General features: G+C 38.4%; 6 protein-coding genes, 1 long non-coding RNA gene and 1 other non-coding gene across 12 annotated transcripts; 7 read left to right on the top strand and 1 right to left on the bottom strand.

Annotated features, from left to right (window-relative positions):
* The first annotated feature begins 33,631 nt into the window (after positions 1-33,631).
* Positions 33,632-41,315, top strand: LOC104112485 (ATP-dependent Clp protease proteolytic subunit 4, chloroplastic). Of its 2 annotated transcripts, none has more exons than XM_009622419.4 (3): positions 33,632-34,206; positions 37,721-38,216; positions 40,941-41,315. In XM_009622419.4, the coding sequence occupies exons 1-2, from the start codon at positions 33,746-33,748 to the stop codon at positions 38,202-38,204; spliced, it is 945 nt and encodes a 314-aa protein (XP_009620714.1). In that variant the 5' UTR covers positions 33,632-33,745; the 3' UTR covers positions 38,205-38,216; positions 40,941-41,315. The 2 variants fall into 2 exon arrangements, with proteins under 2 accessions (XP_009620714.1, XP_018631980.1); XM_018776464.3 differs by lacking the exon at positions 40,941-41,315 and adding an exon at positions 40,080-40,647 and having other exon boundaries at positions 33,636-34,206.
* A 944-nt stretch (positions 41,316-42,259) lies between these two features.
* Positions 42,260-45,287, top strand: LOC104112486 (putative pentatricopeptide repeat-containing protein At1g31840). Its single transcript, XM_009622420.4, has one exon. It carries the CDS (start codon positions 42,412-42,414, stop codon positions 44,908-44,910), a length of 2,499 nt encoding a protein of 832 aa, XP_009620715.1. The 5' UTR covers positions 42,260-42,411; the 3' UTR covers positions 44,911-45,287.
* Positions 45,012-45,112, top strand: LOC117280616 (U6 spliceosomal RNA). Its single transcript, XR_004511153.1, has one exon. It is a non-coding gene; the product is annotated as a U6 spliceosomal RNA (small nuclear RNA).
* Positions 45,288-49,891: 4,604 nt separating the features above from the next.
* Positions 49,892-56,628, top strand: LOC104112487 (protein CYCLOPS-like). 3 transcript variants are annotated; one of them, XM_070182396.1, is made up of 11 exons: positions 49,894-50,465; positions 51,324-51,379; positions 51,766-51,903; positions 52,197-52,245; positions 52,317-52,369; positions 52,775-53,463; positions 53,713-53,756; positions 53,862-53,916; positions 54,928-54,976; positions 55,375-55,503; positions 56,258-56,628. In XM_070182396.1, the coding sequence occupies exons 1-11, from the start codon at positions 50,271-50,273 to the stop codon at positions 56,412-56,414; spliced, it is 1,614 nt and encodes a 537-aa protein (XP_070038497.1). In that variant the 5' UTR covers positions 49,894-50,270; the 3' UTR covers positions 56,415-56,628. The 3 variants fall into 3 exon arrangements, with proteins under 3 accessions (XP_009620717.1, XP_070038497.1, XP_009620716.1); XM_009622421.4 differs by having other exon boundaries at positions 49,904-50,465; positions 56,242-56,628; XM_009622422.4 differs by lacking the exons at positions 54,928-54,976; positions 55,375-55,503; positions 56,258-56,628 and adding an exon at positions 54,211-54,913 and having other exon boundaries at positions 49,892-50,465.
* Positions 56,629-57,471: 843 nt separating this feature from the next.
* LOC104112488 (uncharacterized) lies at positions 57,472-66,271 on the bottom strand. Of its 2 annotated transcripts, none has more exons than XM_009622423.4 (5): positions 65,770-66,268; positions 61,904-62,034; positions 60,580-60,702; positions 59,777-59,904; positions 57,472-57,981 (listed from the first exon to the last, which is right to left on the bottom strand). In XM_009622423.4, exons 1-5 carry the CDS (start codon positions 65,981-65,983, stop codon positions 57,669-57,671), a joined length of 909 nt encoding a protein of 302 aa, XP_009620718.1. In that variant the 5' UTR covers positions 65,984-66,268; the 3' UTR covers positions 57,472-57,668. The 2 variants fall into 2 exon arrangements, with proteins under 2 accessions (XP_009620718.1, XP_033516226.1); XM_033660335.2 differs by lacking the exon at positions 57,472-57,981 and adding an exon at positions 58,760-58,939 and having other exon boundaries at positions 65,770-66,271.
* A 1,526-nt stretch (positions 66,272-67,797) lies between these two features.
* On the top strand, positions 67,798-100,311 carry LOC138896662 (uncharacterized). Its single transcript, XR_011410047.1, has 3 exons — positions 67,798-67,938; positions 68,019-68,147; positions 100,299-100,311. It is a non-coding gene; the product is annotated as an uncharacterized lncRNA (long non-coding RNA).
* Positions 100,312-120,997: 20,686 nt separating this feature from the next.
* Positions 120,998-121,737, top strand: LOC138897600 (uncharacterized). The gene is made up of 2 exons (XM_070183590.1): positions 120,998-121,207; positions 121,306-121,737. Exons 1-2 carry the CDS (start codon positions 120,998-121,000, stop codon positions 121,735-121,737), a joined length of 642 nt encoding a protein of 213 aa, XP_070039691.1.
* Positions 121,738-121,881: 144 nt separating this feature from the next.
* Positions 121,882-125,751, top strand: LOC138897599 (uncharacterized). Its single transcript, XM_070183589.1, has 3 exons — positions 121,882-122,124; positions 124,015-124,578; positions 125,617-125,751. Exons 1-3 carry the CDS (start codon positions 121,882-121,884, stop codon positions 125,749-125,751), a joined length of 942 nt encoding a protein of 313 aa, XP_070039690.1.
* Positions 125,752-144,179: the final 18,428 nt, after the last annotated feature.

Below are 144,179 nucleotides of genomic sequence, written 5' to 3'. Positions count from 1 at the left end.
GCCAGGCAAGCTGATATCTCATATCCGTACCCCAACACTATTACTGAATATCTTACGGATACATGGGTGGATCCGAGAGATTTTGATACGAAGGTGCGGGCAAAGAAGCCCTTATCATGGTATTCGCTAATGGATGCACACAACCCTAAGAAAAAGGGTCAGCCGACTACCACCATAGGCCAGTTTGATGAGCCATCGGTAGTAGCTGCATAGACAGTTAACATGCCATCTACATTAGTAGAGCTGTTAGCCAGTGTAGCACCTCCACCCTCAGTGCCTCAAGCAGTCCCCATTACAGGTTCCACCTCGGCTTTGAAGCCAGTGTCGATGCCCACTACTCCACTATCTGCGCTACGAGTCTCCCAGACACTGGCGAGCCTCTACAACTGGATGCAGATAGCTACTGTAAAGTTGTCTGACATAGCCAATAATGTTGTAGCATAATCCTCCATTCCGGCGCCCCAGATTCCTCCCACATTTGAAGAAACTCTGAAGAAGCTCTTGGAGAATCAGAACACAATCATGGCCACTTTGGTGCAGCATGGGTCAGTGACAGAGGAGTTGGGCAAGGAAGTGAAGAAGATGCGGAAGTCCCAAGCCTCCAAGAAATCAGTGGACAAGCTCCGGAGACAGGTTACCAAGCTTGCAACAGCCACAGACATTCCATTTGACATGTTGATTGACCAGCACCATCCAGGCCCATATCCTACAGCACATACAGGACCAGCTGGCTAGTCTGGGGAGCCAGACATTGTTGCTGACACTGCCGAGGCAGTACATTAGATGTTCACCAACCCATCCACACCCGGAGTTTAGGATGTTGAGATCCAGTTGCATGAGGCTGAGGTCGGTGACACTACTATGGACACAGAGATGGCCAAGTAGCCATAGGGAGTTTTCTTCACTTTTACCCTTCCTTTACTCTTATTTTGTTAAGCGTTGGGGGCAATGCTTATTTTTAATCGGGGGAGGGGGGGTGGAGTTTATTTGATATATTTTGCTGATTCTGTAATTAACTTGATACTATTTTATTCTTCTTTCTTATTATGTATACATTCTCTCTACTCTCTCATTATGTATATTCGTTACTCTTTCAATAGTTTTTGCTTTGTAGTTTCTTTATGTTTGTTTTCTTATTAGTTAGTGTTTTAATTAGGTAGCTTGTTTTTGAATTAGTAGCTTTTTATGATTTAATAGCTTCTTTTTGTGTTTTAGTAGATAATAAGCCTTTGGTATTCTTAATGCCACGGTTCTTTCAAAAGGTAGTTTTTGTGTAAACTGCGTGACTCTTCCCAACGATGGATGGCGTGACAACCTTCTAAAGGGATTGAGTCCGTTTTTTGTATTTAGGTAATAATAATAGTAGTAATGAATAAAAAAAGACCTAATTGAGTCATGCTCGAAGAGTCAAACATTCTTCACTTGGTACCAACATACTTAACTACGTGCTTATGGTTAAAAACAAGGTTCTTGGAAAGTAATAGTTCTAGTTATTGTGGCTCTTGTGTTGACTTAGGACACCATCGAGTGCTTTAATAAAACCATAGTGAATTTCAATCTTGAATATGGTCGTTGTGGGCCCTCGAATCTATCCTCATTAACAATCCAGCTGCGTGAGAGGTGAGATGTTTTTGTTGTAAGTCCAAGTACCCATGCGAATGGTCTAGAACTTGCCCCGAATGTGTTTCAAGGCGAAATCTTAAGTTTTGCTTGGCTTGAGAAGTGATTGTAGGCTTTACTTGACCTGCTTGACGTTTTCCATTGCCTACCAGTGTTGTTATCCCTAGTCACCCCATTTGAGCCTCAAACCTTTCTCATTTGATAACCATGTTACAAGCCTTTACCCATTTTGTCGTGACCCTCTATTGGCACCCGAACTTTCCTTAACACTCTTGTGAAATAATTGGCTAAAAACATACGTTTGGGGGAGAGACGAGGAATTTGAAAGAGATATCAAGGCACAAAAAGTGAAAAGAAATGATGAGAAGGAAATGCAAGAAAAGGAAAGAGCAAAAAAATGCAAAAAAGAAAGTGAATAAGTGGAAGAGTTGAAGGGAGTCAAAGAAAAGTAATGATGCAAAGCATGGAGAAATCAAAGAGGAAGAAAATGAATGTCATGATCAAGAAAGAGTGATGTTAAGTCTCTCTAGTTCCCCCAAGGAAAAAAATAAAAATGCCTCAAAGACTTGGCAAAGCATTAGCCGAGAACAGAAAATGGAGTGCTTAAGGAAAGATGAACACGCTCTATCATAGCATATCCAACCTTAGTCCAAAAGCCTTCATTGCATTCCAAAAAATCCCTACGTGATTTCAAGCCAAGTAAGCTTACATTGGTGGTGATATACATGAGGGGAAAGCCTATGGTACTTAAAGTCGTACTTGCGACATTCTCTTGAGAGAGATGAGTGAACCTTTCGCAAATCTTTAGATTGAGTGCTAAAATTCTTAAGCAAGATAGGCAAACATAGAGTAGAGGAGGAGGAGTTTGGGATCCACAATGACCTACATGAAAGAGCGAGCTTCCTTGATGAATAAAGTCAACTCTTGATGCTCAAGTGTCACATTAGAACTATTTGTGCATAAACGTTTAACTTGTTGCCTTATTGATAATTCATAAGTGGTGTGGGTAATTGTTGGTCCCAATTGATGTGTGAATAACTCACTTTTGATTAGCTGGAATGACCCTTAACTTGTGGATGTGGGAACTAATTTATTTGCTTAATGACAAGCAAAAACTTAAGTTTGGGGGAGTTGATAAGTGGGGATTTTAACTACTTATTAGCGCCTTTTAGCTTTTGTTTTAGTCTAAAAGCATTGAATTGTGCTCCCGAAAATTGATGAAACGTGCAAATTGCAGGAATTGGAAGATGGACTCCCGAGATGAAATCCAACTCAAAAAGGAGTAATTTAAACTCAAGGCCATAAAAGGCACATAAACTCACAAAGTGCGGATAACAGAATTTCATTTGCAACCGCATATGATGAAGGAAAGGCCAGCAGACTTTTGCACAAAGTGCGGACCGCACATGAATAGTGCGGACCGCACATGAATTGTGCGGCTGCAAAAGATGGCTAGGAACAAAGTTCAGAGAATGTGCAAAGTCCCAAGTTTCCAAGCCCTCAGAAGTGCGGACTGCACAAGAATTGTGCGACTGCAGAAATAAAAGTTCTTGCGGCCGCAGACATAAAAGTGTGGACCGCAGAAGACCAAGTGCGACCGCAGATACAAATCTGCGGACCACAGAAAGAATACCTTGCGGCCGCAAACTAGAATTATGCAGCAGTAGACCTCTAGTCCTGACAAGTTGAAGAAATCTGCGGACCACACATAGAATTGTACGGCCGCAGAACCTCCCAAAGGGCATTTTGTCTAAAATTTCCAGTCGTGCATAAATAGATGAGTTTCATAATTTTAGGTCAACTTTTGACATTAGCGGTTATAGTAGCCATTTCTCTTTACTTATTTTAGTAGTTTTTCATATTTTGGGATATTTTAACATAGATTTTATCATTTTGATTGCACAATATGCGTTTATTTATCAATTCTTCTTCTATTTCTTCAATTTCAAGCATGAGTATCTAGATGTTTACTAGGGTTGTGACCCAACCCTAGTGTGTAAACCTTATGGGTGTTTAATTTGATGTTGTTATTGGTTGGATATTTATTATTTAGCCTTGTTCATGCTTTAATTTGTGGAATTAATGGTTGCAAAAATTAGTTCGTGCCTATTTGACTTAGTCTCTACTTGAGAAAGAGAGACTTAGTCTAGGACAACTTGGCTAACAAAAAAATGGGTCAATCAAGAGATTGATAATCCCAATTAAAGGGTTCAACCTAGAGATAGTAATAACCCGACTTGAGCTTTTATCAACTGTTTTGTGCAATACCCATTTGGACTTGAGAAAGCCAAATTGGGAAAAATCACTCTTTGATCGAGAGGTATTGAGTGGGTAATTGAGAGTTGATAGCTATAATACACCCCGATCAATAAAACAAGCATTAAGGTATATATCTCATAAGACAAACACCTCGGTGATGGTCATAGCCCTAGGCTTTTTATAAAACTTGAAAAACAACAAAAACTATTCTCGTAGTTTTATTTCTTAACTTTACATGTCTTAGTTTTAAATTAGACATAGAAACAACCCAAATTTGTGGAAGAGAAAATTAAGATAGTCAAACTCACATACTACAATATATACTCCTAACCCCCATATATAGCAACCTGTGAAAATTGATCCCGACTCTTGTTGGGTACTATTATTGCAATCAATTATTTCATAACCTTGATTTGAGGTGTGAAATTGACCGAGATGAGTAGATTATAAGGATATGAATAAGGCGTGCCCAAAAGACTCGTTCTCATTGCCAAACATTGATCAAATTATTGATGTGATTCCCCAGCACGAGTTGATGAGTTTCCTCGATGCCTATTCCGAGTACAACCAAATCAAAATGAACCCGGAGGATCAGGAAAAAACTTCGTTCATAACAAACTTTGGCACATATTGCTACAATGTGATGCTTTCGGGCTTAAGAACGCCGGAGCCACTTACCAGAGGCTTGTGAACAAAATGTTCGAAAAGCAAATAGGGAAAACAATGGAAGTTTACATATATGATATGTTGGTTAAGCATTTGAATGTAGGTGATCATCTAAAGCACCTCAAAGAAACCTTTGACATTCTAAGGAAGCACAACATGAAACTTAACCCCGAAAAGTGTGCATTCGGAGTCAACTCCGGTAATTTCTTGGGTTTCCTGGTGTCACAAATAGGTATCAAAGTCAATCCCGATAAAATTAAAGCCATCGAGGACATTCCCTACCAGCTATCAAATGTGAAAGAGGTTCAGAGGTTGACTGGAAGACTGGTTGCTTTAAGCAGGTTCATTTCCCGGTCTTAAGAAAAAGGCCTTCACTTCTTCACACTTCTGAAAAAGAAGAACAACTTCAAATGGACTCCGGAATGCCAGCATGCCTTGAAAGATTTGAAAAGGTTTCTATCGAGCGTTCTGTTACTATCGAAACCGGGGGAAGGCGAACATTTGCTAATTTATTTAGCGGTCTCGGATCTAGCGGTAAGTGCCGTTTTAGTCTGCAAAGATGAAGGTACCCAATATCCTATCTATTATGTTAGTAAATTTTAACGAGAGTGGAAACTCGCTACCCACACCTCAAAATATTGGCCTTAACTCTCATAGTCTCCGCTCAAAAGCTTAGGCCTTATTTCCAATGCCACCCGATAGCCGTGGTGACAACCTTTCCCCTGCGGAATATCCTTCAAAAACTTGAATTGTCAAGTCGACTGGGCAAGTGGGCATTCGAAATGAGTGAATTTTACATAGAGTATAAACCTAGGACTGCGATCAAATCGCAAGTTTTGGCCGACTTCGTGGCCGATTTCAGTCCTGGACTGATGCCTTTGCCACTAAAGAAGTGGTGATGGTGTCGCAAACGATATCAGGAGTCTGAACCTTGTTCATGGATGGAGCTTCCAATGTGAAAGGGTCTGGGCTCAGGGTAGTACTAATTACGCCCTCGGAAGAAACCCTGTGGCGGTCCATAAGAACTTTTCCCTTGACTAACAATGAGGCCGAGTATTAGGATTTGATTCCAGGACTTGAACAAGCTCGGGGACTAGACTCTGAGTTCATTGGAATCAAATGTGATTCCCAACCGGTAGTAAATCATGTATACGGGATCTTCGACACCAAAGAGGAACACATGCAATAATATGTAGTAAACGTCCAGACTCTACTCGTAGGGTTTAGGGAATGGTCAATCACCCACATCCCGAGAGAAGGAAACACAGAAGCAGACGCACTAGCCAATCTAGGTTCGTCCACGAAAATGAAGGGATCAGACTCTGGTACGGTTGTACAACTCATGCATTCGGTAATGGATGTGGACAGTTATTATGAAGAAAATGCGACCAATTTGGTCTGGGACTGAAGAAATGAGATCATTGACTATCTTGAGCATGGAAAACTACTTGAAGATCCAAAGACATCCCGGGTGCTCCGCACCAAAGCAGCTCGTTATAGCTTCTGGGGAGGCCAGTTGTGTAGAAAGTTTTCCAAGGACCGTTGACCTGATTTTTAGGAGCCTCCGAGGCAAATTTCGTCATGAGATAAGTTCCCGAAGGAATCTATGGAAATCATTCGGGCGGGGACTAGTTAGTATTAAAGTTAATCAGGGCAGGATAATATTGGCCCCGGATGGTCTAAGTGGGTTGAAGCAGGTCCTTACCAGAAAATCGGAGAGCGCGAAGTGGTCGATTTCCTATGGGTGAACATAATTTGCAGGTTCGGGATACCAAAGGAAATAGCCTGCGAGAACGGGCCACAATTTATAGGCGAAAAGGTCACAAAATTCCTTGAAGAGTTGAAAATCAAAAGAATCACATCTTTGCCATACCACCTGAGTGCAAACGACAAAGAGGAATCGACAAATAAAGTGATTATTCAAAATCTCAAAAAGAGATTGGAAGCAGCCAAAGGCAAATGGCCGGGAGTGTTGTAGGCATACCGAACGATGGCTAAGTCAAGTACATGAGAGACACCTTTTCTCTCTCATATACAGATCAGAAGCCCTGATCCCGATAAAAATGGGAGAACCTACCATGAGATACTTTCAGGCGGATGAAGAAACAAACAACGAAGCATTGCTGGTTAGATTGGAGTTGCTTGACGAATGTAGGGACTTGGCACATGTAAGGAAGGTAGTCCAAAAACAAAGAAGAGAAAGATACAATAATCGAAGAGCCAATCTCCATTATTTCAAAGTGGGAGACTTGGTTTTAAGAAAAGTGACTCAAAACACCCAAGAGCTCAACGCGGGGAAGCCGAGTCCATCGTGGGAAGACCCCTACCGGGTTTCAGCTGTCACCGAAAAAGGATCATATGAATTGGAAAATCAAGACGGAGTAAAATTACCGAGCAACTGGAATGTGGCACACCTCAAAAGGTACTATTGCTAATGAGCACCGCCTATACTGAAAGTATGTGCTGCACTCTTTTTCCCTTCGTCCAGTTTTTGTCTCAATTGGGTTTTTCTGGAAAGGTTTTAATGAGGCAGCAACGGAAAGCATACTACAAAGTAAGCACCATCAGCATAAATAAGACCTTCAAATGACAAGGTATGGAAAAAGCAAACCACTATGGGATGGTTAGATAGTCTTTGGCTCGATAGCAAAGTTCCTAATGGGAAATAAAGCTTGTTATCAGACCAAACACTACTCGACCGTTCATGAGCTCCCCTTCACCACAAGCCTCTGGGGTGGATAGATAATCTTTGGGACGGTAACAAAGTTCCAAATGGAAAATGAAGCTTGCTATCAGAACAAATATTATCCAATCATTCACTAGTGTAATCTTCAAAGGAGGAACACTTCCAGTGTTCCAATTCGTATTCTTCGCATTCGAATACAAGGGGGAATGATATGAGAATACGACAACCTGATTGCCACAGAAACTGGGATTACAAAATTCGGGAACATGAATATATCATCGGGATCGGGGACTGCGCGGTCAACCCCGTAAAAATAAGTTGTACAAATTAGCCACAAGTAATGGCAATTTCTTTTCAGCACAACGAATGCCTATGTACTTTTGAAAATGAGAGGAATAAAGCAAAGTCCTATTATTTTTATCATGTTTCTTGTCCCAATGATGAATTAATTTTATCATTTGAAAGATAATCAAGTACTTCAAATGCTAGTGCCGGAATGAACATGAGACGTCTTCTTCAAGAGCACCGTAAACATAAGAGGACCCTCTCTTATGAAACCCTCACAGTAATGGGCTGGTTCCGAAAGAATTTATGCCTGGAACCCAAATGCTATTGGGGAAAGATGCACTTGAAGTCTTGCATAATTCGACGCAAAAAAGTAAACTTTGCGCAATGATTACACAAAAATCACTTTTATATAACAAACGAGCCAAGCAACACAAGTACAAGACTATACAACGAAAATAACAAAAGAAAAGAAAAGCAAAAAACTAAACTACTGCATCTCCAAAACTCGGAGGAAGAGAAGCATTTGCGACCCAAAGAGAAGTAGGAAGATCTGCCACCGGCTCGGGATCTTGACCTTCATTATTATCCTCTTCCTCCTCAGTTCCTGAGAACTAGGAACCAAAATCGAAACTAGAAGAGTCAGTTGTATCGGGTCGAGTCGGAGGCACTTTCTAACAGTTGACTCCAGCTGTCGGGCCTTGGCGATCTCAACATTAAAATTAATTGACTCCTGCTTTGGCCTCTTTCAAGGATTTCCTCCTCATGCTATATATAGAATACATTTTCTCAATAGTGAGGGAATCAGCTCATTGCTGGAGCTTTAATTTAAGTCGATCGACCTCGGTTGAAATGCTACCCCGCTCAGATCTTGTGGCCCAAAGGGTGAGATCAATGTCACGGATAGTGGAGATATGAACTTTATTGTATTCCATGACCTTCTTATAATTCTCCTCCATCTGGGCACACTTCTCCTCAACAACAGAAACTTCCTCAACTTTGGAGTTCAAGGCTGCTTCCAAGTTATTCAATCTTTCAGTAGAGGCAGCCTCGAGCTCGACAGTAGCAAGAACATCATTTTGAACCTTAGACCATTTAACCTTGGCTTCTTGAAATTGTACACTTAACTGGGAGGCTTCTTGGCCGAGGGTTGCTACCTCCTACTCGCTGAGCCACAACTGATCCTTGAGATCACTCGCTTCAGCGGCCTTTGCTTCTAATATCGGAAGGCGTGCGACAAGTTGATCTCTCCCGAAAGAGAGTGTATTTTCTTCTTATCTTTCTTTGAAGCTAGCGACTTCAGGTAATTGGCAAGTTTCACTAGCCAGGACAATAGATGGCACTCAGTAGAAGCCGAAAGAGAGACACTCCTCCTCCTTTGAGGATCTGAAGAAGAGGGCAAAAAGTTTCACCCCAAATTCCCATGGTCTAGGGACTGGGGAGGAGGGACTCCTTTCAGGTGTCTGCAGCTGGTGAGGGTGATGTAGCAGGTGCTAGTGACCAAGACATGATCGGTGTGGAAGGAGATGAAGCTGATAGTGTTGTGGGATGAGAAGCAGCAGCGGCAAAGGCAGTGCCGGTTGTAGGTTGCTCATCAATCGAAGACGTAAGAGGCCCGGTACTTAGCCTTACAGTACTGGGAGCAACAGCTGGGACTGGAAAGGGAGAATTGACATTCTCCACTAGGTCATACTCTCACCAGAGCGCTTGGGTGTTGTCCTCGGTTGGGGTTGTGAACTCTTCATATTGAGCATTCTGTTGAGCTTATGAAGGTCGATGTCTCCTTTGTAGGGAATCCCCTTCATCAATGGTTTTCCCATCATCATCAATCACCACAGTGACTGCGGCTGGCTCGGGCACGACTTTCTTTGCCTTTTTATTCTTTCCCTCGACTGAGGAAGAGTGTTGTCTTTTTGGTTGCTTTCTCTTTGGTCCGGGACTTCGAGAGGAAGCACCTGCACTGGAAGCATTTCTGGTGGCACCTATTCGGGTGAAGACCTCCTTCAACAACCTCGCAGCCTCTGCGGGATCAGTCAAAACATTCTCCTTGGGGATGGTAACAAAGCCCTACAGAAGAAAAAGAAGTTAACAAACTTTCTTATACACAAAACTAAAATAAAGATAAGATTAGTTTCGAGAATCAACTTACCATAATTTTTGGCCTTCCACCCAAATTTGGGGGCAAGTTCTTTCCACCAGTGAGTCTCAAGCGTAGCAATATCCATAATCTTCTAGACCCACTGGTCCAAGCCTTCAACCATTGGTGGTGTCTACAGTGTTGCTGAAATAATAAAAAGAGAAGGGTCACTAACAACGTGAAAAAACTTTTTATCAAAGAAAAGGGAGACGTTGAACTTACGTGTACGAGTCCATGATTCAGGGAAAGATAGATTTGCGGACGGGATGATATCCCTGGTAACAACAACAACAAACCTCCCCATCAATCCATGTTCGTTGTCATCATCCATGCTGGTGAGCAGAGCATAGTGGCCAGGTTTGCTAAAGTTTATTACTCCCCCTACAGAAAATTTTGGAAGAGTAGAGGTTCATCATGTGAGCCAAGGAGAGCTCTTCCTCCATCTCCTGGCACAGCCGATGTAGACAGGCTATCGTTTGCCATACAAAGGGTCCCACTTGTGCCAAACAGACTTGATACCGGTGGCAGAACTTCAAGATTACGGGGTCAAGTCCCATGCTCAATGAGAATGGGCCCAAAGGGAAGAGATATGTGTAAATGTATGTAAAGCCCTTCTTAGGGAAGGTTACTCGCTCCACCGAATGGGAAGCAATGATGTTCAGATCATGACAACCACAATCCTCGTTCACAGCATGAATGCTAGAAGGACAGATAGAAGGGTACATGCCAACAATCCATGTACGAGGGCTTGTAGAAGGAAACTTCTCTTCTGTCACGACCCAAACCAATGGGCCGTGACGAGTGCCCGAGTTCTACCTATAGAACACCCCTAAGAAATCGTCTAAGATATAAACATGAAATAAGTGTAGGTCATGCATAACGTCTAGAAATAAACTACTAATTCATATGAACAACCTATGTGGGAAAACATGCCCATATATATATATATATATATATATATATATATATATATATATATATATATATATATATATATACGGAATACGGTAGGGCGAGCCGACAAGGCCACATACTATCAAACTATACATGACTATCTACAGATCTCTATTAGAGTGTACAACTGTATAAAGGACGGGACTACAGTCGTACCCATATATGTATGCAAACACATCGTACCAAAACTCAAAGCAGCTCCGGATAAAATGGAGCATACTAACTCTCGCTGATCAAGGATCCTAAGAAGGGGGACCCTCAGCCTGTCTACCTACACATGTGGGCATGAAACACAGCATCCCCAAGAAAAAAGGGACGTCAGTATGAATAATGTACTAAGTATGTAAAGCATGAAAATCAGTACACAAAAGACATAGATGAACATGGGGTAAAGAATTTCACTTGTGAGTCTAAATAACTTTATAAATCCAAAAACATTTATAATTTCATGCATGTGCGTGTAAATTTCATATCATGTATAGGTATAGGTGTACATAACATCATCAAACCTCTGAGGGCATCCCATCGTATCATCTCGGCCATTGTGGGCAAAATCATCAACATATACCAGCTGATCAGATGGTGGTGCGTATATAACGCCGTAACCTTTTCCCATATCCCATATACATATAATATATGCGTATATAACGCCTTCTGGTCATGGGTCAATGTACATTTATAAATGCATGAAATTCATAAGAAATACGTTAATAAAATTTCTCGAATATCATAAAATTAATATGCCTTTCGGACAAACTTTATCAAATACGTATTTTTCTGAGACCCATGAATAGAGCATATAATAATAATTCACATAGGGAATCAATATTATAGACACCCCTAGTATTTCTATGAATAGAGTCATTTATGAAAGTTGCGTATTTTGCTCGTTTTGTTTGTATCATTTGGATCATGCCAAAAAGAAAGAAGGGATAACCTTAACATACCTCAAGTCGTTAATGCAACTCAACAACAAGCTTATAACAACTACCACACCAACCCTATAACAAAGAAATGTGTGTACAATTTAGATGGCAGTAGTATATTACGTATCTCAAATGATAACTCGATTCTAAAATAAAACGGGCATCATTTCCCTTGATTTTACTGCTCCCTCAAGCCTACTATAGGAGAGATACAAACATAATACAATCAGTAACTCAAAACCAACCTAATTATAATTTGGGGCCTTCAATACAATAAAAACCCCAAATATATCATAATACACCCAATCAACAAGTTATCAATTAGCCTGTAACTACAACGACGAGCGACCAACCTACTACCCTACCACATGTGGCGTTTCTCCATGCCATTTTTATCCTTCCAAACTCCATAAATCAGCAGCACAATATACAGCCCAAAAGCAATACGAAATATCCCACAAAACAGTCAACTACAAGTCAAATAACTCGAACTCACGACTTCCGATCACCGTCCCGTGAGGTCTAACTTTTAGGAAATGCATTTATCAACTTTTCTTGATATTTTAAAGCCTAAATATAGAAATTGGGAATTTTTATTCACTATTAAATACATTCCAAAACTCAAAGTACAAGAAAAAGAGAGGCGATATAACGATACTTACGTCATAAGGATCGTTCTGATGTCATCGCTTCTCGGTTTCTTACCCGAGATGTTAGTATTATTTGAAGCACTATTAGAGAGCTCAAGGACCGTTTTTATGGTGTTCTCTAGTCAGATTCTGTGTAAAACTGAAGAGAGAGAGACGAGTTAAAAATATATAACAACTTTTGAAAAGTCAAAAGGTGCTAGCTTGGCACCCTCTGATTTGCCCATCTTCCGACACTTATATCTTTTTATCTTGATATCGTATGAATAAACGGTTAAGAGTGTTAGAAACTATATTCCAAGACCTTAAATTTGGTATATAATATGTCCCAAAAATACCTCATATAGCATACGAAATGTATTTCTCAAAAAGCTTTGTTACAGGGCAAATCCTTAGTTGGATTTTCTGCAACTTTAATCCGATTTTTCCCAAACTTAATATGTTTTATCCAAACATCATATATAGTCATATTATGACTTTAAACTCATTTAAATCATGATTAACAAGTCTCATATTCATTATACGTCACCTTGGGACGCATAGGGTGTAACAATCTTCCCCCCTTAGAAACATTTGTCCTCGAATGTTAAACTCCCAGATATTTATAGAAATTTTTGGCAGAGTCTCCTCTATAATGGTGCCACTATCAACCTTTCAAACAGAAAACCCAACAATACAAAGCCACACAGGGCCACAATCAACAATAACACCAATGGTCTCACACGATCAATGACATTAACTAACATAATAATCAAGTACCATATATGTACCTAAGGCTGTGATGTCTCAGTCCAATCCTCCTCTGGAAGCGGAAACAAGTGAGGATACCTAGACTTCATGTCTTCTTCAGCTTCCCAAGTCATCTCCTCCATATTATTGTTCCTCCAAAGTACTTTAACTTAAGATACGTCTTTAGTTCTCAATCTCCGAACCTGTTTATTTAGTATAGCAATGGGAGCTTCCTCATATGATAGATGTTGTGTGACCTAAACACCGTCAACTGGAACGACTCTAGAAATATCTCCAATACACTTGCGGAGCATAGACATGTGAAAAACTGGATGTATTGACTCCAAGTTGGAAGGCAAGTCTAACTCATATGCTACATGGCCTACTTTGCATATGATCTTATAAGGTCCAATGTACCAAGGGCTAAGCTTTCCTTTCTTACCGAATCGCATAACGCCTTTCATCGGTGATACCTTTAGGAATACCTAGTCATCTACCTGAAACTCCAAGTCTCGTCGTCGATTATCTGCATATGACTTCTGACGACTCTCATCTGCTAATACCCTTTCCCGTATAAGCTTAATCTTCTCAACTGCCTATTGTACCAACTCTGGTCCTACTAACTTAGTTTCCCCAACCTCGAACCATCCAATAGGTGACCTACATTTCCTTCCGTAAAGAGCATTGTATGGAGCCATATGAATGCTGGAATGATAACTATTATTATATGCGAACTCAATAAGTGGAAGATGATCATCCCAGTTACCCCTAAAGTCCATCACACAAGCCCGAAGCATATCTTCCAGTGTCTGAATAGTACGCCCAGCCTGACCATCTGTTTGGGGATGAAATGATGTACTAAGACTTACTTGAGTCCCCAATCCTTTTTGGAATGACCTCCAGAAACTAGCTGTAAATTGAGCATCTCTGTCTGAGATAATAGATATAGGGACATCATGAAGTCGTACTATCTCCTTAATGTAAATCCTTGCATAATCCTCTACTGAATATGTAGTCCTGACAGATAGAAAATGGGATGATTTTGTAAGTCTATCAATAATAACCCAAATAGAATCGAACTTACGCTGGGTACGAGGTAAGCCTATGATGAAATCCATGTTAATCACTTCCCATTTCCAAGTCGAAATCTCTATAGCCTGCAATAATCCACCAGGTTTTTTATGCTCAATCTTAACCTGCTGACAATTAGGGCACTGAGAAACAAACTCTGCTATATCCTTCTTCATTCCGTCCCACCAGTATATTCCCCTGATATCATGATACATCTTCGTCGCTCCTGGATGAATGGAATAACGAGAATAGTGAGCTTTTCCCATAACCTACTGGCGCAACCCTGCTACATTAGGAACACATAATCGACCTCGATATCTGAGGACTCCATCTCATGTAATCTAAAATGTTGTATTCTCTTTTTGAGGGGTTGTATCTCTGTAGTGAGCTAGCACAAGATCTTCATACTGGCGTTCCTTCACTTCAGTTACTAGAGAGGATGTTGTCGTGTCCTGAATAGTAACTCTGGTACCACCTGAATCTAATAATCGAACTCCAAGATTAGCTAGCTGATGAATCTCACAAGCTATCTCACTCTTCTCTGGCTATAAATATGATAAGCAATCCATAGATCTACGGCTGAGGGCGTCGGCTACTACATTCGCCTTTCCTGGATGGTATAAAATATCAACATCATAGTCTTTTAGTAGCTCCAACCATCGCCTCTGGCATAAATTCAATTCCTTTTACTTGAATATATACTGAAGGCTCTTATGGTCCGTATAGATATCAACATAAATGCCATACAAATAGTGCCTCCATATCTTTAGATTGAATCACCGTGACTAACTCTAAATCGTGGGTCGGATAATTTTTCTCGTGGTTTCTTAGTTGTCTAGAAGCATAAGCAATAACCTTACCATGCTGCATCAATACACAACCCAATCCAATGCCCGAAGCATCACAATAGATAGCATAACCATCGGTCCCTTCTGGAAGTGACAGAACCGGTGTTGAAGTCAATATGTCCTTCAATGCCTGGAAACTCCGCTCACAAGCATCAGACCACTGAAACTTGGTTGCCTTCTGAGTCAACTTTGTCAATGGTGCTGAAAGGGAAGAAAACCCCTCTACAAACCTCCTGAAATAACCTGCCAAACCCAGGAAGCTACGAACCTCTGTCGGTGTCGTGGGTCTAGGCCAAGTCTTCACTGCCTCAATCTTCTGTGTATCGACCCGGATACCCTCACCCGAAATAATATGACCAAGGAAGGCTACAGAATTCAACCAGAATTCACATTTAGAGAATTTTGCATACAACTTCCTTTCTCGTAGATCTCTGAGCACAGTACGCAAATGATCTGCATGCTCAACCTCTGAATGAGAATAAACAAAAATATCATCTATAAATACAATGACGAACAGATCTAGAAAGGTCCTGAACACACGGCTCATCAAGTCCATGAATATCGTTGGGGCATTGGTTAAGCCGAACGACATAACACGAAACTCAAAGTGCCCGTATCTGGTCCTGAATGTTGTCTTTGGAATATCTTTCTCTCTAACCCTTACCTGATTATACCCCGACCTCAAGTCTATCTTCGAGAAACACCTAGCACCCTGCAACTGATCAAATAAATCATCAATCCTCGGGAGCGGGTACTTATTCTTGATCGTCGCCTTATTCAACTGTCTGTAATCAATACACATCCGCAAGGAACCATCTTTCTTTCTCACAATAACACAGTTGCTCCCCACGGTGATGTAATGGGTCTGATAAAGCCTTTTTCAAGCAAATCCCTCAGTGGTTCTTTAAACTCTTTCAGCTCTACAGGTGCCATTCTATAAGGAGGAATAGATATCGGCTGAGTATCTAGTAATGTGTCAATAGCAAACTCAATCTCCCGCTCTGGCGGAAGGCCTGGAAGCTCATCGGGAAACTCATTAACCACTGGGATAGATTAAAGGGTCGGTGACTCTGCTTTCACATCCTGTACCTGAACTAAGTGATAAATATAGCCCTTTCTGATCATCTTCCTTGCCTTGAGATAGGAAATAAACCTACCTCTAGGCGATGCAGTATTACCTTTCCACTCTAGAATTGGCTCCCCTGGAAACTCAAATCAAACCATCTTTGATCTACAATCAATGTTAGCATAACAAGAAGCCAACCAATCCATACCCATTATAACATCAAATTCTACCATATCTAACTCAATCAGTTCTGCTACTGTAGAATGACTATGAACTACTACTATACGGTCTTTATATACCCGTCTAGCTATCACTGGATCCCCAATAGGCGTAGACACCTCAAAAGGTTCAACCAACTCAGGTTCTATCCCAAACTTACTAGCAACCAATGGAGTGACGTACGATAAGGTGGAACCTGGATCAATCAATTCATATACATCATATGAGGAGACTGATAAGATACATATAACAACATCAGGTGATGACTCATGATCCTGTCGACCCGCTAAGGCATAAATACGGTTCTGAGGACCACTCGAGCTAGATGCTCCACTTTTGCCTCTACCACGACCAGCTGGTGCCTGTGATCCTTGCCCGGGGGGCGTACTGATGATGACGAACTAGCTATAGATCCCGCTGGCTGAACTATACATGCACCACCTCTCATCGGACAATCTCTCATAAGGTGGCCTAGATAACCACAAGTATAATAAACACCCAACCCCACGAGGCACTGTCCGACATGCTGCTTACCACACTGAGCACATCGTGGCAAGGGTGGCCTCATCTAACTTAACTCACCCCTATACTGAGAATGAGAGGCCCTAAAACTTTGACTGAACCCTGAATATATGGAACGATCAAATCTCCTACCGGAAAATTGAGGGGGTGCACTAGCTGATGGCTGAGCTGGATACCTCGGATACTGTTGTCTCTGACCACCTCAAAACTCACAAGAAGGACCTGGAGATCTCGCTCTCTTACTCAGGCCCCTATCATGCTCACGATCGGCCCTCTGCTTTTGCTTACGCTTCTCTACACCCTGAGTGTATGCCTGAATACGATAAATATCAATGCCTGGATAAAGTGATACCGACATAGAGTCATTGAGCAGGTGTGGCTCCAACCCCATCACGAACCGGTGAACCCGATCCTCCATCTTAGCTACAATAGTGGGATCATACATAGCTAAAGAATCAAACTGAAGGTTGTACTCTCGAACACTCATATTACCCTGTCGAAGGGTCAAGAACCTATCAACTCTGGACTGTCTAAGCTCTGGTGGCAAATAATGATGAAGAAAAGCCTCTGTAAAATCCTTCCATACTGCTGGGAGGGCATCCTCACCTCTGTACAACTCCCAAGACTCATACCAATTAATTGCAATATCCCGAAGTCTATAAGAAGCTAGCTCAACTGACTCAGTCGCAGTGGCCTTCATTACCCTCAAAGTCCTCTGCATCCTATTGATAAATACCTGAGGGTCCTTATTTGGATCTGCTCCAGTGAATATCGGACTGTATACCTGAGGCTTCTGCACATCTTTTTGTGCAGATCCAGGTATATTTTACCAGCCTAGACGTCAGTGAGTTACCTGCGCACGGAGACTTCGAGGTATATTTGCCAGCGTCCGCAGACTCCGGAGTCCCCTTCTATTATTTTATGTTGCTTCCTTATATTTTATTTAGACCTTGACATATAGAGACATTGAGAATAAATTCTTAGAAGCTTGTGACTTATTTCTACCGGGTTTTGGGGAGTTGTAATTATTTGAATTGTAGTTTATTTATTTCAGATATTTATGATTATTCCGCATTGATAGGCTTACCTAGTCTTAGAGACTAGGTTCCATCACGATCTCCTACGGAGGGAATTTGGGGTCGTGACAAGTTGGTATCAGAGCCCTAGGTTCATAGGTGTCATGAGTCACAAGCAGGTTTAGTAGAGTCTTGCAGATCGGTACAGAGACGTCTGTACTTATCTTCAAGAGGATATGGAACTGTTAAGAAATATTCACTTCTTTGATTCCTTATCGTGCGGCATTGATTTAGCTTGAAACATATATCTTATATTCCTTTGTATCAACTCATGTATGACATTGTGCACTTGGTATCAGTTGTGCGTCGACGGTTCGTGATGCAGCAGATGGACTACGAGGGAGCCAGAGATGCTCAAACATTGCCTCAACGTGTTGTTCCGACTAAAGATGTGGGCGTATTGAGAGATCACCTAGTGAATCATGTGGGGGTGCAACGGACGTTAGCGTATGGTTGATTTATACGAGCTGTGAAGGTTATTATTATAGATCATCGGACGTTGTGACCTATGACTTCGCACAGAGTGGGGGGAGTCCACTACCAATGGGTGGATTGCGGGGTCATGTGTTATATCAGTTTTGGCCTGAAATGTATATATGTGGTACTGAAAGGTTCCCTAAAATTTACACATGTTTAAAGCCTGAGATTTTATAGAGGATAAGGTTGGGACTTGCGGTATGTCCGCCTCCTTAATAATCCTATACTTCAGTACCAAAGGCGTTATAGAAATAACTCTAAATTTATAGAAGGTCTACTTAGCGTGGACGTCACGGTTGCGAATTTTGGGGTGCTTTGGAGGAAGTACAATTGTTGACGAGATTCTGGACTATGTGGTTCATGCCAAGATTTGTCTATATGGAGCTCTACTTTTGTGATCGTTGTGTATAAATAGGGGTAAGGGTTACCCCAAAGAAGAATCGAAGAGTATGTTAAGAAACGGGTCAGCTCAACAGTGTTGAGTCAGCATAACAAAAGAAGAAATTTGCCTTGGGAGAGATAATTCTCCACCGGTGTTCGTGGCAAGACTATGAAGAGGGCAGACCAGCCAACGCAAAACCGCCCACTTGGCTCAGTTGTCAGAAACGCTTTTGAAAGAGTTTATTTCTCAGACTCTCCGTAATGCGTGGCGTATAGGGTTTGAACGGTTGCGTCCGGTCACCATTGACGGTGTCAGAATATGCCATCAAGTTCAATAAGTTAGCCCATCATACTCCTACTTTGCTTCCTACAGCCAGAGGGCGAGTTCACAGACTCATTAAATGACTCAATTATGATCGTAAAATTTTGTACGACTCGGGAGCTACAAGTTGATACTTCATTTCTGCTAGTTGTATAAATTGCCAAGATATTAAAATGTGCTTGGGGTGAGGAAAAAGGAAACTAAGGAGACCAAGACATCTGGAGGTTTTGGGGGATTCAGTGGATTCTACTCCGCAAGTATAAATCATTATGGCGGGGGATCAGGCAGTCGGCCAGCCCAGTCCGCACATCGGATTACTCGGGGTGCTCTAGTAAGTTCTTTTAATGCACCACCGACATGAGTTCCTATAATGGTTATTCCATTTATCTGGCACAGACTCAATATGAGAAGCCTAACCCGCAAAGGGGTTGTTATGAATACGGTGATACTAGGCACATCATGAGAAAATTGTCCCAAACTTGGGAGAGACTTATTTCATCAAAGCACTCAGGTTACGTTCCCCAATGCAGTTACTACACCACCCACACGACCAGTTAGGGGTGGAGGACCTGTGGGTAGAAGGCGTCCTAGAGGTGGAGACCCAGCCGTTGATATATTTTTATGGTATGGCGGAGGTCGCTACATCAGTTGGTGTCATTACAGATACAACCTTGATATAATATAAAGGAATAATTTCCTTAACTTGATTCGGTTCTCAGTATCGGAACGAGTCCTTCTATGGTGCTCCACTTATGAGTGAGCTTCGTAATTCTATAATCTACTTATGTGTTTACTCCTGTTGGGAGATTCTATGGAGATAACTACGCCTATCATTCCATGTTGGTCACTAATAATAGCTGTGAGGATAAATGTGGCTTTATGTTACTCATTTCGGCAAGTTTTGATGTAAATTCTGAATAATTAATTACAAATTGTGAATTATATGCCCTACCGGTGTGGGGTTCATTATGTGTTGTAATTTTTTTTAACCAAAATTATTTAGAATGAGCAAATGGAAAGTTTCGATTGGCACGATATGCATATTACTTGTGATTCAGAACTGAGGAAGAGATTCTCGCATTTTTAAAATAAACTGATATGTTTAAACCGGGCTACGAGCTGCGGTGGAAGTTATATAAGGACGAGATCCTTGTGAGGAAAAATCTTGTGTTTAAGTTCTCCCTTGTGAGATCCAATTTGTACTATAGTACTAATAGGGAGTCATGCCTGTTAGGCTTATTTGAAAATACTTATATGAAATCCTCTGTGGATACTTGCCAAATTTGTGTTGTAATTATTGAGTTTTAACCTACGAGATAGGTTCCCGCCCAGGTGACGTTAAATGTGACTCATTAATTCGGGTAAATAATTTTGAGGTCTTCATGCCTCATTCTCGTTATCAGTATTATGAAAGTTTTAAATGAGATTTTTGTTAACATGAAGTTAATTGACGATTCTGTAATTGATTATGAACAATTATTAAGACCAGATTGACCCAGAAGGGTGCTCCGTTCAGATGGACCGAGGAATGTGAGGAGAGCTTCCAAAAGCTCAAGACAGCTTTGACTACAGCCCTAATGTTGGTATTACCTATAGGTTTAGGGTCTTATATGTATTGTGATGTGTTGCGTATTGGTCTCGGCGCAGTGTTGATGTAAGTCAGTAGGGTGATTGCCTACGCCTCCCGACAGTTAAAGGTACATGAGAAGAATTATCCGATCTATGACCTTGAGTTAGCAGCTATTGTTCATGCCTTGAAGATTTGGCGGCATTATTAGTACGGTGTCCATTGTGAGGTCTACACCTATCACCGAAGTCTATAGTATCTATTTAAACAGAATGATCTTAATTTGCGGCAGCAGAGGTGGTTGGAGATACTTAAGGATTATGATATCACCATTCTCTATCATCCTGGGAAGGCCAATGTAGTGGCCGATGCCTTGAGTCATAAGGCAGAAAGTTTGGGCAGCTTAGCATATTTACCGGTAGCAGAGAGGCCTTTAGCCTTGGATGTTCAGGCCTTGGCCAACCAGTTTGTCAGATTGGATATTTTTGAGCCGAGTCAAGTTTTGGCTTGTGTGGTTTCTCAGTCTTCTCTTTATGACCGTATCAGGGAACGTCAGTATGATGACACTCATCTGCTTGTCCTTAAGGACACAATTCAACACGGCGATGCCAAGGAAGTCACTATTGGAGATGAAGATGTATTACGGATGCAGGGTAGGCTATGTGTGCCAAATGTAGATGGTTTGCACGACTTGATTTTCCAGGAGGCTCACAGTTCGCAATACTCCATTCATCCGGGTGCTGCAAAAGTGTATCAGGATTTGAGACAACACTATTGGTGGAGGCGGATGAAGAAAGACATAGTGGAGTATGTAGCTCGGTGTCTAAATTGTCAACAAGTGAAATATGAGCATCAGCGACCGGGTGGATTGTTTCAGAAGTTAGAGATTCCATAATGGAAATGGGGGCAGATCACTATGGATTTCATTGTTGGGCTCCCACGGACTCGGAGGAAGTTCGATGCAGTTTGGGTGATTGTGTATAGATTGACCAAGTCAGCTCATTTCACTCCTGTGATTACTACTTACTCTTCAGAGCAGCTGGCTCGGGTATATATTCGCGAGATTGTCAAACTTCACGGCGTACCGGTATCTATCATCTATAATTGGGGTACGCAATTTACATCACGATTCTGGAGGGCACTACAGCGTGAGTTGGGTACTCGGGTAGAGTTGAGTACAACATTTCATCCTAAGACGGACGGGCAGTCTAAATGCACTATTCAGATACTGGAGGATATGCTTCGTGCGTGTGTGATAGATTTGGGGGTGCTTGGGAACAGTTCTTACCACTTGCGCAATTTGCTTACAACAACAGTTACCAGTCAAGCATTCAGATGGCTCCGTATGAGGCCTTGTATGGTAGGCGGTGCCGGTCTCTAGTGGGTTGGTTTGAACCAGGCGAGGCTAGACTTTTGGGTACAGACTTGGTTCAGGATGCCTTGGAAAAGGTTAAGTTGATTCAGGATCGGCTTCGTACATCCCAATATAGACAGAAGAGTTATGTGGATTGGAAGGTTTGTGATGTTGCATTCATGGTTGGTGAGCGGGTATTTCTCCGGGTTTCGCCTATGAAGGGTGTGATGAGGTTCGGGAAGAAGGGCAAGTTGAGCTATAGGTATATTGGGCCTTTTGAGATTCTTGAAAGAGTTGGAGATGTGGCTTACAGACTTACACTACCACCTAGTCTCTCTGCAGTTCATCCGATATTCCAAGACTCCATGCTTCGGAAATATCACGGCAATCCGTCTCATGTGTTAGACTTCAGTTCGGTTCAGGTGGACAAGGATCTATCTTATGTTGAGGAACCAATGGCTATTTTAGATAGGCAGGTTCGAAAGCTGAGGTCAAGGAGCATTGCTTCCATGAAGGTTCAGTGGAGGGGTCATCCAGTCGAGGAGGCGACTTGGGAGACCGAGCTTGATATACGCAGCCGTTATCCACACTTATTCACCAGCTCTGATACTTTTTCTAACTTTGTTCGAGGACGAACATTTGTTTTAGAGGTGGAGAATGTGATGACCCAAAATGTCATCTTTAAATTTAATAATTAATTTTGTGTTCTATGACCTAAAAAAAAAAGCACTATTTTTAATTCCTCGACTTGCGTGCGCAATCCGTAAAATTTTCTGGAAAGTTTTCAGGTGAAAAATGGATTAAAATGTGAATTAGAGGTTTAAAACTCAATTGAGTTGACTTTGGTCAACATTTTTAGCAAACGGACTCGGATCAGTGTTTTGACAGTTCCGATAGGTCCGTATCGTGAATTGGGACTTGGGCGTATGCCCGGAATCAAATTCCGAGGTCCCTAGCCCGAGATATGGAATTTTGATGAAAAATTAAAAGTTTAAGTTCAAATAGTGACCGGATGTCGAATTTTGTGCAAACTACCCCAAAATAGAATTTTGATGATTCCAACAGCTCCGTATGGTGATTTTGGACTTAGGAGCGTGATCGGAATTTTATTTGGAAGTTCGTAGTGAAATTAGGTTTGAAATGGCTAAAATAGGAATTTAAAGTTTGGAAGTTTGACCGGGGAGTTGACTTTTTGATATCGGGGTCGGAATTCAGTTCTGAAAATTTTCACAGCTCCGTTATGTCATTATGACTTGGGTGCGAAATTTGTGGTCAATCGGACTTGATTTGATAGGTTTCGACATCGAATGTAGAAGTTGAAAATTCTAAGTTTCATTAAGCTTGAATTGGGGTGTAATTCATGGTTTTAGCGTTGTTTGAGGTGATTTGAGGATTCGACTAAGTTCGTATGATGTTTTAGGACTTGTTGGTATATTTGATTGAGGTCCCGAGGGCCTCGGGTGAGTTTCGGATGGTTAACGGATCAAGAATTGAACTAGAACAGTTGCTGCAATTTCCTTCTGTTGGAAATTTTGCTTCTGCCCAGAAATCGAGGCCAGATCGAGCTTAGGGTCGAGGGCCACGGTCGAAGACCAGATCGAGGGCCATGATCGAGCCCAGAGTCGAGGGCCACGATCGAAGCCCGGGTCGAACTCATAATCGAAGGCCATGACCAAGGCCCGTGATCGGACCCCATGATCGAGGTCCAGGATCGGACTCTCATGATCGAGGTCCAGGATCGGACTCCACGATCGAGGTCAGCCTGGACATATCCGTAAGTTATAAAAACAGGGGAGTTTCGTCCCATTCGCCATTTTTAACAACTTGGAGCTTGAGCAGAGGCGATTTTTTATATATCTTCAAGGAAAAATATTGGGGTAAGTGTTCTTAACTCAATCTTGGTTAGATTACCCGAATCCATCACTGTTTTTAACACTTAATTGGTGATTTAAGTTGGAAAAATTTGAAAACCCTCTTGGATAGATTTGTCGATTTGAGGGTCGAATCGTTATTGGAATTTAGTCATTTTGGTATGGTTAGACTCGTGGTTGAATGGGCGTTCATATTTCGTAACTTTTGCTGGATTCCGAGATGTGGGTCCCACAGGCAAATTTTGAGTTAATTTAGGATTTTATTGGGAAAAAAATGTAATATTTTCTTATGAAATTGATTTCTATAATTTTTGTTGACTGTATCAAATTAATTATGACTAGATACGAGTCGATCGGAGTCGAAAAATCGAGGAAAAAGCATAATACTTGATTAAATTGGAGCAAGTCGAGGTAAGTGACTTGTCTAACCTTGTGTGGGGGAAATTTCCCCTAGGATTGGTATTGATGTGATTTTTGAAATGTGTTGAAAGTCATGTGCACGAGGTGACGAGTGTGTACATGAGCTAAATTGTGAAAGATTATATTTTTAAATTGTGTAGATCACTGTTGCGCATTTATTAAATTATTTTATCTTGTTATATTCTTCATCATTGATCTGAGATATATACTTCAAATTTGTTTGATCTTTTCTTACTAATTGTTTTACCTGTTTAGTTGAAACTTAGTTTCTTTTATTTTGTGCATTATTTGAAGGTTGATTTTCTTTAAATTAAATATTATTAATATGAAGTATTTGACATTTTTAAACTTGATATTGAAGCAACGTATTAAAGATTTTAAAATAATATTTTCCTAAATTATTTACTCCTGAATATTTTTGTAAGATTTCCGTACTGATTGTGATGGAGAAGTGAGCTCTTTATTGTGGAAAAATATTGTTGTTAAATTATTTTGGCAAGTCAAATTATTTGAGCACTTGAGGTGCAAATTGTGATATATTGTGATATTGATAAGCATGCGGTGGTATAAGGTCTGGGTGTTAAAACACATGCGGTGAGATAAGGGTGTCTTGATACGCGTAGCTAGTAGGGGTAACTACTAGAAGTCATGCGGTGTGATAAGGGTGGCTAAAACGCGGGATGCTATTTCAGAAAAAATATTTTCTTTAAATAAATTGTGAAGGCTCCCGCGGTGGTATAAGGAAATGAGATATTGTGAATTTGTTGATGATTTGGAACTACGAGGCGGTACCTCGGGAGTGCCCTTGTTGATATTGATTTATGGCCATAGTTGCTTTCGATTAATTGTTGTGATTTTTATAAAGTTGAAGAAAATTCTGTTTTGATTCCACGATATATTATTTGCAATTATTTGGTGTCATTAAACGTGACATACTATTTGATTCACTTCCAATGTCATTTTATTTTACTACATTGATAAATATTTTACCATGCCATTATTATATTCCAGTAGGGCCTCACCTGACCTCGTCACTACTCTACCGAGGTTAGGCTTGGCACTTACTGGGTACCGCTGTGGTGTACTCATACTATGCTTCTGTACATCTTTTTGTGCAGATCCAGGTACATTTTACCAGCCTAGACGTCAGTGAGTTACCTGCGCACGGAGACTTCGAGGTATGTCTGCCAGCGTCCGCAGACTCCGGAGTCCCCTTCTATTATTTTATGTTGCTTCCTTATATTTTATTTAGACCTTGACATATAGAGACATTGAGAATAAATTCTTAGAAGCTTGTGACTTATTTCTACCGGATTTTTGGGAGTTGCAATTATTTGAATTGTAGTTTATTTATTTCAGATATTTATGATTATTCCGCATTGATAGGCTTACCTAGTCTTAGAGACTAGGTGCCATCACGACCTCCTACGGAGGAAATTTGGGGTCGTGACAACAGACCTCTATTAGAGTGTACAACTGTATAAAGGACAGGACTGGGCTCCGTCGTACCCATATATGTATGCAAACACATCGTACCAAAACTCAAAGCAGCTCCTGATCAAATGGAGCACACCAACTCTCGTTGATCAAAGATCCTAAGAAGGGGGACCGTCAGCCTGTCTACCTGCACCTGTGGGCATGAAACGCAACGTCCCCAGGAAAAAAGGGATGTCAGTACGAATAATGTACTGAGTATGTAAAGCATGAAAATCAGTACATAAAAGACATAGATGAACATGGGGTTAAGAATTCCACCTGTGAGTCTAAATAACTTTGTGAATCTAGAAATATTTATAATGTCATGCACGTGCATGTAAATGTCATATCATGCATAGGTATAGGTGTACATAACATCATCAAGCCTCTGAGGGCATCCCATCGTATCATCTCGGCCACTGTGGGCAAAATCATCAACATATACCAGCTGATCAGGTGGTGGTGCGTATATAACGCTGTCCTTTTCCCATATCCCATATACATATAATATATGCGTATATAACGCCTTCTGGTCATGGGTCAATGTACATGTATAAATGCATAAAATGCATAAGAAATACGTTAATAAGATTTCTCGAATATCATAAAATCAATATGCCTTTCGGACAAACTTTATCAAATACGTATTTTTGTGAGACCCATGAATAGAGGATATAACAATAATTGACATAGGGAATCAAGAATATAGGCACCCCTAGTATTTCTATGAATAGAGTCATTTATGCAAGTTGCGTATTTTGCTCGTTTCGTTTGTATAATTTGGATCATGTCAAAAAGAAAGAAGGGATAGCCTTAACATACCTCAAGTCATTAATACAACTCAACAACAAGCTTATGACAACTAGCGCGCCAACCCCATAACAAAGAAATATGTGTACAATTTAGATGGCGGTAGTATATTACGTATCTCAAACGATAACTCGATTCTAAAATAAAACGGGCATCATTTCCCCTGATTTTACTGCTCCCTCAAGCCTACTATAGGTGATATACAAACATAATACAATCAGCAACTCAAAACCAACCTAATTACAATTCGGGACTTTCAATACAACAAAACCCCAAAATATACCATAATACACCTAATCAACAAGCTATCAATTAGCCTGTAACTACAACGATGAGCGACCAACCTACTATTCTACCACATGTGGCATTTCTCCACGCCCTTTTTATCCTTCCAAACTCCATAAATCAGCAGCACAATAGACAGCCCAAAAGAAACACAAAACAACACACAAAACAGTCCACTACAAGTCAAATAACTCGAACTCACGGCTTCTGATTACTGTCCCGTGAGGTCTAACCTTTAGGAAATGAATTTATTAACTTTTCTTGATATTTTAAAGCTTAAATACAGAAATTAGGAATTTTTATTAACTATTAAATACATTCCAAAACTCAAACTACAAAGAAAAAGAGAGGTGATATAGCGATTAATTACGTCGTAGGGATCGTTCTGATGTTATCGCTTCTCGATTTCGTACCCGAGATGTTAGTATTATTTGAAGCACTATTAGAGAGCTCAAGGACCGTTTTTATAGTGTTCTCTGGTCAGATTCTGTGTAAAACTGAAGAGAGAGAGAGAGAGAGAGAGAGAGAGAGAGAGAGAGAGAGAGAGAGAGAGAGAGAGAGAGAGAGAGAGAGACGAGTTAAAAATATATAACAACTTTTGAAAAGTCAAAAGGTGCTAGCTTGACACCCTCTGATTCGCCCATCTTCCGATACTTATATCTTTTTATCCGGATATTGTATGAATGAACGGTTAAGAGCGTTAGAAACTATATTCCAAGACCTTCAATTTGGTATATAATATGTCCCAAAAAGACTTCATATAGCATACGAAATTTATTTCTCAATAAGCTCTGTTACAGGGCAAATCCTTAATTGATTTTTCCGCAACATTAATCCGATTTTCCCCAAATTTTATATGTTTTTTCTAAACATCATATATAGTCATATTATGACTTTAAACTCATTTAAATCATGATTAACAAATTTCATATTTGGAACGCACAGAGTGTAACATCTTCAAAATCCTTGGTTGTACTAAGCCTCTTGGGAATGATGGTGCTCACCGTAGGAGGGGCATCATAATCATTAGTGCTTTCTTTGTTTTTTGGAGAACTTGAGTTCTTGGAGGAGGAGGCCATGGTTAGCAGGAGATGATAAGAGTTCTTTGAAGAAGAAGTTTAAAGAAGAGTGAAAGTAAGAAAAAGTTGAATGCAAAGAAGTTGAGAGAGTTTTGAAAAATTGTGAAGTGCAAAAGAAGAAGAATGAAGCGTATAAATAAAGGAATAGGCGGCTAAAATTGTGGCTATGATTACCTCGAGAACCGGCAAAAATATTGCTAAATCGTGGAGGGCGTGTGTTCGGGGCATTAAATGCGGAGAGACGTACGTCTAATCAAGCTTCAGAGAGTTTTCAGAAGGGATCATAAGATTTCCTGCCAAGAAAGGTATCTTCACCAACTTTCCGATGACACAAAGATGTGCAACCGGAAAGCAGGGGACTATCTGTATAGGTAAAATCGGTTTGTATTAAATACTTGAATAATAGAGCGACACGTGGAATCGGATCCCAAAGGGAATATTGCTAATGAAGACATACGAATATTTGTCACCCGATGACATTCAATGAAGAATATTATTAAGTATTAATTACACAAACCGTTATAGAAAATTTTGGCATTTATAGCCAGCCGTTACACATTCATCAATGGCCCCCATAATTGTCATTTAAGAGGGGCTTGATCCTAAGACCTTGTTCCCTAAGATGCAGCTATAAATAGTGGCCTCAACAACCATTGTAAAGAAGGAATTTTTCTGACAAAACTTATGCTACACATTATTCTAAGCTCAATAATACTTTATTTCTTATCTATTGATATTCTTGTTTCTGCATTCGGAAGCTCTGCTCCCGGAACCAAGCTATTTGCTGTCTTATCACGATACCAATGCTAAGTCTTGTATTTAATTTAATTTATTTATTATTTTGGGGTCAAATCGATTCGCTTGTCTATAAACCCCGTTATAAATTCAACAGTACCGTTTTACGGATAAACACAAATATACAACAATAACAAAGAAAGAGAAAAATATGAGAAGATGGAGGTAATAATTGAGAAATGAGAGAATCTTAGTAATTTAGTTGGTTAGCTTGCTGAAACTTTATCCTGTTCGGAGTTTGATTTGCCACCTTATAATTACTGCTTCCAGTTCTCATTTCCCTTTCTCCTTATAATGGGTTTTTAAGGATTGAGAAGCGATAATCGATGATAAAAAATTAAAATTGATAAAACCGTATCCAATAAAACATCATGAAGAATAATAGCTTGTTTAGCCATGCTTCTTTTTAACCAAATTTTTTTTTTTTGGGCAAAGTATTTTTTTTCAAAGTTAAGATGTTTTGCCAAACTTTTAGAAAGAAAAAGTATTTTTGAGTTGAAGCATAAGCAGTTTTGAGAAGTAAAAAAAGTAGTTTCTCGCCAAAAGTATTTTTTTTAAAACACTTTTGAGAAAAATACACTTAAAACACTTTTTACAAAAATTGGTCAAACATTATTTGCTGCCCAAAAGTGCTTTTCAAATTAATTAGCCAAATACAAACTATTTCTCACCAAAAGTATTTTTTGCAAGGTACTTTTATCAAAAATACTTTTCAAAATAAACTTATTTTAGAAGCTTGGCCAAATAAGTTATAAGGTGAATGGGAAAATATGTGGTTAGATCTATATTTTCAAAATCTATATATATATATATATATATATATATATATATATATATATATATATATATATATATACACAGTCAGACCTCTCTATAATAACATCTCTATATAACAGTCATTTACTATAAAAGCCAAGTTTTTCTCAGAACCGATTTTTAAGGTTATATTTTACCTCTCTATAATAACTTTTTACCTATAACAGCAACATCCATATTTATAAAAGAACACTCTTTGTAAAAATTTTCCTCTATAACAACCATAAGAAGCTTCAAGATTACTAGTAATAATTCTAAAATATGCACACAATCTTTTCCATTAAACAAAGTTTTTATCCTGCATAAGATAAAAGATTTGAAGATTTGCACATGATATCTTTTTCATTGGACAAATTTCAAAAAATATTTAGATAGAAAATTTAACTATTAAGCTCTTGGAGTATATTCAAGGGAAAGCTATTGGATACCTTTTTGCTGAAAATTTGGATACGAATCTTCACCAATTCAAATGTTATATCGCTAGTAAGAGAATGAAATCTATGAAACAAACTACAAGTATAAAGTTCTTCCATCAATCTTGAAATATTTTATTTTTTTAGCCAACTTTAAAATATTTGCCTTAGAGTTTTAATCATTATACTTTTAGTTACGAATTTATTAATAATGTATTAGCTTTCTTCAATATTTAAATAGTGAAATATGCATATCTTTTGAGATTTTAAATTTGAATAATTTTTTTATCTTTTATATGTAACATTAAAAAAGGAAAAAATATTGATTTTTGGATAATTTTTATCTATAACATCCAAAATATATTTAAACGCCAAATGTTGTTATAGGTGTATAACAGTCATTCACTATAAAAGCCAAAACATTTCGCAAAAAACGAGTATTATAGAAAGGATTGACTGTACTATATTAAAAGTATGAAACCCCTTAGCGAAATGCCGTTCGCCTACTTTACCCCTTAAAAATAGATTTTATTGTTGAATAAAGTTATAATTTAAGTTAATTCCCTAATATTTAAGTCTTTAAAATTAACTAGGATTTAGTTTTTAAATTTCTCCTTATTAAACTAGGTAAGAGGTACTAATATTTAGAATTCTAAAATCAATTAAATTTTTATCTTATAAATCAAACCATTTATTTATGAGTTATCCATTCATAAGACTACACCGGTTTCTTAAAGTTAGTTGGTTCATGTTTTGAAGACCGTAAAATACTTTGTACACTAACGAAGAAAGACTTGGTGCAAGAACTAAGAATATTTTTTTTGTTTCTCGCTCAATGTCTGTTACCCGCATTGCAACTCGATTATATCCAAATTTGGGCCGCCTAAGGGCCTATTCGATTCATCTATCTTTTTGAATCTAAATAATACAATTGGATTTACTTTGCAAGTTCTTTTTAGTTTATTATTATTATTAAGAAATAGACTACTTTTGATAAGCCACTTTTTGATTTCTTTTGAAATTCTTCAAAATAATTTTATTTTTTCTTTTAAAACTTTTAGAGTTATAAATATTTTTTAAAAAAATTTCAAATCTATTTCGAGTTCCTTAAAAAAAGGCTCAGAAAAGGAAGGATGTTTTCGGGGGAGAAACAAAGGGAGCTAAAGAATAGCATGGGCGAATTAATTCAAGATCTTATTTTGACAAATTTAACCTTTAGGTTTTTACTAGTGAAATCATTATACTTTTAAAATTGTGAGTTCAAATTAGGCACGTACATAAATTTAATAAAGCAACTCAAAGTTTTATTCAATATACACATTTCTCCCAAATTAAATATTTAAACTGTTAAATGTACGTGAATATATATAATTATTTTCTTGAAAAATATACTTTTACCATTAAAATGATGTTCACGTTTTGATTATATGTTTAACCAATTTTGACCATCTAAAATTTATGCATAATTTGAAAATTTTAAAGCCAAAATTTATAATAATGCGGGAGAAAATTGTTAGTTGCCACTAATATTTTTTATTTACTTATAAATATTTCAACAAATGATAACTTCCTACATTTTTTTATACTTTGTTATAAAATATTAACTAAATATTAGTCATTTTAAAAATTTATATGTCACTTATAAATTTTTTTAGGAGCTATAGGCCAACCTAGGGGCGGATTTATGCATAAAATATGGGGCATGTAAACATATGATTTCTTTGTCAAACTAGATATTTTATGTACAAATTCTCTAGAATTGGTGTAATATTATCGGTTGACACCCATACTCCAAAAATGGTAAATAGTGCACTTGGTTCAAAGCTTAATTTACCTTGAGGAACAAGGATAGAATTTCACTAAGTACTTTTTTCTCATTTCTTTAGTAGTGCACCCATGTCATATATTCACTTCTGGCCAACCTCGTTATTCTTATATCAATAAAAGACCAAAAAATTTAGTTTTTCAATTTGTATTATCAGACAAATCATCCGATAAATATTTTTTAAATTACTGTTTTCGATATTAGAATACAAAAATAACATAAATTTTCATAAGATATTCCTATAAAACTCTTAGGACTTTCATGTGGCGGAATTTTATTCTTTATTGAGCTAGCTAAATAAGAATTTATAAACATATTTGTAAAAACTTATACTTTTTTGTTTTATTTTAAACTCAAACACATCGTTTAATACTAATGTAATTGTTTAAAAATTATTTATTTGGTGACACGAGGAACACGCACAAAACGCCCACCCTGGCATTAAAAAAAGGCACACATTGCTCCGCAAAAGGGACACTCGGTATTTTTTTTTTAGATCACATCAATGTTATTCTTTAGCTTATTTCTTATTTTTTTTTTCCTTATTTGGTTTATAAACTGTAGGGATGATCAATGAAATATGAACCTTTAAAAAGTTTTGATTTGGTTTTCCGGATTATAGTTCGATGTTCGGATTTAATTATTGCAAAATTCATATTTAGATTTCGGGATGAAAAATTTTATATTTGAAAAATTAATTTTTTTATATCTTATATTTGTGTCCTAGGCTTGACCATTGAACCAGACTATTTATGTTCAAATGAGGAAATACTTACAATAACTTTTGTTTGTTTTAGAGCTAAACTTGTTATGAATGACGGTGAATTTATTATATTATACCCTTTATGATATTAACAATTTGTATTTGTATTTATAAATACAAATTTTTTATATGATTATGTTGGAAGAGGGAGAATAAAAGCAATATAATTTGACATGAATATCTTTTGGAGGTCCTTTTTAAGAAGAAATCCAATTTGTTAGCTGAAATGAAAAATAATCAAATCAATTAATTCGAAATGGAACTCTAAAAAATAAACGAAATTACTTATTTGACTTGAATTTGGTCTGTAATATAGAATGGAGATTCGCCGAAAACCACCAAATTGCAAGTGAAAATAACACTGCTTAGCCAGTTTTTGGACTGGTAATCGAAATATAGACAGCGTTTGTAAAGTTATTGAAAAATAGTCCTTATTTTATGCGGAGATAACATTCGGACAAAAGTAACTTTAAAAATTCGAAATAGCCAGATTTGCTACTGGCAATTGAAAAATAGTCATATTTTTAAAAAGTAATCGAAATTTAGCCATTTTTTCATATAATGATAAAATCTGAATAAAAACACCCTTGAAAATTTGAAAAATTCCAGCATAATATGTTAAAGTTCAAATTTTTTACATATGAGATTCCAGCATAATGTGCTGGAGTTCCAACATAATATGCTGAAAGTTTGTATGCATGAGCTCCAAAATTCAGCATATTATGCTAGAACTTTTTGTGTTTCAGCTAAAATAATAGCTATTTTTTAATAACTTCACAAACGTTAGCTATTTTTTCATTATCGGTTCAAAATCTGGCTAGCCCATGCTATTTTCATTTTTTTTCAATTGTAATTTAAAAGCCCGTTTGAATTAGCTGATTGTAAATTGCTGATAGGCTTGAAGTGCTGAAAATTATTTTTAAGTACTGAAACTTATTTTTTAATTAAATATTTACGTGTTTGGATAGACGTGCTGAAACTGATAATAAACGCCTGATTGGTCTGACAGAAAAGTGCTTATAAGTTGTGTTCTTTTATTAAAATGACTAAAATACCCTTAATTTTTTGATAAAAGATTATAAATTAAAAAATTTCTTTGTAAAGAAAAATGATGAACAACGAGTATAGAACAAAGAGAAAGTCCGAAAATTTATTTTGAGAAAAATATTTTGTGAATTAAAATTATTATTAAGGATAAACTATAAACTTTAGTAAAACAAAAAATGCTAAGTTAAAAGTCTAAAACCTTAACCAAACACCCGGCCTTATCCGACCCAAAACAATAAACAGTCTTTTCTTCTGTGCTCAACTCAGTGAAAAGCATCTCCCCTTTCCTCATCCCCTTACCCCAAACAATTCTCCTCTCTTCCTCCTTTAGCCATGGACTCTCTCACTCTCTCTACTTCCCTATCTCCTCACTGTTCCTCCCTCAATCTCCGACATGGAAGCTCTATTCCTAAGCTCTCGCCAACTTTTTGCCCTTACCCATCTCGCAAAACCCCCTTAACATCTCTCAAGTCCTCACTTACTTCTTCTCACCAACAACCCGCTTCAAAAACCCCCTTCTCAGATTCCCTAATTCTAAACCCCAATTTTGAAACCGGTGAGGATGATAAGTTGTCGTTGTTACTTGCGTCGGCCCCACAAACGCCGGATACGGCTATGCGCGGCGCTGAAGCCGACGCAATGGGGCTTTTGTTTAGGGAGAGGATTGTTTTCTTGGGTAGTCAAATTGATGACTTTATTGCTGATGCTATTATTAGCCAGCTTTTGTTGTTGGATGCTATGGATTCCTCTAAAGATATTAGGCTCTTTATTAATTCCCCTGGTGGCTCCCTCAGGTATCTCTTTACTTATCAGTATTTGCCCCATAATATGTTATTTTTAAGTACTGTTTTAGTTCTTAACATAGCTATTTTTTCTTTGTTTGAATTTCTTTCTTGAACATTATTTGCTACCAACGAAGAAAAGAAAATTGGTAGCTAAAGATTGGATTTTTAATGTTAGAATTTATGTTTGAAAATTGAGAATCCTACTTTTAGTTGGATTGTGATACCTTTGTCCTATAAGACGATATATTCTTCTTTTTACTATTTTAATTATTATCATGGCTAATGTTTCTTTATTTAAATTTGCTTTTTGAACATTATTTGTTACCAATGAAAAAGGAAAATTGATTAGCTAAAGATAGGACTTTTAATTTAGAATTTATGTAAGAAAGTAAAGATCCTAGCTTTAGTTGGATTGTGACACCTTTGTTCTATGAGACCATATATTGGGTATTGGAATGAAATGAGTCCAATGGATGATCGGTATAGTCGAGCCCAACTAGTTCGGGACTGAGGTGTAGATTTGTACTAGTAGTCAATGTCATTTCTTAGATTGTGAATTTTGAAGTGCAAAAGAGGTGATATACACTCAAAGGAATGCACTTATGGACCTAAAGCTGTTGACTCGAATCTAGCTTGTGGGGAAAGGATAAGAAATCATTCACTGTTTCTGCTTCATGTCAATTCTATTACATCTTAAAGCCGTTGCATCTGGAGCTGGGATTAGATTAAGAGTTGAAGGTTAGATTAAGAATTGAAGAGAAGCAAAACTTCATGTTAACTGGTTTAACTTAGTCTGGAGACTTTAAAATGTGTTGAGGACTTTATCAAAATAAAAATGTCTGAAGGAATTTATTTGTTGAATAGGAGTGGACTAAGTGGTTCATACCAGAATTCTACGGGATGATAATGAGTGTTGCCAAGGATGAAAGAAATATGCAGGGATCACACTTAAATTGGGAGAGCTAGTGTACTGCATAAAGCTCAGTACGATGTGATAATGCACTTTCTTTTAACCTCGAGGTAGAGGTGTTTCCAGCCTTTATAATATTAGAATCAGTTCGGATATAAGTTTACAAGATTGAACCTGTATGTTGTATGTGTTTTCCATCTTCAAGTGTAGAGTATCACATTAGGAAGAGAAAAAAGAAATGATCCCAGAATTTGAACGACGGCAATTATTATGCCTCAATATCAAACTAGTTAGAGGTCGGCTATATGAATCCTGTATATCCATTTCACTCTATTTAGGCCCATTTCATTTCAACTCACTTAATTTGTCTTTCAACTTAAATTAGGTATTCTCTAATGTTTTTGAATCTCGCAGTTATCCTTCACCTAGAAATCTCTACACGAACTAAAATTAAACCCTAGCAGCATTCAGACGTAACATAAGAGTACCTACACGGCCAAGACTTAATCTTAACTACTTGATATTATTTTGGAGCCAACAAAATTATTTATTTGCCAAATTGGATGACTAGATACCATGGGTTATAATTCACAAGATTCTTGAGTTCATTGAAAGAGCACTAGGGCGTGTGTCACTGTGATGTTGCTCTAGAGAGCCTACCCTTGATTAAGGGAGAAAAGATAATAGCCTTTCTTATTTTAACAAGCAGGGGATTGATAGAGAAATTAATTATAGTGTCTATATGATCTACTCTTTGGTGTCTAGAGAAATTTTCGTTAGGACTGTTGAGCTGAGTGTGCATTTAAACTCCTTTTCATTTGCATACGTTTTGTCAGTTTTTAGAGAGGAGATATGTTGTATCTAATGGGCATTGTACACTCTTTTCCTGCTTTTTTTTAAAACTTATTTTGTCAAAAACCAATGATGTAGTGGCTCTTAGGGCTTAGTTCAAGTAGCAAATGTTGAGGAACGTGTGACTTAGGTCGCATGTTGAGCCCTGCACCATGCGAACTAAGCCTGGTATTTAAGTGGAGAAGGGTGGAGGGATGTGCCCATTATCCCGGAGTTTCAAAGGCTACGGTTGGTCCTAAGGGTTGGCCCCAGATGGATTTCTCGGTCGACGGCAATGATGTAGGGCCTCCTTTTTTGTTCTTCTTGACCTTATCTGCAAACCATGTGTCTAATAGCCTCTGTGCTCCCCCCGATGTTTTGGATAGCAGCGACAAATAGCGACGAGGTCCCGCTTCACTGAGGCGAGAGTCGCGCAACGAAGCGCTGACCTTTTTGATGTGAAGCGACAATTTATACAAAAACATAAAATATTATATACATATAACTAAAAACTCAATAACAATAATATATTAATATCAATTCAAAAATTAAAGACTCAATAGATAGTCATAGTAGATTCATAAACTAAAGTCTAATAGTCTAAAATAAGCAACATCTATTCTTCTTCAAGATTTTCAAATTCTACAACTTCATGAATGTTAGCATTATATTGGCTATCATCTTCTTCATTTATTACTATCGGATGACGCCATTTCAATGCTGTTTTATAGAAAAAAAATTATCAAGTCAATATGCAATTAATTCTACTCTATTAGACTATAAGTCTATAATTGAAAAAACAGAGCAAACAAAAGAAAGGGCTACTGCCTCTGCTCTGCCTCTGCTTCTGGTCGAAAAACAGAACCAAAAAAAAATAAACAGAGCTCTGGTAGAAAAACAGAGCAAAGAAAGAAGAAGAAAAACAAAGCAAAGAAAGAAGAAAAACAGAGCAAAGAAAGAAGAAAGAGCTGATCACTGAAGAAAAAAGAAAGAAGAAGACAACAATGGTGAAGTCGACCAGAGCGAAGAAAAAAAGAAAAAGACAGCTGAAATAGTAAAAGAAGAAAGTAGAAGAAGAAGAAAAGAAAAGAAAGTAACATACCCGAGTTAGTGTGCTGATGGCTGATGATGGAAGAAGAAGAAGAAGATGAAGCCCTAAATTTTCTGCTGAGAAATGGTCGCTGCTCGTCGTTGAAAGAGAAGAAGTGAAACCCAAGCCCTAATTTTGTGTGTTAATCTAAGTTGCTGCCTTTTCTTCCGTTTTTTCAAATAGCGTCGCCTCGCAGCGCCTCTCGCTACACAGGCAGAGGCGCTCGCCTTTTCTGATTCGCAACGCAACAGACCAAAAAAGCATAGCTGCCTCGCCTCGCGTCGCCACACGCTATCAGCGACGTAGCGCTCGCTATTTACTACACTGGCTCCCCCATTATGTGAAGTTTATTTGTCCTCTTTGGAGTTTGACTGTTCATTTTAGTTGATAACTGAGAGTTTATTTGTTACTGCATACAAACAATTAGTTCTCCACTCGCTGTATTTCAGATTCAGGTCCAACATTCTGAATCTTCAATGCTGAAAGCTGTTTTTGAACGTGTTATATATTCTTTAAGCCCATGCATCAAAATTTAGATTTTCAATTTGCAAATTTCACTCTTTTCTGCGGCACATGTTTAGCTTAGCTTGTTTCCACATGTTCATGGTGTTTTGTTTGTAAAAGATGTCGAATTTTCCGTAGAAATATTTTCACTCTTTCTCTCTTCTGATGTGCCTATGTTTGTTTACCAGCGCAACAATGGCTATCTTTGACGTTGTGAAGTTGGTGAGGGCCGATGTATCCACAGTTGCACTTGGCATTGCAGCTTCCACAGCTTCAATAATCCTTGGTGGTGGTACCAAAGGAAAGCGCTTTGCAATGCCTAATGCTCGAATTATGATACATCAACCACTTGGGGGTGCAAGCGGTCAAGCAATAGATGTGGAAATTCAAGCCCGAGAAATAATGCATAACAAGGACAATGTCACCAAAATCATTTCCAATTGCACTGGTCGATCATATGAACAAGTTCAGAAAGATATTGATAGAGACCGTTACATGTCTCCTATTGAAGCTGTAGAATATGGGCTAATTGATGGTGTTATTGATAGAGATAGCATCATTCCACTTGAACCAGTTCCTGAAAGGGTTAAGTCTACATTGAATTATCAGGAAATCAGCAAAGATCCTAAGAAATTTTTGAACCCAGAAATCCCTGATGATGAAATATATTAGCTGGTGCAACAGGTACCTCCCCTATTTTCTGTCTATGTTCCATCTTCTTGATAGCTTATGAGTGGAGTCACAGAATTTGATCATAGCTACCTTGCAGTCAACTCCTAAGAGCTGATTGTCATTATATTTGAGTCAGGTTACATCAAAGAAATGATTGGATTGAGTACGGCTCTTGTTAGGAATCTGTGTTTACCTTTTTTTTTTAAAAAAAATAAAAGTTATAATGAGTACTATTTACTTATACAGGTAACTAGCTTTAACAATTTGCTTGATGGGCAACGTCTGTTCCTCGCAGTAAAATCCAATACAGGATAGAGTGTGTTTGAGGCATTTTCTGTTGACATGTAGCAGATTGATTGAGAAACCACAGTTTGGCAAGATTTAGATGTTTAAATAGGCAAAAACATAAAAAAGTAGCTTAAGGGGGAAGAGTTTTGTATGTTGCTCATCCTTATAATAAGAAGCTTATAAATGGGGTGCATATTAGAATTAGCAAATAAAATGTGAGGAAAAAAGAAGAAGAAAAAAAGCTAATACTGCAAAATCTGTGCAGTGATCTACTCTTTTGTATTTTTCCAAGGAATAATAGACTAAGAAAAATCTAAAAAAGGAATATTTTACAATCGCCAAAATAAGGTAATTAATAGAAAAAAGTAATTATTCCATTACCATTTACCAAGTATTAGATTTGAACTAGATGGTAAAGAAATATCAACGTGTAAAGTTTGTGACGAAAATCAGCCAGCTGGTGTTTTCCTGTAGACTTGGGAAAGTGGATTAAATTTATACTGAAGGAAAGAAAGAGAATTAGTATATTTATGCATCTTAACTGATGGTGATACTTGTAAGTGGAGAGCCTACTTTTCCTGATTAAAAAAAGTTGGACAGCCTACTATTAGTATATGCAGCTAGGCTGATCTTTTGCTTGTTCTTTTTCAATCTGAGAATGACTTAAAGAAAAAAATCTATGCCTTTTGCAAGATATTCAGTTACGTTGCGAAAAATTGTACAATGTGCTTCTTCAAGTTCATCAGCTAGGGGTTGATTAAACTTTTGATGCAGACTTTATTTGTTATATGTCTATTGAATGGATATTGTTTGTTGTTGAAAAAGTCCTAAGGAGTTCTGTAAATTAGCAGATGTTTTAATTGAATCTGATGTTGAAGGTAGAAAATATTCTTGGGACTCATGCAAGGATCAAGAAGATGATGTTGTACAGTATGCCTTGAATTTTTATTTTAGAAGCAACTGTGTCTGGGAGAATGGGGAAAACCAAAAAATAGAAAAGGAAGTAGAAAAAGTCGAAAAAGGGAGAAAATATTAAAGAAGGGTTGATGTTAGTTCAGAACCTTTACTTGCTCAATCCCTTAGTCCAACCCCTGACCATGATGAAGCAAACATAATGTTTTCTCTTTTTGATCTAGAGAACTCAAAATTTTCTTCCATTAAAAGCGAATTGAAATCCTGTTGATTCTAATTTCAGCAAAGACTCCATTGATCTCATTAACATTGTTAGCCATTTGACTGGCCATTAGAGCTGTTGTTTGATCTGAGTGAGATTGACCATTTAATCCCCCAAATTTCTTTTTGGAATTAAACTTCGTTTGAAATGGTTTTATGTGAATTGATATCTAATGATGGGATTTTGGACTTTCTAGAAAGAAAAGATGAATGGATTTGGAAGTGAAAAAGGCTACTCTGTTTTATGGGATTGATTCTGGAAAGAGGTAGACTGACCACACTGTGCACCAGCATTCACTGCATGCAACATTTAGTTATGACATAGCAAATTGGCTGTTGTCCCTAAGCAGTGCACCTACAGAACTTTAACCTCTATTATGTGTGGTTGATTGTGTACTTTTTGGGTTGATGTAGGGGCATGTAGTTGCACAGCAGAACATGGATGTACTTATTCTGATATAGCGAAAACTAAGTTCCTGAGGTCCTTTAAGTAAAGGTATATGGGGCAACAGGATTCATTTCGTTAAGTTTTTGAAGTAACTCAAGAATACTGATAAAGGAAGCATCGAGAAATTCAGCGTGCTGCAACTTGAAGCATCTTATACCCATCTTTTCATAGTTTGATGTTCGTTCCTCTTAATATGTAGTGCTCCTTATTTGCCTGGTGACACACATTGTGGCTAAAACCAAAAAGAGGGGGAAAATTTATCCCCAGAAAAATAAGGAGTGAAGTTTGATCTTTTTGATGATTTTGAAATTCTATCGCCACCTTTTCAGTATAGGTAAATGGAATATATGTTGCGAAGATTTGCATCTGGTTCCAGGATAGCAACAACCTAATATGGGGTGATAAAAGAGGCAGGCAGTACTGATAAGCTCGGAGTCTCGGACAAAGGAGTAACTCTTTTGTTGGTTTAAACTAGTCACTTGTATGATCTTGTTCTGATCAATTATTAAAGCTGGTCTGCAATACTAAGAAAATTGAGAATTTTGAAGTAATGATTATTTGATGTGTTGGTTAGACGCAGAAATGGAGTTGCATCTGAATTCTGATATGACACATGGATACATTGGCCAGGGAACATAATTAGTTTCACAATTTTACCCATCAAAACAAAGATGTGCGTGTATTACGCGGTTGTGTGATCAAAATGATACCTGCATTGGCAATCTCCTTATTTGCTTCCCCTTTCCTTTTTTGAAAGTCGCAATCTGCTTATTTGCTGAAATGATTTTTCGGAATTATTACCTTTTAACTGATGCACGTTTTATCAGGGATGGTGGCTCTTAGCTAAGAGGGCATACCCGAACATGCAGCATTATTCTCATCATCTTGGATATTCTTTGTTGTATAACTTGCTAGCAGTGGCATTGCGACCATTCAATAACTTTGGATTTGCAGCTATGGCTGGAATGAATTGCACTGAGCTTGATATTAAAGCCATGCTTGGCATTTGTTATACCCTTCAATTTCTGCTTAGTGACTAGTTTGTTTCATAGTTTTTTTTTTCCCCTTCTTCCTCCTTTTTGTTTATTTTTGCAAGAGTTGGGTGGTGATGGAGGAGGGTTTAATACTATTGTAACGGCATTTAATGTATTTCTCAAACTCATTTCTGCTCTTCTAATCTGCTGCAATTTCCTCTGTGAAAATGTTTAGCTCTTTGATTCTGGCAGAATATTTTGACACAATATTGTTATCTTGTTTATTCTCATGCACGAGGCAGAGAGTAAAGATTAATGCAGAAACTGGAACACTCGTGCTACATTTTTGGTTTTGTCATTAAACCTGCCTAAATATGTAGTAGTAAATTTAATGAAGATGAGAGATAGTGCGTCTTCTGAAATATTTATTCCTTGATCATGGATTCATGATTGTGTTCAGTTGTACGTTCAAAACCAAAATATTGGAGTTACAAATAAATCAGGAAAACCATCGATACTTGCTCAACCTAGTGCTTTCTAAAGCTGCCTTTCTTTGGTTACGCCTATTCAAAAACTCATTTGTTGTCCTTGTTTCCTCTTCTATTTTGGTGTATACACGCATGTTCAAACTTTTATTAATATTCACCCCTTGCAAAATCTTATACCAGTAGAATTGTTGTATATTTACTATGTGTCTTAATATGCACTGCTATCACTAACTCATAATTAATTAATACATATTCTCCTCACTTCAATTTATAACTTAAGTTATGATAAATTAATATAATTTCACTCATAAAATAAAATTCCCTTCTAGCCCTATAATTCATCAAAACAAAAAAGTAACGCTTCTATAGCTTTCTTTGGGCTCCTTTACATATGAACGAACTGTTTCAATTTTCATTACCTACAAATTATATAATTTATAAATTTACTATTAAAAAAATGATTATAGTAATATATTGAAGCTCATCTAAAATTATCAATAAGCTGATGTAAATTTTCGAAAATCGTAGATGTGCTCCACTAATAATTAAATTGAAAAATAGAAAATATCATAATTCATGACGTTGAGGGGGCCGAAGTGCAAATTAGTGACAACTGGAGGCTCTAAACTTAAACACCAAAACCCACCCAAAAAAGAAGAAAAAGGCGAAAAAAGGGAAACCAACCAAAACCCCAGTAAAACCCCATGTCCCAATAACAAGAACTTGAAGCTGAAAACCTCCCTTTTAAATGCTCAGATATCATCCCTTCCTTTCGCCCCAAGGGAAAAAATCTCAGCTCCAATAAATGGCAAAAATTCAGGATTTTACTCAATCCCATGGCACTTTCATCAAAGGTACCTCCTTTTCTTCTCAAACCCTTTTCAAGACTCTATTTTTATCGCACATATTCTCAATCAAATCCCCTAATCAATCAAATTACTTCAGCATTTCACCAAGATGATATTTTTCAATTGCCTGAACCTCGTACACTGTCCAATTTACAACCAACTCATGTTGAACCAATTCTTTATAATCTTAGCTCAAAACCCTTTTCGGCAATTAGGTTCTTTGAGTGGTCTGAAAATGTTATTGGGCTTAATCACACACTTGAATCTTATGCTTGCCTTGCTCATTTGCTTCTCTTTAAGCGTATGTTTGATCCTGCAAGATGGGTTTTTGGTAAAATGGTTGAGAAGTTTGGGTATTTTGATTGTGTTTCTGTGTTTGAGAAGGGGTTTAGGAATTACGAGTCGAATAGGAGTACTGTTTATAGCTTTTTTCTTGAGAATTATTGTAGGATTGGGGAGATTGATGTATCCGTTGAGTTGTTTTTTCAAATGTGTGAAATGAGTGTTCCATTGTCACAATATGCAATGTTGAGGTTTCTACGTTGTTTGGTCGATTCGAGGTGTGTTAATCTTGTTTTGGATGTTTATGGAATCATGAGAAGTCGATTTAATAAAGAGCAGACGCATGGTGTTGACGTGTATAGTTTCGTGATGAATGGTTTTGTAAAGATTGGTGAGGTTCGACTGAGTTTAGACTTCCATAAGGAACTGATTAAGAGAGGGTTTTCATTGGATATTGTTGCATGTAATAAGATTTTGAGGAGTCTTTACGAGAGTAAGTGTACAGATGATATGTATAAATTCTTCTTATTGATGTTAGAGGAAGGTCCAATGCCAAGTGTTGTGACGTTTAGCACATTAATAAACAGTTACTGTAAGGAGGGAAGATTAGAAGAGGCATTCAGGCTTTATGTTCTTATGATAGCAATGGGTATAGATCCTGATCTAATTGTTTACAGTATTCTGATTGACGGTCTGTTTAAGGCCGAGAAGTTAGGGGAGGGAGGTCAGCTACTTTCAGCAGCTTTAGATAAAGGCATTAAGTTAGATGCAGTTATTTTAAGTTCTATAATAGATGCATATATCCAAAATGGAGAAGTAGCAAAAGGTGTTCAGACTTTCAAGAGAATGTTAAAGGAAAGAGTCCTGCCAACTACAGTTACGTATGGCATCCTTGTGAATGGCTTATGTCAAAAGGATCAGCTTCTTGAAGCTCTTGGTATGTTTTGTCAAATGTTGAAACATGGTATTGAACCATCTCTATTGATGTACAACAGTCTTATAGATGGTTTCTGCAAGGCCGGGAAGCTGAAAGATGGGTTTGGTTTGTACAAGGAGATGCTTATGAAGGGAAACATTCCTGATGTTGTGGTTTACAATGTGATTATAAATGCTCTTTGCAAACAGGGCTGGATGTGTGCTGCCATGAGATTCTTTTACCAAGCTATTAAAAGTGGTATAAGTCCAAATATTTATATTTTTAACACATTAATTGACGGATTTTGCAGATTGAGACAAGTTAATAACATGGTAAACGTATACATGCAAATGGGTGCTTGGAATATATTACCCGATGTAGTTACTCATACAGTAGTTATCAAAGGCATCTGTGAGCAAGGGAGATGTGATGAAGCCCTTGCATTTTTCTTCCAGATGCTCAAAAAGGGTTTTCTTCCTGATGTTATTACATATTGCATTCTCATCGATGGGCTTTGCAAATGGAACAATCTAACTACTGGACTGCAGGTTTTTGAGCTGATGACGAGGACTGGTATAAATCCTGATATAGCCTTGTACAATGTTCTCATTAATGCATTTTTCAAGGAAAGTCAGTTAAAAAATGCTCTGGTACTGTTCAACGAGGTCTTAGAGTGTGGGCCACCGCCTGATATTGTGACATACAACACTATGATCTGCGGTTACTGCTCCATGAAGATGTTGAATAATGCCATTCAACTTTATGAAGAGATGAAACACGAACCAATTGGGTACAACACTATCTCCATGACCATTTTGATTGACGCATTCTGCAAAGAAGGTAGAATGGATGATGCAATGTCACTATTCTCTGAAATGCTGGAGAAAGGTCCATCTCCTAATGTCGTCACGTACAGCTGTTTGATTGATGGCTACTATAAATCCTCTTGCATGGAAACTGCTTTTGACTTTCTCGAAGAGATGCTCAGGAATAATGTATCTCCAAATATTGTGAGTTATAGCATCCTGATTGATGGTCTTTGCAAAAAGGGGATGATTGAAGATGCATCTCTAGTGTTTAATTCTATGTTAAGCACTCATATATTACCTGATGTTGTAACGTATGGGATTTTGATTCATGGTTACTGCAAGGTTGGAAAATTAGTGGATGCCGTGTCCTTGTATAACCACATGCTAGAAGCTGGAGTTATGTCAGATGGTTTTATACAAAGGATACTGACAGAATATAATCTTCAAAATGGTCATACAGATAAACCGAATACGCATTGAAGGAGGTGCAAGAGAGGGATTCCCTTCAATAGCTTCGTAGAAGTATTTGAATAGTGGAGAGGTGCAGTGTATTGTTTTTGCACGCTGCTCTTGCTCCAGATATCCCTTCGGGGATCTGTTAAAATTAGAACGATACAGAGAACATTAGCATGACCTCCGCACAAGGATGATACACACAAACCGAGAAATGCAGATTAGGAAAATGCAGCTATGTGAAGTCTGCTTTGATCCATTATTTTATTAACACAAAATTTTAGCGTCATAGATATGCATATGATGCATCTGTATAAATTAGGAAAATCTGTATAGAGGTGATGAATTGCAGATTCTAGAAGTTTTATATACTAGTGTACATAATACCACATGAAGTTAATTCATCCCTTTTCTTGCAAATGCAAGGCTACAGTTTTTGGTGCTAGTATAGCACTTGACTGAGCAATTTAAGTTTCTAATTAGTCCATTGCCTTAGTATTTTCTGATTTGTGAACGGATTCTGTTCAAGAGTTGGTTGATCGGTCTCCTTTCCTCTTCTTTCTTATATGCTGTAGTACTTATTTTTATATTAATTGCCTTACGAAGTGTGAATGATGCGTATTGTCCTCCTTCCCCTGTTCATGAGATATCATGTTGTCAACTTTGATGTAAGTTGCATCTGTTATTTTAGGAAGGTACAACTCTAAAATCAACAGAGCAAGTCAGTGTTAGCAGGAGAACAACAATCAAGGTTGTTATTTCTATCTTCAAAGTAGCACGCTTGAAGATGGTAATCAGTCTATTTGTGTAGTGTCTAATCCTGGCATTTGTATCTTGTAACACAAAAGAGAACAATATGGACATGTGATAAAATTGGAATAGTAACAGAAGAGATAACAAGAATAAAGTTTTAGGATGAGTACTGGATCAAACTCCTGGCCTCAGACATATTCAGAGACCCTTTTTGGGGATTGACATGGTTGGAAAACATGTTCAGGGTAATTGTAAAGTTAGGGGAAAATAGGAGATAAAAGATGTGTACTAAGTTTTGACATCCATTATTAGAAGGTTTACTATAGGTCCAATATTTATTAGGAGGAGTCTTTCGGTCTCGAACTTTTAGTGCTAGAAAACTAAGTAGTTTTTGTAATATTGGATTGAGACGAGCTTTAAATGATTAGTGAGAATTCAACACTGTTCTCTTTCTGTAGATCTAGTCACCACTCACTAGGCATGCAAACATACTCCAAAGTCATTTTCTAGTATCAACTAAATGATGCTTGTAAAAACGTCCTTACAACGCTCCTTGTAAGATTTTTTATTTTAACCTGAAATCTCTGATTAAAGGCATAGAGATCGAGGCGCCTCAGTGCTAAAACTAGAGCTAATGTTGGTTTTCTATAGTTGTACTTGTACTATTACATAAGAGATTTTTTCGGAGTCCTCTCCCCTGAAATAATAGCTTGCCGCCCTTCCAAAAGATACTCCACAGGATTTGACCCAAACAAAAAAGAGAGAGATATTCCACAGGAACACTAAACAATTCATTATTGCCGGTTAATCTTTAAATGTATATTCAATTAACTTTGACTCAAAAAAATGTTACAAATCAAGGAATTATAAACACTACACAAGTGATTCGGCATATTCTTCTTGCCCCTTTATTAAAATAGGCTAACTTGCTAAAAACTGACGTATGAAGTATGGAGCTCTAGCTCTTGCTATAAGAATATTTGGTGCACCTTTTGTACGATGACGTTGTGTAACATTATATAACTATTAAAAAAATATTAAAGTGGTAACCTATTGTATTAGACTTAATAATCACTCTCTTCATTTTTATATGTCACTATTACTACTTGATGAGTAAATATCTTTTTTCTTTGATTCTTTTTCCAAATATTTTCTAATTATTTCTAACTATGAAACTTGTTGGTTATTTCAATCTTATTAAAGTTCGTTGAAGTTGAACTCTAATTAAGAAAAAATAAATGAATTAACTTTTCATTGTGAATGGATGTCTACTTTACTCTGGTCCTATTTTATTGTGTGGATACAATACACTAGTCTCTCCTGACTTATAGATATTCATTTCCAGCACCAAATATTACAGCATTCTTATATAAAATTAGAGTATTACATAATGATTCGGACGTCCAACTACTTATTAATTTAACAACATTGCAAAAGTGCACTCTTGGACGTTTCCTCTAGCATTAATAAGAATAATATTTACAATTATTCCTTCAAAAGTCATATATCTGACGTCCAGTCAAACATTTTTATGTATTTCTTCTTTCTTAAAGGACAAATTGTTAGTCATGGACTCATGGGTATTAAATTTCTGTTCTGGACCGTTAAAAATATAAATGTTGAAAATATTCTTATGCCTTACTCATGAGGCCACTAAAGTAATAATTTAAGTTTGTCCATTATAATCACTAGAAAAGAAGTGGATTAGGTAAATAATTTTTCTATTGAGCAGCGACATGATACAAGTATATAACGTCTTCTTCAACAAGGTGACTCAGAAAATAAAAAAGTAAATTTTGGATAAACGACTATTACAAAGTAAGAATATAAACTTTATTTTTTCTTGGTTGGGATATTATTTATGTTGATGAAATAAATGTTCATATTTATTATAGAAACAATTATGGGGAAGTACCTCAGTTGTACTTCCTCAACCAATTTTAGCCTATATTCTTCTTCTTTTTAACAAAAAATCTAATTAGCATATTTTGTATATAATTTGAAACTTATTTTCACCTATTAACATGGTATTAAGAAGATCTGTGTTAGAAACTAATTTGAAAGTGATATTCATGTTAATAATCATGAATTTAAATATTGTTGGGTGAATTAAGGTGAAAAGTTAAAAACTCCATTGTTGGAATTTTTAAGAGTTTGAGAACTCATAAATGGATTTTGTGATTTGTTGAAAATTTTGACAAATAGATGATTGAGGCTTGTTGGGATATCATTTTGATGTTGTGGTTGAAATTTAAAGCTATTTCGTGAAAATTTGAGCTACTTGGTGATTTTTTTCTTGAGATGAAACCCAATTTTGTATAAAAAACATAGGTGCAAAGTAAACAACAATCTATGTTGCAAAAAAAAAAAAAAAAAAAAAAAAAAAAAAAACCTATGCTAGTGTACACTTAAAAACATGGTTACATAGGTGCAATGTAGTGTGCGGCTTGTACTTTTGTGCAAATCTCTCTTTATTATATGGATCATTATAACTCATAATCTTTCTTGAAGGATTACTACTTGTGCATTTTCATTTTGATAAACGCATGTGCTTGAAATAATCACACCACTTGGGAAGGAAAATGAGGGCCTTCTCACCAATTACGAGGGGTGCTAGTCCATTGAAAATGATGATATAATGCTAATTGCAACCTCAATTCATTCCTCTGATCGAAATATTCTATTTTTCATGATTCTGCATGTACTTATAAGGTAGACATTGGTCGAATTCATTGTTATATTTTTCTTAGGTGGTATATATAGTACACTATTATCCATATATTATATATGTACCAGTTATTTTTAATTTAATCAAGTGAATGAAGGGCTATTTAGGTTAATTCTTCCAAGGGCAAAGGAAAGGAAAGGAAAGGAAAGGAGCTAGGGAGAGGAGCCAAATCCGGAGAGGAGAGTCCATCCATTTCATTTCCTTCCTTTTCTTGCGTTGAGAAAAAGTTAAAAGGGTAAAGCCACTGTGTGGCTTAATTAACTTACTATGAAATGAAACAGCCAGCAGGGGGCCATTATAATTAAGTCATTTTCATGGCTTTCATCATTCCCTACGTCCTTTAATAACTGAGTCTGAAATCCATTAATCTATTCATATTTTGCTCTTTTCCCTTTTCCATTAAAATGTATTGTTTACACAGTCAGTCTCTTGACCGTCTTCCCACATAATTAATTTCGTCGCAAATTTAGGCACATACACTATATTTTCCCAACTTAAACATAAACGCACCAACGGGGTAAAGAGTTACACTAGTAATGTATATTAACTTGTTATAGTAAATAACTTGTCGTATTTATTGACTCCATTTTTTGTATACCATTATCTGTTGTTATTTTTTAGGTGATCTAATAGTGTTGAAATTATACATTGTAAGTATATAAAAGTTAAAACTCTATTTTTTTTCCTCAATCCTCTGGACCATGTGTACCCTTGTATCTTCTTCATGCATATGCAATTATGCATGCAGGCCTGAAAATAAAATCATTGTAAAAACCTTTAACAAACTTCTTAAACCCTTTTCTTGAAAATGGGCAAACTGAGAGGAATTTGATATCAGAACAGTTAATATATAGGAGTAGTATTTAGTTCTTGTCATATGATTGAATTCTTGATCATCAAAGGATTAAATTCTACTACTAGTTGTTTATAAAATGTGCTACATGTTTTATACACTTATTCTTTGTCCATAACAAGGGCTCATTAATTGTCACCACATATATATATATATATATATATATATATATATATATATATATAGTTTCATCCTAATTATTAAACACAATTAACAGTACGTATGTTTTGATTGTTGTTTTTTCATCGTTTCATAATGTAATGTTTTAAACTATATTGTATTGTGTTGTTGAAACATTAATGTCAGAATAGACTTCACTTTTTTTTTGGTTATCATTTACAATTTTTTTTATTGAAAACTGGCAATTTTGTCCTTAAAACATTTGATTATCTAGCTAGAAAAAAAAGAAGGAATGAAGGTTACTTGAGATACTTCCTTTTCTGTTCATTTTTTACTTTAGTTTCACTAATTGACAGGTACAAATTAGCCTAGGAAAAAGTTGTTGTTTTCACACGGGAAAGAAGACAAGTATAAGGTGGACTGGAATCTAATCAAATTGGATATTTGTTAATTCCATCAAAACTAATTTTTTAATAAAGCCAACTATACGTTTGTCAATTAATTTTACTGACTCAGAAAGAAAGAGATGAGCTTAAATGTGACGTTTGATGCTTCTATTATACACCAAATTCCTTTCTTTTTTAGCTACAAATTAAAGTTGTTAAATGTTTTAGTCCTAACATCTTTCCACTGCTACAAAAATTTGATCATTCTGCAGCATATATATCTATATCTATTACTTGAGTGAAAAAAAGAAAACAATATTAATTGTCCTTGTGATGAATCTGATATGTGAGTTGAGTTAAATAGGTTAGAATTTTCATGATTTGAATTTAAAATTTTGAGCTTCTCTGAGTGAATTTGTACATCAAAAGAGTAGCTGGTTCAGACACTCACTCAGGCTATATCTTCATTTCGGCAGACCTGAGTTTCTCTCTTTCGTTTGCTTGTGTATCAAGAAAGAAATTGAGAGAAGAGAAAGGATAGGAATTAATGGAAATGGAGGGAAGAGGATATTCAGATTTGTGTAGAAATACAAGCGAAGAAGAATTGTTCATAAGAAATATGATGGAGAACTCAGTAGGAGTGCCTGCGCCTACAATGGAGATGTTGGGTTTTAGAAACATCTCTCATTCCCTTCGCACTGATAGTGAGGAACTCTTCAAAACCTGGCTCACCACTGCAGAGGCAAGCAATTATGTTAAGACTTTGCATCTTACATTCTCAAATCTGCTATATTGTTAAGAATACCTATTAATTTGCATATATATAAATGAATTCCATTCTTCTCATCATGCTATCAATCAGTGGCGGACCCAAGATTTTGTGCAAGCGGGTTCAATCATAGAAGTACATAACTTTAGTCGTAAAATAGTAGTTGTCAAGTGGTTCAAATAAAATATTTATACAAAATTTACGTAGCTTTAATCCTAATTTATACATATACACAATATTATTTTTTGATGAAGCGGGTTCAAGACGTGCGTCCGCCACTGCTATCAATCATCTCTTGAACTATGTGTATCCTTATTTCTTCATACGGACTCACAACCAAAGTAGAAAAAGAAAGATGTGTATCACTTTTGCTCTCTCTATATCGATCCTTGTGAATTTATAGACGAGTTGTTAAAAGTGTCCCATTTGATGTGTTGATCAAATGAGAAAGCTACTGGCATCTCACAATTGATGGATATGCATTCTTCAATCATACTAAATGCTTCTCCTACATTATATCACATTCCTCATAATTTTAAGCAGTCATTGAACGAAAGAGATAACTTAGAGAGTTTTGAAGTAGAGGCATGTATTCCTGGCTTCTCTTTCATGGATTCATATTGCCAAGGAAGAGGCAACCAGTAGGCGATGCATAACTGTCATTGTATCTCTACTTTTCTTGCTCTACTATTGTTGGTTAAACACTATATATAGTTAAAAGAGTTAGGGACTAGTCCTTACATGTCCTGATTTAGAGGTCAAAGACATGTATTTACATTTGCCTGCTTGCTCTTTTGTAAATCGGCTGATTCACTACCGTTTGCTTCTTAGAATAATGGCAGTGATTCTACAACGATGGCTCACCGAGCTCGACAAGGATCACGAAGGTTAGTTTGTTTGGAATGATTCATTACAGGTGCCAATTAGTAGCATAACCTTGTAATGCAATGTACAGGATGCCAATTATGTATTTTTACATTATTATTTCTGTCTCTTCCTCTTTTTGAGTGTAATATAGTTATTTATGATTAGTAGGTTCAGATCATCTCCTCGTGTTATGTAGAGGAAGTTGAATTCTCACTATAGCTATGATTTATTTTTCACTTATCACTCTAACTTGCAAGTCCAATTCGACGTGGAAGTGGATATGACAACTTATGCCATTGAAAAGTTATATTATTTTTTCAGCTTTTATGACTATTCTAAATGTCTGTAGCTTGAACAAATTTTGATGATTTCAGAAGTGGTTACATTCTTTAGTTTTAAAATGCAGGATCTCAGGTGAACTTGCTGGTCTATCAAATCAGCAGTATGCGGGAATTCAGAAAAGAAAAGTGACTGACTCTCTGCAGCCACATAATGCATCTAGTGCCAATGAATCATCTAGCAGCCTTAACCAACATTCAAGAAGGTGATCTACCTTTTCCTCCTGTAGGGCTGTATGATTTAATTAAGATCTGTGTTAGTAAATGCCAAATTAAAATCCAAAATAGAAAAAGAAGTCCATTTTCTGGGGCTATTGCAATGTGTTTTATTGCTGCCTTAGGCTTACTCATTTGGTTTTCAACTTTCCATTATTTGTGGGTTATCCGGCTTGAGGTTATTGCTCAACCAATCTAGATATTTCATGCGATTTTCTCATGTTATTAGTGATTCTGAAATTTTTTGGGGGTAGTAACCAATTTTGGCTTTATTTGTCTTCAGGAATATCACAGATACGGAAATGCAAGCTAGTAATCTCTTTTTAGCCAAGGTTTGTTCAATAATTGCAGATATCAATTTACAGAATTTCTCTTATGATTCTCATACAGAGCTTTCTTGCAGACTTGGTTTCATAGTTCTCAGCCCATGACGAGAAGTCGCTCCTCTGAGTTAAGGTATCCTTCATATTGCATCCTTTATGGCGGTTGGAGGATAATGTCCTTGCTTGCTCTTCTCTAAGGAGCACTATATATCCTTGGAATTAGGCCCTCAAGAATTTTATATTTTCCTATGTAGATTGAGTTTAGGGCTTTCTTGATTTTTGGGAAATTAAGTACAGGCGCTAGCCAACATATACAAACCATATACATTTGCGGGCTATTATTTTGGAGGCCAGCCTAATAAAAGTAATATTTCCCTAGAGTTTATATCTAATTTGAAACGAAGACTTCCAAGTACAAGAAATCGCTAAAAAACTATTGGAGAATCTTTTTCCCCATCAATGTATTCCATATTGTTATTGCTGGATGCTGATCATTTCTTGCGATAATATACCTGGTTGTTGCATGAAATTTCTGTAGGAGGAGGTATGCAGCCATGCAAAACTCACAGTCTTCTCTAGCTCGTGAATCCCTGCATAATATACCTGGAAATGCTGTTAACTTTAAAGAAGTTTCTGATCCCACTGTGTTCACTGACATGTCAATGTGTGAACTTACCAGTCAACCCAATACTTTTATATCTCCATCAAATTCATCCTCATCTACTTTTGAAACTCAGCAAGTGGATGGTGCAGATAATATTTCATCTGTCGTAAGCATGCTAAAGGGTACTTTAGAGCGGAAGAAATTAACAAACTATCACACTGCTAGGGAAGCCATTGAGGAGAATATGCTAGGGTGTTATGGTAATCAAGACAACTTTGGCATGAATCAACATCCAGGGAATCATATTTCTGAAAATCAAGGGACGTATCAGGATGCATCCATTGTTCAAGTCAGAGATACAGGGATTCTACAAATGGTTCAGGGGTCATTAGATGTCGTCTTAGAAGGTATTATGGCTCCCTCAAAGTCAAACCCAATCCAGATGTGCGTGGTGTCACAGGAACCTTCCCAAAGTGAATCCTCTGTTGCTGCGCCAATAATTTCAACCGGTTTTGATGCATGTGATGGTCTAAGCAATGCAAGTCATGCTTTAAATGTGTACGAAGGCTCTAGAAATCAAGTTGGATATGCAAGGAGCTTAGAAAATGGTTCAACTGCCAGAGGTGAATATGACGTACATCAGCTGTCTGTATTGAATTATCTGTGCTGTGCTCTATTTGTATGGTGCGCGTCTTAGCGAATTCATGCAAGCAAGGATGTCTTCAAACTGAGAAATGATACTTATTTTTTCAAACTAAGAAATGATACATCTGAAACTCTGGATTTTGCATAGTGCACTTATTTATATGGTTGTCTCTCCAAACTTTTTGAGCATAGGTTTGTTAATATATTCATTTACTGTTCAAGTGCAGATCTTAGAGAACGAATATATGATAACGTGAAGGACAACCAGAAGGTATTCTCTACCTCCTATGTCCTTGGGATTGGAAACAATATTACCCAATATTCAATTTAGAATAGTTAGATGGTTAGCTGACGATAATTTCTCCAATTTGTTCAGACACCGCAGAAAGAAGGTTTAGTTCGAAATGGATCTTTGACATCGGTTCAGTCAGGTAACTGAGGCATTTAGCTACAGTGGATAAATATCACATCTTTGCATTTTCACTTTCATATCTATTTAAATTATAAATGTAACAATGTTGATCATGTTTCTTCAAACAACATGGTGGCATGCCGATTGCTTCCTATTGCATTCTTGTTGACTCTCTCTCTCCCTATCCCCCTGTCAGGTTCGTATTAAGTATTCCTATCCTGAAATTACAAAGTAGTTTAGGTTAGATCACTTGTTAGGTGAAAGCAACAAAGCAAGGAGCATATCCGAAGAACTTACAAAATATATTTAACAGGTCGGCACTGCAATACTGCCAAAATTGGCTCATATTAAAGGAATCATGCAATCAAAGGAGTGAAACTGGAAAATACAGTAAGAATAGTTTGTTTAAATACTACTTGGTGCTAAAAGGCTTTAAGAGAGCTTACAAGTAAAATGTGATTTGCAACACTTGTAATGGTTGGCCCACTTATGGGCATATGATAAAGAGTTTTAGGCACCAAAGGCACTTTCTCATGAGAGTTCTGTTCATCTTCAGAAGGTTTTCCTCTAATGGTTCTTTCTTGCTCTGGGAATATAAGGAATAAGATGTTTGTTATATCTTTTTCTAACATTTTTAAAGATCGAAGAGTTCTAAAAAGAGACAACAAAGTAAATATGAAAGGTCCATGCTTACCACGAGACAGAAGCTGTCTTATTTAATGGAAAAATTGAGGTGCAGTGTCAACTCAGATTCTTGTTAATATCTTGAGTAGCCCAACAGTGCTAGTAATCTATTTTCAAACCTCTTGAGGTGCAGCCCTTCCCCGGACCCTGCGTGAACGCGGGATGCCTTGTGCACCGGGCTGCCCTTTTTATGTTGAGGTTTATGCTCCAAAGTTTTATCTCTGCAATTCTATTAGATAAAAAAAATATGGCTTAATCGTACACAGATGTTATATTACATGAAATGCATGCTGTTACTTAATTGCTTTTCATGCCGTTCGCTTCTAACCAGCATCAACCAATGCAGCGGAAAATGGAGATCCTACAAAGAAGCGAAGGGTGGAGCGGTCTCGGAAGTATGTAGAACTATTCTCAGAACTTGTGTGAATCTTATTTTACTACATTTCATTTTAGTGATCATTAGTCTTTCTATTGGTTGGTAAAACTATTGGATGTAGAAACTAATTGTGTTCTGCCTACGCATGTGGCTTCCACCCTTTATTTTCCTGTAATGATTTGATAGCAGAAATCAAAATAAGTTTTTGAAAAGTATAGGAGTTCATTTAAACTTTGATGTTCTGTAAGGCCTCGACTAGGTGATATTATTGCTTATAATCTAAATGGAAAACAACACATGCATGCATGCTTTTCGTTGCAAAGGTTATGCACATTATTCTGATGCTATAACTTGATGGTCTATTCATATGCTTGAAAACTGCTTGCTACCCTCATATTGGTCTCGATGTTGATGCAGAATGGCAGAAGCCAAAGAGAGAAATTTAACACCAGCAATTCCTTCAGATATGCAATCCCTTTTGAAGCGCTGTGAGAATCTGGAGAAGGAAGTCCGTTCACTTAAACTTAATTTGGCGTTTATGAATAGGTACGTTCAAACATAAAGCTGCAAAATTTTGTGGTTCAACTTCTGTTTTGTGGAAGAAACAAATTTCACTTACTGATAATATCTATCCATGTTTCCAAGCATGTTTAATATAAGCTATCAATTACGTGAAACAATTTCGAGATTGCTGTGATTTTGCAAACATGCAAGGATCACTAGATACTATAGACCTGGAATAGGAAACTAATGCTTTCTCCATTGATAAGTCAGTTAGTTACACTGTATGATTTCAAAACCAAGTTTTTGAAGTTGGAAGGGAGCGAAAAGCGATCATCCTAGTTTTAGTATTAACTTTTTGCATACTTTCCATTTGTTGTGGAAACCAGGTAACAATTGAGCATGTCATGAGGTTTATCATGCATCAGATTTGAACCATGAAAGGTTGACTGGTATAACCACTCCACTGGTTTTACCAATTGGAAACAATTTTCTTCTGTAAATATGCAGAAGTTTCTCAACTCAAAGCCCATGTCTCAGGCTTGTTATCTTAGGTGGTTTAATAAAATCCCCGACTCCATAAGTATGTGGCAAAAAAGAAGCAAACAGGAAATGAGCTCAGTAGTGTACCTAGAAATGAAGTACAATGAGATCCTGCTTGAATGCATTTTTTTGCTGTTGTCTAATCAAAGATGTAGTTTTGTTGGATTTTTACATCATCTTAGCATTATTAGTACTATGCAATGAAAGCAATCTTTGATAATCAGAGTTTTCTAATGACAGAAAGGATTCTGAACAGACTACGCAAATTGAAGAGCTGCAGAAGCAGAACGAGGACTTGGTCAAAGAAAAAGAGCGCCTTCTTGGAGAAATTGAGAGGATCATTTCAGAATCTGGAAAGTTTTAGATTAGATTCCTCCACCTCTACTGCCAAGGTTACGAGTGTTGTTTTTTAACAGCTCCAATTCCAAATGTGCTTTCTAAGGAAGTTCTATCGGGTTGCTGGAGACCGTTATTCAACTGAATATTTCATGTTTTTAGTTTGTAATCCAAATATCAAGTGGTAAGAACATTTAAAGTGACAGAAATCTAGATTGCGATGAACTTGAACATTTTGTGAGTACATTGTAGGACGCCTATCTATTGTGGAGCTTTAAAATGTTTTCTTTATTTCCTTCTTTTCTGCAACTGTATCTTTTGAAAATTGAATTTTCTATCAGTATTTCATGTTTTTTCTTTCTTTTAACAATAAAATCACTAATTATCCTTCTTTCCTCCTAATTGATGATGTTGTCTAACTCTATAGTATTAGTAAATTAAATAAATACATTAGCGTTTCTGCTTTAGTATTAGTACTTAAAGGGAATGTTCTTCAGGAAGTGCAGCAACGCTGTGGAAGAACAAACCAAATAGCAACCAGAATATGGCTAGCGCAATCACTTGAATAACAGAATTAAAGTTACTGTTCTATCTTGTTTGAGCATCTAAACCAGGCAGACTCAATAAAAAGCCAAAGAAAATCTAGGGGCCTGTAGAATTCAATGAACAGCAAACTTGGTGAAGCAAAAGATGCAAAGTTCTAGCACAGAAAAGACGATTCAGTACAGCCATAACTATTACTTTAACAAGTATCACAACTGACAATATGCTTATACTTGTGCTCCAGGGCTTTGGTCTACTGGTAAGAGCCCAACCCGTGATGTGTGAGTTAAGACGCATGTCATCCTGCCTCAAACCCACAAACAAAAGCTTAGTGTTTGAGTAGAGAACCGGGCCCATTATCCACCTAGTTCCGAACCATAAATCAATTGGTCTGCATGGATTTCTCGGTCATTAAAAAAAAGAATATGCTGATACTTCCTAGTAAAAGGCATCAAGGTGGTAGCTAAGCTACAAGCTTCCTAGATAACCTGATCCCACTGTAACCAATCAGATTCAGGTATTATCGGTTCTGAAGAGCAAAATCTCGAATGGCAAGGATGAATAGGGTCACCTGAGAACTACAGTATTGACTTCATTCAAGCGTGCACAATATATTGCTCGGGGATAACTTTTTACAAGTATTTATTCCTGCAGTTTGTTCTGTACACAAGGAATTACAATACAACAATATGATAGGAACACTGTGTGAAAATTGTGTCTACTGGTACAAGGATATTACATTTTGAACTGCCGATCGACCTGCTCCTGCACTTCTACAAAAATGAGTGCTACATGCTATAGTGAACTGCAATTTCAGGGAGGCCGATCCTTCTGAAATATTGAATGGCCAACCAACTAGTAAATGACACATAAGCTAGCAGGAAACAAACTCTCTTTAACCGGACTTTATTGAGAGACAGAGTAAGCCTTCTTGTCACAGAAAGTTGATAGATGCGAGAGATCAACCTTTGTAAGAGTGTGAAAAAAACTATTGATATCATGGAAGTACAGAAACCAGCAATAACTCCAGCTACAGCTTCCCATCTCCAGTGCCAGGCTGAAACCCTGCTAACATACCAAGACTTTAATATCCTCATGAACCTGCCACAATAATATCCAATTAAGACAAATGAATCGGGCTGGCTATAGAAACCAAAACAATTAATGTTAGTGAGTATGACCTTCATGCTGTTTGATCTTAATTTTTCACAAACCTATAGGGTGTAGAAAGAAACATGGAAACCGTAACTCCTAGCAAACTGACAACCAGGACTCAAGGAATCGTATTTATTCTTGGCTGGCTACTAGAATATATAAGCTAATATTTCAGTCCTGACCAATTTAAAGTAATGTCAGATGCATAGTTAGCTTTAGCAAGCTAACAGAGACCAATTTCTAAGCTAATATATCAAATTCCAGTTTCAGGTAAGTCAGATGCAGAGTTACTGTTTCTAAGCTAACTCCATACTTTGAGCTTATTCATGTTCAGTTCAAATTACCAGTGTAGAGAATGTCACCTCTAAACCAGTTCCGTGCCTCAATCCCAAACTAAGGTAAGTTTAATCTCAAAAAGGAGTTCGAGGAAACCATTTCATCCAGGAAATGCAAAGAGTTCGACACCGAGCTATTGCAGCAAGTTCAGTATCTAAGTAGAGAAGTTAGAAGGACGGGCCCATTATCCCCAAGTTTCAAAGCTGAAACAACGGATAATAAAAGAACAGTGCATAAATAATAAGGCAACAGAATTGAAGTAGCAAGCAAGACTATCTTATAACTTGATGATGGATGAGATTCCGTAAAGGGCCGTTTGGTAGACGGATCAAAGTCCATTCTTCTCAGACAAACCCAATGCCCTTCTCACTGTGATCCCACTGTTCCCTTTTCCTTCTTGTTGCGCTACAATTTCATCTTCTTCCCTTTCTCCACCTCCAATTGAGCTGCAAAACCACGTGATCACCACCTACTTATGGTTCAATTGGTTCGTTGACCATTTCCCTTTCTGTTGATCTACAATCCAGATCTCTCCTTGTCCCTCTGCTCATTCCCTTCCTTTTTTTCCCTGTTAAAGTTCATATTCCAGTTCCTTTTTTAATCTTGTTACCGCAGTATAATTTCAAATTAGGCAAATTTGATGAATGTTGAATGTTCGTATGACTTTGCTTGATAAATTCAATGATTGAAACTATTTTTTCCTAATTTTTGCATTGAAAATAGTTCAATAAGCCGACCATATTAAAAAATCTTGAAGACGTTACACACAAACATTGAACAGGATTGAATGGCAATAACATTGGAAATCCTATCATGTCCAGTCCTATATACCAAAAGACCTGTGTATAATAAACACAAAGGTATACAATGTTAGGAAGCATGACTAAGATTCAGGAAATGGCATATGCCGACATTTTCCAAACTTCTTTTACTGACCGGAGAGACTAGAGCGCAGTAGGAGGGAGTATCCAGTACCTAACGATGCAGCATAAGTAATGACAGAAAGCAATTATGAAGATAACATCATATCTGGGAAGCAGGATATGCATTATATTTACCACTTATTAGCAGACCAAGCGGGAAACCTCACAATTTACATTAGGAGATGGGCAGATCGGAGAGACTCAACCAATTAGCTTGATATTATTAGGCTTTGATCCTCAAAAGGAGCAGTATGGGTGGCGCAAACTACGTAAAAGCAGATTAGCAAACGATGTCAAGTTATATTATAACAATACTTAGATTCCACATCAAGAAAGAAGATCCAGGAGGCAACAGACAAAACTCCAGAATTTTTTAGAACTATTACTTGATTATATTAGCATTTGGGTGAATATTTTAATCACGTCATGAACACATTAAAGAAGAAGGAACAAGAACATTTTGCTCAAGTAATAATACTCACAAGATTAAGTAGCGAATAAACATCTCAATAGTTGATGGATCTTTTGCTTGGCAATCAAAAAAGCCATCTTCATATATGTGCACTTTAGATATTCCCAATGTGTACCAACACTCATAAGTCTTGTTTACCTGAAAAAAGAAGTGCATGACAGCATGAAGATACTAAGCTTTGAAGGAAAACGAGCGGGAGCAAAGTGATTCTTCTTCTAATGATCATTAATTGGACTGTATGCTTCACATAATGCATCGGATATCTACCCAGTGAGAAGAAAGCATATATAAACAAACTGAACAAAAAACCTCCTAACAATCTAAGATCACTGAGTAGAAACTCTTTGATGTAATAATTGGCACAAACATATAAATCGAAATAAAGACAAAAATTGTTCATGCTGACTAATGGCTTTCCTTTTCAAATAAATACCCCTGCTCAAAATTCCTAGTTCCTGCCATTAATTTTAGAATTCATTGCTTTACATATTATAAAACCAGTTGTTTGACAGGTCTATATTCAGAACTGAAAATAGGGGGCATGCATGGATACAACACTTAATTCATTTAAAAGGTAACAAGTGAAAATTAAGGTTATCATTCGGCCAGAGTTGAATACACTTGCAGAAGGGAACACCCCAGATATAAATTTAATAGAGAAAGGAATCATGTCATCAACTTTAGGAGTAAGGACCACTCCCAGAGTAAATAGGCATAAGAAAAAAGTTATCACAGTTAAGTGGGATAAATTTCATGTTAAGAAGTCTGTTTCTCTTATTACTCAAATAGTGAGCATCTATGTCCAGTATCTACCTTGAATTTATCCTTTGTCAACCATGCAGCAGAGAAGTTTGGTCTACAATCAGATGGAAGGGCCTCATTAGGTGCCTCTGCTAATGCAAGTCGTGCCTGACCTGAATGATCCATGTATTCAACCTGTTATTCAGAAATGCATAAGCAAGCAATTGAGCCGTTTCTGCACAATCAATTTAATCCCCCCCCCCCAACCCACCAAACACACCAAAGAAACCCAAAACTAAAACAAACAAAATATTCAAGAAAAGTGAATAAAAATGACAAGATGCAGCAACTTTCAAAAGTAGTCCATATTCGGTTCAGTATAAACTCTTTTTTTTTGATAAGTCATTCTCCATTGGCATGAAATTAACATGAGCGGATTCATATAGCCGACCCAACTTGTTTGCGATTGAGGCATAGTTGTTATTGTTGTTGTATAAGTCATTCTCCAGGATAAACATGTAAAAATGTATTTTGTTCTTCAGAAATGCATAAGCAAGCAATTCTGGACAGTCAATATCTAGGGAAGTATCTATCGCTCCTTGCCATCCCCACCCCCCACCCCACCCAAGAAAAGAAGAAGAATACCAAAATTAGAACAAAACAAAACGGTCCACAAAAGTGAAATAAATAAATAACAAGATGCAGCAACTTCGACAAGTAATCCATATTTGGTTCATTCTCCAAAATTAACATGTAAGAATGAATTAGAAAGGCTTTGTAACAAATGCCCTCATCTCATGGCAAGGAATCATACAAAGGTCAGAACCAAGAGATTCATGGATAGCTCCGAGCTGAAAATTTTCCAACTCATTTTTGTCAGGTAATTTTAGCTTCAAATGCATCAAGTCCTGCTGACTAATGGAATGCCAATGAAAGAGAGAAAACGGCACAGAGAAGGGAAGAAATGGATAAATACTTATCCAGAAAAAGGAAGAAAATTATAATTGTCAAGAAATCTAATAACATCACCACTTATATAAAGAAAGTGAAAGTTGGGGTACATTGGGTGAAATTAGAATCGTACATGTAACAAAAACACAATCCAATTCTATTAAAAGCTAAAAGTTACAGAGCCACTTATTATTAGCCTTCCAAAAGAAATAGATATATAATATCAGGTTAATCGTACACGAAGTTTCTCTTTTTTTGTCAAAGCAGAATTTTATTACAAAATTATCATGGAGATGCAACTCATTCAACAAGTATACAATGTTCCATTTCAAGAAATTTAACCGCATTAATGGATAATCAGATACTAAGAATTTATCAACATGTACACCAAAAGAACTATAACTGGAAAATAATATCTCAAGGAACAACAAATAGTGGTAGTTACCTTAAATACAGAAGCCCAATAGTAATCATAACGACATCGAAACTTCTTTCTTTCAGAAGGGTAAAGAACATGCTTTGCTTTATAATTCAATAAACCCAGTTCACAGACTTTAGATGACCTAAGATCCACACCTGCAAAGAACATAAAATAATTGTTTTCGATTGAAACTTAAACTGAGAATTATCTGAATCACATCAAAATTTGGTGAAAGACACTTAATCAGTACCCAATAAGGAACTGAGATTTTTTTGATTGGTGATAAAGAACCGAGATTTAAACCATTCTGTCCTTTGGCCAACAAGGATATGGCATTTTGTCATTCTTCCTTGTAACAAAGTTGTAGCAATTTAACAGAAATAGTTGCAAGAAGTATAAAAATTAATGCATTTGTGTATTTCGTCAAGAAAAGAATGCATTAGTGTATTTACTGCTAAACATGCTTTAATCAAATTAGGCATCAATGGAGAAAATTAATCCTTTAGTTTTGTCTAAGTAAGTTGTTAGAATAGGAGGAAATTCATCTCTTACATGGAAGCCCTATGGAAAAGCTTCCAGGCTGCGGCTGCAACATGCAATAGGGGTCATTTGGTATGTTGGTCAAAATAAGAAGGATATAATCCCTACTTAGAGATGATTATGGATGGGATTGCTAGCCATCCATGGGACTCGTATAGTCTATCTATCTGTATTTTAATTCTATATGGAGAGAGAGAGAGGTGTCACAAAAGTGCTAGCCTCTATAAGGAACTTGTATAATGAGATGCTCATATTTGAAGCAGGTTTCATTTAATTCTTTTCTGGATTTAAGTTATATGCACTAACAGTGTAAAGTTTTTTTTTTTTTACCATCTGTAGCTTAGCAGGCTAGTTACAATTTTATCAGGCTACTAATTAATGTTTATTGTAGAGATTTACTATTACCTTATAAGATTGCAAATAATTTTTACACCGTCAGTGCACAAAACTTAAACTCCTCCATTATAACTAAAGTTGAAGCTAATGACCAATAAAGACATGCTGACCCGTATAATACTTCCTTATAGTTTTAATAAATGGCGTGTGTTCTTTCCCTGAGAAGAAACAATCCGAATGCCATATGCAACAGAAACCATGGTAGCCACTTCACAGTCTCATGACACCACATCATACATATTGCATAACCTCCACCAGTTAGAAGGCTAGAAATCACCAGTCCAACCATTACGTGTCAGCCAATTGTTGAACTAAGATACTCGAAGTACCTTGTATCCAAATGCTTTTCCCTCTTCAACCCATGATTAATACACAAACATGAAATCAAACTTTGTACATATTCAGAACCCATAAGAAAAAGAAAAAAAAGCAATGTACATTACTAGCAATGGGAGACGGAAACTTGTCATAGCAGCAGAAGATAGAGAAGACTCTGGATAAATTTTCCTACAAACTTTGCTCTAAAGTCTCAACCATATCACTTTGAAAGAATATGCTACTCTTAGAATGGCCTAAAAGACATTAATCAAAAAATACATAAGGAATGGTACTACTACCTTTCCTTTTCGCAAGTAAATGGTACTAGTATAACTTCCAATTTCCTTTAGCATTTCCCAATAACTAATTTTACTCAAAATCAAGAACATACAAACTCAAGTTAATAATTTGACTCGTTTGGTTCCAGGAAAGTTTTTGAGCCATATGATGCTAACCACAGAAAGGTTGACCCGAACAAAACATTAAATCAAAGTATTAGTAGTGTTACACCAAAGTTCTCGTCATCTTTTTTGAAATGGTAATTGTATTATAGAAGTGTAGCGTGACACAAAGATTGTGCATCCAGATTACTTCCCAAAACGAAAAAAGAGAAACCCCGACTATCTATCTAGTGATTCTATGAACTGTAATAGGGACTCCTCTTTACTTATCCAAGGAAAATAAGAATATTAGGACTCCTCTTCATTTACAAATTCTAGTTTACACCAAAAAAAAAAAATCAAAATATGCTGTCAGATCTTATCTTCAGTGTACTGCTTGTTTTCCTTCAAAAACTCATCTGTTCCTTTCTCTCCAAGTTGTCGTCATCTTTAAGAGTCAGCAAACTATTTAAACCATATTTTCGACAAAGTTTTTAGATACCCACAATTTCCTAGCAATCAAACAACAACACAAGTATGCCGCATTTAGAAGTTAAGGTCAGCTATTCGAGTCCTCTATATCCATTACATTCTATTTGGACACCATTCATTCGAATACTCAATAATTCGTCTTTTAGACTGACTGACTAGGGGTTCTTTAAAACTATGGATTCTTGAATCTCACATATTCCTACACTTATAAAGATTTCTAAATTCTAACCAGACAAAAAAAAAAAAAATGGCAAACACTAGCAAACATCAACCTAATGAACGTCTATCAACAACAAAAAACCTTACCAGTGTAATCTCGAATCGTCGGTGTCATTTATATGGATCCTTTTTCATTGTGCTCTGCTAATTGCTAAATCCACATAAGTTTAAAAAAATTGTATCTATTTTGAAACAACTTTCCTTCATTCGGATATCAATGTATCCCATCTATTTTTAACACATTCAATCTTCATAGTGTTGCACCTATGCCCAAGCATTAGTAGATTTTACATAAGACATGAAAAAACTATGTCAGGGACCTTATCTCATTCTATACTTTGTATGTGCAACTTGTACCATCTGCTAGAGTGATAATTTCTAATCTTGTTTACTCTTGTATTCATCCATGTTAATATCCATACTTTCACAATGCTAGTCTTGAGGATATTTTGGGTCTTAAAGGTCTGACATTCACTTCCATATAACTTTGCTAGTCTCAAAAACATTCCATAGGGAGCCTTTCACTTTGGTAGTATCTTTTTAATGCATTGAACTCTTGTGACATCCTCCATTTCGACCATCATAACTTAAATTTATGTGTTGCATCTCCATCTATCATGCCAATCTCCTAAAAGATTGAACCAAGATATCTGAATTGCCTGCATATAAACACTTCAATCTTATCTATCTCAATTTAATTTCATTCTTTATGGGACTACTTCTACTTATCTTACAACCCTTGCTCTCAAAAATGCTTCTTTATAATTCGAGATTCTAGTTTATTATGTTGCCAATTTCATCAATTAAGACGAAATCATCTGCAAAAACCATCATGCACCATGGAATCCATCTTGTATATTATTGATTAGCTCATCCATAACTAAGATAAACAAGTACAGACTTAAGGCAAAACTTAGGTGTAAACCAAAGTTATGAAAAGTTCTTCTATATTTCCTTCCACTGTTTTCACACTTATGACTACTCCTTTACATATCCTTTATGGCATTTTTACATTAGATACAAATTTTTTTCTTCTCTAGCACCCACTAAGTGACACTCAATGATAAGCTTTCTCCACATCAATGAATATTATGTAGAAACATTTCCTCCTATCTCTATAAATTTCCATCAATCTTCTCAACAAAAGTTTCTTAGCAACCAAAAACAGTAAAACATACACACACACACACAGAGGAAAGAAGGAAAAAAAAAAGGGGGAAATCCAAGCCACAGGAAGCTAACACAGCAACAAGGACTACTCAACCATTTGAGCTCCAATATTTGTTAAGTCTTTCAGGGATCCACAGTTTGTAAGTAAGCACACAAACTCAAAAAACAAACCCCTCAAATCAAGCTCAAAAGGGAAATTTTTATCCCTATGATGCTAAAAACTTTTAACTTTCTTTTCAGATAACCACAATTTCTTAGAACCAACGAGCCTCCAAAAGAAAAACCCACAAACAAAATTCTGCAAGAAAAAAGGAATTGACACTCTAAAAGAAAAGCATACCAACAAAATTCAGCAATAAAGGTAATTCAACTTACTGCTAGAGACAATCTTGCATTGAGAGGGAAGAGAAATTGGACTGGAAATGGATAGGTTCCCTAGAAAAACAGCTAAATAAAGCAGCGAAAATGAGAGTGAAAAGAAGGCAAAGAAAAAGAAAAGAATCCCCAATAATCTGCGCAACCGTGTGGGCTCACGAATCTCCTCCTTTCTCTTCCCTTCTATCTCCTCCTGATTCTCTGCCAAATCCATGGGAAAAATGAAAAGTTGCGCAGAAGGGCAGTTTTGGGAATTACTGTGTGAAGATTGGGAAATTGAGTAGGGTTCCGGCAGCCGGAGATGTCCTCCGGTGATCGGAATATTATATAGGTGTTGGGTTTAGGTTGAAAATGGTGTTTGGGAAGAAGATATTTTTCAAGACTTCTGCCATTTCAGGTTCAGTAGTCAGCGCTGGCGGACTCTCGTGGACATTTTCAACGCGAGGGCTGAGGCTTTAAAATTCACTTTTTGGATTTTTTCTGGTCGAGACATAGTTACCCACCTTAGCTAGGTTTTTGAGTTTTCAAAAAGTAGCTAAAGCTGTTTTATAAATTAAATACAAATTCAATCAAAATATATAATTTATAATATAGTATAACTTTTTGTTATACAGAATTTGCCAAAATATACAACTTATATATAATCTTTATATATTTTTTGTTATACAAAATTCGATCAAACATATATAACTTACATTCAATTATATTAGTTGTATATATTTTATAGTATATTATTTGTACACTTAGCATAAAAATACATACTTATATAATTTATTATATCTTCCTTTTCTAGTTTCAATCTTAAATTCCAACCAAAATCAGCTCGAATATTTAGAAAATTCCTCAAAAATTAATATATAAACTCTAGGATTTCTCCAATCGTTTGCAACACTCGATCTAAATAAAAAATAATTTTGCAAAACTCAATTTTTAAATTCAAAACTTCAAATTTTTTTAACAGTTGCCAATGGAACTTTATAGTAAATTTTATGTTTATTATAGAATCTAGAGTGGTTTTAATCTAAAGTACAAGATTGGATCATAGAAGCAAGTAATCAACTTTAATCAAGTTCCTCGAATCGATTGTATAAAAGCCTAAATAGCTCGCCTCCTTCATGCCATTGAATGTTAGTTCCTCTTCTCTTATTGAATTGATTAATAAGACGAAGGAGTAGTAATTAGGAGTGGGCATAAAATCCGAAAAATCGAATTTCGAATCGAACTGAACTAAATTAATTTGGTATTTCGGTTTCGATTTTTTCGGTATTTCGATTTATTTCGGTACAGAAATTACGGTATTTCGGTAGTTCGGTACAGTACACGGTATTGAGTTTTTGATATTTCGGTATTTCGATATACCGAAATACCAAAATAGTTTAGTTCAAGCCTAACTTTATTTTTATTTTTTAGCCCAATAACCTTAAGCACACACCCCAAAAGTCTAAAACCCATAATTCCCTAATCCCTTACCCTTAGGCTTAGTCGCTTAGAGGTAGACAAGAATTTCAAAAAGCCCTTACGACTTTGCTTGGTTGCTGCAGCAGTCGGATTCACGATTACAACCTCGGTGACGACGACTCCTCTCCTCGGCGATTGCTTGTTTGCTCATTGTTGACCTTCATTCAGGTTCATAACTTCTCCATTCTTCAATCTTCATTCATGCGAGCTATAATCACATTTCTAAGCTATATCAATTTGTAGGCCCAGAATTATTAACTTTTAAAGTTGTTGTGGCCTTTTTATGTAGCTCTACTTAAGTCTAATGCGGCTAACAAAATCCCTCATGTTCTGATTCATCGTCCAATTACAAGGTTTGACTCTATTTCGTGTCCTAAACATTTGTTTACGCCTGATCTCAAATTCCCTTTAAGTGAATGTGGAGTCCTTGACATTTCAGGAAGTTAGCTGCACAAATCGCAAGCAAACAGCAGCAACCTGCAGTCGAGGTACATTTTTTATGCTATCTTGTTCTATTTTATGACTGAGCTGTTGTTAATATTATTATATTTCCTTAGGTAACAAAGCCACCGGTCCTAGTGGCACCAAATAGAAATGGATCAGAAGATTACATTATAATTGATGCTGAAGAATACAAGGCCGCTGACTATTCTTCCGTGCCAATGTTTGTGCAACATAGTGAAGCAATGATAGGAGGAAATTGATAGGATGGTAAAATCTGACATGATTTGTATATCTTTGCTTCTGATTGTTTTTGTGGACAGCCATTGATGTTGTATTATATGATTCAGGATGAGGAGATAGATATGGAAGATGTAGAAGACTAGCCAATTATGGATATAGACAGCTCTGATAAAAAGAACACGCTTGCAGTTGTGGAGTACTTCGACGACATCTATGCTTACTACAAGAAGACTGAGGTAGAAATGTTACTCCACTCTCCCTTCTATTATGTGTATATAATAGGATATGGCTTGTAGTATTTGTAGAATTCTCATATTTTTCAACTGTTTATTTAATTCTTATGGATATGGTCTCATTGTGTGAAAGAGTGGTACTAGTTCTCGGCTGATCCACATTTATGATCATTAAGCTTAATAGCTTGCCATGTTATTCACAAAATCTAGGCATTTTATTTCAGTATAGAATGTAGCTAGTCCGATAATCCAGAGCATCAAATGTTTCTTACACGCCTTTTGTTTGGCAGAATGACAGATTATCTATTTAAGTGCTTTGTTAGGCAGAATGACAGATTGTTAGGCAGAATGACAGATTGTTTACTCGTTAGTGGTTGTTTCTGCTTGCTTAATGCTTAGGCTCTTAGCACTTAGCAGTGTGACACATGAATATGTATTAAACCGAAACCGTACCGAACCAAAATAAGAAATATCGAACCGTGCCGAAATACTTTGGTACGGTATTTGATATACACAATTGGTATACCCACTAGTAATTGTGAAATTTGGTGTGATTGTGCCTTGTGGGTCTTAAAGATAGTGATAAAACTAGCTAAGGTTGAAGCTTATAATGGAAAAAATTGGAGCACGTAAATACAATTGATAATTATGTATAGGATATGTAATTAAATGAGATTATCATGATGGTAGTCTATATCTATTTATATTATTTATACTATACTAGTCTTTAAGTTATGCGCTTTGCGCATGTACCTGTATCAATGAATACATAATTTTTTTTAAAATTACATAAATATTATTAGATAATTCATTTGAGTTATATGAAATTATAAAATAAAAATTAAAAGAACTTGAACATGATAAATATTATTCCCATTTAGCTAGTTCCATAAATAAAGATATCATATATTACAAAAGTTTTCAAATACCTTATTTGTGATTTAAAAAAGACTTATATCAGAATTTAAAAATTGAATCTTTTGGTCTTCCAGAAATTTAGGATTTAAAACTTGGCACTATACCTCCTAAAACTTATAGTGACAATGTAAAGTTTAAAGAATAACTAATGTTGAATAATATTTTACAATAAATAATTTAATATAAAAAAAGAATATAGCGAGACATTGACGCCTGTTGGACTGAATACAAGAAAGAAACCATAATAACTCATTTATTATATATTTTGTCCAATTGTTCTTATTGCTTCAAATTCATATTGTTATCAATTTGACTCTTAATTTTATATTATAACAATATTTTTTTAATTTCATTCACCATTAATGCTATTCAAGAAAATTAATTTATTTACCTTAAGAGTTTTGTCAACTTGATAAATAAATTTATTTATATGATGAATTTGAAAAATAATTGAATTGATTTTTTTTGCTAATTACTTAATTCAATGACTTAATTTTTTGTTCTCAACATTAAAGAAAATCACTTAGTTTTTTGTTAATTTAAATTATTAATATTAGCTCATCCTAATTTTTTAATATTAACTATAATTATAACTATATTTAATAAACATTCTACTTTCAAATAGTTAAAAAAATCATTAAAATGTTTATTTTGATCATTGTGTGTCACGATCCACTTCCTACCATGGGCCTTGATGGCGCCCAACGCTGCCATTAGGTAAGTCAACGATAAACCACCAACACAATCATCCATTCATAACACTTTTAAAATCAAGAATTTTATTAATAAAGCGGAATTATGTTTAGAAACCATAGTAAAATACATCCATTCTTTCTAAGTCACGAAGTATGAACCAAACATAAAGTGCAATGCTATAAATATTGGAAAAAGAGCCAAAATTATCGTTGTACTATGTTAAATAGTTTACATTTATCCTCTGTTATACTTTCCATTCAAATTTATTCATACAGTTAGAAAAGTAAATAATCTTTCCCTATCCCTAACGTGTGTCCATATGGGCATCAGATTAAACTGCCATATAAGTGTCAATGTCACTTTTTTTTAATAATATTTTATTTATTCAATTATTTACTAAATCAGAAACTAAAAAAGGATATTTCCTCCTCTCCCCAACACACACACACACAGAAGAAATGATGCCTTCTTGTTTGAGTTCAAAATTTTCGATTCGAACTATGCCTTTCACCAAACTGGATCAAATCGTAACCTCAAATTGTAAAAATCAATATTCCCAACAAACCCAAGCTCATACTTTGCTCAAATTTCAGCAAATTAGAATACCCATTTTGTGTTCTCAAGCTTTCTTACAACCATTCAATGATGATTTCTTATTATTTTTTAAATAAATAGATATCAATATTATTCTCCCTGTTTTAAGCTCTAATATTTTATTTTTCACTCGATTTCAGTAGGAAACAATCAAGATATTTCCGATTATTGGGTCTTTTTCTAGCTTCAAATTTTGACGACCCAAAAAATAGAGTACAAGTTTGTTCTTCACTCAAATCCACGAAATCAGTATTTGATTCACGATTTTAAGCTAAAAGCGACAACACACAACCGATTTTCTCCATATATAATTAACAAATCCAACTGTCAACTTCAATTTTTCGTCACCCAAAGAACACATCGCAGTAGGTTTCGAAATTTTTACCGCCATTGAATGACGCGCTAGAAATAGTAGGTTTCCTGAAGTTTGTTATGAAAATTGAACTCTGCAATTTGGGAATTTGTGGTGTTTTGAAGTTTAAAGCTGAGTGAGAATCACTTATTGAGCTTAAACAGAAAAATAGCTATTGCTTTTTAGAGAGTTGGTGGTTAAATTTGAAGAACGCCATTGTTGACATAATGAAGACCATGAATTATGATTCTTTTGATGAACCTTAGTGTTTAAGCAATGGTGGTATGTTAATGGAGAAAAATAAATTTATGTTGGTGGCTAGATTTAAGTGGGTTTAGCAATAGTTGTTGTTTTGGGAAATATGAAGTCACTTGAATCCGATTTGGGATTGTTTTAATTGTAATGGTGGTTGGAGTCTTGGAGGTGCTGGTGGATTTGAGTGGGGGTGGAAGAAAAAATGGTAGGGGAAGAGGATGGTGAGGTGGCAGAAACAATCTGATTTGAGATTGTTTGGTCGTGTGACTTGGCAACTGACATGAAAAAAATGGAGTGGGCCAGCTGCCACGGTGTAGATCCATTAAGGATATGGACAAATATTTTAAGCTCATTAACGGTAGGGGCAGAAGTAAAAATATAGTATAGTAGAGAGGCAATTTTAGACCTTTTTCCTATAAATATTAGGTACAATCATGAACATCTATTAAAATCTTCGAAACCCGGTGTCACAAGTGCATAAGCATCTAGTAGAATATACAAAACCATTATAACTACTGTCTCGAATGAGAATAGATAGAACAAAATAAACATAGGGGGAATGAGACTCTGGGTGTTGTGGGTAGAGGCATGGAAAACAGCTCACCACTAAGTCTCCCGCATATGCGATTACGCGCCCGAGTGACCACCTAATGTACCTGTCTCAGTACCTGCACAATTAGTGTAGAAGAGTAGTATGAGTATGTAAATCAACGCGTACCTAGTAAGTATCTAGTCTAACCTCAAAGAAGTAGTGACGAGGGGTCGACAACTACACTTACTAGTGGTCCAGTAACAAAGTACATAAAAGTAGACAAGTATGAAATATAACAAGTAGCAACGAAACATATAAATGTAAATAACTTTATTTTCAACATAAAAATAGTTATGAAATCATCAGATACCATATGCTGCCTCGAACGAAACAAGGATAACTAAGACAATATCAAATTTCAAGTCAGGAAAAGCTCATGTGTACTCTGACACCCTATCGAATATTATGCACGAATTATGCCGAGGTCGTGCGGTGTGATCCATAATAATAGCGTAAACTACCGAGGTGGTACGACCCGATCCATAGATGCATCTCATAATACTGTCGAGACCGTATGACTCGATCTATAATAATATAGTACACTATCAAGGTCGTATGACCCGATCTATAATAATAGTGTACACTACCGAGGTCGTACGATCCATAGATGCATCTCGTAATACTGCCGAGGTCGTACGACCCGATCCATAATGCTATTTCATAGCACTACCGAGGCGTACGGCCTGATCCCATAGGAATAGAGAAACTTTCTCATCAGTGAAGATGCTTGTGGGTCAAGAAGAGATGGAACTACCGGTCACATAAATACAACACGATGATAGGAATGCAAGAGAAAATATAATTGTTACCGACAATCAAATATCCCGCCAAAACTCAAGGTAAAGAGGCTCGGTCAATACGTAAATTCTAGTCTAAATCTTAGTTAAATTTCAAGTAATCAACAAGAAAGTTTAATTCAAGTAGTACAGTCAAGGCATGATATAGGTCTAAGTCTACCCGGACATAAACATAAATCTAGCTTACGCACGGACACTCGTCACCTCGTATGTACGTAGCACATAACAAATAAAATACATAGGGGGATAATTTCCTCTTACAAGATTAGGCAAGACACTTACCTTGCTTCCAAGTCTACTCGACTCCCATACCTCACTAATCACCTCAAATTGACGCCGAGAAACTCGAAACTAGTGACATACAAAACAATCAATATATGCTGAAAAACTCATAATTCAACTATTAGAGTCAATTCCCAACCCCACTCGGAAAGTCAACAAAAGTCAACCTCGGGACCACGCGCCCGAATTCTCAAAATATTTGAAGATAACTATTATCCATGGCATCACGAACTCAAATATATAATTTAAACCCAATTCCATTACCTATTTCGTGGTCAAATCATATTTTTACCAAATTCTAATTTTTTCAACAAAATCCCAAAATTCTTCTATTTTTCATGTTAAAATCTACACCTAATCAATGTATTTAACTCACAATAGGTTAAAATCTCTTACCTTATGATACTTGATGAAAATGTCTTTTCAAAAAGCTCTCAAATCGCCAAAGCCTAGAGAAAATTGGGTGAAATGGGCCTAAGTCCCGTATTAAAACTTACATTATGCCTAGGTATTACCCTTCATGATCGCGGATCAAAGCATCGCGATCGCGAAGCATAAACATTCTTATGCCCAAAGTTTTCCCATCGCGAACTCGAAGGCTTACCAGACTAGACCCTCTGCGAATGGGACCGACCAAACACAAACGCGAAGGCTTCATTACTGCCCCCCAAAATTTCCTCTTCCGCGATTGATCACGTCCAATTCACTCCCCAAATAAGGGAATATGAAATGGTCATTACAATAATAATAACCTAACGCGAGTCAGGGTCGAACCTCAAGGAGTTTGTATTGGGTGTTATGGTAAACACTTAAGTGAGCAACTTGATATAACTAAATTTAAATATCAAACAAAGGCGGGTATCAATTTCACTAATTAAATTACTAAGATTTGTGATTAAGCTAGCAAACAAGTAATAATTAATTTATGCTTGTTTGATAAATCAGGGTTGTTATGACTCACAATACTCAAGTACTCACTTAATACCTCTCGGTTAAGGAGTGATTATGCCCAATTTAGCTTCAAAATGGGCAATTATAAGTGCAATTAAATATGAATCCAAGTTAGATTATCCCTATCTCTAGTTAAAATTCGTTAATTAAGCTAATCAATAACTCAACTAGTTTAATTTCCTGTTTGTCAAGTTTTCCTAAACTACGTTCCTCTTTCTCAAGTAAGAACAAGGTCAATAAGGCATAAATTAATGTTTGCAACTATCAATTCTAACTTTAAAGCATAAACAAAAATAATTAGCACTAACCCATCAATAGCAAGCACAATATCAATGATCCATAAGATTTACACACTAGGGTTGGATCACAACCCTAGATAAAAATCTATCTACTCATGTTAAGAGTCATAAAAGATAAAGATAAGAATAAATTAAAGACATAAAACTAACATTAAATGAAATAGCAGACGATCCTCTCTAATTGTAGCTCAAACTTGCTCCAAATAGCTAAAAATATCGAACTCCTAGTTGCTACAATGAAAAGATGCCCTAAAAAAGTCATAAAGTCCTATTTATAGGGCTCCTAAAATCTCTGACACAAATGCCCTTCTGAGGGTTCTGCGGTCGCACAACAGCTTTTGCGTTCCGCACTTTGCTGGATTGATATTGCATGTGCTTTTAGTAGGAGGAGTTCTGCGGCCGCCCTTCAGTTTTTGCGGCTACACATCAACTTTTGTGGCCGCACTTGTAATTTTTGCGGACTACATTTGAGAAGGCTTCAGGCTTTTTCAACTACTCATTCTCTGATCTTTCAAGCTTGTCAATGCGAATATGTTTTGCGGACCAAGTGTGACCGCACATTTTAGTTTGCGGACAACACTTCTGCCAAAAGTTCCTGAAACTTCAGTTCTTCTTTTGCAGTCGTATTCATTCTTTTGCGGACCGTACTTGCTTTTGCGGTCGTAGGTGTAATTCTGCGGACCACACTTTTCTCAGCACTTCTCCTCTTTGCTGAACTTGGCTAGAACATCTCCTTTTTGAGTTATTTTTCTTTATTGAACTTACATTTTCTAGCACATCTGTTATTCAATCATTTTCATTATATTAGGAGACAAAAAACAATACTTTCGGACTAAAAACTATACCAAGAAGGTACTAATAAGTGGTTAAAATTCAAACTTATCAACTCTCTCAAACTTAAGTCTTTGCTTGTCCTTAAGTAACTAGATTAGCACCCTCATTCCCACATTATATGGTCATTTCAAGGAGTTACCCACAAGTCATTTATACTCAGTTAGGACCAACAATTACCCACAATGCTCATGCATTCTAAACAAGGTTTCAAATTTTTTAAAAAGGTGCACTTGCTCATCTCATGTACTTCTAGTATGACATTTGAGCCTCGAGAGTTAGCTTCATTCATCAAGGATTCTTGTTCCTTCATGCTAATCATGATGGACTCCAAACTCTTCCTCTTCTACCTTCCATTTGCATTGCTCACTTTAACACTCAATTTCTAGTGCATAAAAGATTTCACTCCTCTCTCACAAAGAATGGTCACAAGTTAAGCTTCAAGTACCATAGGCTTGCCTCTCATGTACATCTCCACTAATGTAAGCATACTCGTTCAAAATCAAAGAGGACTACTTTCGGGTTGTAATGAAGGCTTTTGGTTTGGGGTAGGATAGTATATGTGATACAAGTGGTTACACCCTTCCTTAAGCACTTTACTTGTCATTTCTTGGTTCACATTTGTCATAGAACATCTAGAATCCTTGGAGGTATTCCTTCTTCTTGGAGTCTAGAGAGACTTACCATCACTCTTTGTTGTCAATTCCATTCTTTTTCTTCCTTGATGTTTATGCTAGAGATACTTGACTCACTCTATTTCATTAATCTCCCTTTTTGCCCCTTTTTGAGCTCCTTTTTGTTCACACTACTTTCTTTTCTTTCTTTCTCTTTTATGGAGATCATTTTTTCTCTCTCTTTTTAATGCCTTGGTACCTCTTTTAAATTTCTCAACTCTCCCCCCAAACTTAGGCTTTAAGCCACGAACTGCATATGAGTGCTTAGGAGGGTTCGGGTGCCAAGAGGAGATCATGTTCAACAGGTGAAAGTCTTGAAATAAGGTTACCAAAAGAGAAAGGCTAAATGATCGAAGGGGGTTGACTACGAATAATGATCATAAGTTGAAATTGAAAGCTCAAACGGTCCAAGAAAATCCTACAATTATCATTCAAACCAAGCAAACTCAAAATTTTGCCTTGAAGCACATTTAAGGCAAGTTCTAGACTATTCACTCAAGTACTTGGACTATCAACAAAATTTCACCTCACCTCTCATGCTAATAAACCGTAAAAAAAGATAGAGCCTAAAACTCATTATATCCATAACTGAGTCAAAGATCTCTATGGTCTACTCAATCACCTAATGATTATCAAAGACAACTGAAGAGCCTCAAAGTCACTTTACTAGAGTTACTTTCTCAAAGATGATTCATATCACATGATGCATAAATAACATATTTTTATACATGCAACAGACTAATTCCCTTAAGAAAGTTGTCACATTGTCCATCCTCGGGAAAAATCACCCGGCTCACACAAGAGACCACCTTTGGATAGAACTGTGGCATTAAGAAAGTCAAAGGATTATTATCAATAACAAGAAATAAAAGAATATTATTTACACTACCAAAATAAAACTATAGATTACTACGAAATGTATCAAACTACTAAAAATTAACAAAATGAATCATCCAATTATTACATCCCAATACCATCAAATTTATCCAATCAAATCAAATCCCCCACCCCTCAAATAAAAGTAAGCACTGTCCCCAATGCTTAACAAGAAATAGAAGAGCAGAGAGGGCCGAAGAAACTCCATAAGCATTTTTCAGTCATCAAGGTATCACCAGTAGGGTCAGTCCAAGCCGGCTCAGCTAAATGTATAGTATCATCGTTCGTGGGAGCTGCATGATATGTGAACATATCACACATCGCAGCAACAGTATTGTATGCAAGGCAAGGCTCTTAAAAGTGAGTGGTAGGGGCATCCTAAGAGGTATGAACAGGGTATGGCTGGGGGGGGGGGGGAAGGGGTCAATCACCATGTCAAAGGATAAGTTTCTTGCCTCAACTATCTTAGTTACTTCCGCCCGCAACAACTCAACTGACTTCTTGCTGGCCTAAGTCTTCCACATCTTCTTCACCTGCTTGGTCAGCCTCTCGATCACTGCACCATGCTGAACCAATGTGTCCATAATCACCTTTTGGTTGTCCAAGATTCGAGTAAGCTTCTCACAAGTGTCAGGAGTGTCTTGCAGTGTAAAGGGATGCCTAGAAACTGCATTAGAGAGCTCCGACAACTTGGATGTAGCTATCTGCATCTAGTTGTTGAGACTCACCAATGACTGAGAAACCCGTAAGGCAGATAACATGCCAGTAGGCATAGGCACCAGCTTCAGAGCTGGTGTAGGCAGTGGAGCAGGGGCTGACGGTGGCTCAGAAAGCAACGTCCCTGACATGAGTAGAAGGCTCAATTGAAGATGAGGGATATCTGAGGGACCAGAAGCTGCTACAACAGGCTAATCAGACTTGCTAGTAGTAGTGGAAGGCTGGCTGGTCTTCTTTGACTTTGGGTTCCTCGGGTCTCACAGCTTGTACAGATCAAAGGTGCTGGTTGGCTTAATCTTGGTGTCAAATGGTCTAGATTCCACTTTGGCATATGCCAAGTACTCTGTGATGGTGTTGGGGGGGTATGTGTAGGAAGTGTTTCCTTTTTGTGCTACCAGAGTGATATTGGCCAACATCAATGCACCCACATTAATTAGGTACCCGACCATTATAGAAGCCACAAGCACTACTCTCTCTAGAGTTAGATTGTTTTCATTCAGGCACGAGTCAGGTGTTGTACAAATAATTGTCTGCCACCCCTTCGCCTCGAAGCTCAAGGTCTTATGGAATATTGGCACTCCGACACCTATACAATGGGGGGTAGGCCCAGGTGCAAAGATCTAAGCAAGCCACGGTCAGACCTTTTTTTCTCAACTAGTTTGGCCTAGTACTCCTTTGGCTCAACATCCTCAAGTCCAAGTAGGCATTAAAGTTCGTTGATCAAATTTCACCTTGAGGTTGCGCACTTTGGTAACCTTGGTCCCTTTTACAATGTGCATAATATTGGCGTAGAACTTCCGGACAAGATGCTCTTTGACATCAACCAGCTCCTCAATGAAATGCATCCAACCTTTTCTTTTTGTAATCTGTTCAAGGACTGCTAGATTATACTTGTCTAGGTCTTTGGTGAGGAATTTCCTTTCATGAGCCAGTGGCCTTTCTTCCAGACTATCTTTTTCTTGGTCTTTTATTTCCCATCTTTTACAACCTTTCCTCATTTTTGTCATCAATGGAATCATCGGATTCAAAGTATGGTGTAGCTGCATTGGACTCATATCTAGTGCTAGCTGCACCATGGGAGGTGTCCTGAGATGTGGAAGGCTCAGCTCGGGGCTCAGACTGCCCCTGTAGTTGACACTGCTCCTCATTGCGCTCTTCAGACTAAGATAATGAGTTGCCTTAAGAGGATTCCCTAGATGGGACATAGGAATCAGAGTATGATAGGCTTCGACCTCTCCCCCCGTCGGTTGTTTGCTTCTTGACAATCATTTTCTGCACACTGGGTGGCAAGGTGCCTCTACCTTTGACTTTCTATTGGTTACCCCGACCTTTAGATGTATCCGTCTTTCCTCTTGATCGTGCCATTGTCTGTTGACACACAAGGAGAGCTGTCAGTTGTTATACAAGTCATTTACATGAGGTACACGGTAGTTATGAGTCATAATACCAATAGGAGAAAGCATAAAAGCAAGGAGTTCATTGTCAAATATGCACAGGGCAGGGTGGAAGTGTGGTCTGCAGAATTCCAAGTGCAGCTGCACTTCTGCACTAAGGTATCCGACTTTCAGAGAGAAGTCTCTGGAGGACAGTGCGAACACGCTTCTACAACCACAAAAACCAATTCGCACTTGAGTAAAATTATTCATGTCCTAGAGAAGAAGTTCTCTAAAGAACAGTGCATACCTCTTTTTATGGCCGCAAAATTCCTACTGCGGTCCACATAATTAAGTTGCGACCGTAAGACTTGGGTAATCAGCCAGGCTACCAAAACCAACAATTAAGGACCACAAAATTTCAAATGCGATCCGCACAATCAAGAATTTACGGGCACAGTTAAGAACGAAGCTCAGTTTAGGTTATGCAATTCTTTTGTTCAATCCTACTGGGTAATAGACTAAAGGGATGATATCTACAATACTAATCCATTCTAATCATGATTTTACAAATGCCCAAGGGGGTGTAACATAAATGCCCTAAAAAGAAGTTAAAAATCAAAATAAATTCAAAAGAAAAGTAAACAAGATCGAAGTGTTTCATACCAAATTGTGCTAGCTCAATAAGCATGATTGGAATGTAAATGTCGTGTGTGGGAAAGCGTGCAAAGGGTTTCTCTATAAAAGCTCTAGTGATGAGTCAAATGGTGAAAAGTATAAAAGGAGCACCTATTATTCTATTTATACTAGTTCGTGGGTCAGGTTAGAGAGAGAGCGAGTGCAGCCGCAGATTTTCAAATGCGGTCCGCAATCTATTACCTTGGCAGTATAATTTTGTCAACCTGTTTTTTGTGACCTCATCAAATGTGCTCTCCCGTGGCCGCATAATTATGTCATAGGCCTCAAAATTGGCTCTGTACTGTTGCGAGAAAAGTTCAGGGACTCCTCGATTTAGCACTTGGGATGCGACTACAATTGCGGTCCGCAGTCAAAATCTATGACCGTAGTCAAATTTTTGCTGCTCGTAATCCATCTTGTGTGTCTGCCCAAATAAATATACGGTCTGTAGATTTCTATGCAATGCCATATCTTGAACCATCTCTCAACACCTAACACTATTCAGTGCAGCACACTTCATAAATGGTTAAAAACAATAAACGACATCTAAACTAAAAGAGAAAAAAAGAAGAAAAGAGATTGGGTTGCCTCCCAAGAAGCGCCTTATTTGACGTCATGGCACAATGCAATCTCATATCATCCTCAATTGAAGTTAAGAACCTCCACCACGTGGCTTTCACCAATGTTTTTCAAGTAATGCTTCACTCGATGACCATTAACTCAAAATATTTTATTGTTCTTATTCTTCAAGTCCAAAGCACCAAAGGGTGTCACACTAATAATTCAAATGGACAACTCCACTTCAATTTAATCTCCTAGGGAAACATTCTCAACCTTGAGTTGAACAACAATACTAGATCACCAGCCTTGAACTCCTTGTTCCAAATATACTTGTCATGAAGGTACTTCATCTTTTCTTTGTACAAGGACGAACTCTCATAAGCATGATACCAGAATTCATCCAATTCATTCAAATGTGCAACCCCCAAGTTAGCATGATACCAGAATTCATCCAATTCTTTCAAAGAGTATGAGAGCTTTCGAACAATTAAACTCAAGTTGATAACTGCTCCTATCATTACCTCTCAAAATTGGAGTTTGCCGTTTGAGCTCATGTGTGATGCAAGTGATGTAGCGGTTGGGGCTGTTTTGGGCAATGTATCAACAAAGTTTTCCACGCGGTCTACTATGCTAGTAAGACCATGAATAGTGTCCAAGTCAACTATACCGTTACGGAGAAGGAGCTACTTGCCATTATGTTTGCTATTTATAAGTTTCTCCCATACTTAATGGGTGCCAAAGTTATTGTGTACACGGATCATGTGGCATTTTGCTATCTTATGAGCAAAAATAAATCTAAAGCTCGTTTGATGAGATGGGTGATTTTATTGCAAGAGTTTGATATTGACATCCAAGATAAAAAGGAAAATAAAATTCAAGTTGCGGACCACTTGTCTCGTTTGGAAGAGAAGGGGAGGCCACATGATGGCCTTGAGATCAATGATTCTTTTTCCGATGAGCAAGTCTTGGCACTTTCAATGAAAGAGGTACCATGATTTACGGATTTGGCAAATTTCCTTGTGAGTGGTATCATTCCGGGGAAGTTCACTTCAAACCAAAGGAAGAAGATCAAGAGGGATTGTAAAAACTACTATTGGGATGAACCATACCTTTTCGGATTTGCACGGATGAGGTGATTAGAAGATGTGTGCCTGATGAAGACAAAGTGATATTCATGAGGCTTGTCATTCTTCACCTTATGGGGGTCATCATAGTGGCTCAAGAACGGTGGCTAAAGTCTTAAGTTGTGGTTTCTATTGGCCTACTCTCTACAAAGAAGCAAATAATTTGCTAAGAAGATGTGATGGATGTCAACGGGCTAGTGAAATTTCAAATAAACATGAGATGCCCTTTACAACCATCTTGGAGATTAATATCTTTGATGTTTGGGGCATTGACTTCATAGACCCTTTTGTGAGTTCTTGTGGTAACACCTATATTTTGGTTGCTGTGGATTATGTGTCTAAATGGGTTGAAGCAGTTTCTTTACCCAATAATGAGGCTAGAAGTGTGGTGGCTTTCTTGAAGAGGAATATTTTCACAAGGTTTGGGACTCCGCGGGCAATTATAAGTGATGTAGGGTCACACTTTTGTAACAAGGCTTTTGACACTTTGCTCGGCAAGTAGGGTTTCACTCTAAAGTGACAACCCCTTATCATCCTCAAGTAAGTGGTCAAGTGGAAGTTTCCATCTGCGAGACAAAGAGTATTTTGTCCAAGACGATGAATACAAATCGGTCAGATTGGTCTTAGAAGCTTGATGATGCTCTATGGGCATATAGAAAGGCTTACAAAACACCTATCAAAATATCTCCATATTGGTTGGTATGCGGAAAAGCTTGTCATATTTTGGTGGAATTAGAGCACAAGGCAATGTGAGCCTTGAAGTAACTAAATCATGATTGGGATGTAGCCGCTAACTTGCGGGTTGAAAATTTGAATGAATTAGATGAATTCCGATATCATGCTTATGAGAGTTCGTCCTTGTACAAAGAAAAGATGAAGTACCTTCATGACAAGTATATTTGGAACAAGGAGTTCAAGGCCGCTGATCTAGTGTTGTTTACAACTCAAGGTTGAGAATGTTTCCCGAAAAGCTTAAATCAAAGTGGAGTAGACCATTTAAAATTATTGGTGTGATACCCTTTGGTGCTTTGGACTTGAAGAACAAGAACAATGAAATATTTCGAGTCAATGGTTACCAAGTGAAACATTACTTGGGAAAAGTTGGTGAAAGCCACATGGTTGAAGTTCTTTACTTCAATTGAGAATGGTATGACATTGCATCATACCACGACGTTAATTAAGGCACTTATTGGGAGGCAACTCAAGTTCTTTTCCTTTTTCTTTTTTAGTTTAGATGTTGTTTATTGCTTTTAACTAGATTTGAAGTGTGCTGCTGTGATCAGTGTTGGCTACTAAGAGACTGAAGATATAGCATTGCATGAGCAGGCCACACTTTTATTTGTGCGTCCGCAGAAGAGAAAACACGGGTAGCAAATATTTGATTGACTGCATTTGCAAAAGGCAACTCAAGTATTAAAATGAGGGTCCTCTGAACTTTTCTCACAACAGTGCAGAGCTAATTTTACGACATATGAGATACTTTTGCAGCCATAGGAGAGCAATTTTAGAGAGGTCACTGAAAATAGGTTGACAGACGTGTGGCCGCACTTGAAAACGTGCATACCGCTCAATTACAAGCTCTCCACCTCCCAAGTAACATAGTGCGTACCGAATTTGGAATTTTGCGACCGCACTCACCCTCTCTTTGACCCAACCCATGCACATATATAAATAGAATAATAGGTCATCATTTTACACTTTTTGCCATTTTCACCCTCTGGGTGAGATTCTACTGAATAACCATTTGCTCGCACATTTGACCATACACATCTACTCACATTGCATTCATTCTAATCACACTTTCATAATCTGGTATGCATCACATTTAATCTTGTTGATTTTTCTTTTGAATCTATTTTTTCTTTTAAATATCTTTTTAGGCCATCTATGTTACATCCCTTATCTGTGTCCAATTGGGTTAGTTTAAGAATGGGTATTTGTGAAATTATGCTTAGATTGGGTTGGGACTATTGCTATCATGACTTTACCATGTTACCTAGTTGGATTGAACAAATAATTTCATAACCAAGGTAGAAATTGACCTTCATACTTTACAGTTATTGATTGTGCTGACCGCATTTGAAATTTTGCGGTCCATAATTACTGATTTAGGTACACTAGTTGATAACCGTAGTTATGTGGCCACAATTTAATTATGCGGACCACACTTGAAATTTAAAGGCCGCAAAGAGAGGTCCACACTGCCCTTCAGAGAACTTCTTCTTTGGGATCTCAATACTTTTACTCATATTCGGACCTCAATTTAATTGTGCAAACTACAATTGGATTTTTCTGCCGCAGAAGCGTCTCCTCAGTGTCCTTCAGAGTCTTTTCTCTAAAGGTTTGATGCATCTGTGCAGAAGTGCAGCCACACTTTCACTTTGCGGACTGCACTTGGAATTGTGTAGACCACACTTTCACTTTGTCTTCTGCATGTTTAACAATGAACACCTCACTGCTCTTATGCTTTCCTCTATTGCTAATGTGACTCCTAACAACTTTGTACCTCATGTCAATAACTTGTATACCAAATGGCAACTCTCTTTGTGCTTAAATAGATAATTGTACGATCAAGAGGAAAGGCAGAGACATCCAAAGGAAGGGGTAGCCAAGGGAAGGGCAGAGGCAGAGGTGATATGCACCCTAGTTCACAACAAACAATCGCCAAGAAACAAATAGCTAGCCTAGGGAAAGGTCGGAGCATCTCAGATTCTGATTCTTATGTCCCGTCTAGGAAAGCCTCCGAAGGCAACTCATTGTATCAGTCTGAAGAGCACAATGAGGAGCAGTCTTAGCCACATGGGCAGTCTGAGCCCCAAGATGGACCTTTCACATCTCAAGGTACCTCCCAGGGCTTAACTTGTACTAGGCATGAGTCAAATATAGCTGCACCAGACTCCGGTTCTGATGATACACCTGATGACGAAAAAGGGGGAAAGGTTGCAAGAGATGGCACATGAAGGACTAAGAAAAAGGTTATTTGGGAAGACCAGTTCTTGAGATTCATTGCCTATGTGGACTTAAAAAGTGGTGGAAAGAAAGGCCCTCACTTAAGAAAGTCAATTCCTCACCAAGGCATAGACAAGTACAATCCGGCGGTCCTTGAATTGTTTACAAAGAGAAAAAGGCTGGATGCAGTTCACTGAGGAGCTAGTTGATGTCAAGGAACACCTTATCCGAGAGTTCTACGCTAACACTGTGCATATTGTAAAAGAAAACAAGGTTACCAAAGTGCGCAACCTCAAGGTGAAATTTGATCAACGCTCTTTGAATGCCTACCTAGGACTTGAGTATGTGGAGCCGAAGGAGTATCTAGCCAAATTAGTTGAGAAAGAGGATGCCTGACCATAGCTGGTGGAGATCCTTGTACCTGGGCCTACTCTCCATGGATAGGTGCTAGTGTGCCGATCTTCCACAAGACCTTGAGCTTCTAGGCTAAGGGGTAGCAGACTTTTGTTTGTAAGAGACTTGACCCAAGCCTAAATGAAAACAACCTACCTCTGGAGAGAGTAGTGCTTGTGGCTTTTATCATGGTCGAGTACCTAATCAATGTGGGTGCCTTGATGTTGGCCAATATCACTTTAGTAGCACAATAGAGTAACACTTCTTATCCCTACCCCATCACCATCATAGAGTACTTGACATATGCCAAAGTGGAGCCTAAACCATTTGATACGAAAATTAAGCCAACTGGCCCCTTTGATCTGTATAAGTTGCAACACCCCAGGAACCCAAAGAAGAGGAGCCAACCTTCCACTACTACTAGCTAGTCTGATGAGCCTATAGTAGCAGCTCCCGGTCCCACGAAGGCTACCAGTCCTAGACCTTGGAGAACTCAACCCCATGTATGAGAACGCGAAGGGAAAAATGCTCAGTCTCCCAATTCTTTCTCCCGAAGATGGCAACCAGAACCAACAACATCAAATTTTTAGATTTAGCTCCAGGTGGTCCGGAATTCATCTGGGCCACCCGGGACCTGATTAATCGCACCAACAAGTCAATAAACACAATACAGACCTGTTCTAACCCTCAAAACACGTAAAATAAACATCAAAATCAAGAATCGTACCTCAAAACCAACTTGAATTAACTTATGAACTTCAAACTTTTCAATTTGCTCCGAACGCGTTGAATCATACTTAGACTACTCAGAATGACACCAAATTTTGCGTACAAGTCATAAATCACCATACGGAATTATTCCCAGGCTAGGAATCCCAAACGAACCTCAATAAAACCAAAGTATACTCCAAATCAAATTTAAAGAACTAGAAACCTTCAATGAACCAACTTTCCACATTAAGCGCCGAAATGCTCTTGGATTGCCCGAAACCTGATCCGAACACACGCCCAAGTCCAAAATCATCATACAAACCTATTGGAACCTTCAAATCCCGATTTTGAGGTCGTTTACTCAAAATGTTGACTCAAGTTAAACTTGGCTACCTTAGGCCACTATTAAGGAATTAAGTGTTCCGATTTCATCCCGAACACTTCCAAACCTAAACCAACCATCCTCGCAAGTCATAAAACAGTAAAAGCACATATGGGGAGTCTTAATTTGGGGAATGGGGATCTAGAAATAAAAATGACCGGTCGTGTCGTTACACCCCAGGAACCCAAAGAAGAGGAGCCAACCTTCCACTACTACTAGCTAGTCTGATGAGCCTATAGTAGCAGCTCTCGGTCCCTCTGATATTCCGTCCTTTTCAGCTGAGCCTTCTACCCTTGCCAGAGACACTGCTTTGGAGCCACTACCAGCCCCTGCTCCATTGCCTATACCAACTTTGAGGCTGGTGACTATGCCTACTGGCCCACCATCGGCCTTACGGGTTTCTCAGACATTGGTGAGTCTCAACAACTGGATGCACACAACTACATCAAAGTTGTCCGAGCTTTCTAGTGCAGTTGCGGGGTAGCCCTCTACATAACCAGACTCTCCTAACACTGATGAAAAGCTCATTAAGATCTTGGACAACCAGAAAGTGATTATGGACATACTTGTTCAGCATAGTGCAGTGATTGAGAGGTTGACCTAGCAAGTGAAGAAGATGCAAAAGACTCAGGCCAGCAAGAAGTTAGTTGAGTCGCTGCGGGCTGAAATGACTAGGATAGCTGAGGCAGGCAACTTGCCATTTGACATGCTGACTGACCCCGCCCAGCCTCAAAAAGCTCAGATTTCTCAAGATGCCCCTACTGCTCCATTTGAGGAGCCTTGCCTTGCATTTAGCACTACTGTTTGTGGTGCATGACATGTGCACATATAAGCAGCTCCCACAGACGATGATGATACCATTTATTTTGCCGAGCCGTCTCGAACTGACCCTACTAATGATACCATGATGAATGGGGATGCTTAGGGAGTTTTTTCGCCCCTCCATGCTCTTTGATTATTTTAAGCATTGGGGGCAATGCTTATTTTTATTTGGGGGAGGGGGGGGGGGAGGGGGGATTTGAATTAATTGGATACATTTGATGATATTGGGATGTAATAATTGGATGTTTCATTTTGTTAATTTTTCGTAGTTTGATACATTTTATAGTAATCTATAATTTTGTTTTGGTAGTATAAATATTATGCTTTTCTTTCTTGTCATTTAATAAGCCTTTGGTTTTTTTAATGCCACGATTCTATCCAAAGGTGGTTTCTTGTGAGGACCGACCTACTTTTTTCGAGGATGGATAGTGTGATAACTTTTTTAAGGGAATTAGTCCATTACATGTTTAGCTAGTAGTAGTAAGTAGTAATGAATAAACGCACTAATCAAGTTCTTCTATGAAAATGAGTTATTTATGCTTCATGTGGCACAAACATACTTAATTGCATGCTTATTGTTTTAGAAAAGGTTGTTGTGAATCAATTTTGAGAAATGTAACTCCGGTAAGGTGACTTTGAGGCTATTGAGTTGCCTTTTGATAATCATTAGGTGGTTTTGCAGACAAAAGAGATCTTTGACACGAATGTGGTGATTGTGGTTTTTAAACTCTATCTTCTTTTACGGTCTATTTGCATGAGAGGTGAGGTAAAATTTTGTTGCTAGTCCAAGTGCTTGAGTGAATAGTCTATAACTTGCTCCGAATATGCTTCAAGGCGAAATTTTGAGTTTGCATGGTTTGAAAGATGATCATAGGATTTCTTTGGACCGTTTGAGCTTTCAATTGCCACCCTAGATCATTATCCCTAGTCAACCCCCTTTGAGCATTTAGCCGTTCTCATTTGGTAACCTTGCTACAATCCTTTCACCTTTTGAACATGATCGTTTCTTGGCACCCGAGCTCTCCTAAGCACTCATATTTAGTATGTGGCTTAAAGCCTAAGTTTGGGGGGGGGGGGTTGAGTAATCTAAAAGAGATACCAAGACATTAAAAAGAGAGAAAAGAAATGATCTCCATGAAAGAGAAAGAAAGAAAAGAAGGGAGATTGATGAAATAGAGTGAGCCAAGTATCTCTAGCATAAAAATCAAGCGATAAAAAGAATGAAATTGTCAACAAAGAGTGATGACAAGTCTCTCTAGCCTCCAAGAAGAAGGAATACCTCCAAAGGTTTGCCAAATGTGATCCAAGAAATGAGAAGTGAAGTACTTAAGGAAGGGTGTAACCACTTGTATCCCATATAGTATCCTATCCCGGACCAAAAGCCTTCATTACAACCTAAAAGAAATCATATTTGATTTTGAACCGAGAATGCTTACATTAGTGGAGATGTACATGGGGGGTAACCTTTGTTGCACTAGAAATTGAGTGTTGAAAATTGAAGTGAGCAATGCAAACGGAAGGTAGAAGAGGAAGAGTTTTGTGTCCACCATGGTTTACATGAAAGAACAAGAATCCTTGATGAATGAAGTTAACTCTTGAGGCTCAAATGTCATACTAGAATTCTATGAGATGAGCAAGTTGCACCTTTTTGAAAAATTTGACTCCTTGTTTAGAATGCTCGAGTGTTTTGGGTAATTATTTGTCCCAACTGAGTATAAAGGACTTGTGTATGATTCCTTGAAATGATCATACAATTTGGGAAGTAGGGTGCAAATATAGTTGCTTGAGTGTCTCGACCCAAAACCCATAATAGGTCGTGATGGCACCTAACGCCACCGTTAGGCAAGCCCACAGGTGAAACTACAATTTAAATACCCCTTTTTAACATTTAAAACAAAAATTCTTTTTTAGAAGAACGAAATAAGTAAGATCTCATGCAACCATACGTACTCTTTTCTCAACAAAAATACCAGTGTGATAAATACATTCACTGTAATGACAATAATAATAAGTACAACAGTACATATATGCTAAAAGGCCCCAAAACCCGGTGCCCAAAGTGCATGAGCAATCTAGAGAATATACATTACTAATACAACTACTGTCTGAAAGGTAATAGTCAGAAATAACCAAACAAGGTAGAGGGAGACTCCTGTGCTGCAGATCATAGCAAGGCAAGCAACTCACCACTAAGTCTCCGTAGAAGATCGACTACGCGCCCGCATGACCACTGGTAGTACCTGTCTCAGTACCAGCATAGTCAGTGCAGAAGTGTAGCGTGAGTATGGAAAACAATGCGTACCCAGTAAGTATCTAGTCTAACCTCGAAGAATTAGTGACGAGGGGTCGTCTTGACACTTACTAGAGGTCAAATAATAATAGAAATACATAAAGTAGACATGGTGAGTGTATACCAAGTAGCAACGAAGCAAATAAAAGTAACTACAATAATTTCGCACATGAGTCTATATCAAAACACTAAACATGACATAATCAACCTTGAAGACTCAATTGTTACCAAACGAAATCCAGTCCCAATTATTAAGCACGAAGCTTCCGAGGCGAACGACCCGATCCCATAAGAGTAGTGTTACTATCCCGCCGAGGCGAACGACCCGATCTCATAACAGTAATTTATTTCACTGCCGAGGCTAATGACTCGATCCCATAAGAGTAGAGAAATTTAACTCGCTCGCGGAAACACATGTGGGACGAGAAGACACGAATCTATAGTTTATCAAATATTTTCCATTTTTTCTAAAGTAAGAGACTAAGTCAATATCCTTAATTAAAATCCTCAATCTCAGTACTAATCAAGATAATTAATACACAGGATAGGCGTAAAATAGCACAATTAAAGGCATGATGTGAATCTAAGACTACCCGGACATATCATGAATATAGCTACGTACGGACTCTCGTCACCTCATGTGTACGTAGCTCCCCACAACAAGTAGCACACAACAATTAATACGCCTAAAGGGATAAGTTCCCTCTTACAAGGTTAGGGAAGACACTTACCTCGTTTCCAAGTTCTCTATCCGGCTCTTCAACCTCACTAGAACTCCTCAAACAATGCCGAGGACTTCGAAACTAACCAAAAGTCGTATAAACTAATAAATATATGCTCAAAAGTTCATGATTTAGCTATTAGGGTAATACCCAACCCAATTTGGAAGATTCCTAAAATTCAACCCCGGACCTACGTGTCTGGATTCCGGAAATGTTTGAATATAAAGGTTACCCATGACCTCACGAACTCAAATATATAATTTATTCCCAATTACATAATCAATTTTGTGGTCAAATCTTATTTTTACCAACCCTAGGTTTCAACAAAATCCCATAATTATTCCCTTAATTTCACGTTAAATCTACCCATAATTCGTGTATTTAACTCAAGAACTGATAGGGATCCCTTACCTCTTGATGATGATGAAAATCCCCCACAAAATGCTTTCAAAATAGCCCAAGACCAAGTGGGAAATGAGAGAAAAGAGACTAAGCCCCGTATTAAAAATCAATTCTGCCCAGTGATCTCTTCTTCGCGATCACGGAAGAAGCCTCGTGATCGCGAAGGCATAACTGGCCCAAGCAGTGGTCCTTCTTCGCGAATGCGAGGGCGGTCTCACGATCGTGAAGGCTTGCCCAGCCCGAGCTTCGCGAACGCGGTCAGCCATTCGCGAACGTGAAGAGCAAACATGGCTAACCCCCTCCCATGCTCTTTGTTCTACGCGAATGCGGGCCCGTATACGTGAAAGCAAAGGCTACCAGTCCCAGACCTTGGAGAACTCAACCCCATGTATGAGAACGCGAAGGGAAAAATGCTCAGTCTCCCAATTCTTTCTCCCGAAGATGGCAACCAGAACCAACAACATCAAATTTTCAGATTTAGCTCCAGGTGGTCTGGAATTCATCTGGGCCACCCGGGACCTGATTAATCGCACCAACAAGTCAATAAACACAATACAGACCTGTTCTAACCCTCAAAACACGTAAAATAAACATCAAAATCAAGAATCGTACCTCAAAACCAACTTGAATCAACTTATGAACTTCAAACTTTTCAATTTGCTCTGAACGCGTTGAATCATACTTAGACTACTCAGAATGACACCAAATTTTGCGTACAAGTCATAAATCACTATACGGAATTATTCCCAGGCTAGGAATCCCAAACGAACCTCAATAAAACCAAAGTATACTCCAAATCAAATTTAAAGAACTAGAAACCTTCAATGAACCAACTTTCCACATTAAGCGCCGAAATGCTCTTGGATTACCCGAAACCCGATCCGAACACACGCCCAAGTCCAAAATCATCATACAAACCTATTGGAACCTTCAAATCCCGATTTTGAGGTCGTTTACTCAAAATGTTGACTCAAGTTAAACTTGGCTACCTTAGGCCACTATTAAGGAACTAAGTGTTCTGATTTCATCCCGAACACTTTCAAACCTAAACCAACCATCCTCGCAAGTCATAAAACAGTAAAAGCACATATGGGGAGTCTTAATTTGGGGAATGGGGATCTAGAAATAAAAATGACCGGTCGTGTCGTTACATTCTCCACCTCTTAAGCAAACGTTCGTCCTCAAACCAGTCTAGAATAATGCTGAATAAGTGCGGATATATGCTCCTCATGTCCTCCTCGGACTCCCAAGTCACTTCCTTGACTTGTTTACCCTCCATTGGACCTTTACCATAGAAATATTTTTGGACCTCAACTAGCGAACCTACCTGTCAACAATGGCAACTGGCTCCTCCTCATAACCTAGATTCTCATCTAGCTGAACCGTGATGTAATCTAACACATGTGACCTGTCGGCATGGTACCTCTGGAGCATAGACACATGGAAGATCGGATGAACTCCCGATAGACTGGGAGGCTAAGCAAGCTCATAAGAAACCTTCCCAACTCGCCTCAACACCACAAATGGGCCAAAAAACCTTGGGCTCAGCTTTCCCTTCTTCCCGAACCTCATGATGCCCTTCATCGGCGAGCCTTTTAAGAGAACCTTCTCGCCCACCATAAAGGATAAATCACGCGCCTTCTGATCTACGTAATCTTCTGTCTGGACTGTGCTTTGCAAAGCCTCTCCTGAATCAACTTCACCTTCTCCAAGGCATCCTTCACTAAATCAGTGCCGTATAACTTAGCCTCGACGAGCTCCAACCATCCGATAGGCGAACGACATTGCCGACCATATAAAGCCTCAATGAGCCATCCCCATGCTGGACTGATAACTGTTGTTGTAAGAAAACTCGGTCAAGGGCAAGATTCTATCCCACTGCCCTCCTAAGTCAATGACACATGCTCTGAGCATATCCTCTAGAATCTGAACTGTCTGCTCCAACTGCCCGTCGGTCTGCGGGTGAAAGGCAATGTTGAGCTCTACTCGGGTACCCAACTCACTCTGTACTGCTCTCCAGAAATGCGAAGTGAACTGAGGGCCTCTATCTGATATGATGGAAACAGGCACACCATGCAACCGGAAAATCTCCTGAATGTAAATCTGGGCCAACCTCTCTGAAGAGTAAGTAGTCACCACCAGAAGTAAGTGTGCCGACTTGGTTAGCATGTCTACAATGACCCAAATGATATCAAACTTCCCCAACGTCCGCAACAACCCATCTACAAAGTCCATAGTGATGCGCTCCCACTTCCACTCCGATATAACCATCTGCTGGAGTAGGCCACCTGGCCTCTGGTGCTCATACTTGACCTGCTAACTATTTAGACATCTCGCTACATTCTCAACTATGTCTTTCTTTATTTGCCGCCACCAATAATGCTGCCTCATATTGCGATACATCTTCGTAGCACTTGGATGAATAGAATATCGAGAACTGTGCACCTCATCTAGAATTTCTTCCCTCAAGCCATCCATATTAGGAATAGATACACGACCCTGGAGTCTCAGAACACCATCCTCACCGATAGTAACCTCCTTAGCACTACCCTATAGTACCGTCTCTATGAGGACCAACGAGTGCTGATCATCATACTGACGGGCCTTGATCCGCTCAAGTAATGAAGACTGAGCCACAACAAATGCAAGAACTCGACTAGGCTCTGAAATATCTAACCTCACGAGTCTGTTAGCTAAGGGTTGAATTTCCAAAGCCAATGGCCTCTACTCTGCCGAAATGAATGCCAAACTACCCATACTCTCGGCCTTTCTGCTCAAGGCATCCGCAACCACATTCGCCTTGCTCAGATGGTAATATCATAGTCCTTCAGTAACTCAAGCCACCTGCATTGCCTCAAATTAAGGTCCCTCTACTTAAACAAATGCTGCAAGCTGCGATGATTGGTGTAAACCTCACAGGACACCCCATAGAGATAATGCCTCCAGATTTTGAGAGCATGAACTATCGCGACTAACTCCAAATCATGTACAGGGTAATTCTTCTCGTGGGGATTCAGCTGACGTGAATCATATGCAATAACTCACTCCTCCTGCATCAATACACAACCCAAGACAACGCGTGAAGCATTGCAATACATGATATACATCCCTGAATCGGAGGGCAACACTAACATTGGTACTGTAGTCAAAGAGGTCTTGAGCTTCTGAAAGCTCGCTTCGAAATCATCGAACCATCATAACGGAGCACCCTTATGAGTCAATCTAGTCAAGGGCGTTGCAATAGACGAGAAGCCCTCCACAAACCAACGATAATAACCCGCTAAACCCATGAATTCCTGATCTCGATTGATGTAGTAGGACGAGGCCAACCCTGGACTGCCTTAATCTTCCTGGGATCCACCTTAATACTCTCACCTGATACAACATGCCCCAAGAAAGCCACAAAATCCAACCAGAACTCGCACTTAGAGAACTTGCGTAAAGCTTCTGTTCCCGCAAGGTCTGAAGCACTAACCTCAAATATTGTTCGTGCTCCTCCATACTACGCAAGTAGATCAATATATCATCAATGAAGATAATGACAAATATGTCAAGATGCGGCATGAACACCCGATTTATCAAATCCATAAATGCCGTCGGGGCATTAGTCAAGCCGAAGGACATCACTAAAAACTCATAGTGGCCATATCTAGTCCGGAAAGCCGTCTTCGGAATATTTGAGGCACGAATCTTCAGATGATGATACCCAGATCTCAAGTCGATCTTAGAGAACACCCTGGCACCCTGTAACTGGTCAAATAAATCATTAATGCGTGGTAGCGGGTACTTATTCTTGATGGTGACTTTGTTCAACTGGCGGTAATCAATGCATATCCACATACTTCCATCTTTTTTCATCACAAACAACACCGGTGCGCCCTAAGGAGATACACAAGGTCTAAGAAACCCCTTCTAAAGTAACTCCTGAAGTTGTTCCTTTAACTCTCTCAACTCCTTGGGAGTAATACGATAAGGCGAAATAGAAATAGGCTAGGTGCCTGGCACCAAATCAATGGCGAAATTGATATCCCGATTCGGCGACATGCCTGGTAGATCAGTAGGAAGTCCATCGAAAAACTCTCGTACCACTGGCACTGAATCTAACGCGAGAGTCTTTGCAGTAGTATCCCAAACAAAGGCCAAGTAGGCCAAACAACTCTTCTCGACCATATATGGAGCCTTCAAGAAAGAAATAACCCGACTGGAAGTACTGACAGACGAACCCGTCCACTTTAATCTGGGCAACTCAGGCATTGCCAAGGTAACCGTCTTGGCATATCAATCAAGAATGGCATGGTACGGAGACAACCAGTCCATGCCTAAGATAATTTGAAATTAACCATATCGAGCAATAGAAGATCCACTTTGATCCCATATCTATAGAAAGTCACCACACGGGATCGGTAGACCCCATCCACAATAATAAAATTACCCACTAGCGTGGACACATATACAGGAACGCCCAAGGACTCGTGAGGTACATCCAGATAAGGAGCAAATAGAGATGAAACATATGAGTAAGTAGACCTTGGATCAAATAATACCGAGGAATCCCTACGGAAGACATAAATAATACCTGTGATCACTGAATCAGAGGCGATTGCCTCTGACCTAGCGGGGATAACATTAAATCTAGCCGAAGTGCCACCTGACTAGCCTCCACCTACGGCTGACTGCATGGGCCTGCTAGACTGACCCCTCATGAACTGACCTCTGCCCCCAAGTGGGGCTCCACTGAATCCTCCAAACTGCCGGGGCCACTTTTCCCTCGGCGCAAACTCTCCGCTGCGGTTGCGAATACGCTAGATCCTCCAAGCTATATCCACAACCTAATGAAAGGGAGTCCCCATCTCTGCCTTACGGGCCATAGAAACCTGAATCTCAGGGTGTAGACCTACATTGAACCTCCGCACAATCTGTGTGTCTGTGCGAAGTATAATAGCTGCATGGCGAGATAAGTCAGTGAACTCACCTCATAGTCGGTCACAGACATATGACCTTGACGGAGTCGCTCAAAATGACCCCGTAGCTCATCTCTCTCTAAAGGTGTTATGTACTTCTCCAAGAACAGATATGCAAACTGATCCCAAGTTAAGGGAGGTGAACCTACTAAGAAGGTAAGCCTTCCACCATCAGTGGGCCTTACCCTCAAGCTGAAAGATGGTAAAGTCCACTCTGTTGGACGCTAGTATCCCCATGTTCCGTAGCCTATCCTTGCTCCGGTCAATGAAATCCTGGGGGTCCTCTGACCGCTCTCCCGCAAAGTTAGGGGGTGAAGTCTAGTCCATCTGTCCAGTTGCTTTTGCTGATCAACGATCGCAACTGGTACAGACTCTCACACAACCGCTGTAACTGGCTGGGGCCCGCCCACAAGTAGTGCACCTGGGGTCTGATAAACGGCAGCGACGTGCTCTGGAGCCTGGGAAGTAGGGGTCTGTGCTACCCCTCCCGCCTGATATGTGGCAAGGTCCGCTGGAAATAAACCAGCCTACATCATAGAGTCCATGAATCGCAACATACGGCCCATGACCTCCTGGAATCCCGATGCAGTCATGAAATATGTTGGGGCTGGCTCAGCTGTAGGTGCCTCATCCTGCTCCTCAATAATAGGGTATAACAGGAGCAACTCTAGGAATCCCTCGTCCTCTGATAGGAGCTGGAGCCCTTTCCCGACCTCTGCCTCGGCCTCTAGCAACGAGGGAAGCAACTCTTTACTGCCTGGTACATTCTCCACGCGCGTTCTTTCCATCTGTGAGAGATCAATTAAAAGATACTTAGCATAATATCAACTGCACAACAGGATATGAAGAAAGATTAGTTTCCTAACACCCTATAACCTCTCGAAGATAAGTACGAACGTCTCCACACAGATCTGCAAGACACTACTAGGCCTGCTCATGACTCGTGAGACCTATGTGAACCTAAAGCTCTGATACCAAGCTGTCACGACCCAAAACCTATAATAGGCCGTGATGACACTTAACGCTTAGACAAGCCCACAAGTGAAACTACAAGTTAAATACCCCCTTTTAACATTTAAAGCAAAAGTTCCTTTTTAAAAGAACGAAATAAGTAAGATCTCATGCAACCGTACGTACTCTTTTCTTATAAAAAATACCAGCGTGTTAAATACATTCACTGTAATGACAGTAATAATAAATACAACAGTACATATATGCTAAAAGCCCCCAAAACACGGTGCCACAAGTGCATGAGTAATCTAGAGAATATACATAACTAATAGAACTACTGTCTGAAAGGTAATAGACATAAATAATAAACAAGGTAGAGGGAGACTCCGGTGCTACAGATCGTAGCAAGGCAAGCGTCTCACCACTAAGTCTCCATAAAAGATTGGCTGCACGCTCGCGTGACAACTGGTAGTACTTGTCTCAGTACCTGCACATTAAGTGCAGAAGTGTAGCGTGAGTACGAAAAACAACGTGTACCTAGTAAGTGTTACACCCCATGTTTTCGTACGTAAAATTACGCCATAAGTAGATTGATGAAAGCATGGAAATAAGATATTACATCCCGCATTTTTCGTACGTTAAAGTTTCGTCGTAAGTTAATCAACGTAAGTTCGGGAATGAGATTATTTTAAGATTATAAGCATTATGCTATTTGAAACAAGTGATTAGTAATTTCGTGAAAGTGAGAAGGTAAGCAAATCAAAGAAAATGAATTTCGTCAAAGTTTGACATTTTGGAATAAAAAATATGGTTCGAGCTATAATACCCTATATTTATGGACTAGTGCCATACAAGGTACCACATGAGCATAATAGTAAGGTGTACAAGGTGTGTTAAAAGTGAGTAGTATTTTCAGTAATTTAAGATAATTCTTAATTATGTGGATAATTGGGTAATTATTGGTTAATGGGAGATTAATTAAGTTATTTGGATAAAGATTAAGATATTTGTGGATAAGTATGTTAAGTCCTTATCACCAAACGTGGCAGCCAACCCTTGCCAAATTGATGACTCTTAAAAGTCACTTGATAAGGCTTAGTCATCACCTTTTGAAGGCTTAGTCATTGATCTTTAAGAGATGGATATAAATTCATTTAAGAGAGATTGATCCAAATTTTCCATGGTAACGTGATTAGCACAACAAAATACTTTCTTATCTCCTTAAGACTAGAAGATGCAAGATTCACATTTCAGAAAGATTGACTACGTGATTTGCTACAATCAAATCCCAAACAAGACTATTTAATACTTAACAACGTGAGATTTTACAATTTTAAGGGAGTACAGTGCAATCCTTCTCAAGAATATCATACGGATTTTTCCTACTCCAGGTATGTTAAGGCTATCCCTTCTTTCTTTTTGGCATGATCAATACGATACAAACGAAACGAGCAAATGCACAAATTCTATAAATGACTCTATTAATAGAAATACCAGAGGTTCCTATGTTCTTGATTCCCCATATGTCTTATTAGAAATTCTTGGTAAGAAAGAAGGGGATGTATTTTTTCTATCGTCTGTTCATGGGTCTCAGAAAATACGTAAGTTGATAAAGTTTATTTCATGATATTAATCAGAGGCATAATGGTCTTATGACACTCCGAGAAATTTTATTGACCTACTTCTCATGCATTGCATTCATTTACATTGACCCATGACCAGATGGCGTTATATACGCATATATATATATATATATATATATATATATATATATATATATATATATATATATATATATGGAATATGGGAAAAGGTTACGGTGTTATATACGTATCACCACCTGATCAGCTGGTATACATTGATAATTTGCCCACAGTGGCCTAAATGATATGGTGGGATGCCCTCAGAGGCTTGATGATATTATGAACGCATATACCTCTGCATGGTATGACATTTATACGCATATGCATGACATTATAAAAATGAAACGATTCACAGAGCTATGCAGACGTACATGTCGAGTCTTTTACTCCATGTTTTCTATCATGTCTATTATTTAATGATTTTATTCCTTACATACTCGGTACATTATTTGTACTGACGCTCCTTTTGCCTGGGGATGTTGCGTTTCATGCCCGCAGGTCTCGATAGACAGGTCGCGAGTCCTCCAAGTAGGCGATTAGCTTAGGGGAGGATGTTGGTGCACTCCATTTGCTCCCGAGTTGCTTGTTTGGTCAGTATGATTTAGATGTGTATTATTTGGTATGGCGGGGCTCTGTCACGACATTTATGACAATTATGTGCTCTTAGAGGCTTGTAGACATATGTCATGTATGTAAAAGATTGTATGGCCTTGTCGGACTATGTTTAGTATACGTATTTTGGTCTTAGAGGCTCGTATGTCTTATGTATAGGTTGGTATTTCATGTTGTATTCTACTTATCTCACGGCAGCCTCTCTGACTGAGTTATCTATGATAGTATGGTATGAAAAGATACGTTATGTTGGTACTCGGTTGAGTAAGGTACTGGGTGCCTGTCGCGGCCCGTCGGTTTAGGTCGTGAAAAAAGTGGTAACAAAGCAGTTCTGTCTTAGGGAGTCTACAAGCCGTGTCTAGTAGAGTCTTTTTTATGGGTGTGTTGTGAACCACACTTATAAGAAGGAGGCTACATGGCCTGTCACTCTTTCTTCTTACTCTAGATCATGTGGTAGAGCTCAGTTGTAAGAACTCAATTTCCTAAACTTTATCTTATTCATAATACGACGATGCCTACATCCAGATAGATGGTTGGTAAGAGATATAGTTGTGGAAGAGTTGAGTCAGAGGAACTCGATTTTGCATGATTCTTATGATGAGTAAATGTAAGGTCTTCAGCAGAACATGTGGGTACTAAGACATGTAAGCTTCTTGATAAGCAGCCTTAAGGCAAGAATATCTATCCATCGATATGGTGAAAAACAATAAGAGATTCAGAAGATAGATACAAGTTTTAACAATAACAAAGGTATGTACAATTGGCCACACCCATCTCATTTATGCCTTACGGGGGCTAACAAAAGTAGTATAAGAGAAGGACGAATATGTGGATCCGGCTGGGGTTAGAGTTACCCAAGATGGTGGATGGATTGTTTGCGTTAGCTGACATTTCCGAAGGATATTGCAGATATGCTAATAGATCTCCTTGTGAGACACCCAGATGGTGCATCCTAAAATAGTACAACTAGATATGAATACTACAAAGATAGGCACTGGAAGCCTTGAAGGTATAAATATTACCTTAGTGTAGCTCCCGTCCTTAGTGGAGAAAGAATGTTAGGCCACCTGAAGAGCCAATATATGGAGCAAGGGGAGCTAAAATTAAAAGAATGTCTTGTTTGAGTTTTCAGAATAAAGTGATATACATAAATGTTAGCGGGAAATAAGAAGAGAGTTAATGAAGCATTATGAGTAAGACGTGATAACTGGATGACAATGGTAGATAAAAAAATGATAATATTACAAAGTCTATAGTCAAGTAAAGGAAAGGACGAAAGGTGACAGGCCTTGAGACCTCAAAAGAGTATAGGCCATAAAGTCATATCCTCATTTCGAGAAATAAGTTCGTGACGCTAACATGATTATCAGAAGAACAAGTTAGACCCCTAAGTAATAGAAGTCAATATGGACTGGTGAACAAGATAAACTAAACATGAATTAAGGACTGAGTGATTTGATAATGGTCGGCACCATGAGAACTTCATATTGTGTTCTGGCGATAATAGAATGGACCACAAAAAAAGATTCATGAGAAAGAATGGTTATTCAAGAAGACGCTTCCCTAAAACAAGCAATGTGAGCAAAGTTAAGCTTAAGGGACTGTATGTGCCAGTTACACTAAGTGTCACCATCGCGAGTAAGGAATTTTGTTATCCTTGGTGCAGAAGGATTATCGCAAGGCGAGTAAGGGTCATCGATGATGTGAAAGGACGCCAAAGATGAAGAGGTAAAACATCCATAGGTAGGTCGTCGTAGCTCCAACTCTTAGTACTCCCCCAAATGGGAGAATATGGAATGATGTGGCATTACGTCAGAATTACGTAGTTCTAGTAATTATGGAATGGTAAAGGAAGAATGCGATGAAAATGAGAAAGGGATGAGATTGCACTTATTCAAAGCCTACAGATATGCTACGATTACAGAACATTATGCAAACACGACGTGAAGGAAAGGAAGTAAGAGTCCCTGCCCGAGATGTTATTGACAGAAAAGGAGCTAGTGTGAGACGTAAGTTAAGACAAAGGAAATAACCCAAGAAAGATAACACGGAATATTGTTATGAGAATGGGCCAACAAGTAGTTAGTAATTGATTCAGGAAGAGCCTAGTTATGGCTAAATAGGAGATAACAGACGAGTCAGCAGATCGTGCAAGATAAACATAATGAACCCTAATATGGGGAATTCAGTCTTGCAGATATGGCATCATGAACCTTGAGAAATATTCAGATAGGAGTTGGGGTAGTTAAAGGTACCGTATGAATGTTATGAAAATAAAAGATAGTCTCACTGGGAAGACAGTCAAAATATCAGTTCAGAAGCAACCCTACAAGCACAGGTACGTGGAGGTAAGTAAATACGGATAATTATAGGCGGGGGGAGAACATCAAAAATTCCTTCAAGTATACGATGTGATAAGCTTGTAACTTTACAAGAGCCAGAAGGTCTCCCTAAATACTACAACAAAAGACTAGCTGAGAAAATAAGGAAGAAGGCTTCAATCTAAGCACAGTGACTAAATGAAGAAATGGTCTTGTAACAACAATCTCACAACAACATTGTATGCACTCCATAAGGAAGTGGCACCTAGCGTGGCTAATGAGCGGGAAATTAAACCAAAAATAATATTCGAGACCATATGAATTGCACAAAATTCCGACATGCATGGGAACTAAGATAAGCTAAGTATGCATGCAACAAGGGGGGAGAAAGACTAGGAAAAGTAATAGCTTACATTTAAATAAAGCTGAGAAGGAACGAAAAGAATTATTCGATTAATGATCCAGAGTTAGTTACGTTATGAACGCACTCAAGATTTCAGAGAATTATCCATGCAATATGTATGTTGGCAATCATACAACTGTAGAAGACTCTGGTATAAGTTAAAAGAAAGAATTGAGTCTAGGTCATAGATAAGGGATTGAATTGTTAGATGATGGTATCACGGATATTCCATAGCGTCTATGAAAGGCTAAAGTAATAACTCATACCATGAGCCGCAGATCGGAAGATAGCTTAAGCCTACATAAAAGTTGATCAGAGGGAAGAGGAAACTAAAGAGTTACACCAACTAAAGTAAATCAGGAGTCTGATTATTGGACCCAGAAAATTATAGAAATCATGTTTGAGAACATTGTAGGATCACTCTTAAATACAAGAGAGATAGTAAATTAGCCATATTCTAAAACGGCTCTATGATAAAGCCAGTCAAAAAAATACCAGCCTTATAAGAAGTCAGTATGAAGCTCCCACCGAAATGTGTATACACCAGAGGTGCAAGTATTATAATAGAGCTTTAAGTTATGGACGTGAATTATACCTATATGGGAGGAAGGTCATGAAAGAGATAGAAGATACGATGCAAGATTTTAAGGTAAGGAAGGTAAAGGTGAACAACGTATGAGATACTCAAAAGCAGAAGGTTGAGAATAGCCCATACTTGGATAAAAGGCTAGAAGCGCGGGGATTCAGTATCAAGGAATGATAGCGGCATCATAAGTGGCATATCTTCCAGCCTATGGTTTCTAGGTATCGAGAGGTCTAGTTAAGAGAGTAAAAGAAGAGTTTGAGACGATGTGATGTCTCGCTTGATGTTACAGAATAACATAAGGAAATCTATGGTGCAAGCAAGTTGAAGAAAAGTTGCGAGTAGTATAAATGAATATGTGTAGGTCGCAAGCTGAAGTATGGTAAAGCGACAAGGTTTTAGGAAAATAGGAGTAAGGAAAAGAAAGGGCGAGTGAGAAGGTGATGAGAATGGATAAGTCCTCAGGATTAAGCCCATGAAAATAAGAGAACTGATGGTTTCTCTAAGTTATTGAAAGCTCAGTATTGCCTGAATGAACTCAAAGGAGTCTAAGACTAGTAGCATTTATAGGAGATGGAATGCTACCCTGGTAGTAGAATGAAGCTGTAATTAAGATAGATGAAGGATGGCGTTTGGGCCTTCGATGGAGTAATGATTTCATGAATTGTACATGATTAAAATACCCACGTAGGGTAAATCACATTGGGATGCTATGAAATACGATTATGGAAGTATAGTGTCGTATCACCCCTAGGTGGATCAAAAAAATCACTTCAAATGTTCCACGATGAGACATGAGCCCTAGCGACAGTGTTACATAAAAGGTCAAGTTATCAATGGTAGATTATAAATCAATATTGAGGTGAATCAATAATGGGTGGATAAAAGTTACAAAGTATGAGATGAGATTAGGCCGTCATTCTTAAGATGAACAGTAATGAGGAAGCATTAAAAGACTTAGACTTATACCTATAGGATAAGCAACGAGAGTAAGCTGGAGGTTGGTAGCAGACCTGAGTAACGATAAATCGAAGTAATAGTTATGGTGTAGTATGACCTACCTAGATGCAGTAAAGTCATACGGATGGATAACCGTAGCTATGAAATAAGATATGGCAATATTCGAAAGTTCGACAAAGTATCAAGTGAAGAACTTCAGTATACCTATAAATGCCCAGAGAGACATCTTATCAATCTTTGTATATGTTTACAAAGTGAGGCCTGGAGATTGGCTAAAAGCTGGAGGAAAAAGGAGAGAAGAATCGCATAGGCTCACTTACAAGGTCAGAGTCGTACAATCTGCATGATAGAAGGTAGCAACAGTTACGAGATTGGAAGGATTCCGACCATAAGTCGTGGTATGAGAAAGAGGTCTAAAGGGGGGAATGCCCTGGCCTTTGGGATTATTCACAGAACAGTTGCTTAGATGGCAAGGAGAGTACTAAAGTATTCAGAAGACATAAGTTATGGAAATGATAAATGCATCAGTCAACATTCGAGGACGAATGTTCCAAAGGGGGGAATAATGTTACACCCCATGTTTTCATACGTAAAAATACGCCATAAGTAAATTGATGAAAGCTTGGAAATAATATATTACATCCCGCATTATTCGTACGTTAAAGTTTCATCGTAAGTTAATCGACGTAAATTCGAGAATGAGATTATTTTTAAGATTATAAGCATTATGCTATTTGAAACAAGTGATTAGTAATTTCGTGAAGGTGAGAAGGTAAGCAAATCAAAGAAAATGAATTTTGTCGAAGTTTGACATTTTGGAATAAATAATACGGTCCGAGCTATAATACCCGGTATTTATGGACTAGTGCCATGCAAGGTACTACATGAGCATAATAGTAAGGTGTACAAGGTGTGTTAAAAGTGAGTAGTATTTTAAGTAATTTAAGATAATTCCTAATTATGTGAATAATTGGATAATTATTGGTTAATGGGAGATTAATTAAGTTATTTGGATAAAGATTAAGATATTTGTGGATAAGTATGTTAAGTCCTTATCCCCAAACGTGGCAGCCAACCCTTGCCAAATTGATGACTCTTAAAAGTCACTTGATATGGCTTATTCATCACCTTTTGAAGGCTTAGTCATTGATCTTTAAGAGATGGATATAAATTCATTTAAGAGAGATTGATGCAAATTTTCCATGGTAACGTGATTAGCACAACAAAAGACTTTCTTATCTCCTTAAGACTAGAAGATGCAAGATTCACATTTCAGAAAGATTGACTACGTGATTTGCTACAATCAAATCCCAAACAAGACTATTTAATACTTAACAACGTGAGATTTTACAATTTTAAGGGAGTACAGTGCAATCCTTCTCAAGAATATCATACGGATTTTCCCTACTCCAGGTATGTTAAGGCTATCCCTTCTTTCTTTTTGGCATGATCAATACGATACAAACGAAACGAGCAAATGCACAAATTCTATAAATGACTCTATTAATAGAAATACCAGAGGTTCCTATGTTATTGATTCCCCATATGTCTTATTAGAAATTCTCGGTAAGAAAAAAAGGAATGTTCTTTTTCTATCGTCTGTTCATGGGTCTCAGAAAATACGTAAGTTGATAAAGTTTATTTCATGATATTAATTAGAGGCATAATGGTCTTATGACATTCCGAGAAATTTTATTGACCTACTTCTCATGCATTGCATTCATTTACATTGACCCATGACCAGATGACGTTATATACGCGTATATATATGTATATGGAATATGGGAAAAGGTTACAGTGTTATATACGCACCACCACCTGATTAGCTGGTATACATAGATAATTTGCCCACAGTGGCCTAAATGATATGGTGGGATGCCCTCAGAGGCTTGATGATGTTATGAATGCATATATCTCTGCATGGTATGGCATTTATATGCATATGCATGATATTATAAAAATGAAACGATTCACAGAGCTATGCAAACGTTCATGTCGAGTCTTTTACTCCATGTTTTCTATCATGTCTATTATTTACTGATTTTATTCCTTACATACTCGGTACATTATTTGTACTGACGTTCCTTTTGCCTGGGGACGCTGCGTTTCATACCCGCAGGTCTCGATAGACAGGTCGCGAGTCCTCCAAGTTGGCGATTAGCTTAGGGGAGGATGTTGGTGCACTCCATTTGCTCCCGAGTTGCTTGTTTGGTCAGTATGATTTAGATGTGTATTGTTTGGTATGGCGGGGCTCTGTCCCGACCTTTATGACAATTATGTACTCTTAGAGGCTTGTAGACAGATGTCATGTACGTAAAAGATTATATGGCCTTGTCGGCCTATGTTCAGTGTACGAGTGGTTATTTTAGTCTTAGAGGCCCGTATATCTTATGTATAGGTTGGTATTTCATGTTGTATTCTACTTATCTCACGGCAGCCTCTCCGACTGAGTTATCTATGATAGTATGGTATGAAAAGATACGTTATATTGGTACTCGGTTGAGTAAGGTACCGGGTGCCTGTCGCGGCCCATCGGTTTAGGTTGTGACAGTAAGTATCTAGTCTAACCTCAAAGAAGTAGTGGCGAGGGGTCGACATGCCACTTACTAGAGGTCAAATAATAATAGAAATACATAAAGTAGACACGGTGAGTGTAAAACAAGTAGCAACAAAGCAAATAAAAGTAACTACAACAATTCCACACATGAGTCTATATCAAAACACTAAACATGACATAATAAGCCTTGAAGGCGCTAACTCAATTGTTACCAAACAAAATCCAGCCCCAAATATTAAGCACGAAGCTGCCGAGGCGAACGATCCGATCCTATAGGAATAGTGGTACTCAGTACTGCCAAGGCAAACGACCCAATCCCATAAGAATAGTGTTACCAACCTGACGTGGGGAACGACCCGACCCATAAGAGTAGTGTTACCATCCTGCCGAGGAAAATGACCCGATCCTTTAAGAGTAATTTATTTCACTGCCGAGTCGAACGACCCAATCCTATAAGAGTAGATAAATTTACCTCGCTCACGAAAACACATGCGATATGAGAAGACACAGATCTATAGTTTATAAAATATTTCCCATTTTTTCTAAAGTAAGAGACAAAGTCGATATCTATAATTAAAATCCTCAATCTCAGTCCTAATCAAGATAATTAATACACATGATAGGCATAAAATAGCATAATTAAAGGCATGATGTGAATCTCATATCACCTTGTACGTATGTAGCTCCCCATAACAAGTAGAACACAACAATTAATACGCATAAGGGGATAAGTTCCCTCTTACAAGGTAAGGCAAGAGACTTACCTCGATTCCAAGTCCTCTATTCGGCTCTTAAACCTCACTAGAACTCCTCAAACGATGCCTAGGACTCCTAAATTAACCAAAAGTCGTATAAACTAATAAATATATGCTTAAAAGTTCATGATTTAGCCATTAGAGTAATTACCTTACCCAATTTGAAAGATTCCTAAAATTCACCCCCAGGCTCACGTGCCCGTATTCCGGGAATATTCGAATATAAATATTACCCATGACCTCACGAACTTAAATATATAATTTATTTCCAATTACATAATCAATTTTGTGGTCAAATCTTATTTTTACCAATCCCTAGGTTCCAATAAAAGCCCACAATATTTTCTTTAATTTTACGTTAAATCTAACCATAATCGATGTATTTAACTCAAGAATTGATAGGGATCACTTACCTCTTGATGTTGATGAAAATTCCCCACAAAATGCTCTCAAAATTGCCCAAGACCAAGTGGGAAATGAGAGAAAAGAGACTAAGTCACACATTAAAAATCAATTATGCCCAGTGATCTCTTCTTTGCGATCGCGAAGGCATAACTAGACCAGATAGTGAAGTCCTTCTTCGTGAGTGCGAAGGCAGTCTCGCGACCGCGAAGACTTGCCCAGCCTGAGCTTCGCGAACGCAGTCATCCATTCACGAAGGCGAAGAGCAAACGTGGCTGAAACCCCCAGGCCCTTTGTTCTACACGAACGCGGGCCCGTATACGCGAACACGAATGCAACCAGTTCCAGACCTTTGCTAATGCGACCCCATATATGCGGACACGAAGGGAAAAATGCCCATCCCACAATTCCTTCTCTACAAACGTGACTCCACCTCCACGTTCGCGAAGAAGGAAACCAGAACTAGCAATATCAGATTTTCAGACTTAGCTTCAGGTGGTCCGAAATTCACCCGGGCCACCCGGGACCCCGACCAATCGCACCAATAAGTCCATTAATATAATACGGACTTGCTCGAACCTTCGAAACATGTTAAACAATATCAAAATCAAGAATCGTACCCCAAAACCAACTTGAATCAACTTATGAACTTCAAACTTTTCAATATGCTCCGAACACGTCGAATCATACTTAGACTATTAGAATGACACCAAATTTTATGTACAAATTATAAATCACCTTACGGAACTATTCCCAGGCTTGGAATCCCAAACAGATCTCGATAACACTAAAGTCTACTCCAAGCCAAATTTAAAGAATTAGAAACCTTTAATGAACCAACTTTCCACAATAAGCGCCAAAACGCTCCCGGATATCCCGAAACCCGATCCGAACATATGTCCAAGTCCATAATTATCATACGAACCTATTGAAACCTTCAAATCTTGGTTTATGAGGTTGTTTACTCAAGATGTTGATTCAAGTTAAACTTGGCCACCTTAAGCCATTATTAAGGAACTAAGTGTTCTGATTTCAACCCGAACCCTTCCAAGCCTAAACCAACCATCCCCGCAAGTCATAAAACAGTAAAAGCACATACGGGGAGTCTTAATTAGGGGAATTGGGATATAAAAAGCAAAACAACCGATCAGGTCGTTATATTGAGGACACACAAAGACTTAAGTTTGGTAGAGTTGATAAGTGTGGTTATAACACCTTCTTGCTGTTGTTTTTAGTCTTAAAGTACTGATTTTTATCTCCGAATCTAATAAAATTGCTCGAATTGCAGGTGTGCTAGAGAATGCAATATCAATGAAGAAAATGACCCAAAAAAGGAGATGTTCTAGCCAAGTTTAGCAAAGAGGAGAAATGCTAAGAAAAGTGCGGTCCGCAAAATTCCATCTGCGGCCATTGTTGGCACTCAATTTTGACCTTCCGTATTTAAAAATTAACTTTTGTAGGCTTCCTAATCAAAAAATGATAAAATGAAGTATTTTGCACATTATTTCGCTCTTATGTAATTTATTGATGATTATTCTTATTTTTACAAAATATAGGAATCTTTATCATTGTATTATAATTAGTTAAATACTACCATTTTGTGCATTTTTTCTAAATTTCAAATAAATATTGAAAATTATCCTATTTTCTAAATATTAGGATATTCTATAAATTTATTTTCCTTCAAAAAATAGATAATAATTACTATGTCATCGTAGTAGTTACATTTTAAATAAATACTACAAGATTTTCTAATTAAATAATTATTTTTCAATTCGTAGCATAATATATTAATTATATGGTATCCAATAGACTTAATTTCAAAATACGGATCAAGTTCGGTCAAATTTAATATTCCGTCAATATCCGATAGGACAAGACATTTGATGTGACTAGACACTGATGTGACATGACATCGATGTGACTTGAAATTCTTTAATTTTCGACCATAATTTTTTTAAAATTTATTTTTACCTTTTTCTTTACTTCAAATCTTGGTCCCTAAGTTTTCTACCCCACACCCCACATTTTATATTTTTACCTGCAATACACTACACAACACACACACAATTGACACCCATCATATTTTTATATCCAAAACCCTAAGAGAACTTTTTTATTCTCTCATTCTAAAGAGAGAACAACCGCCAACCTTTCTCCATCTTCCTCCTGTCTCCCTCCATCGCCACCCTCCGGATTTGATCACCGGCGATGACCAGCGAACGCTATTGCTATCCTGTCGCTACCTCACCCTCACCCATTTCTCCGTTATGTTTCGATTGACGAAGCTCGCCAAAACTCGATGAACTAGTAGACCTATTTGCTCATTGACGCATTTCAGATCTGACAAGATCTGGCCGGAGGAGAACGAACTCCGGCGGACCTTCTCTTCTCCTTCGTTTCTGTTTGTTTATTCATATATTGTTCGTATAAAACCAGTTCTAAGAAAAATGGTGTTCTGGCCAGACCTATGTGTTTTCGGCGACCTGTCTCTCATCTCTGCTTGCCCTTTCCGTCCCTGATCTTTCTATTTGTTTATTTATATGCTATGTATATAAGATGGGATAAAAGTGGGTTCGTTTTTTTGATTGGTTTTTGGCAGATTCTAGACGAAAATTAAATTTTCTGGAAACATGTGTATTACTCCGGTGACCTTATAATTTTTCGGCGGCCTATGTATTTCTCCGACAGCCCCATTTCATATTGTATTTGCTTCTCACGCTTCATTTTTCTTTACAGATTCTGAATTTAGTACACATAAGAAATAACAATAAAATGAGTGAGAGAAGACTTCTCGCCGGAGTTGGCCGGAGAACACATTCTCTGGAATCGCTACGTTTCTGTTTACTATAGAACTTTATGGTCCATGGCTGCCTCATTTTTCCTGTACATATGTTGGTTTAAATTTTCTTACTCCTATTGAAAGGCTATTGTCGCCTCTTTCTGTTGATGATCTTTTCATAGTGTGATTGTGACCCTCTGTCGTTTTGGTCTATCCTAATGACTCTGGTTTTTGCCAGATATTATTGACGCAAATTTTGTAGTTTTTCAGAACCGATATTACTCCGGTTAAATGACGTTGACTGTTGACGGTGCTATAGAGAAGGCCAATGAGAATAATTTTTTGAGGCCACAACGCCCCGTATGACCCTTCAGATTGAGCCCTATAATAACGAGGTGATGCGATACACATTGAAAAGGAAAAGGACGAGAACGTGACGAACCAATAGCCCTTCGGAAGGCGGCACGATTAGCTACCGTAGTCACAACCAAGGCGTTCCCGTTCTCATATCTAGATGGAAATTAAAATCATAATCCGAGCCTCCTATAATATTTTAAAACTATTTTTCAAAAACCTTTTCCACAAACATTTTTTCAAACAATCTTTCAAAAGCAAAAACATTTTCAACAACAATTTTCCAAAAATATTTTAAAACAAAAGCCATTTAAAAAATATGTCACTTTATTCGTTTATCTTTTAAGCTACATTATTTCGCTAACAATTTTATTTCTCTTAGATTGTGAGGTTCTTTTAAATGCTTTGGAAAGATGACGCTCGGAGACGAAGACGAAGACGAACCTCGTCAAATTTCCCACTTCGTACTTCCCGTTCTCGGTTGTACTCGAAATGTAAAACTTAGTAAAGTAGTAGACATATATCAAATTTACTTGTTTGCTTTAACGTTATCTATTTGCTAAACACTTAGGGAATTGCATCTAGTTAATAATCGGATTAACTCATAATATTGTATGTTAAGTGATTTATGAGTTGTGCATATATGTTTGGTTTTTTGAATACATTCATAATATGATTAATTAGTTTAGGATTGATATACATCCTACTAGTTAAATCAGACATACACATAAAATAAAAGATATGTCATCTTTTGTGATAATAAATAGATATGTCATCCTTCACAGTTATACTAGCATGCATCTCAAAGTAATCTATTTATAAGCAATCCTTGATTATTTTACTACGAGTAGGCATGCTTGTAAAATATAGTTGGATTGTCATATTTTTAACATTTAGACTTCGTGCTCATCTGGGCTTGACCCGAATGATTTGGTATTCAATTGTTTATTTTATTACAATTCCTTTTCTATATAAATGTTTTTATTTAGATGTGATACATTTACCATACAATATTCATTTTTTACTCATCGAAGTAATTCTTTCAACACTCTTTGGTTAAATTACTTATTAAATGTAATGATCCGACCGATCGTTTAGAGTTCTAGAATGTCGTTCGGCGGTTTGATACCTTGAGTAGCTTCACTTCATATTTTATGACTTGTACATGTGGTCAGAATTGAATTTCGAGAATTTCATAGTTGATTCAGATGGAAAATTCTCAATTTGGAAGCTTTAAGATGGAAGAGTTGACCAAGGTTTGACTTTTGAGTAAATGCCCTCAAAATCAGGATTTGAAGGTTCCGATATGATCGTATGATTATTTCAAACTTGAGCGTATGATCGGGTTGAGTATCGGATTGCCCGGGAGCATTTTGACCATTATTGTGAAAAGTTGGCATTTTGAAAGTTTAAGAATTTCTTAAGTTTGATTTGAAGTGGACTTTGGTGTTATCAATGTCTGTTTGGAGTTCCGAGCGTTGGAATAGGTTCGTATCGTGATTTTTGACTTGCACATAAAGTTTGGCATCATTCCGGGATATTAAGTGTAAATCGGACGTGTTCGGCGAAGTTTGAAAGTTGGAAAGTTGAAAGAAAGGTTTTGGCCGTCGATTCATAACTTTGATATTGTTTGACGTGATTTGAGGCTTCACTAAATCCGTATCATGTTTTAGGACTTGTTGGTAGGTTTGGTTGAGGTCCCGGGGCCTCAGATGGATTTTGGATGGTTAATGGATTGAGAATTGAACTTGTGTAATTGCTGAAGTGCACCAGGTCCGGTGCAATCGCATCTGCGAAGAATTTGGTCGCAGGTGAGAGACCATAGAAGCGAGCCAAGGGTCGCAGGTGCGATCTTGAAGGAGTTGGGCAGAGGGCGCAGGTGCGAGGACGGTTTTCCGCATTTGCGAGCCCGCAGATGCGATGGGGCTCTACAGATGCGGAGTTGGGTAGGCGTGGTTGGCTTCGCAGAAGCACTTCCGTAGATGCAGACTTGAGGGCGCATATGCGGAGTGTATGGTCTTAAGTGAGCTCCGCATGTGCAGAGATTTTATCGCAGGTGAAACGCCACAGAAGCGGAGTCTTCTCCGAAGAAGCAAAGGCAGGTGTCTTTAGGGGATACCACAGAAGCGGAGATTTGGCCGCACCTATGAGGACGCCGAAACGGTCAAGTGAACCGCATGTGCGAAAGGCCTGGGCAGTGTATTAATTCGAAGGGTTCCGAGATTTCTTCATTTTTGGACTTTGCAAGCTCGGTTGGAGGCAATGTTTGAGAGGGGTTTGTTAGATTTCAAGAGGTAAGCAACTTTTGGTCGTTTTTATCTATTAATATTGAATACCCATTGAATTTTCCACCTAAATTATGTGTTTTTAAGGTGGAATTTGGGGAATTTTGGGATAGGGATTAGAGTAAGCTTTGGGGATTTGAGTGGCGATTTGACGTCGAAATTAGGTAATTTTGGTGTGGTTGGACTTGTTATTGAATGGGTGTTCGGATTTTGTTAGATTCCAGGCACATGGGCCCGAGGGTTGACTTTGTTGACTTTTCGAGTGGAATTGGGAATTGTTATAAACTGGTTAATTATGAGTATTAGAGTATATTTTTATTAGTTTTCATGTTGTTTGACTAGTTTCGGATCGATGGTCATTGGTTGAGGTGCTAGAGAGGCATTGGAGTCGGTTATGGAACTTCGGAGCGAGGTAAGTCTCCTGTCTAACCTTGTGAGGGGAAATTTACCCCGCAAGTGTTAAATTTATTATGTGCTACACATTGTGGGAGTTGCGCACGTATGAGGTGACGAGTGTCTGTACGTACGCTAGAATTCCTAATTATGTCTGGGTAGACTTAGACTCACGCCATGCTTTAATTGTACTATTTGAGTTATCCTTGCCTGTTAAATTACTTCAATTCGCATTATGACCTGAGACTAGATTCACGTAGAGTAATGGACTCACTATTTTAGATATTTGATGAGCTACTTGATTAGCCGTAGAAATTGTATTTCTCTTACGGATTACTCTCGCGACGTGCGTATTCATCGGAAAGTTTCTCTTGAATTCCATAACTCACATGTAAATTCGTGAATGGGGCCGTAGACCCATAAAAGCTTCACACTCTTATGGGATTGGGCCGTTCTCTTCGGCATGATTATGTAACACACTCTTTGGCCGTTCGCCTTGGCAGGACATTGTAACACACTCTTATGGGATCGGGCCATTCGTCTCTGCAGGATTATGTAACACACTCTTATAAGATCGAGCCGTTTTCCTCGGTAGGACATTGTAACACACTCTTATGGGATCGGGCCTTCGCCTCGGCAGTATCATGTATCATATTATTATGGGATCAGACCGTTCGCCTCGACAGTTCTATGAAACACTCTTATGGGATCGAGCTGTTTGCTTCGTTAGTTCTATGAAACACTCTTATGGGATCGGGCCATTCGCCTTGGCAGTTCTATGAAACACTCTTATGGGATCGGGCTGTTTACCTAGGCAGTTCTATGAAACACTCTTATGGGATTGGGTCGCTCGCCTCGACATAATCGTGCAAAATACTTGATAAGGGGTCTGCGTACTCATGAGTTTTCCTGACTTGAGATGTGACCGTTGATTTGGTATTGACCATTATGTATTCCATTTGAGGAGGTATCCGATAATTGAGGACTTTGTGTTCATTGTTCAGCTATAGATCATATTATTTGCCTATATCTGTACTCGTTGTTTACTTACTAAGTTTCATACTTGTCTACTTTATTATATTTGATTTACCAGACCACTAGTAAGTGTCAATGTCGATCCCTCGTGAGTATCTCTTCGGGGTTAGGCTAGATACTTACTGGGTACACGTTGATTTACGTACTCATGCTGCACTTCTGCACTAAATGTGTAGGATCTGACAGGTTCATTTGGTAGTCATTTGGGCGCGTAGGTGCAACTACAGAGGGGAATTTATGGTGAGCTACATTCCATGCTACGATTCACAGCACACAAAGTCTCCATCATAATTATTTACTTTATCGTGTCTATCTTGTTTTCCAGATAGATGTTGTATTATTATTGTACTTTTTAGTAGATGCTCATGAACTTGTGACACGGGGTTTTGGCGGTTCCTAGTGGATGTTCATTATTATTATCATTTCACTTCATGATTCATTATATTCGGAATTTGGTAAAGAAAAGCACAGGTTTCTATGAGTGGCATATTTTATCCTATTTATTTAACGAGGTTCATGATTTCCAAATAATAAAATGAATAATTAAGTGGGTAGTTAACCATTGGCTTGCCTAACGATGACATTGGGCGCCATCATGGCCTATATTGGATTTTGGGTCGTGACATTAAATATCTACTCATGTGCAAATAAATATTCTTTTCCCTTTTCTCAATCTTTTAGTATAAGTTTCTTCTTTTGTAGTCATCTATCTAAACTTTCAAACTCTAATTATGAGTCGTCTCTCTTCAAGTTTATTCTTGTAAGTTCAAGAGTTTGTTCAAACACTTTGAGTTAACATGCATTCTTTAGGTACAATTATTTTTATATTATTCAATTTATACTAAAATACCATTATTTAGTATCTTCTAAATATTTTCACATACTACACTTTGTTGCACATATATTTTGTCAAATATTTTATAATTCTTAACTAGAACACACTTTACACTTAAATTATCTTTTGGAATACGATTCCCTTGTCCACTTTACATATATTTCATACGAGTCAATATATTTTAATCATTTCATTTCCAAAATATAAAAAAATACTTGCATACTTCATCTGTACATAATTCATTATATATTTAATATCATTACTATTCATTCTAGTACTCATTTATCATTCTTTTATTCTTTATAATAGTTGTGAGTATTTGTTAGTTATCTTTGAACCTTCCCTCTATTATTTGATTAAGTCAACCGGAATCACATTTTATGGATCTCGAGGGGTGCCTGGCATATTTTCCTTGAGATAACTTGAACCCTTACTTGGAATTTCAATAAGTTTCGCAGACCATAATTTTGTGTACATTGTGTAGTGTAGTATAGGTGTCCTAGTATACCTTAAATACTAGGTGGTGACTCTAAACTTTAATTAAGCTTGTAGAGTACTATAAATTATACATTGTTTTGACTTATGCAAAATAAGGTGCAACAACATGGCGAATCTGCTGGGGATACTTCAGGTACTAACCACAATGGACTTGGTTAATTACTAGAGGGATTACAGGTTCTCCAATACCCCAACTTTTATTCTTTCTGTCTCATGCTTCAAGTCGTACATTCTCTCCTTCAAGTTGTACACTCCTTGCTTCAAGCTGTATATTCCTTGCTTTAGATTGTATATTCTTTGGCTCAAGTTGTATATTTTTTGTCGCATGCTTCAAGTAGTCTATTCTTTGTCATATGCTTCAAGCGGTTTATTCTTGTTATGTGCTTCAAGCGGTATATTCTTGTCATCCGCTTCAAGCGGCATATTCTCTATCATGCTCATGTTGTATATGCTTCCCACATGTCTATGTTGTATATTTTGTTACATATGACTATGTTGTATATTCTTTGTCACATGCTTTTGGTGCTTCCTTCTCAATTTGTCATCACTTTTCTATCAACTCTTTGTCGTACACAATCACACACAAGTCACGCGAGGGTTGTCTTTTCACCCTCCTAACCTATTTTCAAAACTCCCTAGTTTCAGAGATTGGCATACGAGGTTAACTACGTACCATCTCGTAGTTGTACTCAACTCAGGCTCGAATCTAGGTAAATCTACTCTTAGAATTCCTAGTTCATTGTACACACAATCTTGCAGCGTGATTTAGCTGAATTAGTCCTTGCATATCCTTTACTTGCTACATATTCTTTGTACGTCTGTTATATATTCTATCTGCTGTTGTTATGTATTCTTCATTTTTTACATGTACCTTCTATTTGTTATCAACTATTAGGTACTCTTTGTCTGACTAAACTCTGGTTGACTTGTGTTGAACCTTGAAATTTTCAAATACAGATGCCCATTCTGGTCTTCATGACCATCTCCATAATCACACCATCACTTGGACTCTACCATCCTTCTCAAAGATACATCAATCCAACTTTGTACATCTTCCACTAATTTGATGTATTCTTCTCAATCAAACTTTACATTCTCACTGACTTTCGTCATTTGAGACATATCCATGCGCTATGCTACCATTTATCTCTTATTCAAGATCTACCAGTCTCCACCCACCCACCAAGGAATCCTCATTCATAATCACACTTCTCAAAGAACAATCACTCATTCAAGATAATCATACAGATCTCATAGTTTTAGTAGTTGGCCCGAACTATGTTTTGACCTGATTCTTGCCTTGGCAGGATACATAGGCAACCCTAAAAAGGGTTCGGTCTCCCTACCATTTCAAAATAATTTCCTCAGTACGGAAGATTGGGGCAGTTCTTTTGGAATAATGCAATGATTCTCTCAATCCAGAAATCTCCGAGAGTGTCAACCAAACTTCATCCAAAATCCAAACATCAAAATACCTTGCCAATTTTACTCTGGCCCTCACTTAACTTATATTTCAACGTATGGGATGCAAGTCCTTTTTTCGAACATTTGGCTATGGAGTCATGGTGTTCATCTCCAATTTTCCAAATTCAGAGATTCGATAAAAGTCAACCCAATTTAGTTGCAGGGGCAAGTTGTTTGTCAGCCTTCGAGAAGTGTCATGCTCAAACAAACAAAGAAGAACAAGCGAAGCCTCAAGATAACACGAATCAATTTCCCTCCCTCGAACTAATAATTTTTTTTTTGGACGCATGAAAGATAACACAATTTCCGGAACTATCATGGAATGCCGACATCGCATTTCCGATCACAACCGGACACACCACTGGATGCACGGCCTAACCCTGCACCCTCTTAATTTTATAACTTCACCTAAGGGGGACTCTAACATTTTCTCCTTTGAGTTTTGTAGGTACATCACCCCGGGCACTTCACGGGAGATAACATATGGTCTCAGACTTGGTGGAACATTAGTCAGATAATCATGGGAGTAGTAGTTTTACAATGAATTGCACCATTTTTCATGACTTCACTGCTCTTACCTTTCTATATTTAGATTAGAACATCGTTCCCAGTTGTCAACCGGGAACGGTCATAAATGGTTCATGTGGACAGCTGAAAGGTGCCTCATCCTGGGACTGCACGGGAATAACATCTGACATCGGACATTATGGAGCATCAGTCAGATAATTAGGGGAGTAGTAGTTTTACAATGAACTCCATCATTTTTCATGACTTTGCTGCTCTCACCACTTTTCTATATTTAGATCAGAACATCGTTCCCAATTGTCAACCGGGGACGTTCATCAAATGGTTCCTGTGGACAGCCAAAAGATGCATCATCCTAAGACTGCAAGGGAAATAGCATCCGGCATTGGACATTGTGGAACACCAATCAAACAATCAGGGGAGTATTAGTCGTACAATCATTTCTTAGTTCCAACACACTACCCTCACAATATTTTTATATCTTGATCAGATTACCGCCCTAGTTAATAGCCGGGGACGATCACTAAAAACCTTCATGTGAACAGCTCGAAGGTCACAACAAAACATCCCTGCAGTCAACGGGGATACAACCATAATAACTATCTCGCAAACAGTCAGGGGAGATCGAAGCAAATGTTCGAAGGAGCAACTGGGGCACAATTTCTGGAAGGAGTCACTCCTTAACTTCAGAGGATACCACATCCATCCACGGACACAATGAGGCATCGTTCCGAGTTTTTCTATACCCTTGCATTTAGTATATATCTTTGATGCAATTAATATCTTAGTTGCAATTCTTTGAAAATGAGAGTAAAAGAAGTGTTGTAAACCATACATCTCATACTTTCCAACCTTCACGAACTACACGTACTTGATTCTTGACCTTGTGTCAAGATACGTAGGCAACCTGTCAAGATACATAGACGAATCGGTCAAGTCTAGCCACTTGGGTCACAGGTGATCGAAGATCTTTATGAAAGATCACTTCCAAAATATAAAAAAATAAACACACACACACACACACACATATATATCTTCCTCTGTTGCTTCTCCAGAAGTCTCTTTGTGAGACATCAACATCAAAATCCAAAATATTATCCCTTTATCTCTAATATTCTCGAATTGTGCTTGACCTGATTCTCGTTCGACGAGATACGTAGGCAACCTTCGGGTTCGGTATCACATTTTAAAAAAAAAATCAATCCAGGACCCTTCTCGAGTTCGTATGCAACGAGCTGAAGTCATGATAAAAGGTCCCGGTCTCGGAAGAGATGCAGCATTACGAGCTATTCGTCGGCTAATAAGCAAGTTGACTCAGGTAGGGGGAGAGTCGATCTCATCTTTCAAAAAATCAAAAAAATACTCCTATCATGTGGAGATTTTTCACTTCCCGTCTCTCCCATCGCGTGGAGATTTTACATTTCAGCCACTCCTATCGTGCAGAGATTTTTAATTCTTATCTCTCCCATCGCATGGGGATTTGCTTTTCTGTCAATGCTCCGATATCGCATCGGAACAGTACTACATCCCGTCGAATACTCCTATCACGCAGAGATTCGAGTTTTCTTTCTTGTCACTCCCATCGTGTAGATATTTCCATTCTTGTCAATGCACTGATATCGTATCGGAACGGTATTACAGTCCATCAAATACTCCCATCACGTGGAGACTTACATTTCTGTCAATGCTCCGATATCACATCAGAATGGTACCACAGCCTGTCAATACTCCCATCGCGTGAAGATTCGAATTTTCTTTCCTGTCAATGCTCCAATATCGCATCGGAACAATACTACAACCCGTCGAATACTCCCATCACATGGAGGTTCGAATTTTCATTCCGATTAATGCTCCAATATCGCATCGGAATAGTACTACAGCCCGTCGAATACTCCCATCACGTGGAGGTTCGAATTATTAATTCCTGTCAATGCTACAATATCGCATCGGAATGGTACTACAACTCGTTGAATACTCCCATCGCGTGGAGATTCAAAAAATTTTTCCCGTCACTTCCATCGCGTGAAGAATTACGTAATTACCCGGCCGGTCGTTTTGAGTATTGTAGCCCCGTTCCCCTATTTATTTCTTATTTTATGTTTGTTTGTTGTTATGTGACTTGTCGGGGTAGTTGGTTTGGTTACGGGGATATTTCAGAATGAATTGGGACACTTAGTCCCAAGGTTTGAAGTCTAAGTTAAAAGAGTTGACTGGATGTTGACATATGTGTAAATGACTCAGAAATGGAGTTTTGACGGTTGCGATAGCTCTTTATGGTTATTTTGAACTTATAAGTGTGTCCGAATATTGATTTGGAGGTCTGTAGGTCATTTTGGCTTGAATTGACAAAAGTTGAAAAGTTGAAGGTTTGAAAAGTTGAGAAGTTTGACCGAGATTTGACTTTGTTATTGCCGCGCTCGTATTTTGGTTCTGGAAGTTGGAATAGGTCCGTTGTGTAATTTATGTCTTGTGTGCAAAATTTGAGGTTAATCGGAGTTGATTTGGTGTGTTTCGGCATTGGTATTAGAAGTTGGAAGTTCAATAGTTTATTAGGCCTGAATTCGGGTGCGATTTGGATTTTCAATATTGTTTGATATGATTTGAGGGTTCGGCTAAGTTTGTATGATGTTTTAGGATGTGTGGGTATGTTTGGATATGGTCCCGGAGGCCTCGGATGAGATTCAGATTGATTGCGGATTGTGTTTGGCCTTGTTGAGCTGCATAATTTATGGTGTCTGGTTTCCTTATACGCGTTCGTGAGAGTGGTCTCTCGTTCACGAAGTGTATCTGGGTCACTGGTGAAGATTGTTCTTTGCATTCACAAAGAAGGCCACACGTTCGCGAAGGTCTAGGGAGTCTGTGTTTCGCGATCGCGAGTGGGGACTCGCGTTCGCGGGAGATGGGTCGCGTTCGCGTAGGGGTTGGTTCAGTGGTCATCGTGTTTGCGAGTGAGGTCTCGCATTCGCATAAGAGGAAGGTTTTGCAGCTGAGGATTTTGTGCTTCGTGAACGTGAGGCACCTTCGGTGTTCGCGAAGAAGGGCATCCGGGCAGCCGTATATTATTTCAAAATCGAGGGTTTTGACCCATTTTTCATCTTTAGAGCTAGAGACCTTGGTTTTGGGAGATTCTTGAAGGGATTTTCAAGGAGTTGATTGGGGTAAGTGATTTTAACTTGGATTTGATCAATATACATGAATCTATCATTATATTTACCATTTAATTAGTGTTTTGGGTTGGAAAAATTGGAGAACTGATTCGAAATTTCATAAGCTATATTTTGAGGATTTGAAAGGCGATTTGAGGACGGAATTGGATAATTTTGGTATGGTTGGACTCCTTATTGAATGAGTGTTCAGTTTGTAAAATTTTCGGGTTCCGAGAAGTGGCTCAGGGTTGACGTTTTGGGTTGACTTTTTTGACTTTGCCTAAAAACTTAGCTTTATCATATGGAATCGATTCCTATAGCTTGTATTGATTGTATTAAGTTGTTTGTGGCTAGATTCGAGTCGTTCAGAGGCTAATTCGCGAGGCAAGGGCTTGTTGGAGTTGTGATTTACGCGGTTTGAGGTAAGTAACACTTCTAAACTTGGTACTGAGGGTATGAATCCCTGAATTACGTGTTATGTGGTTGGTGTTGAGGTGACGCACATGCTAGGTGACAGGCGTGTGGGCGTGCACCGTGGTAATTGTGAATCGGTCGATTTTGTGATACTGTGTAGTTATCAAATCTTGTTTCTATTCATGTAATCCCTACGTGTTAAAGTAATTGAGTTGTGATCCATGCTAGAAATCATGCTTAGGCTATATGCTTATTTTGCCGGGACCCACTAAGGCATTTTTGTTGTTTAGTTATTTGCTTAAATTGCAATTACGTACTTAGTCACATTTATTATTTGCATATCATATCTCAGTATCTCTTATCATTTATTGTTACATCACGTTATCAATGTTTGGGATAATTGGCATGAGATTTGTGAGCCCGAGAGATTAGAGAGATTGATGACTGAGTTGGGGCCTGAGGGCAGGATTGTAAGTGATATTTATGGGATCAGGCTACATACCGCAACAAGTTTTATTGATTCATTATGGGATTGGGTTGCACGCCTCTGCAGGTTTTATTTATTCATTATGGGATCAAGCTGCATGTCACAACAGATTTTATTGATTTATTATGGGATCGAGTTGCATGCCACAGCAGGCCATGTTGGCTTATATTAGTGCTTGGGCAGGATCCGCTCCTCTAGAGTCTGACATACCAGCAGTAAGACCAGGTACCGTATAATGCTAAGTGATTGAAAGTGCTGAGTGATTGAGAGTGATGAGTGGGAGTGGAAAACAGTGAGATTGAGTACTCTGAGAGTGTGAGTACTTTAGTTTATCACTGTGATGCATTACATGTGACATGCACATTTGACATGTAGACATAAAGGTGTAACATTCCTTATATCAGTTATACTAGCTATATTTTATCAGTGTTGAGCTTAAAATGTTAAACTTAAAAGCATGTCTAAATTTATGTACTATGTACGAATTGATTATGGAATTTCTTTGAGTTATTACTGTCTTTTCCCTGTTATATTTGTACTGTTATTATCTAGATTTGGAATGTACCTTCCTGAGCTCATCACTGCTTTCAACCCAAGGTTAATCCTATTTCTTATTGAGTATATTGGGTCGGTTGTACTCATACTACACTCTGCACTTCGTGTCCAGATCCAGGTACATATGGACCCAGTGGTTGCTAGACTTGTAGCAGTGTCTGCTTGGAGATTATTGAGGTAGCTGCTATGGCATCCGCAGACCTCGACTCTCCATATTTTCAGTTTATTTAGCACTGTTATATCTTTCCAGAAGTTGTATTAGAAGTTTTGATTGTGCTGACATTTCGTAGCTCATGTACTCGGTGACACCCGGATTTTAGGGGATTTTGTAGTTGAGTCGCAGTTGTTCTTATCGGTTGTTTATGAGATATTTCAATGTTAAACTTATTACATCATGTTTTTAATTTAAAATACGTAGTTAATTTATGATTGTCGGCTTGCCTAGTACTGTGATAGGTGCCATCACGACATGTTGAGATTCGGGTCATGACAAGTTGGTATTAGAGCCTAGGTTACATAGGTCTCATGAGTCATGAGCAGGTTTAGTAGAGTCTTGCGGATCGGTACAGAGACATTTGTACTTATCTTCGAGAGGCTACCGAACCATTAGGAAACTTCACTTTATTGTATTCTTGTCATGCGGATTTGTTGACTCCAGAAACTAAACTTTTATTATTCAATTCTCTCACAGATGGTGAGGACACGTACTACCAGATCGAGCGGACGGACATCAGTACCACCAGCTAGGGCAGCGAGAGGCTGGGGCCGCGGTAGAGGTCGAGGTGTAGCTCATACAGTAGCTAGAGCAGCACTTGTGGATCCACCAATTACTCCAGCACAGGAGCAGATACCAGATGTGGTTAAGCCCGCGAGACCAACTCAAGCACCAACTGTGCCCATTGTGATTCCAGCCTCCAGGAGGCTTTGGCCCAGATATTAATTGTATGCACTAGCCTTGCTCAGGCGGTTTCAGTTCAAGCCACACCAGCCACTTCTCAGGATGGGGGAGGTGCTCAGACTCCCGTCGCCCGTACTCCAGAGCAGGTGGTTCAGGAACTTCAGACACCGGGAGTACTACCAGCCTTGTCAGTTGTAGTTGCTCAGGCTCAGGTGGGTTCACCTATGAGTGACAAAGAGCAAAAGAAGCTAGAGAGGTTTGGGAGGCTCAGGCCTCCAGCATTCAGTGGGGTTGAGTTTGAGGATGCTCTAGATTTCTTGGACAAGTGCCAGCGGATCTTTCGCACGACAAGTATTCTAGAGATTAGTGGAGTCTTATTTACTACTTTTAGGTTGTCGGGGGCAGCCTTCATATGGTGGGAGGCCTATGAGTTGAGCAGGCATGCCAGTGCTGCACCACTTACATGGCATGACTTCTCAGTTCTCTTCTTAGAGAAGTTTTGTTCCACAGACCCGCAAAGAGGAGTTGTGTAGGAAGTTTGAGCAGCTACGCCAGGAGGGTATGTCAATGACCAAGTATGTGATGAGATTTTCAGAGTTGGCTCATCTTTTTGGTTCCTAAAGAGAGAGAGGATTAGGAGGTTTATTGATGGCCTCAACTATGGACTGCACTTCGTCATGACTTGGGAGATTGCATCAGGTGCTAGGTTCGATGTGGTGGTTGATACTGCTAGGCGGTTAGAGCAGGTTCGTAGTCAGGAGCGTGAGGAGAGTAGGCCTCATGGTTTGGGTGGTTTCAGCGATGTTTTTCTGGAGGACAGTCCCACCACAACAGGGGTTGCCCTTATAGGCCCGCTCAGATGGCTCGTCCGGTTCATCGTGGTGCATCAGCTAGCCATGGTTCATACAATGCTTGTCTGGGTCAGTTATCTCTCAGTGCCTTCCCAACTCAGAGTTCATCTCGTGCTCTATCAATTCAGGGTTTATCTATACCAGGTCCTTCTAGTAGTTATTCCGGTTCTCAGAGTCCGATTCAGTACCAACCGCCATTGTCGGATTGGGGTTGCTTTGAGTCTAGAGAGTTTGGTCATATAAAGAGGCATTGTCCCCGTCTTTTGGGAGGTTTAGTTCAGTAGAGGGGTCAGGCTATGACTTTTGCACCAGTTACTTCACCACCCACTCAACTAGCTCGGGGTGTGGCTCAGGCAGCTAGAGGTTGCCCTAGAGGGGGAGGTCGATCAGGCTTGATTCTATGCTTTCCCTGCCAAGCCAAAAGTCGTTGCTTCAGAACGCAATGATCACATGTATAGTTTCAGTGTGCCACAAGGATGCTTCTATATTATTTGACCCTGGTTCCACTTATTCATATGTATCATCGTAATTTGCTCGTTATTTGGATATGCCCCGTGAGTCCTTAGTTTTTCTTGTTCATGTATCTATGCCAGTGGGTGATTCTATTGTTGTGGACTGTGTGTATCGGTCGTGTGTGGTGACCATTGGGGGATTGGAGATGAGAGTTGATCTCTTATTGCTTAGTATGGTTGATTTTGACGTGATTCTAGGCATGGACTGGTTGTCCCCATGTCATGCTATTCTAGATTGTCACGTTAAGATCGTGACGTTGGCGATGCCTGGGTTACCTAGGACCGAGTGGAGAGGTTCTCCGGACTACATTCCCAGTAGAGTGATTTCATATCTGAAGGCCCAACCGATGGTTGGGAAGGGGTGTTTGGCGTATTTGGCCTTTGTGAGGGTGTTGGTGCTAATAGTCCTACCATTGATTCTGGTCCGGTAGTGTGATACTTTCGGGATATGTTTCCTACAGACCTACCGAGCATGCCACCTGACAGGGACAATGATTTTGTTATTGACTTGGTGCCGGGAACTCAGCCCTTTTCTATTACTCCGTATTGTATGGCACTAGCAAAGTTGAAGGAATTGAAAGAGCAACTTCAAGAGCTTCTTGATAAGGGGTTCATTAGGCCTAGTGTATCTCCTTGGGGTGCACCGGTTCTAGTTGTGAAGAAGAAAGATGGTACTATGCAGATGTTCATTGACTATAGGCAGTTGAACAAAGTTACAATTAAGAACAAGTATTCGTTGTCGCACATTAATGACTTATTTGACCTTCTTCAGGGAGCTAGAGTGTTCTCTAAGATTGATTTGAGGTTTAGGTATCACCAATTGAAGATTCAGGACTCTGATATTCTGAAGACGACATTCAGGACGGGCTATGGTCACTACGAGTTCCTTGTGATGTCTTTTGGGCTGACCAATGCCCTAGCAACATTCATGCATCTGATAAACAGTGTATTCAAGCCATATCTTGATTCATTTGCCAGGAGGAGCATGCATAACATCTAATGATTGTACTACAGATGTTGAGGGATGAGAAGCTTTATGCTAAGTTATCCAAGTGTGAGTTTTGGCTCAGTTCAGTGGCGTTCTTGGGGCATGTGGTGTCCAGTGAGGGGATCGAGGTGGATCCAAAGAAGATTGAGGTAGTTCAGAGTTGGCCCAAACCGTCTTCAGCTACTGAGATTTAGAGTTTTCTTGGCTTGGCTGGATATTATCGCCGCTTTGTGGAGGGTTTCTTGTCCATTGCAGTTGACCAGTTTGACCCAGAAGGGTGCCCCATTCAGGTGGTCTGATGAGTGTGAGGAGAGCTTTCAGAAGCTCAAGACTACCTTGACCACATTTCAATTCTAGTTTTGCCTTCAACATCAAGTTCTTATACAGTGTATTGTGATGCTTCTCGGATTAGTATTGGGTGTGTCTTGATGCAGGAGGGTAGAGTGATTGCTTATGCAGTTGAAGCCTCATGAGAAGAACTACCCCAATCATGATTTAAAGTTGGCATCCATCGTTCATGCATTGAAGATTTGGAGGCGTTATCTCTACGACGTGTTTTGTGAGGTATTTACAGATCATCGAAGTCATCAGCATTTGTTCAAGAAAAAGGATTTAAATTTGAGGCAACAGAGATGGCTGGAGCTGTTAAAAGACTATGATATTACCATTTTGTATCATCCCGGGAAGGCCAATGTGGTGGCCAATGCCTTAAATAGAAAGGCGGCGAGTATAGGAAGCCTTACATATATTCCTATTGGGGAGAGACCACTTGCATCAGATGTTCAGGCCTTGGCCAATCAGTTCATGAGGTTAGATGTTTCGGAGCCTAGGGTTCTATCTTGTGTGGTTTCTCGATCTTCTTTATATGATCGTATCGGAGAGTGTCAGTATGACGACCCCCATTTGCTTGTCCTTAAGGACACCGTTCAGCACTGTGATGCCAAGGAGGTTTCAATTGGAGATAATGGGGTATTGCAGATGCATGGTCGGATTTGTGTGCCCAATGTAGATGGGTTATGTGAGGTGATTCTTAAAGAGGCCCACAGTTCACGGTATTCCATTCATCCGGGTGCCGTAAAGATGTATTAGGACTTGAGGCAGCACTATTGGTGGAGAAGAATAAAGAAGGATATAGTGGAGTTTGTAGCTCGATGCTTGAACCGTTAGCAGGTGAAGTACGAGCATCAGAGGCCGGGCGGTTTGCTTTAGAGGTTTGAGATTCCCGAGTGGAAGTGGGAGCGTATCACCATGGATTTCATAGTTGGGCTCCCACAGACTTTGAAGAAATTTGATGCTAATTGGGTGATTGTGGACGGGTTGACTAAGCCCGCGCACTTCATTCCAGTTGGGACTACCTATTCTTCTGAGCGGTTGGCTAAGATCTATATCCGCAAGATTGTTCGCCTTCATGGTGTGTCGGTGTCCATTATTTCAGATTGGGGCACGTAGTTCACATCGCATTTTTAGAGAGTAGTGCAGCGAGAGTTAGGCACACATGTTGAGTTGAGTACAACATTCCACCCTCAGATGGACAGACAGTCCAGGCGCATCATTCAGATATTGGAGGATATACTACATGCTTGTGTCATGGATTTCTGAGGTTCTTGGGATTAGTTTCTACCGCTTGTAGAGTTTGTGTACAACAACAACTACCAATCGAGTATTCAGATGGCTCCGTATGAGGACTTGTTTAGGAAGCGGTGTCGATCTCTGGTTAGTTGGTTTGAGCCGGATGAGGCTAGGCTATTGGGTAAGGACTTGGTTCAAGATGCTTTGGAAAAGGTTAAATTGATTCAGGATCGGCTTCGCACGACATAGTCTAGACAGAAGAGTTACGCCGATGGGAAGGTTCATGATGTGGCCTACATGGTGGGAGAGAAGGTATTGCTCAGAGTTTCACCCATGAAGGGTGTTATGAGGTTCGGGAAGAAGGGCAAGTTGAGCCTTTGGTATATTGTCTCTTTTGAGGTGCTTGAGAGGATTGGAGAACTGGGTTGCAAGATTACATTGCCACCTAGTCTATCGAGTGTTCACCTAGTGTTTCATGTTTTCATGCTATAGAAGTATTACAGTGATCCATCTCATGTTTTGGACTTCAGCACGGTTCAGTTAGATGGGGATCTGACTTATGATGTGGAATCGGTGGCCATTTTGGATCGACAGGTTCGAAAGTTGAGGCCAAAGAATATAGTTTAAGTGAAATTACAATGGAGAGGTCAACCAGTCGAGGAGGCTACTTGGGAGACCGAGCGGGAGATGCGAAGCAGCAATCCACACCTATTTGAGGCTCCAGGTATGATTCTAGACCCGTTCGAGGAGGAACGTTTATTTAAGAGGGGAGAATGTAACGACCCGACCGGTCATTTTGTATATTATAGCCCCGTTCTCTCATTTATTTCTTATTTTATGTTCATTTGTTGTTATATGACTTGCCGGGGTGGTTGGTTTGGTTTCGGGGATGTTTCAGAATAAATTAAGATACTTAGTCCCAAGGTTGGAAGCCTAAGTTGAAAAAATTGACCGACTGTTGACTTATGTGTAAATGTCTCCGGAATGAAGTTTTTATGGTTCCGATAGCTCCGTATGGTGATTTTGGACTTAAGAGTGTGTCTGGATATTTATTTGGAGTTATGTAGGTCGTTTTGGCTTGAATTGACAAAAGTTGGAAAGTTGAGAAGTTTGACCGATAGTTGACTTTGTTGTTTCCGGGCTCAAATTTTTGTTCCGGAAGTTAGAATATGTTTGTAGTGTTATTTATGACTTGTGTGCAAAATTTGAGGTCAATCAGAGTTGATTTGATGTGTTTCAGCATTATTTTTTGAAGTTGGAAGTTCAATAGTTTATTAGGCTTGAATTGGGGTGCGATTTGGATTTTCGATGTTATTTGATGAGATTTGAGGGTTCAACTAAGTTCATATGATATTTTAGGATGTGTGGGTATGTTTGGATAGGGTCCTGGGGACCTCGGGTGAGATTCAGATTGATTGCGAATGGAGTTTAGCCTTGTAGAGATGCAAAATTTCTGGTGTCTGGTTTCCTTATACGCGAGAGTGGTCTCACATTTGCAAAGTGTATCTAGGAGACTAGTGAAGATTATTCTTCACGTTCGCGAAGAAGTCCACGGGTTCATGAAGGTCTAGGGAGTCTGTGCTTCGTGATCACGAGTGGGGACTCGCGTTCGCGTAGAAGGATGAGGCAGGTGGGACACCGGGCTTGTAAGCCTTCACGTTCGCGGGAGATGGGTTGCATTCGCGTAGGGATTGGTTCAGTGGTCATCGCGTTCGCGAGTGAGGTATCGCATTTGCGTAAGAGGAGTTTTGGCAGCTGACGATTTTGTGCTTCACAAACGCGAGGCACCTTCCGCATTCGTGAAGAAGGGCATCTGGGCAGCAGTATATTATTTCAAAATCCAGGGTTTTGACCCATTTTTCATCTTTTGAGCTAGAGACCTCGGTTTTGGGCGATTCTTGAAGGGATTTTCAAGGAGTTGATTGGGTTAAGTAATTCTAACTCGGATTTGATTAATATACATGAATCTATCATTATTGTTACCATTTAATTAGTGTTTTGGGTTGAATAAATTGGGGAAATTTGTGGAAACTTTATAAGCTTTATTTTGAGGATTTGCAAGGCAATTTGAGGTCGGAATTGGATGATTCAATATGGTTGGACTCATTATTGAATGGGTGTTCGGATTTTATAAATTTTGTCGTGTTCCGAGACGTCCTCCCGGGCATGACCTTTTGGGTTGACTTTTTGACTTTGGTTAAAGGACTTAGCTTTATCATATGGAATCGATTCCTATAACTTGTATTGATTGTATTAAGTTATTTGTGGCTAGATTCGAGTCATTCAGAGGCCGATTCATGAGGCAAGGGCTTATTGGAGTTGTGATTTATGTGGTTTGAGGTAAGTAACACTTCTAAACTTAGTATTGAGGGTATGAATCCCTGAACTACGTGTTATGTGGTTGGTGTTAAGGTGACGCACATGCTAGGTGACATGCTTGTGGGCGTGCACCGTGGTAATTGTGACTCGGTCGATTCCGTGGTACTATGTAGTTATCAAATCTTGTTGCTATTCATGTAATCTCCATGTGTTAGAGTAATTAAGCTGTGATCCATACTAGAAATTATACTTAGGCTATATGCTTATTCTACTGGGACCCACTTAGGCATTTCTGTTGTTGAGTTATTTGCTTAAATTGAAATTATGTACTCAGTCACATTCATCATTTGCATATCACATCTCAGTCTCTGTTATCATTTATTATTACATCATGTTATCATTATTTGGGCTGATTGGCATGAGATTTGTGAGCCCGAGTGTCACAACCCAAAATCTAACTAGTTGTGATGGCACCTAACTCAACCCCTAGGTAAGCCAATTGACTATAAACCAATTCCAATAAAATTTAAAGAGACAAATAAATAAAAGAAAATATCTGAATCTTATACATTTCCCAAGGACTGGCAGTATAAATCATAAGCTTCTAAGATTAGAATTTACAAAGCTGGCATGAAATAAATAAATACATCATCTGCTCGAAATGTACATAAACAGATTTTTATAAATCTAAGGCTACCATGAACAAGAGGCAGCTACCACCGGAACACGGTACGTCTTCAAATCCAGCTCCCGTCGATCACATCAACATCATCATCCAACATCTGCACGCAAGGTACAGAAGTGTAGTATGAGTACAACTGACCCCATGTACTCAATAAGTAACAAACCTAACCTTAGGTTGAAAGTAGTGAAGAGCTGGGACAAGGGTCAGGGTCCAACTCCAATAACCAACAACATTCCATAGCAATATTGTACAATAAATAATTTAGCTGGTTCACCGTTATGAAAAAATAGGCATGTTTTTCAAGTATATCAGTGAAAACCCAAATCTTTTACCAAAATCACCAAAATATGAGTACGTTTGTAAAACTGTGATTTTTCCCAAAACTTTCAACGGGTAAATGTTTCATTTTCAAATAGCATAAGAAAAGTACATCTCTATGCCTACATGTCAATGTGTATGTGAAGTCATGAATGACGCAATGTCGTACAACATGAGGAATGCAACTAAGTGATAAAACTCGATTGCAATGCATCTCTATACCTGTATGTCAAGTGTGAAACTCGAATGCAATGCAACTTAGTGATAAAGCCATATTCATACTCTCAGAGTATCAGTCACTCAGTCCTCCCATTCACTTAGTCCTCCCAGTCACTCAGTCCTTCCAGTCACTCAGTCCTCACAGTAACTCAATCCTCCCAATTGCTCGACACTCGCACTCAGTAGGTACCTACGCTCACTGGGGGTGTGTACAGACTCCGGAGGTACTCCTTTAGCCCAAACGCTATAACAAGCCAATCATGGAATAAATCAATAAAACATGATGCGGCGTGCAGCCTGATCCCATCATAAATCCTCACCATCAGGCCCTCGGCCTCACTCAGTAATCATTCTCTCCACTCTCGGGCTCACAATGTCATGAGAATCAGCCCAACATGATGATGTGATGTATCAATAAATGGTAACAAAGACTGAGATATGATATGCAAATGAATGCGTATGACTGAGTATGTAATTGCAATGTAAGCAAATAACTCAACATCATAAATGACCTTAATGGGTCCCAACAAGATAAGCATATAGCCTAGACATGGTTTCTAACATGGATCATAACTCAATTACTGTAGCACGTAGATATTTCATAGATACAAATAAGATTAGGTAACTACATAGTACCACAGAAATAACCGAGTCATAATTCACACAGTGCACGCCCACACGCTCGTCACCTAGCATGTGCGTCACCTCGACACCAAACACATAACACATATAATCAGGGTTCATACCCTCAGCTCAAAGTTTAGAAGTGTTACTTACCTCGAACAAGCCAAATCCAATACCGAGCAAGCCAAACGATGCTCCAAAATTCCATCCCACACATACCGACCTTGGAACGGCTCGAAACTAGCCAAAAGCAACTCAAATACATCAAATAATGCCAAAGGGAACAAACAAAATCGATAACGGTCGAATCTTTAATCAAAATTCCGAAATCGACCAAAACGTCAAATACGGGCTCGTGCCTCGGAACCTGATGAAACTTACAAAATCCAACAACCCATTCAATTATGGGTCCAACCATACTAGTTTCACTCAAATCCGACTCCGAATCGATGTTCAAAACTCAAAAACTCACTCTATGAAACTTTAGGCTAAAATCCCCAATTTTTTCTTTATAATTCATAATCCAATTACCAAAAATGAAGATAGAATCACGAAATATAATTAAAACCGAGTAGAGAACACTTACCCCAATTCATATGGTGAAAATCGCCTCAAAGATTGCCCAAATCCGAGCTCCCCAACTTAAAATATGACAAAATGAACAAATCCTTGATATTAAATATTTGTTGATGCCTACAATAGATTCCTTGTGAAATTTCAGTCAAGTTAGGCTTTTGAATCACCCAATTTGGCCTTAAAATGAGGAAGATATGATGTTTTGAAGTTTTAAATGAAGTCTTTTAATTTAAGGGATAAAAGATGACATTTTCGTAATTATTTTGCACCAGAAAATCAGCAACGAAAGAATTTTCGTTTTAGCACCCAAAACTCATTCGGAACTTCTCGGACACAAAACATATATGCGTTTCAATCATAAAATATGCTACGAACATGCTCGCGTACTCAAAACACTGAAAAGAGGTCATCTTGACCCGATATTGACCATGGTCAAACTCCAAATTCTTAACTTAACTAGTTTCTCAACCAATGATCCAAAACACACCCGAGCCCCTCGGAACCCTATTCAATCATACCAACAAGTTTTAAAATATGATACAAACTTATTCAAAGCTTCAAATCACATCAAACAACATAAAAACTATGAATCTTACCTCAAATCAAACTTAATAAACTTTTGAACTTTCAACTTCCAAAACTTGTGCCGAACCATATCAAATCAACTCGGAATGACCTCAAATTTTGCACACAAGTTTCAAATGACATAACGAAGCTATTCCAACTCTCGGAACCAAAATTCAAACCCGATATCACTAAAGTCAATTTCCGGTCAAACTTATGAACATTCCAAAACTCCAAATTGCCAACTTTCGCCAATTAACGCTAGAACCTTCAAGAAACATCCAAATGCAAATCCGGGAATACGCCCAAGTCCAAAATCACCATCCAAACCTAAAGAAACCATTAAAACTCCGATCCGGGGTCCAATACACAAAAGTCAAACTTGGTCAACTCTTCCAACTTAAAGCTTTACTCATGAAGTTCATTCTCCCAAATCGAATTCGAATAACCTGAAAACCAAAACCGACAATTCACATAAGTCATAGTACATCATACGGAGCTACCCATGCCCTCAAACTATCGAGCGAAGTGCAAATGCTCGAAATGACCAGTCAGGTCGTTACATCCTCCCCCACTTAAACACACGTTCGACCTCGAATGTGCCGAGAGTTGTTCCAAAGCCGTCAAACCATCGTGTAACCTTACCATGCGCATACCCGTGGGCCCTATTCCATATAGGCATGACAACACAACACAACACAACTGAAGATCATTCCTTCAACCGTAGCCCGTAAACCTTAGAATCCAATTTCCATATCCAGAATTCCTTACAATAGCCAAATCTCGCACCTACACACTATATAAGTCTGAACAAGCTGTATCGATCCATAACCATAACCCAAGATGTAATCACATGATGTACCACATAACTCAGATGCTTACAACAATAACTTTTGACTACAAAAGTTTCTCAAAACACACCAAATACCGGTAATGAACCTCATATTAAACAAAACCTCATTTTAAAACCTTCGTACACTGCTAGTGATGAAAGAAACACGCAGAAACTAATAACCATTCATCAGAACAACAAGTCATGGAGCCCTCTCTCGTCCAATCAGAACCAAAACCAAATCTTAAGACGACTCCCAATATTAATCCTCCAAACACACTGTAATCAAATTCGATAGCACCCATTCTAGGTCCGACGACCTCATCTTATCAAATACATCTGCCCTACGGACATGCGACACCAATACAACTTAAGCCACAAACCGTGCAATCTGTGCACCAATACGCAACAATTCAAGTATACTCAAATATAGAAAATGACTCAAATGAGAGAACCATCCTGCAAGCACAACAAGTACCACCACAACGCAATGCTAAGAACCCATCACACACCGTAGAACCAAAACACACGAATCAATCACAAAGGATCATATCCCGACATACCCCAGTTGCAATGCGTGACCCCATCCAAACACTGGTCCATATGAAATACCTCCAGCCAAAAATGCTCAAAATCAACGACCACTCACAATTCGACATCCAGTACCCAAGGTGCATGACCATAACCACGGAGGAAACAATAACACAATACCACAGACCGGAAAGAATATCACCAAATGCGTAATCAGTCGTTCAACACCCTAATACCCATCTCATTCAAATTTTGCTATAAGGCCCAAATAGAACCACACTATGTGTGCATATAACCAACAGATCACAACCCCTCGTAGAATAGAAGAGTAACTCATAGAACATATCAGAACACGAACAAGCTCAACTCTAATCGACTGACTCACCCCTCAACACTAACCGTGCTGAGTCAATAAATCCGACCCGATGTAGGATACACATCCTCATTAGGCCTACCAATGGACCCCGAATCAACTCTGGTCATCCAAAAATTGATAAATAATCCCTATGGAAGTCAACAATGATCTAACCATAACACATTCTATGATCCGGCTAACTTTGTCCACATCTTCACAGCACACAACCACGAAACAATCTACTTCTGAGAACTCCCAGTCTCAAAATCCATAGAGCACATGAATCACCATATCTGATCCCAACTCCACCGCTCGAATAACTAAAACATCTCTCATACATAATCACCCCCCCCCCCCGAGAAATACTTCTATAATTCTTTCATGCCACATAGCAAAATTTGAACATCAGCAGCTGATCAGCCAAGCGAGTACCACAATACCCATGAATAATCTGTAAGTCAAAACTCAATGCGCCTTCTGAATACACACTCTCCTCGGGCAATACCAAGTAGTAATAGCATTCATCTAGGCATATGAAACCGTCCATGTTGTCTAAGAATGCATGACCTTCCCTTCAAAACAGAACCATGACCTTGCACATGCAAATCTCAATCCTACACAACACACCGCATCTATCATACCATTATATGAAAAGTACGAGAATCTCATAATCAATATCTGAGTCACCGGTAGAACAAATACCCGATTAGCACGACGACACCCAAAGAAGTAACCCCACCTTAATGCAACCAAGCAAATTCCTACTCCATGCGCACTACATCCGTCACGAATAACAACTCAAATCATTCCATGATTTTCATATACCCATAAAGTATAATATACCACGTATCCAGAAATTCCCTTACTCGAGTCATCCTCGATCTCAATCTTTGCAAGTCATAACTGATTCACGTGTATGCCTCAAACCGAATCCAGTACAACACATAGCAATGCAATCAAATCGCCGATAAAAGACTCCCCCACTTGGCTCAAAGCCATAGTATAAAATAGTTAATAACTCACAATACCCATACTCTATTACTGCCATAATCCCACACTGAAATTCAACTAAATCCTTCATAAGCTCATGTAACACAAACCATATAATACCTCAAATCATCTGCTAAGTTCGCATATATCCACATGACAGTCATGTCAACTATTACAACCGATCCAAACTTAAATAGCACAAATATAACCCACTGGTAGAAAGGAAAGCCTCCACACAGCATCATAAAAATCACACATCCGTAGATTACCTCGCAGGTTATAACATATCTGCTTAGCCTCAAACTGACATCTATTTATACCCTTTCACAGCCACAACTACTATGCAATCACTTAATCTTCCCGACTCCGAACTCATCAACAAGACATGAAAATCTACTTTGTTCCACAATTAATCAACATGAAAAAAATATTTCAACACACTCATAACTTGAGACTATGTGTCACATCAAGATAGTAATCTAGCACCCAATAGTCCTTTTTACATCTCAAGCAAACTATTCTCGACACCTTCGAACCATCCGAATACATCCCGCAGTCACATCATACTCATCATATAGCCATCCAATCACTCATCGAGCCACAAATTCCACTAAAAGGGACACTACCTGACTTATAAGTCCAAAAGCACGTGTTCACACAACCGAAATCTCCGTGCTCGACCTACAGTCAAAACCCATCCTCAAGTCCTCCGGACTGGCCCATCATCAGCACACAAAAATCACATCTCGCACCCCATCCAAGGAATCACAAGCCATCGATGCACAGTTGATACCGAGCGCTCATGTGCGCATAAGAATACGTGGAAGGAATTCAAAGAGTCACGCTTCAAACTGAATCAATACCGCATGATAAGGAAAGAAAGATGGGAAGTTTATCCTATATGCCCTGTAGCCTCTCGAAGATAGGTATGGACGTCATCATACCGATCCGCAAGACTCTACTAGACACTTGCTCATGACTTGTAGAACCTATGAACCTAGAGTTCTGATACCAACTTGTCACTACCCAAAATCCAACTAGTCGTGATGGCACTTAACCCAACCTGCTAGGTAAGCCAATTGACAATAAACCAATTCCAATGAAATTTAATTAGACAAATAAATAAAAGAAAATATCTGAATCTTATATGTTTCTCAAGGACTGTAGTACAAATCATGAGCTTCTAAGATTAGAATTTACAAAGCTGGCATGAAATAAATAAATACATCATATGTTCGAAATGTACATAAGCAGATTTTTATAAATCGAAGGCTACCATGAACAAGAGGAAGCTACCACTGGAATGCGGTACGTCTTCAAATCCATCTCCTGCCAATCACAACAACATCAACATCCAACATTTACACGCAAGGTACAGAAGTGTAGTATGAGTACAACTGACCTCATGTACTCAATAAGTAACAAACCTAACCTTATATTGAAAGTAGTGACGAGCTGGGACAATGGTCAGGGTCCAACTCCAATAACCAGCAACAGTTCATAGAAATATGATAAAGATGGTACAATAAATAATTCAGTTGGTTCACAGTTACAAAAAAATAGGTATATTTTTCAAGTATATCAATGAAAACCCAAATCTTTTATCGAAATCACCAAAATATGAGTACGTTTGTAAAACTGTGATTTTTCCCAAAACTTTCAACGGGTAAATGTTTTATTTTTAAATAGCGTAAGGAGAGTACATCTATATGCCTACATGTCAATGTGTATGTGAAGTCATGAATGACGCGATGTCATACAGCATGAGGAAAATGTATCTATATGCCTGCATGTCAAGTGTGCATGTCGAATGCAATGCAACTTAGTGATAAAACCATATGCATACTCTCAGATATGGCTGTCCAACGGGACGAGATGACATTTAGTCGGGACGGGACGAAACGGGATGGGACAAACGGGACGAAACGGTAGGCCCATCCCGTCCCACTAACAAACGGGACGAGACGGAACGGGACGGACGGTAGGCCCATCCTGTCCCGCTAACAAACGGGACGAGACGGGACGGGTTCGCGGGCCTTAAGTGCCATTTTAAAAAAATAATTATTTAAGCATTGAGTTTGGAAACCGCTATTCTTTTGACAATGACTAAGTTTTTAAAATTTGCAACAACTAGTTTTTTGAGTTATTTAATAAACTTAAAAATTAAACGAAAATTAGGAAACTAAGTAAAGAATTATAAAATATTAAAACAAAAGACTTGTAATGAAATATTCTAGTAATTATAAATTTATAATAGAGTTATAATTTATTTAATATAATTTCAAGCCATTAAGTAACTAAGTAAGAGTATAAGACAATTCATAAAAACAATTCAACGCTTAAAGCCTTTTATTTTATCAATAGAACTTTCAAATCTCACATACAAATATAATTCTTTTGAAGAGCACCTAATCTATGCAGCCACCTTCTAGGAAAGGTTCTGTTTAAACTAGGCCTCTTAGTAGCCAATTACAAATTATCATACTAATATTTATAAGCTCATATATAACTTCGTTGTAACTTATCTATAATTTCTCTTGGACATTGTTCTGGAATTGGCAATGTTGATTGATGTTCCATGAGTTCCATGCCGTCATAGCTCCCAGTGCTAAGTATCTCATTGTATTCTTCTTCTTCCCTAGTTTCACCACTTGTTATTTCCATAGATTTATATTTATCAAACATTGATCTAACATAAGAATATATGTTAGCTTGGCAGTCTTCAAGAGATGGTTGTTCATTTTCTTGAATTGCTAAATTCTCATAAATTTTATGAACAAGTCCATTTGCACCTCTTAATTTTAAAGATGGGTTAAGTATAGTAGAAATTAAATAAACTTGGGGAATAGGAAAAAAATACTTTTTAAATTTTACAATCATTTCATTAATGGCCGGTGCATAAGTTGGATTAATTTTGCAATCATTTCATTAATGGCCGGTGCATAAGTTGGATTAATTTTGCAATCATTTCATTAAGCTAGTTGCTGCAGTTGTGTTAGCACTTAGTAGAAGCATTATCTAAGGTGATAGTTAAAACTTTATCATTGAGTCCATAAAAATCAACAATTTGTAGAACAATAGTTGCAATATATGCTCCACTATGTTTTGAATCAACAAATTTATAACCAATAATACATTTTTGCATGTTCTAGTGATGATCAACCCAATGACATGTAACAGTTAAATAATCACAACCATTAGGACTAAGACCTATATCAGTTGTGATAGACACTTTACAATCTAAGTGAAACAATACACAACGAATATACTGAAAATATTCGGTTTGAAATTTAAAAACATCATTTCTAACCGTGGTCTTAGGAAAAACTTGAAAAGCAGGATTACAAGTTTCTTGTATATAATGCACAAATAAAAAAGGATGCGGGACAGGCGGGAGGGGACGGGACGGGATGAGACGGGACAGGCGGGACGGGACGGGACTGGATGGGATTGGACGGGACGAAACAAGACGGGACAAATGGGACAAAATGACCATCCTGTCCCATCCCGTGTCCCGTTTAACATGGGCCCATCCCATTTAGAATTAAGTGGGACGGGACGGGATGGGACGGCCCATCCCGTTGGACAGCCTTACTCTCAGAGTATCAGTCACTCAGTCCTCTAAGTCACTTAGTCCTCACAGTAACGCAATCCTCCCAATCGCTCGGCACTCGCACTCAGTAAGTACCTGTGCTCACTGGGGGTATGTACAGACTCCGATGGGGCTCCTTCAGCCCAAGTGCTATAACAAGTCAATCATGACATAAATCAATAAAACATGTTGCAGCGTGCAGCCCGATCCCATAAGAAATCCTCACCATCAGGCCCTCTTCCTCACTCAGTCATCCATATCTCCAGTCTCTCAGGATCACACTGTCATGAAAATCAGCCCAACATGATATTGTGATGTATCAATAAATGGTAACAAAAACTGAGATATGATATGCAAATGAATCCGTACGACTGAGTATGTAATTGCAATGTAAGCAAATAACTCAACAACAAAAATGACCTCAATGGATCCCAATAGGATAAGCATATAGCCTAGACATGGTTTCTAACATGGATCACAACTCAATTACTCTAGCACGTAGAGATTTCATAGATACAAATAAGATTAAGTAACTACAGAGTACCACAGAAATAACCGAGTCACAATTCACACGGTGTCCGCCCACACGCCCTTCACCTAGCATGTGCGTCACCTCGACACCAAACACATCACACGTATAATCAGGGTTCATACCTCAGCTCCAAGTTTAGAAGTGTTACTTACCTCGAACAAGCCAAATCCAATACCAAGCAAGCCGAACGATGCTCCAAAATTCCATCCCGCGTGTACCGACCTCCAAACGGCCTGAAACTAGCCAAAAGCAACTCAAATACATCAAATAATGCCAAAGGGAACAAACCCAATCGATAAAGTTTGAATCTTTAATCAAAATCCCGAAATCGACCAAAATGTCAAACCTAGGACGGTGCATCGGAACCCGATGAAACTTATAAAATCCGACAACCCATTCAATTATGAGTCCAACCTTACTAGTTTCACTCAAATCCGACTCCGAATCGATGTTCAAAACTAAAAAACTCACTTTATGAAACTTTAGGCTAAACTCCTCAATTTTCTCTTTATCATTCATAATCCAATTACCAAAAACGAAGATAGAATCACAAAATATAATCAAAATCGAGTAGAGAACACTTACCCCAGTTCATATGGTAAAAATCACCTCAACGATTGCCCAAATCCAAGCTACCCCAACTCAAAATAAGACCAAATGAACAAACCCTTGATATTAAATATTTTTTGTCCAGATGTTCTGCCTCGTTTTGTGTGTCAAACGATCCTGAAAACCTCCAATGGATTCCTTGTACAATTTTAGTCAAGATAGGCTTTTGAATCACCCAATTTGGCCTTAAAATTAGGGAGATATGATGTTTTGAAGTTTTAAATGAAGTGTGAAAATTTAAGGGATAAACATTGACATTTTCGTAATTATTTTACACGAGAAAATCAGCAACAAATTTTTTTTCATTTTAGCACCCAAAACTCATTCGGAACCTCTCGAACACAAACCATATATGCATTTCGATCATAAAACATGCTACGAACATTCTCGCACACTCAAAACACCTAAAATAGGTCATCTTGACCCGATATTGACCATGGTCAAACTCCAAATCCTTAACTAGTTTCTCAACCAATGATCCAAAATACACCCGAGCCCATCGGGACCCTTTTTAATCACACTAAGAAGTCTTAAAACATGATACGAACTCATTAGAAGCTTCAAATCACATCAAACAATATAAAAACTACGAATCGTACCTCTAATCAAACTTAATAAACTTTTGAACTTTCAACTTCCAAAACTCGTGCTGAACCATATCAAATCAACTCAGAATGATCTCAAATTTTGTACACAAGTTTCAAATGACATAACGAAGCTATTCCAACTCCTGGAACCAGAATTCGAATCTGATACCACCAAAGTCAACTTCCGGTCAAACTTATGAATATTCCAAAACTCCAAATTGCCAACTTTCGCTAATTAACGCTAGAACCTTCAAGAAACATACAAATGCAAATCCGGGCATACACCCAACTCCAAAATTACCATCCGGACCTAACGAAACCATCAAAACTCTAATCCGGGGTCAAATATATAAAAGTCAAACTTGGTCAACTCTTCCAACTTAAAGCTTCAATCATGAAGTTCATTCTTTCAAATCGATTTCGAATAACCTGAAAACCAAAACCGATGATTCATATAAGTCATAATACATCATATTGATCTACTCATACCCTCAAACTACAGAGCAAAGTGTAAATTCTCCAAACGACCGGTCGGGTCGTTACACCGAGAGACTAGAGAGTTTGATGACTGAGTTGGGGCATGAGGGCCAGATAGTGATGATATTTATGGGATCGGGCTGCACGCCACAACATGTTTTATTGATTCATTATGGGATCAGGCTGCACATCGAAACATGTTTTATTGATTCATTATGGGATCGTGCTGCATGCCGCAATAAGTTTTATTAATTCATTATGGGATCGGGATGCACGCCGTAGCAGGCTATTTTGGCTTATATTAGTGCTAGGGGAGGATCCGACCTTTCGGAGTCTGATATACCAGCAGTGAGCGCAGGTATCGTACAGTGCTGAGTGATTGAGAGTGATGAGTGAGAGTGGGAGACAGTGAGATTGAGTACTCTAAGAGTGTGAGTACATGTATTTATCACTGTGATGCATTACATGTGACATGTACATTTGACATGTAGACATAGAGATGTAACATTCCTCATATCAGTTATACTTAGAATATTTTATCACTGTTGAGCTTAAACTATTAAACTTAAAAGTATGTCTACATTTCTGTACTGTGTACGAATTGATTATAGAATTTCTTTGAGTTATTACTATCATTTCCCTATTATATCTATACTGTTATTATCTGAATTTTGACTGTACCTTCCTGAGCTCGTCAGTGCATTTAGCCCAAGGTTAGTCCTATTACTCATTGAGTACATTGGGTTGGTTGTACTCATACTACACTCTTCACTTTGTGTGCAGATCCAGGTACATCTGGACCAGGCTGTTGCTAGACTTGGAGCAAAATCTGCTTGGAGATTACTGAGGTAGCTGCTATGGCATCCGCATACCTCGACTCTCCTTTTTTTCAGTTTATTTAGCGTTGTTCTATCTTTTCAAATAGTTATATTTGAAGTTTTGAATGTGTTGACACTTAGTAGCTCATGTATTCGGTGACACCCGAATTTTGGGGGATTTTGTAGTTGAGTCGTAGTTGTTCTTATCAATTATTTAGGAGATATATCAATGTTAAACTTATTACACCATATTTTTAATTTAAAATGCGTAGTTAATTTGTGATTGTCGGCTTGTCTAGTACTGTGATAGGCGCTATCAAGACATGTTGAGATTTGGGTCATGATATTTTATTTCCTGTCAATGCTCTGATATCGCTTTGGAATGGTAACTACAAAGCCCATTTTATTTTCAATTCTCTTTATCAAAAACCACAATTGTTTTTGATTAATTCAAAAAAACAAAAATGAAATGAAAATCAAAAAATATTTTCTTTCTATTCTTACTAAACTACGCTTGACCTGATTCTCATTTCAACGAGATACGTAGGCAATCTCTACATGCTAGAGTAAGTGAGTTGTGATCCATGTTAGAAACAATGTCTAGGCTATATGCTTATCCTGTTGGGACCAACTGAGGTCATTGATGTTATTGAGTTATTTGCTTACATTGCAATTACATACTCAGTCATACGCATTCATTTGCATATCATATCTCAGTCTCTGTTACCATTTATTGATACATTACATCATCATTTTGGGGTTGATTTTCATGACATTGTGAGCCCGAGATACTGGAGAGATTGATGACTGAGTGAGGTCGAGTGACTGCTTGTGAGTGACATTATGGGATCAGGCTGCACGCCGCAAAAGGTTTATTGATTTATGCCAGAATTTGGCTTATTATAGCGCTTGGGTTGGATCTGCCCTGGATTCATTTGCATTTGGGATGGATCTTCCCTGGATTTGTTTGCACTTGGGTTGGATATGCCCTGGATTTATTTGCATTTGGTCTGGATCTGCCCTGGATTTATTTTCATTTGGGATGGATCTGCTCTAGATTTGTTTGCACTTGTGCTGGATCTGCCCTGGATTTATTTGCATTTGGGCTAGCCTGGATCTGCCCTGCACAGTACTGAGTGCGAGTGCTTAGTGCGAGTGCCGAGTGCGAGTGCTGAATGACCGTGAGGATTGAGTGATTGGGAGGACTGAGTGCATTGATACTCCGAGAGTATGCACATGGCTTTATCATTGCATTTTATTACAGTTGGCAGGCATACATGACATACATGCATAGAGATGCATTTCCTCATGTTGTACGGTATAGTGACACTCATGACATTCAAATGTGCATTGACATGTAGGCATAGAGATGTACTTTCCTAATGCCATCTGATAATGAGACTTCTTAATTATTGTTGAAAGTTTTTGGGACAAATCATAGTTTTACAAACTTACTCATCTGATAATCAAAGTTTTTGGTGATTTCGATAAAAGATTTGGGTTTTTACTAATATACTTGAAAATCATGCCTAATTTCTGGAACTGTGAACGAGCTGAGAATTATATCTCTGAGTTACTTCTTTTATCACTTTTATCATGTTGTTGTGAACTGTTGTTGGCTATTGGTGTTGGACTCCGACCTTTGTTCCAGATCGTCACTACTTTTAATCTAAGGTTAGGTTTGTTACTTATTGAGTACATGGGGTCGGTTGTACTCATACTACACTTGTACACCTTGCGTGCATATGTTGGATATTGATGTCGTTGTGTACGGTGGGAGTTGTATTTGAAGATGTACCTGTGTTCCAATCATAGCTGCCTCTTGATCTTGGTAGCTTTAGAATTTTAATTTGTTCATGTATATTTCAAATAGATGATGTACCTTATTTCATACCAGCTTCGTAAATTCTAAATCTTAGAAGCTCATGATTTGTACTACCAATCCTTGGAAAATGTATAAAGGTTTAATTATTTTATCATTCACTTGTCTCTATAAATCTCATTAAATTGGATAGTTGTTAATTGGCTTACCTAGCGGGTTGGGTAGGTGCCACCACGACAGGTTGAATTTTGGGTCGCGATTATCAATTTATAATCACTACGTCATCGTAGTAGTTACATTTTAAATAAATACTACAAGATTTTCTAATTAAATAATTATTTTTTAATTCGTAGCACAATATATTAATTATATGAAAGGCAGTAGAATTAATTTCAAAATACGGATCAAGCCCGGTAAAATTCAATGTCCCGTCAACATCCGATGTGACAAGACATTGGATGTGACTAGACATTGATTTGACATGACATCAATGTGACTTGACCTTATTTCATTTTTTATCATATATTATGTATTATATTTTTACCTTTTTTTCACTTCAAATCTTGGTCCCTAAGTTTTCTACCCCACACCCCACATTTTATGTTTTTACCTACAATACACTACACAACACACACACTTGACACCCATCAGATTTTTATATCCAAAACCCTAAGAGAACTGTTTCATTCTCTCATTCTAAAGAGAGAACAACCGCCAACCTTGCTCCATCTTCCTCCCATCTCCCTCCATCGTTGCCTGCTGGATTTGATCACCGGTGATGGTCAGCAAATGCTACTGCTATCATGTCGCTACCTCACCCTCACCCCTCTCTCCATTATGTTCTGATTGATGAATCTCGCCCGAAATCTATGAACCAGCAGCCCTATTTGCTCATTGACGCGTTTCAGATCTAACAAGGTCTAGGCGGAGGAGAACGAACTCCAGGGGATCTTCTCCTCTCCTTCGTTTCTGTTTGTTTATTCATATGTTGTTCGTATAAAACCAGATCTAAAAAAATAGTGTTCTGGCCGAACCTATGTGTTTTCGGAGCCAGAGGCAGGGGTCAGGCAGCTAGAGGTAGGGGCCAGATTGTTAGAGGTGGAGGTCAGGCCATTAGAGGTGGAGACCAGTCAGCTAGAGGTCGTCCCAGGGACATAGTTCAGGGTGGTGGGGCCGAGCCCCGGTGTTATGCTTTTCCAGCCATGCCTAAGGCTGAGTCATTTGCCGTTGTTATTACAGATACTGATTTAGTTTGCAGTAGTTCTATTTGATCCGGGATCTACTTATGCCTATGTGTCATCCTGTTTTGCTTCATATTTGGTTGTGCCTTGAGATTTTTTGAGTGCTCCTGTGTATGTGTCTACACCAGTGGGAGATGCTATTGTTGTAGATCGTGTTTATCGTTTGTGTGTGCTCACCATTGTGAGCCTTGAGACTCGTGTAGATCTTCTACTTCTCGATATGGTTGATTTTGATGTCATTCTTGGTATGGATTGGATGTCACCTTATCATGCTATATTAGATTGTCACGCCAAAACGGTGATCTTAGCCTTGTCGGGGTTGCCTCGATTAGAGTGGAGAGGGACTCCTGGCCATTCTACTAGCAAGTTTATCTCTTATGTGAAGTCTCGGCATATGGTCGAGAAGGGGTGTCTAGCTTATTTGGCTTATGTCCGCGATTCTAGTGCGGAGGTTCCTTCCATGGATTCAGTGCGGGTTGTTCGTAAGTTTCCATAGGTGTTTCCTGCAGATCTGTCGGGGATGCCACCCGATAGGGATATTGATTTCTGCATTGATTTGGCTCCGGGCACTCAGCCCATTTTCATCCTACCATACCGCATGGCCCCACCAGAGTTGAAAGAATTGAAGGAACAGTTGCAAGATTTTCTTTTTAAGGGCTTCATTAGACCTAGTGTCTCGCCCTGGGGTGCACCTGTGTTGTTTGTGAAGAAGAAAGATGGATCGATGCGGATTTGTATAGATAATCGTCAGTTGAACAAAGTCACCATCAAGAACAAATATCCATTGTCGAGGATTGATGATTTATTTGATCAGCTTCAGGGTGCCAAGGTGTTTTTGAAGATTGATTTGTGATCTGGCTACCATCAGTTGAGGATTATGGCATTCGATGTCTCTAAGACAGCTTTTCGGACTCGATATGGGCATTATGAGTTTCTAGTGATGTCATTCGGGCTGACAAATGCCCCAGCAGCATTCATGGATTTGATGGACCGGGTGTTCAGGCCCTACTTAGATTCCTTCGTGATTGTGTTTATTGATGATATCTTGATCTACACCAGCAGCCGAGAGGAGCATGAGCAACATCTTTGGATCATTCTTCAGACTCTGAGAGACAACCAATTATATGCTAAGATCACAAAATACGAGTTTAGGTTGAGTTCAATTGCTTTCTTGGGTCACGTTATATCAGCAGAGGGTATTCGGGTGGATCCTAAGAAGATTGAGGCAATCCAGAACTAGCCTAGACCCATATCACCTACAGAGATCCGTAGTTTCTTGGGTTTAGCGGGCTACTACCATCGATTCGTGGAAGGTTTTTCATCCATAGCAGCCCCGTTGACCAGGTTGACCTAGAAGGGTGTCC

The sequence above is a fragment of the Nicotiana tomentosiformis genome, chromosome 8, assembly GCF_000390325.3.
Source record: "Nicotiana tomentosiformis chromosome 8, ASM39032v3, whole genome shotgun sequence".
NCBI lineage: Eukaryota > Viridiplantae > Streptophyta > Magnoliopsida > Solanales > Solanaceae > Nicotiana > Nicotiana tomentosiformis.
This window is presented reverse-complemented; position numbering and strand designations above follow the sequence as displayed.

Bases quoted from the DNA above. Each gene is read 5' to 3' on its own strand.
- LOC104112485 (XM_009622419.4), top strand. From the start codon at position 33,746: ATGGACTCTCTCACTCTCTCTACTTCCCTATCTCCTCACTGTTCCTCC. The intron at 34,207-37,720 runs GTATCTCTTTAC...TTTGTTTACCAG, and splicing joins TCCCCTGGTGGCTCCCTCAG to CGCAACAATGGCTATCTTTG.
- LOC104112486 (XM_009622420.4), top strand. From the start codon at position 42,412: ATGGCACTTTCATCAAAGGTACCTCCTTTTCTTCTCAAACCCTTTTCA.
- LOC104112487 (XM_070182396.1), top strand. From the start codon at position 50,271: ATGGAAATGGAGGGAAGAGGATATTCAGATTTGTGTAGAAATACAAGC. The intron at 51,904-52,196 runs GTGATCTACCTT...ATTTGTCTTCAG, and splicing joins CTTAACCAACATTCAAGAAG to GAATATCACAGATACGGAAA. The intron at 55,504-56,257 runs GTACGTTCAAAC...GATTCTGAACAG, and splicing joins AATTTGGCGTTTATGAATAG to ACTACGCAAATTGAAGAGCT.
- LOC104112488 (XM_009622423.4), bottom strand. From the start codon at position 65,983: ATGGATTTGGCAGAGAATCAGGAGGAGATAGAAGGGAAGAGAAAGGAG. The intron at 59,905-60,579 runs GTAGATACTGGA...TTCTTTTTTCAG, and splicing joins TGACAAAGGATAAATTCAAG to GTAAACAAGACTTATGAGTG. The intron at 57,982-59,776 runs GTGAGTATTATT...TTATTGTGGCAG, and splicing joins TTTATTCGCTACTTAATCTT to GTTCATGAGGATATTAAAGT.
- LOC138897600 (XM_070183590.1), top strand. From the start codon at position 120,998: ATGGTGAGGACACGTACTACCAGATCGAGCGGACGGACATCAGTACCA. The intron at 121,208-121,305 runs GTGATTCCAGCC...GCCACTTCTCAG, and splicing joins AAGCACCAACTGTGCCCATT to GATGGGGGAGGTGCTCAGAC.
- LOC138897599 (XM_070183589.1), top strand. From the start codon at position 121,882: ATGACTTGGGAGATTGCATCAGGTGCTAGGTTCGATGTGGTGGTTGAT. The intron at 122,125-124,014 runs GTCAGTTATCTC...TTGCTTATGCAG, and splicing joins TTCATACAATGCTTGTCTGG to TTGAAGCCTCATGAGAAGAA. The intron at 124,579-125,616 runs GTGATTCTTAAA...TTCATGCTATAG, and splicing joins ATGTAGATGGGTTATGTGAG to AAGTATTACAGTGATCCATC.